Source organism: Taudactylus pleione, unplaced genomic scaffold (assembly GCF_031769625.1).
Source record: "Taudactylus pleione unplaced genomic scaffold, aTauple2 ptg000201l, whole genome shotgun sequence".
Taxonomy (NCBI): domain Eukaryota; kingdom Metazoa; phylum Chordata; class Amphibia; order Anura; family Myobatrachidae; genus Taudactylus; species Taudactylus pleione.
In genome coordinates, this window is record NW_028284603.1 from 62255907 (window position 1) to 62371547 (window position 115641).

Here is a 115641-nt window from a genome sequence, read left to right on the forward strand (position 1 = left end):
GTTCATATCTGACATGCCTGAACGATGGACGATCAACGATGCGCGTTCCCGATGGTCAGATAACGATTTCTGACATCTGATGTGTTTGCAGTCAGACTTGGACGATTCCATTCATTTTAATGCAGTCAAAAATCGTTCAATCGTTCAAATCGTTCAAAACTTTGGTAAAATCGTTCAAATCGTTCAATCGTTCATCTGACAAATCTGACAAGTCTGACAAATCTGACCGTGTGTATGCTCCATTAATGTGATATCACCATATAACTCGTGCAGATAGCAACGGTCACACTGCATTTATGAGGCTATAAGTCCCACTTTGCAAAGCCTTTATTGAGGAAATGACCCGAGGAGTGCTGCAAAGCATAACAAGGTTGAAAGGTTTGTGCTCACTGTAGATATGATATAAGTTACACTTTCAACATTAATTTCAGTCCTGGTGCTGCTTTGTCATGGAATAATCCTTTCCAATGCAACCCGCTGGCATCCACATATTCACCTTCTCCCATCATCCTGTGAAGGTAAAGAGTCTGGGTGAGGCTTGATTTTCTCCGACACGTACTTCATGCATGAAATGCTCTAATTTACTGCCCTAGATGTCTATTTATGCTACAACTGATTGTTCTCCTAAACTGAATTACATGGGACAGATTAATGTACAATGAAATTGAAATGTTACTTGAGTTGTGCTTTAATTAGCAGCATAATTAGTTTTATTTTAGTATGCTCTCTTTTGACAGTAATATGTGTAGAGATAAAACTTTTAAATTTAGTATATAAACCGCAAAGTTATAGAGCGTTAGGGATACATGAGACAATGGAATTATTTGTGCACAACAGAATACACTGGTACAGTGTATTATCCAGGATGCTTGGGAGTCAGGGTTTCTGGATAAGGGTTTATGGAATTTGGAGCATTATACCTCAGATAACCCCTGTATTTCCCCACACTTCCCCAGGGAATTGTTTACTGAAGCACCTTATATTATCTGTAGCAATAAACACTTGGTTATCATATGTCTATTTCTATTTTTCAGACCTTTTAGATAATGGCTTTCTAAATAAGAATCCCATACCAGTACTATATTTTTAATGAAAGAAATATATACTTTGCATGATAGTTTATGCACAGTTAGGTAAACATGTTCAATTGAAGTAAAAAGTACAGCACTATGGAATGACAGGTAAAGCAGAATGGATACGCCAGGTAAAACCGAGTGGTACAGCAGGTAAAGCCACATGTAATAGCAGGTAAAGCCACATGCAATAGCAGGTAAAGCCAGGTGGTAATGGCAGGTCCAACCAGGTGGTAATGGCATGTAAAGCCGGGTGGTAATGGCATGTAAAGCCAGGTGGTAATGGCAGGTAAAGCCAATTGCTAATGAAATGTAAAGCCAGGTGGTAATGGCAGGTAAAGCCAATTGGTAATGAAATGTAAAGCCAGGTGGTAATGGCAGGTAAAGCCAATTGGTAATGAAATGTAAAGCCAGGTGGTAATGGCAGGTAAAGCCAATTGGTAGTGAAATGTAAAGCCAGGTGGTAATGGCAGGTAAAGCCAATTGGTAATGAAATGTAAAGCCAGGTGGTAATGGCAGGTAAAGCCAATTGGTAATGAAATGTAAAGCCAGGTGGTAATGGCAGGCAAAGCCAATTAGTAATGGCAGGTAAAGCCAATTGGTAATGAAATGTAAAGCGAGGTGGTAATGGCAGGCAAAGCCAATTAGTAATGAAATGTAAAGCTAGGTGGTAAAGGAAGGTAAAGCCAATTGGTAATGAAATATAAAGCCAGATGGTAATGGCAGCTAAAGCCAAGTGGTAATGACAAGTAAAGCCAAGTGGTAACAGCAAGAAAGCTTATGGTAATCACAGGTAAAATTGAATGACATGACAGGTAAAACAGCTTGGTAATCACAGGTACAGCAGCAATAATACAGCAGAACAGTATAGTAATGAGATGTTTGTGACATAGTTACAAAGTAAATTGCTGGACATTTACAAGTTCATTATTCATCCGCACCTGAGAAGGGCAAAAGTGAATACTTTTCTATCTTAAATGACACCAAGATGCATTTGAAACAATTGTACATTGAAACTAGCTTTCTGGGGTTTGGAAGTAAGTGGAAGATACAGTTACCCTGTACACTGCATAATAAAACCTGGGTAATTGCCATGTCTACCCACCCGGGATTCGGCTCATTGGAAACGGTACCAAGGTAAAAATCCCAGGTCTACTGACCCAGGATTTCTTCCCGGGTATCGAGAAGGGTTTTTAGCAGGTAAAACCTGGTAACACTGCAGTGGAAACAGGTCTTACCCAGGTTTTTTTGACCCAGGTAATTGCAAAAGGTGCTGGCTGCTGATGTAATCACAAAAACAGACAAATCTCAGGTGCACAACTCCAAATTATTGATAATATATAAATGCAATAAAATTTTGCAATCAATAGAGGTTTTTAGCATAATCTTGGCCAAGGTTATGGGCCTACCCACCATATCCAGGTAACCTCTTTAGGGTAGGTCCCTAACATACTAGGATTCAAATCCAGAGCGCAGGACACCCCCAAACTGGCCCAGCTAAGCCACCCCAGGGCACCGCCATAGTAAGATAAGTGCAGTATAAAAGAGATAATTAAGAGCAGCCACAGCTGCATATAAAGAATGAAAGTAAAAAGGTGAAGTACATGTATAATAAACAAACAGTGAAGGGTTAAAATGTGTTATAAAAGAAAAATGTGTTATAATTCGGTGCCCTGAAACAGATCAACCAAAGCAATCCAGGGGGACCCATGCCCCAAAAATGAACCAAAGTTGCACTACAGTATATAACTTGTAGGACTTACCTAGAATTGTGCCTAATACCAGTGTGCATATACATTACCAGACTCCATGCTTTTAAACCAATAAGGTAGGGTGCTAATCCAGACTGAGGGCGTCTCCATTCCCTCAGATGTGCAATAAAGCACATTAAATGAAGTATATGGGAAAGATTCCTGGACTGCACACCCTGAATATATATATATATATATATATATATATATATATATATATATATATATATAACGGGAGGTGTTACCTGATGAGACTAATTGCAGGCACAAAAACAGACAAATCTCAGGTGCACAACTCCAAATTATTGATAATATATAAATGCAATAAAATTTTGCAATCAATAGAGGTTTTTAGCATAATCTTGGCCAAGGTTATGAGCCTACCCACCATATCCAGGTAACCTCTTTAGGGTAGGTCCCTAACATACTAGGATTCAAATCCAGAGCGCAGGACACCCCCAAACTGGCCCAGCTAACCCGAGGGCACCGCCATAGTAAGAAAAGTGCAGTATAAAAGAGATAGTTAAGAGCAGCCACAGCTGCATATAAAGAATGAAAATAAAAAAGTGAAGTACATGTATAATAAACAAACAAATAGTGAAGGGTTAAAATGTGTTATAAAAGAAAATTGTGTTATAATGCGGTGCCCTGAAACAGATCAACCAAAGCAATCCAGGGGGACCCACGTCCCAAAAATGAACCAAAGTTGCACTACAGTATATAACTTGTAGGACGTACCTAGAATTGTGCCTAATACCAGTGTGCATATACATTACCAGACTCCATGCTTTTATACCAATAAGGTAGGGGTGCTAATCCAGACTGAGGGCATCTCCTTTCCCTCAGGTGTGCAATAAAGCACATTAAATGGAGTATATGGGAAAGATTCCTGTCCTGCGCTCTGGATTTGAATCCTGGTATGTTAGGGACCTACCCTAAAGAGGTTACCTGGATATGGTGGGTTGGCCCATAACCTTGGCCAAGATTATGCTAATAACCTCTATTGATTGCAAAATGTTATTGCATTTATATATTATCAATAATTTGGAGTTGTGCACCTGAGATTTGTCTGTTTTTGTGCCTGCAATTAGTCTCATCAGGTAGCACCTCCCGTTATATATATATTCAGGGTGTGCAGTCCATTTTTAATGACATTCACAGGTTTTGCTGGGCCTACCCGGGTTCAGTGGAAATGGAGGCGACCCAGGAAACCGGGAAATAAGCTGGGCGCGACCAGGCAAAATGCCGGGTAAAAAATCCCGGGACAGACCCATAATTTTGGTGGAAAAGGGGTATTATATGTAATACTTGTCATATCAGTATATTGTGTTTATCAATCCCATAAGAAGTCATGACCCTTATAATAATAAACCCTGGAGCTGGGTACACACTGTACAATATTTGGGCCAAACAGACAATTCATGGCAATATTTGGGCCAAACAACAATTCATGGCTGTCCGAGCCAATTGTTGCACAGTGTGTACACAGTGAGGGATACAGTCTGCGTGAACATGCCCTTCAGCACCATCTATAAATCCCTTCCCATCTCCGTCTTGGCCCCATTCACACAAGGAGTCAGAAGTGCTACATTTGACTTGGTTGGCATGTGTGTGGCTATTAGATATACATGTGTAGTGTTAAGATTCATTTTGTGAGGAAAAAGCTAAGTACTCAATAAATGAGGAGAAAAACGTGTTGTTTTATGGGATGATTATGACATCCGGGGACTTTAATATCTTATGATATTTGTAAATTTTGCAAAAAACCCCAAAAACCTTTTCATGTCAACACAGCTAGTGTGCAGTTAGTGTTTCATCTGTCCTATTAAACATCATGCCATTGCAACTGGTGGCTTGCTTGGAATAATCTAGTTATATAAAGACTACACTGCCTGCAGATCAGCTCTCAATAAATATCCAATTATCTTTGAAAATGTTCTATGAACAAACACAAATAAACTCAAGCACTGTCATACTCTGTGATTCTAAACATGGCATGTAATAACTGTAATGGATGTAACAAGCTATTAGTTGTCTCTATCTGCCTGCTGGGGATTTGTTGAAATGTAAATAATTTGTATCAGTATTTTTTTATCTGAACATGAGACAATTTCTGAGATGCAGGCTAATAAAAATACATTCACAGCCACTCAAAGAAATTAATGAAGATCATTAACTGGCTATTGTAGTGTTTCTACTTCTAGGGCTTAAGATGATGAGTTCTAAAATTAACACATATTAATCAAAGTGAATAGATTAACTGCACCTCATGCAATGATCATGTTTTAAAGGAGAAGTACTACTATTTCTCAATGTAAAATATGATGGAGATGTTGGGACTCCTACATATTCTGAGATCTGGAAAACACAGTTGGAAGCCAAGCTTATTGGTGTACATTCCTAGGTTACAGCATATGTTTGTTACCTTTCTCAATCTATCCTGCATGACTGTATTGTAATTGGCAGGAATGAAACAACCTATAAACCAATCAATCAGCACAATCCTAACAAGTTTGATTACTGTGCACAGAGAGCTCTTTGTTCAAGGCACTGGCGCACGTGGCTAGAGTAGAGCTCCGATCGTGGCCAGAGTAAAGAAGGAGACAAAACTAGTGTGTCTGGGTACCGAGAAACCCCCCCTGAGTGCACCACTGATGTGGATGCTAATGTGGTGGGTATGATATTTATCTGGGAACATGGCTGACAGTAGGCCTGATGCGGAGTTGAATGTACTCCTATTTGCAGAATTATTCAGCATGTTTTCACACTGTGCATGTACCAAAACTAAAGCTTACACAAATATGGGCAATAATGAGTCCTAAGCACTTATACTTAAGTCACCACTTGCAACTGAAGGGGCGTAATTGGGTCGTAATAGGCTATCCTCACGTAGATAAAATTCAGTGAGGTCATGACATCAGAACTGTGACCTATGCACTGCAAAGATGTGTAAAATTATGCATATGGTCCATTTGACTCAGCATTAGGCTAAATGTGGTTGGGAAATGGGACTGTGTAACTATATGTAAATGGGTGGATGTTTTTTTGCAGGTATAGGTCAGGATTCTGGCACTGCTGATATAATGCAGACAGTGCTGACATTTCTGGCATAGTGAGTATGCTACAGCTCGTTATAATAGGGGTATGACTACAGATCAGAGAAGAGACCAAAAAACCACTGCTCTATCTACGGTAGTGGTTATCTAGCTCCGCCACTTTTTCACATGTACTATTTCCCTTTTTAGAATTTAAAAGCAACATAAATAGAACTCATAAATGGGACAAAAGAAGTACATTTAATGACAGTATGATAAATAATTTAAACATATTTCTCTCATATTATGACTTCCATTGTTTTAATAATTTTGACAAATGTATGTCCTATTAATTTTGGATGAGTGTCCCATGCTAATGTCACGTGAAGAAAAACATGACAAACAGTATTTCTTTTTTTTTTCAAAATATTTTATTGGTAAACTGTATACATTAATAAAACATATATAATATACAATGTATCACAATCAAATGTATAAACAGTTACATTTTATATTTACCATGAAACATATATATATATATACACAAGTTGTCAGAAATAAATGGATTGAGAGAACCGCACGTATCCCCAATAAACATTATGGGTCAGCCAAATTACTACTTTAGAAGGGTGAGCCTCCTGTTGAAACAACTTCTAGGTTGTACCAAGTAGTTAACCTCACCGCTTGGCGTAAATTATCTTTTGTCTCAGAAGGTAACGCACAAACATATGGTAACCATGTCTCGAAAAACTTTTTGACCTTTTTTTCCTTGTTAATTGACATTTCAAGCCAGTCCATATGGAACAAATAGGAAATATGAGGTATTAACAAAGGTAATGTCAAGGTATCTGTGGATATCCACTGAGACAGGATGGTCTTCTTTCCTGCTGCTGCAATTTTAGCTAAGAAAATTCGTTGACCCAGTGGTGGTTTAGGTAAATTTTGATCAAGGTATATGTCCCATAGGGCCCATTCGGGAGAGATATTAATAGTTATACCTAAAACATCTTTAATATAAGTTTGAATTATAAGCCAACATTTTTTAACTTCAGGACAATTCCACATACAGTGATAAAGATCTGCTTCTAAAGCTTGACATTTGAAACATTTAGAATCATTGGAGGCCCCCATCAAAAAACGCAACTTGGGTGTGTAGTAAGCACGATGTAGCAGTCTATAATGCATTTCTGTGTAAGAAGCGGAAATAAGTATTTTATTTAGACGAATAAAAGCTTGAAGAACATCATTAAGTGGAATGTCAGGAAAATCAATCTTCCATTTAACAATACCAGACTGTAATTTTTCCAAATCTATAGATCGTTTAATTTGAGAATACAAATATGAGGTAGAGCAACTTCTTCCTGAGCAACTACTCAACACTCTATCTAATGTATGTGTCTTGTCAGAATCTGTTAGTTTGGAGAGAGTGTTAAGGTGCATACACACTAGACGATATGCTCCCTGAGCGATATCGTCTAGTGTGTCCCCGGCAGGCTGTGCTCAATGTCGTTCATGACATTGAGCACAGCCGCTGAACGATATCATTAGCGATATCGTTCAGCGCCGGGCTCTCTCACCCATTCCCTGACATGCAGCAACCTGACGAGGTCGTCAGGTTGGCCTGCATGTCAGCCCGATGAACGAGGATGACGAACGACCCGCGGGAACGCGCGTCGTCGTCATCGTTCATCTTTTTTGTGTTAAACATGGACGATAAAGTGGACGACTGAACGATAACGATATCGTTATCGTTCAGTCGTCCACTTTAATCGCCCAGTGTGTACGCACCATTAGTCACATAACTATTCCTTTATTTACATATTACCAACTTAGGAGTTATCTGAGGAAATATTTTTTGTAATTTTTCATATGTAAGAATTTTAAGTGTCTGTCCATCCAAAACTTGATAAACCAGTGTCGGACCCCCTGAACCCCAAAAACGCATTAAAGTATGATGTAAAGCAGAGAATCCTTGAGACCTTGTATTATGATATATGGGTAAAAAAATAGTGTTATATGTTGATATACCCATCTTGCGTCTAGATAGGCGCCAGGCTGTGCACGTGGTGGTTAACAACAAATTATTAGTAACCGAGAAAGGAAAATCTGTGGGCCTCATATGTAATAGGCTAGAGAGTGTAATGTCAGGACAAAAGGCTTGTTCCAAGCCAATATTAGCGAACTCTTCAGAATTCTGTAACCAATCAACTGCATAACGATAGTTTGCAGCTAGATTATAGCTTTTTATACAGGGAAGGTTAATACCTCCCAATTGTGTGGATTGACTTAATTTGAATAAAGATATTCTTGGTTTCTTATCCGCCCAAATAAACTTGCTCATAGCTTTATTCAATAACTTTAGATCTGAATCTTTTAAAAGTAAGGGTAACATTTGTATTGGGTATAGCAACCTAGGAAAAGAGATCATTTTTATCAAGTGGCATCTACCTATGTAAGACAGTGGCAAATGTTTCCAGGCCTGAAAGTCAGCAATAATACAGGATATTACAGCAGGAAAATTAGCCATGTAGAGATCAGAGGGATTGACAGGTATATGTAAACCTAAATAAGTCAAAGAGGTATTCGCCCATCTGAAAGGAAAAGAACCATTCCAGGCAGCCTGGGCACCATCGTGTAAGGCTAAAGCTTCTGTCTTAGACTTATTTATCATAAATCCTGACATAATTTCAAAATCATGTAGAAGTTGCATAAAACCTGGGAAAGCAGCTTGTGGATTAGCAAAATACAATAGCAAGTCATCAGCGTATGCTGACACTTTTAATATTTGACTTCCAATTCGAATCCCTTTCCATTCGGTCTGCAAATAAAAATGTCGGATAAGGGGATCCAACGCTAAATTAAAAAGTAGGGGAGATAAAGGGCACCCTTGTCTTGTACTGCGATATAATTGAAAGTTCTCCGTATTTAAACCATTAATGGTGAGAAATGCTGTGGGGGTATTATATAGTGAATTAAAAAATCGTATAAAACTTGGACCAAACTTTTGAAAATGAAAGACGCGTAACAAATGTGTCCAGGACACACGGTCAAATGCTTTATCAGCATCACAACTGACCAAAAGAGACGTATCCTCTGAGTTTTGTAGCGATTGCGTTATGGCTGCTATTACAAATGTTATGTACTGAAGATCTATTCTTTACAAAGCCAGATTGTGATGTATGGAGTAACTTGGGTAAAAGCATCTGTAATCTTTGTGCCATAATGGAGGATAATAACTTTAAATCCTGATTTAATAAAGATATGGGACGGTAAGACTGTACTAATGTTGGATCTTTGCCCGGCTTCGGTAACATTATTATACGGGCTTCATTAAAAGAAAATGAACCGCTGTGCCAGAGAGAATAGAATTAAACAATTTTAATAAATGAGGAGTAAGAGATGGAGATAATAATTTATAATATTCTGCACTAAGCCCATCAGGGCCCGGAGCTTTAACAATTGCTGAATGTCCAATAGCCGCCAAGATTTCTTGCTCAGAAATTAAATCAGTCAGTATCTCCTGTTCCTCCTCAGTTAATATAGGGGAACCTGCCGACTTTAAAAATTCCATACCTAAAATTTGGTTATCTGGTGGTGCAGTGTATAACTTTCTAAAGTATTCCAAAAAGGAATTTGTTATATCAGAAGTGGAGGTAAGAACATGAGATTCCGATACAATTTTTGAAATGTTAACCTGAGGACGCTGATTTCTAACCACATTGGCCAACCCCATTTCCCTGCCCTATTTCCCCACTTAAAATAACGATGTTTCTGGTAATCTAAAGAACATTGGGCTTTTTCTGTACATAGTGTGTCATATAAATTTTTAGTATCAATATAAATCTGACGAGTTTCTGGGGTATTAAACCTTAATAAATCTGTATAAGATGTAGAAAGAGCTGTACTAATAGCTTGAAATTTTTGGGAGAGTTTCTTACGTTTTCCGGCAACATAAGCTATGATCGAGCCACGCAAAACTGGCTTGGATGCTGCCCAAAGTAAATTGATATCTTCAATATGTTGATTATTATCGTTGACATAGTTCCCGTATTGTTGTTCCAAATATAGCTTCAAATCAGGACAATTATATAAATAGGAGGGAAATCTCCAATTAAAGGAGGAAGGTTTTGGTGTAGGAAGGGATAAGGAGAACCATGTTGGGGCGTGGTCAGAGATAGCTATATTTTCTACTTTAGCATCATAAACTTTAGGAAGGAGATTTGTGGGAAGAAGCCAATAATCAATCCTGGAGGATATGTGATGTGGGTGTGAGTAAAACGTATAATCACCCTCCACGGGGTGTTGATACCTCCAGGGATCAGAGAGTTGAAGAGAAGATATAAGAAAATCTAAAGCCTTAGGTATAGTGCCCCTTCCCCTATCGCCTGATCTGTCTAATAGTGGGTTGAGAGTAGTATTGAAATCCCCCCCTAAAATAATGGTCCCTTCGGCCCAATCCTATATTTGAACATATAAATCTGTAAACAAAACACTGTTAGGACCAGTTGGTGCATATATGGTGACAATAGTATACAAAACCCCTTCCAATTGTATTTTAACAAATAGAAATCTACCCTCAGGGTCACACAATTTATCAAGTATAGTGTAGTTAAGGGACTTGCGTAGAAGAAGAACCACACCTCTTCGTTTGGAGGTATATGAAGCTGCTATGTATTCATTCAACCAATTGCTCCTTAACGTATTTGGATCCCCCTCCCTCCAGTGCATTTCCTAAAGCACAGCCACATCTGGTTTGAGCCTCTGTAGGTGTTGTAATACCTTCCGCCGTTTGAGCGGTGTGTTAAGACCCTCTACATTCCAAGTGAGGAATTTTATACGATCCTTATAATTAACAGGTGTACCCAAGGAATTCAAGTTATCAACCAATACCTTGTTTCATGAAAATACTAATTTGTTGAAATTCGTTAAACATAGCATCCCATGTCCCAGCGAGTAGGGACGCCATTGTTATTATAAACGCGTGGTCTCTCAATCCCATTATCACTACATTTAACCTAACATATATACACCAAAATGATACAGTTCTACCATTTTGTGTTTTTCTTTGAACCCAAACATAAGGCCATTGTGGCCAATAATATATTCAAACTATATTCCAAATGAGAAAAAAAAAAAAAAAAATTCAAAATCAAAACAAATAATAAAAAAAAGAACAATTTAGAGGAAACAGAGTTTTCCAGAAAAATAGTAAGAAATACACATAATATGCAAAAACAGATGAGAATCAATTTCTCATTAACAAATATTAATGACATAATGAGGCATATGTGAGTAATATAATACTTGCGATTTAAGCATTAACTCAATGTTCATCGACAGATGAGAGTACGTTAGATTCCGAAAGAGAAGTAACAAATGTCTTTGCCGGGGACACCGAATCAAAGAAATACTGTTTGCCATCATGTTGTACTCTAAGCTTAGCTGATTCCAGCATCAAAAAGCGACTTGCATATCGGTGAAAATTCTCTTCATTTCATTGCCACTTGATAAGAAAAATCTTGAAAGAGAAGCAACCTGTCCCCTTTATAGGATAAATTTTGAGATTTATGATAAGCTTCCATCAGTCTGACTTTATCCATATAATTAAGGAACCTGAAGATGACAGGTCTAGGTCTGCGGCGATCTGCTTGACGATCCGGACCAATTCTGTGTGCACGTTCGATCAGTATAGGGCCTGATGTCCATAAGTTCCCGCTGTTTGACAGATTCCGGTAAGCCAATCAGACGTAGATTATTGCGGCGGTTGCGATTCTCCAAATCTTCCAGCTTTTCCTGCATGGTGACAATGGAAGCTTCCTGAGTTTCAATTACCGATTTGGCCGTAGTAAGATCGTCTTCAAGATTTGAAATGCGTTGTTCTGCTTCATCAAACCGCACACTATGCTCGTAAGCTGCGTTACAGCCGAATCTATTGCCTCTTTCAGACCAGCCAACTTTTTATCAAGCAATGGTGAGAGAAGATCCGAGATTTCCTGTGCTTTGGCCACAGACGCAGCACTGAATTTGGAAGGATCAGACACGCCATCCATGATATCATCCCCAGCCGGGGAAGTAGGAGGACTAGAGGCGGTAGATGCTGTGGGTCTGGTCTCTCTGTTTCTAACACCTGGACCTCCCTTACCACCCTTCTGTATTTTGGTCACGTGTTTATCCATATATAAATCTCAGATAATGGACTTTGCTAGGAAAATTGATTATATTTAATATGCCAAAAAACAAAACAAAAACTGAATAATCCTGACCAGCAGGGGGAGCTGATATAGATATAGTGCCTTTGGAGATCCAGAAAAACTCTCAGATATGTCTCTGTATAGAATTGTGTTACAGGAACAGCAGCTACAGAGCCCTGCCAATCCCAAGATGGCAGCTGTGGGCTAATACACTGCACTGCCCACACAGCACTTATTTATCACCTGTATTACAGGGGGCCAGTGAAGCCAGAGAGGCAGGAAGGTAGGTGACCCCTTCGATATTACACTTGAGGGAAAGAGGTGACAGGGGAGGCAGCTGCGCGATCCGGCCGGATCCAAAATGGCGGCCGCGATTAGTGGTGCTATGTACTGCACCTAAACTCCGGGGTTATTGTGATGGTGGGGAGCCGGGAATAGTCTCCGCTTACCCACCGCTATCTCCAGTGTTCGCAATGATGTCCGCGCGTCACTGCTCCCGGCGCTGTGGGTGTTATATCCGCGCCAGTATGTAAAGGAAGTCACAAAGAGTATTTCTATTGGCCAAGATTTCTCTTGGGCTCTATTGTGATATTTTAAAGCACACTCATAATAGAATAAACAAGAATGATATTCAGCTTACTTGTTCTGAGTAAAGTTTCCTATATACTGAGCTCCATTGGGAAATGTGTAAGTTCCTTTCCCATGAAACATGTTGTCAGCAAATTCTCCTTCATACACTGCTGCAGAGGGATGTTCAAGCTTCCCCTGCCCGTTCATCTGTGATAACATAAAGGGATAAAAACCAATTGCCAGAAAATGTAAAATATTCATGAGCCACATGTACAAAAAAAAAAAAGTCTTCTTACATACAAACATTGGTCTTGGTATAGCAGTAAATCATTCAGAACTCTGCTAAATCCCCTAGTTTGTGTCAGCAGCCATACACTGCCTGTGCAGCCTGTCAGTTCAGATGTTTTATAGGGGCGACTCAATTATTTTATTGGGCGCCTTAACTAATGGGCACCCGATGGAGCAATTCAAATGTTGCTTCGTTCAAGCGCCTGGGTCTCATGTGCACGCCGACAGAGCCGGGTTTAGCTGCACATAGTGGCTATACACCCCGCTAAACTACTGTTCTGAGTGGCCAAACTACCATTTGGGCGCCCAACGTGGCAACTTCTCGCACATTTGCCTACGCGCGGCTATGCACGCCCAAACGGAGCAACAATTGAATTGCTCCGTCGGGCGCGCATTATTTAAGGTGCCCTATAAAGGGACTGAATCGCCCCCATAGAATAATATTTAAGGGCAATAAAATAAATCTACACTATATCCATGATATAGTGACATTGTATAGATGGAGTATGAAATAGAATAAAAAAAACAACACCCGCATTACTTATATTTTATATCTATAACTTACTATTACTAGTCGTTGTCATCAAGTTGTTTATGACAATGACTTGCATCTAGTGTGTGGCCTCTTACTCTTTAAGCCTACCTTGATGTGCCCACATTCTTACGCAGTGTTTAGAGCTGCACATATGATATGTGCTAGACAAAATACACAGATTGAGAACACAACTTAATGTTTCCAGCTGGGTTACATATTGGGGCTGAGCAGAGTTGAGAGCAAAGAAAAAAAAACCTGCATCTTGGTAAAACCATGCTGCACTGCTGGTGGGGCAGATCTAAAATGTGCAGAGATTTAGCGTTGGTAAGAGGGTTGTCCTTGCTGAACTCTAAATTGCAATAAAAAAATAAAGCGATGGGTAAATGTAAAAGCAGCCATTAGGCAGCCCTTACATTGCAATATGGTTTGTCCAGCTTTTTTGCATTGATTCCAACTCTGAATAATCCTCATTGGGTTCAACTCAAATAAAGCCCTCTGGCTCTATCTGAGGCCGGATAACTTTTTCCTCTCTCTACAACATAAAACATACACAAACAAATGTGGTGTACCTTTACTCCCTCCTTCTCCTGCATATTAGCTCAACATGGTAGAAACAAGCTGAGTGGGTGCTAGTTTCTACCCATTAATTGATACAGCTTGCTTCTCTCCAGTGCTCCTGTCACTTCAAACATGATTAGTGGTGAAAGAGAATATAATGAGCATAGGACCATTATATCCAGCACGGACCACTGCAGATCTGCTAAACAGAGTGTAGAAGGCAGGAAATTGCTTCTTGTCTCTCATCTTGATGCCACCCAAAAAGAGTTCTTGACAATGCACCCACTATGGTATATAAGAAGTCAAGGTTTGTTTTTTTTTGGGGGGGTGGGGGCTTCTATTATTTTTATATTTCACAGTAGGGGTGCTTTATTCCTTATAATGAAGGAGTAGTAGGGTTATGCCAGCTAAGGGCCTCATTCAGATTTGAGAATAAAGTAAAATATAGCAAGTAACTGTGTATATTGGTGAAACCATGTTGCACTGCAGGATGGAAGATGTGAAATGTGCAGAGAGATTTAGATTTGGGAGAGGTGAGTCAAAACTGAAATCTAAATTGCAGTGTAAAAATACAGCATCTGTGGGCTACATGCAAAACGAGCCAGTATTTACCCTGCATGTAAAAAAAAATTATGCATTTGCACCCCTTACATTGCAGCATGGTTTGTCCAGGTTCCCAGTTACTTGCTATATCTTACTCTATTCGAAAAAGCTGACTCAGGTCCTAAATTACAAGATTTTAGTATTATACCTACAATTATTATGTTTTTGTATATTTTGTATGTTTTTGAGAGAAAGGCTGCCAGTCTGATTTACAGAATACAATTTGGAACAGAGAACAGGTGTCTGCATCTGCTGCACTGAGATATTATCTTATTGTTATCTTATTTTAAGATCGATGCTTCAATAAAAATATATTTACATTTTTTTTTTAGAACTTTTAATATAATTGTTAAAATACAATTACTATAACATTAAAGCAGCAACATTTTAAAATATAGCCAGAAGAAATGTTGTACAAGTAAAGATATGTGAAAATATTAATACATAAATGTAAAGACCAGTAGGTCCTTAAGGTGTCTTTTTTTATATCATTGTTTCTAGAAAATCTCCTGCAGTATATTGCAATGTCTACAAATTTTATAAAGCCTGGAGAAATAAATTCTCTTACAATATATAAACTCTCATAGATCCTTCAGTCTGAATTAAGCTGGGTACACAACTGTACAATCGTAGGCCGTTACTCTTGTCTAAACTGGCCTCCGTTTTGATGTGAATATTCATCCTTTTTTGCTTGTCATCACTGTATTTGGCCCAGTGGCAGAACTAGAGAGTGGTGGGCCCAGGTGCAAGAATATGCTTTGGACCCCCTATGCAGTGCCCCCAGAAGTGCCCCTTATACAGTGCCCCCAGAAGTGCCCCTTATACAGTGCCCTCAGTAGTGCCCCTTATACAGTGCCCCCAGTAGTGGTCCTCCTATGCAGTGCCCCCAGTAGTTGTCCCCCCTATGCAGTGCTCCCAGTAGTGCCCCTTATACATTGCCCCCAGAAGTGGTCCCCCCTATGCAGGGCCCCCAGTAGTGGTCCCCCTTATGCAGTGCCCCTTATACAGTGCCCCAGTAGTGGTCCCCCCTATGCATTGCCCCCAGTAATAGTACCCCCTATGCCTTACACCCAGCAGTAGTCCCCCCTATGCAGTCCCCCCAGTAGTGGACTCCCCTATGCAGTGCCCCAAGTAGTGGTCCCCCCTATGCAGTGCTCCCAGTAGTACCCCATATACAGTGCCCCCAGTAGTGGTCCCCCTATGCAGTGCCCCCCCTACATATATATTAGACAAACACAGATACACACACACAAAAAACACACTTACCTGAATCCCCGCTCCTGCGCCTGCTGCCCTCAGCTCCTCTGTCCTCTTGTTCTGCACGATGGGAGTGACGTCATGAAGTCTCTCCCATCACCCACTGCGGGAGCCGCAAGGCGGAGCTCATAAGTCAATGAGAGTCTGTCTGATTTTCTTTGGCTGTTATAACAAACACACAGCCGCCACTGGTGGCAGTGTGTTTGTTACTGAGTAGTGCGGAGCGCTCTCACTGCGGTCTGCACTACACTTAAATACTGTGGGGCCCGGGGGACACTGGTGGAGGGTGCAGCGGAGCTGTTGGATGCATGCGGCTATAGACCCCTGCACCACTGCCGGCTCCAGTGCAAGGCACCGGCTGCACTGCCGCTAGGTACTCCATTGATTTGGCCAATATAGTGATACAAAATATTATTTAGCAAAACTTTGTCCGGAATGCTGGGATGTGTAGTTCCACAACTACTAATAAAAGTAGAAGTGGACAAATGCATACACCCTGCACCATAAACCTTTCCCCAGCGTATACAACTCAGTCTATTTGCCCTACTGGTAAAAACTGTATCAGGGCTTGCTGGGATGTGTAGCCCCACAACTACTAATGCAAGTGGAAGTGGACAAAAGCATACAGCCTGCACCATAAACCTTTCCTATCACCTGAAGCAAAGGAATGTGGGAGAAGGTGTCTCGTCTCTGCAGCCAATCCTTGGTCCATCAACTCCGATTCTTGCTCCTCTTTCCTCCTAGCTTGCAGTGTTATAGCAACAACAATACAAGCATGAGTCTTCCTTCTTCTCAAACTCATGATGGGGAATGACACAAATGAATGTACATATTCATACCTCAGCACTCGTGTGGAAAATGGCTGTCCTATTTCCTGAAGGTTGCTCTTTATTCTGAAATCACGCTCCTTTGAAGCCCTTTATGGCAATTCTTGGTACACCTACTGCGAGTGCAGCCCGGAATCGGGAGAGTGTGTACGGTGGTACAAGCAATTTCTTTCGATATTTCAGCACCCGGGGATCTAAGGTCGCAAGTATTATTGTATAGGTGTGTACATGCGTATCGGCACTCTGGTCAGGAGTATAGTCAATGGAAACATTGCAGCGACAATGTGACTGTACAGGTGTGTACCCAGCTTTAGAGACATTGTATTATACTGCAGAAGACAAGACAATGTACTGCAACAATGTAGCCCAGATTATGTCATTTTGCACCCTTGCACTACGATGTTGCACTGTAGGTGGGGACATTTTATAGTGTAAGGACAGATTACAGTTGGAATTCTATTTGTACAACTTGTATCCCAGTACAGTTTATCCAGGGGCAAATTTGCATCATTTAGCTGGATTGCTCTCACTAAATGAGGCCTTATCCTGTTCAGGCTGTTAAATATATATATTTTGGTACCAAGACTGGGGCCTAATGGGGCAGGAAGGATTTTACATTTTAACAAATCTCCATTATTTTATTTTTAAAATTAAATTCTCTAGTACTAGACTTGGTCATCTGTTCTGCCTCTAGGTATGGGTGGGTCTACTATTATTATTATCCTTTATTTTTATGGTGCCATAAGGGGTCCACAGCACCTTACAAACTACAGAAAGAGAAACAGTATGAGCAAAACAAGAAAAAGTGACTTACAGTACAAAACATTACAGAACATGGACAAGGTTTATAAACATTGCTGCATCAGCAGTGATTAAGGGGAGGGACAGACAGACGGGGGTGACACGGAGGGAAGAGACAGTGAGCAAGGAGCATGCAGTGGTGGGTTAGGATGAGAGCTGGAAGGCTTTAATAAAGAAGTGTGTCTTGAGAGCCCATTTGAAGTATCTAGAGAGGTATAGAGTCTGATATGGAGACAGTGAGAGTTTCAATGGTAGGGAGCAGCACATGCAAAATCCTGGAGGCGAGAATGGAAGGAAGTAATCAGATGGGAGATGTGTTGTTCATGTGTGGAGCGCAGTGTGTCAGAGATGTAGAAAGGAGAGGATCGAGTTAGGGCTTTGTAAGTGAGTGTGAATTGGGCTCTGAAGGGGAGTCAGTGTAAGGAGGGGGAGGGGAGGCAAAAGTAGTGCGTTTGGAGAGGAAGATGAGCCGAGCAGCAGCATTGAGGAAAGATTGGAGTGTAGAGAGGTGGGAGTCAGGGAGACCAGTTAAGAGGAGGTTACAATAGTCCAATCTGGAGATGACCAGTGAGTGAAAGGGGGTCTTAGTTGCCGCAAGGGTGAGAAACGGTCTGATCCTGGAGATATTTCTGATATGGAAACGGCAGGACTGTGAATAGTACTGAATGTGAGGTGTGAAGGAGAGAGAGGAGTCAAAGATAACTCCAAGACAGTGCACTTGGGGGCCTGAAGAGATGGTGGTGCTGTCAACAGATAATTAAACTGGGGGAGGTGAGGTTGTTAAAGAGGGTAGGAACATTATCAGCTCAATCTCAGACATGTTAAGAAAGCGCTCTGAGATCCAGGAGGAAATAGCAGAGAGACAGCTGGAGATACCAGTGAGGAGAGAGGGGGGGGGGGGGGGGGGAGTCAGGGGAGTAGAGGTAGATATGAGTGTCATCAGCACAGAGGTGACATTGATGGCCAAAGGAACTGATGAGCTCACCTAAAGATATCTATAAAAGGGAAACTAGAAGAGGTGCAAGAACAGAACCTTGAAGGGACAGTGGGCCTGATTCAGACCCGCTCGCGAGCGCTCGTAAGCGGGTCGATGGTGCCATAGTGCGCATGAAGGAGGCTGCTCCGTCGTGCGCATGTGCGAGACCCGGCTAGCGACAGGGAAGCCGTCGCTCCGGGTCTCGCACCAAAGGGGGCGTGCTGTCGATGTTGATTGACAGCACGCCCCCTTTGGTGGGTGTGCCGGGGGCGTGGCTGCCAGACGGAGGCGTTCCCATGGGAACGCTTACCGTCTGGGTCCGGCCCCACTGACATCACTAGTGATGTCAGTGGGAGTGATTTTGGCTCTGATAGAGCCAAAATCACTCCAGGGCTTGCGGTCACCGAGACCCTACCGCAGGGTCTTGTCGCAAGCCCGATGGTCGCGATGGTCTTGACCATCGCATCCATCTTTTTGGACGCTCACATATGCTGTGGGTGGTCACCCACAGCTATGCGAGCGGCCAGGGGGCCGCTCCAAGTTTAGGTAGGAGGGCCCTGATTCAGAGCGAGCGCTCTGGTCAGAGCGTACGGCTCTGAATCAGGCCCAGTGCCTGTTGAGCGGGAAAGATTGAAGAGATGGGCAAGATGAGAGAGGGAGTGGAGGAGGTGGGAGGGGATTGTTTCAAGGGGGAGGTGGAAGGTTGCGAAGACCAGATTAGGCCCATGATTTTATCTCTAGATACGGCGAGGGGGTGAAGGAAGTCAGAGTTGGTAAAATAGATGGGGAAGATGAGGATGGGATTACTCGGGTCTGGTGGGATGTGTTTTCTCGACAGATATCGTATGGATTCAATTTTAGATGTGTAGTGGGTGGTAAAGTAAAGGGCAGAGAGTGAGGAGGGGATGCGTGGATGTCAGTGAGAAGGTCAAATAGGATTGTGTTATTTTATAATTGTATGGAACACAGACCAAATTACCTTGTCATATTTCCAGGATCCGGTATATGTCACACCATTTGGACTCTTGTTTACTCCCATTCCACTTCTTTCCAATGTCCCTGTCGCTGACCTTCTGCTCTCACCATCTGAAGTGAAATTAGGATGTGTTAAATTATTGCGTTACAGCATACCTTCTCTAGCCCATCAAAATTTACATATGCCACTGAGGACTTGTACCCACCTTCATCCACTAGGGGACACTGGAGTCTCAATACAATGGGGACGTCCAAGAGCTTACATCCCGGGTGGGAGCGCGCTGAGAACCCTGCAATACTGCACGGCCAAACTCAGAAGCGGAGGCCGCAAATGTATCAAAACGATAGAACTTAAGGAAAGTATACTTTCCCGACCAAGTAGCTGCTCTGCAAAGCTGGTTCAATGAAACCCCCCGAGCAGCCACCCATGAAGGACCTACCGAGCGCGTTGAATGCGCTGTAATGGTACTAGGTGGTTGTCTGCAAGCCACCACATAAGCCTGTCTGATAGCCAGGCGAATCCAAATGGTCTGTTTGGAAGCCGGCCAACCTGGATGGGCCAAATCAAACCTAATAAATAAAGCATCAGATTTACGGAGAGATGCAGTCCTGTCCACGTAAATCCTAAGAGCCCAGGCGACATCAGATAATTTGAATTTGGAGAATCGTCTTTGAAAACTGGGACCACTATCGGCTGATTTATATGAAAAGCAGTCACTACCTTGGGAAGAAAAGATTCTTGCTGAAGCGAGTGCCAATAGCAGAACCACCTTCCAGGTTAAGTACTTTATCTCCACCCTGTGCAATGGCTCGAAGATCTCAGACTTAAGGAAAGCTAAAACTAAGGGCCTGATTCAGACCCGGTCGCAAGCGCTGAGTGCTCGCAACCGGGTCGATGGTGGCCCAGAGCGCATGTGCACGGCGGAGCCAGCTCCATCGTGCGCATGCGCGAGACCCGGATAGCGACGGGCAATCAGGGCCTAACTCCAAATACCAAGGTGCAGTGGGCAGTACGAAAGGAGGCTGAATTCTGACGACTCCTTGGAGAAAGTTCTGAACATCTGGAAGTAAGGCCAATTTTCTTTGAAAGAAAATTGACAACGCAGATATCTGTACCTTCAAGGAACCCAGACGAAGGCCAGCTGTTAGACCAGCCTGAAGAAAAAGGAGGAGACGTGATTTCCTAAAGACTGACGGAGGGTAATTACGTCTCTCGCACCAAACAACATATGCCTTCCATATGCGATAGTAATGCTGAGAGTTGACATCTTTTCTGGCCCGAATCATAGGGGAAATCACGCTGGACGGGATCCCCTTGCTACTGAGGACGGCCCTTTCAGTAGCCAAGCCGTCAAACGAAGCCGCCTTAAGTCTTGATAAACGAACGGCCCCTGCAGAAGAAGATCCTCCTGAAGGGGTAGGGGCCATGGTTCGTCTATTAACAGATTTTGTATTTGCGAGTACCACGCTCGTCTGGGCCAATCTGATGCTACTAGCAGTACCTTGACTCTTTCTCGCTTGATTCTCTGAAGTAAGCATGGAATGAGAGGAAACGGAGGGAAGAGGTAGATGTAATGGAAACTCCACGGAGCTGTCAGTGCGTCCGCCACCGCAGCCCGAGGATCCTTTGTCCTGGAGTAGTAGACTGGTAACTGGTGGTTTATTCTTGACGCCATGAGATCGGCTTGAGGACAGCCCCACCTCAAAGTCAGTTGATGGAATACCTGAGGATTGAGTGACCATTCCCCCAGATGGATGTCCTGCCGACTGAGGTAGTCGGCCTCCCAGTTCTCTACCCCTGGTATGAATATTGCAGAAATCGCTATTGCGAATTCTTCTGCCCAAATCAAAATCCTGCTTACCTCCCTCATTGCGGCTCTGCTTTTTGTGCCGCCTTGCCTGTTGATATATGCCACCGCCGTGGCATTGTCCGACTGAACTCGGATCGCCTGACCCTTCAATATGGGATGCGCCATTTGGAGTGCAAAAAACACTGCTCTCAACTCCAGAACATTTATGGACAGTCTTGCTTCCTGTTGAGTCCTGTGCCCCTGAAAATGCTTCCCCAGGGTCACTACTCCCCACCCTCTCAGGCTCACCTCTGTAGTGAGGAGTATCCAATCCCACATTGCAAATCTTCCTGCCAACAGGTGGGAGGAATTCAGCCACCAGAGGAGGGATGTTCGTGTTTGAGGCGCCAAAAGGACCCTCTGATGTAGAAACAGGTGGGATCCTTACCGCTGGGAAAGAAGATCCAATTGAAAAGTACGGGCGTGAAATCTTGCATATTGTATCGCCTCGAAAGCTGTTACCATCTTCCCGAGAAGACGGATACAGAGATGTACAGACACTCGGCGATGTTGTAAAACCATGCGCACCAAGTGCTGAATGGAGGCAACCTTGTCCTTGGGCAAGAATACTCTTAGTTCCTTTGTGTCTAGTATCATTCCCAGGAATAGTAGGCGTTGTGTGGGGATCAGGGAGGATTTCTTGAAATTTAGGATCCATCCGTGTTGTAAGAGAATACTCTGTGCTAGGTGAATGTCCCTTAACAGGCGATCCCTTGACGAGGCCTTTACCAAGCGATCGTCCAAGTATGGAACAATCACAATACCCTGACGATGCAGAGGGCCATCATTTCTGCCATAATCTTTGTGAACACCCTTGGTGTTGACGAAAGACTGAAAGGCAGGGCCTGAAATTGAAAATGTGAGTCTAGTATTGCAAAACGAAGAAAGGCATGATGTGGGGGCCATATAGGTATATGGAGATAAGCATCCTTTATGTCGAGGGACACTAAAAACTCGTCTCTCTCGAGACCCGCTATCATGGATTGGAGAGATTCCATTTTGAATCTTAAGACTCGCAGATAAGGGTTTAATTCCTTGAGATTGAGAATGGGCCTCATGGAGCCGTCCGGCTTGGGCACCACGAACAAACTGGAATAAAACCCCTGTCCTTCCTGGTGGGACGGAACATTCACTATTACCTGAGACAATAACAGTTTTTGTATTGCCTCCTGGATTTCTACTCGTTTTTCTGTAACCAGAGGTAAACCGGTCTTGAAAAAACAAGAAGGAGGCTGCATCCTGAAATCCAGCTTTAGGCCATAAACAATGACGTCCCAAACCCAGGCGTCCTGACAAGACTGGTTTCAAATGTCTTTGAAACGTAGGAGACGAGCCCCTACTCTGGGATCCCCCAAATGAGAAGGGAGAACGTCATGCGGCAGGCTTTGCAGCTTCTTTATCCTGCTGTGAGCTGGAGGCAGCTGACGCCGCTGCTCTACCCCGGCCTCTGGTACCCCTGGAGAAAGCCAGGGCTCCTCTGTAACGCCCTTCTAAATCTCCCAGGGGCACGGAAGGACCGAAAGGACGAACCTGCTGAGGGTCATTTGGTAGGAGGAGGAGTAGCAGATGGTACTACTAATCTACTTATCTAATTCCGAGCCGAAAAGAACCTCCCCAGTAAAAGGGAGGGCCTCTACCGCTCTCTTAGATTCTGCGTCTGCTTGCTATTGACGCAACCACAGAGCCCTTCTAGCTAATACAGCTAATGCTGAAGATCTGGCGGATAGACTGCAAATGTCCTTAGACACTTCCCCTAGGAATGCAGCTGATTCTGCAATCTGTTCAGCTAACTGAATGAGGTCGTCAGGCTGTGTTCCGGACCTAATCCCCTCCGCTAATTGCATAGCCCAGGTCTCAATGGCTTTGTTCACCCACAGCAGACTTCAGCCGGACGCATCAAAACCCCTGCTACAGTGTGTAAGGATTTTAAAGTCTGTTCCAGCTTTCTATCCGAGGTCTCTTTTAAAGAAACAGCACCCGGCACTGGAAGCACTGTCTTTTTAGAAAGACGGGCTACTGATGGGTCTAACGCAGGAGGAGTTTCACATAATCTCCTACTGTCCTGCGGAAAGGGGTACTAAGATAGATATTTCTTGCTCATTTGAAATCTCCTATCTGGGTGTTTCCATGCTATAGAGAGAATATCATCCAGCTCTTCCGATGCTGGAAACGTAACGGACTGCTTTAACCTTTTACCAAAAATAGACGGCTTTGCAGTTACATCTACATCCTCCACATGTAACACTTGGCGTACTGCGGTAATTAAAGCGTCTACACCCTGTGATTCAGGTTCAAATTCCTCAGGAATCTGAACCTCCTCCTCTTGCACTTCCCCCTCCTCCGGGTCCTGGAGCTCCTCTTCCTCTGATTCATCCCAATGTAAGGGATTATGAATCAATCTCTTACTAAGGACCTGAGTAGATGCAGGGGGTACCAGGGACATTGCCTTTGTAAGTCCCTCTACCTATCTGGCTAGAGATCGAGCCCAATCTGGTTCAGCTGCTGTCTGTTTTTGCCTCTGCCTGTCTCTGCGAGCTGCTTCCAACTCAGATGACAGGTTTGCTATAACTGATGCTAATTGATCCGACCACATAGGCTGGCTCACATTAACAGAGTCCTGAGGCTGACACATGCATTTATCACACAGTAAGGAAGCATTAGGCTGTCCCTGTGTGAATTTTTCCCCACAAGTTTTGCAGGAAAAGGATTTTTGGGCTGCCTTAGACCCCTTGATAGACATCCTGTAGTGTACTGTTTATCCACACATACACACACAGTGAAAAAAAAAAAAAAAAGACAGTAGTAATAACAATTCACACTCTAGGACTAACTGAAAGGGGCATAGAGGGAAATAAGCAATGTTCCCTACAGCGCTGACTGAATAGCGCTGTAAAAATAATAGCAAGTGCTGTATAACTGAGTACTAGCCTGACTCCAAGACACAGCCTGCTCTTTCCACTTAGTACTGCTCCAAAATGGCCTCCCAGCGTTCTTTAGAAGCGCTGAGGCTGATGGGAGGCAGGAGCAGAAGACGATCTTAGGCTCCGCCCACCCCGCTATGGCGCCCTCAGCGCGAGCGGAGGCACTGTGGAATGCACGCCTTTAATAATGTCCTGGCTCCTCTGCTAACCAGGGAGCCAGGAAACACTAACCTTGGCCCTGCCATAGCTGCCGGTGGCGGGCATGTGCTGTGGGAGCCTACAACGGGCACTGTAAACAGCGCGTATCTGGGCTCCCCAGAGACTGAGGTCTCTGTAGCAGGAGACCTCAGCACAAACCTTATGCAGCAGCGGTGAGGTCTCCCCCAGCAGCTCCATCGGTGTAGACAGGCAGGGGCAGTAGGCTGCCTGTCCATCCTCCTGCTGATTGGAGATCTTTGTTAAATTAAGCCCTAAAAAGGGAGGCATACTTCCAGCTCCCAGGGCACACTTTTTTAGACTGACCTGGGGGGGGTATAGAGGGGGAGGAGCTAGCTACTTTTAGTTTTTTTTTTTAAGGTGCAAGCTCCCGTTTAACCCACTCCTATACCCCAATGTATTGAGACTCCAGTGTCCCCTAGTGGATGAAGGGAAATTTATATATTTTACCAGTGAAATGAAGTTAGGTAATAGGCTACGAGATGAAGGGGTACGCAGTTCGCAGTTATGTTATGACACTGAATATGCAGACGCCAGATTCCCAGGGACCAGTATGCCAACAATGTTAAAATGCAACATTAACTATTTTAACATGTCACTAGTATATCTTTAAACATGCTGCTTGTCCAGCGTGTTTATAGGTGATGTAGTCACGATCTTGGCGCAGACAATGCCGGCAGACAGAATCCCGGCCCCGGATCCCAACAGCATTCAGAATCCCTGCTCCAAAATACAGATGGCTGTGATCCCAAAGGTGAGTATCAGGGTTAGGTTTAGGGGTTAGGCACTAGGGGGAGGGTTAGGGTTAGGCTGCAGGAGGGGAGGGTCAGACTGCGGGAAAGGTGGGTAAGGGTTAGTATACTTACCTGGATATAAAAAGATATAAGGTGCTAGTCAATAATGGGGTGTCTTTTAATTATTTAACAATAAATACTATATAATAAAATGAAAAATTATATATATATATTTATATATATATATATATATATATATATAAAGATATAAATGAAAATGACAGGAAAAAATACAAATACTTAAAAAATCAGCATGTACCACTTATATTGCATAAATTCTAAATAGATGTATAGCTACACGTAATATAGCACCAATTAGTTCTACTCAGTAGAGAAAAAAGGCATAAAAAGGAATAACAAATAGTTAAATATTTGCAAAGAATTCTGTTTTATGGTACATTACTGATATACTGGATTTTCAATATTTATAACCATATAGCAATATAAAAATCTATCACACTAACACAAAAATACTTCCAAGTGTACAGAAACAATTAATCTATCCTTCAGTCCGTTGTTTGTATCCCATTAAAACAAATGGAGTCATACTTGAACACTCTGATGTTGCAAATATTTTAACTATTTGTTATTCCTTTTTATGCCATTTTTCTCTACTGAGTAGAACTGATTGATGCTATATTAAGTGTAGCTATATATCTATTTAGCATTTATGCAATATATGTGGTACATGCTGATTTTTTTAAGTATTTGTATTTTTTCCTGTCATTTTCATTTATATCTCTTTTTATACAGATTTTTTTTATTTTTCATTTTATTACCGTATATGGTATTTTTTGGGGGGATATCCAGAATTCCGCCTTATGTGGAGGGCAAGCTGCCAGTAGGGTGGTGCTAATGAAGCATTGTAACGAGTTGGATAGATCTATCTAGGAGGTTTAGTGCTTGGTTGTTTGGCTTTTGATTAGAATACTTACCGGCATGTGTCGGGACTTCTACCATCTGGATTACGATGCCGGCATTCTGACCGCCGGTATTATCAGCGCTGGGATCGCATAGCGATCGCATTTATAGTTATGTTACTGACACTGTTAAAATGCTGCCGGGAACTTGGCTTCGACATACGCAGTGTCAACATAATGACTGTCGAACTGCCAAATATAGTGTATTGTATACACAACATCTCTTTAAAACGTAAGCATTCATCTGCCATATACTGTTCACATTTTATACTAGGAGTGCTACTGCTGTCTACTGTCTAAAGATAGTATTGATTATAATTAGTTCTATTAGTTCTATCTGAGAAAGTATTCCACATTAATGTCCCCCATTGATGTTTGGTAAAAAAAAAAAAGTCTGATGTGACACAATGAAACACATTAAACAGAATGTAAGGGGATTATTATGTATTATTCACATTTTTTATATAGCACCTACATATCATGCAGTGCTATTAAAGATCTATCCCCAGAATAAATCAATATTAACAGATTTAACCACTCTGCTAGGCCTTCCATCAGAGCCAGTTTTGGACATGCCGAAGGCCAAAGATAAGGCCCTGTATTCTTAAGGTGGGTACACACCTGAAAGAGATATCTGCAGATGATGGTCGTTCACACTGAACGGCCATCATCTATCCGGCAGCCGTGGGTACCACTGGCAGGGAGGCGGGTCAAGGGCGGGGTCGCCCCCTTCTCCGTGGCTGCCGCTGTGTGTGTACGGGTGGTCTGAAGAATCATTCAAGCAGCAAAGCAACTATAAAAAAAAATCAATAATAAAAAAAAAGTAAAAACCTGACAGCTTTTGTTAAGAGATCCAGGGCTTTGGATAATCCCCCTCTTTGCCTCACTGAAATTCTGACCATGGGCCCAATTCAGAGAAATTCGATATGTACTTAAATCTCCGCTGTTTGCAGATCTGCGCATGTCTGTTTCTGCGAAGTCGGTAGCATGATTGACATGCCCTGGTGTTTGTCAGTGGTGACAGGGAGCATTCGCGAAAAAGGGGCGTCGGCCCCATTTTCTGTGCATGCAAAAGTCGGTGGCTGCATCCTTGGAAGCAGCTTCATGGGCCCCGCCAGCGTGATTTCATGGACATCCTAAGTGACATGAGGGTTACTCAGAAGTCTGATGCTCACGCACTTGATCCGATGCTGCATCTTTGTATGCAGCAGCGGATCAGAGAAGCGTAAGACGTAGAAAGAAGCAGCAGCTGTACTATAGCGTTTATCTCTGAATCAGGTCCCATATTTCTAAGCATATGCACTGACAGGATGTATAATTAAATTCCCAAAACATCTCTTACCATAACTGTCTCCATTCGGGAACACAAGTGAAATCTGAAACACTTCAGGATCTATTATAAGAAAAAACAGCAGACAATGAGACAATGTAAATACAGTAATTACATGTGAAACCCCCCCCCACAAAACTTCAGAATTGAACTATGATGTCAGGACCCCCAACTATGTATACAAATGTTCCCAGATAATATTGCACAAAATAAAAATGAAGTTACTGCGGAGAAAAATAAAATGAGCGCAATTCCGTCATATGTAATAGAATGTGAATAGACACATAGGGGTAAATTTACTAAGATGACAGTTTTTAGAAATTGAGATGTCGCCCATAGCAACCAATGAGAATCTACTTAACATGCTTTGGGCAACATTTCCATTTCTAAAAACTCTCATCTTAGTAAATTTACCTCATAAAGGGCGATTGTTTTTTATGGGCGGTGATAATTAATGGGTGCCTGACAGAGCAATTAAATTGTAAACCCAGACATTTCACACACATATCTGATAGCCACCTCAGGAGGCTGCAAGCACAAATGTGGGCGCCCGCAGCATTCACGTCCGATCTGAACAACAACTGAATTGCTCCTCCGTGTGCCTATTACTTAGAGCGTCTATAAAAACAATTGAATTCCTCCCAAAGTCGCCAAACCTGCCAGAATCAATCTTGACACGGTGCACGATAAAAGTCAGCAGATGTAATAGCCATCTAGTTTGCAACTTGCTGGAAATGAGCAATAGAATTTGCCCCCAAACAAAAGTCCTTCTGGCCGGCGAGATAGCTGCTTATACAGCTATTTTGCCTGGCTCCATATGTGAAATAATACAACAAAAATTAAAGAGAAAATAAGGGTAGGGTCCACCCTGCCCACAATTAAATCTAGCACTAGCCCTTCAGCCTAGGCACCGCACACCTTGCACCCATTATAGATATGTTACTGAGTGTGGGGTCCCCACAAAAATTCCATAATGAGTACTAGACATTGCCAGCCAGGAGTGGGGCAACGTGGTGGGCCAATAGACAACATGGTGGGCCAATAGAGGAAGCCGGGGGGACGGGTCTGCACATGTACACACTACTCAGGAAAAGGGCCACAATCCGCGCCGCAGCCATTCAGAAGATAACCAATCCAAAACAGTGAAAAAGGACGAGCCAGGGGGCATCACCCACACACTCCCTGGGCCGCACTGGTAGCCAGCTCCAGCACCGGGTCACAGCTCCCCTGCTGGCGCCCCTCTTCATCATCACCCGGGGCACATGCCATATACTAAATCCACCTAGCTGCACCACTGCCCCTCTCCCTCTCAAACATGCAGGATACAGACTGACAGATCACTAATGTAATGGTTCCACTGGTTTTCCCATGGTCCACAGTTCATTTTCTCAGGCAATACAAAACTCCAGAGTTTCTCCGCTTTTGGCAGATCCACTGCCTACCTGAATCTGATTGAAACTACATAGTGGCAACTAACTATTGCTTGCTCTGCAGATGCTCACAATTCTTCTCATTCAACTTCACAAAAGAGGGACATCAAACACCAGCCGTGGCTTACTCAAAAGTATTCTCCCAAACTCATCTTTTATTCCTTCAGAAATTCCCATGCTCCTGAGGCTGGTCAGTTCTATGCTCCTGAGGCTGGTCAGTTCTATGCTCCTGAGGCTGGTCATTTTAATTGGGGGCCTTGTGAGTTGGTCTTACACTGGCTAAGGCGAAGGCTTTTTTTTTTTTTTTCATCAATAGTTTTTATTAAAGATTTGTTCCATTAACAATATAGAAAGGGAGGATATAAGAAAAAAAACAAAAAAACAAACACAAGGACGGGGGGAGGAATCAGACATTACTGTCGATATAATAAACATCTTGGTTACAATGTATTTGAAAAAGAAAAACATTTAACATGTCCATAATACCTCATATATAAACATATTCAGATACAGCAGAAAGAATATAAAATAACCTAATAATAAGAGGGGCAGTGAGGCACTCAAGCATTAAAGCATTAAACCCCCAATATCAGCACTTTACCCAGTATAGGAACAATATTAACACTCACAGCATAAAAAAAAAATAGTATTAAATAGAGCTCGGACATAGAATTCAGTTAGCATCAAGAAGCAGCGTAGCCCCTCTCCATTCGTAACAAATTCCTGCCATTTGAGCCATTTTACCAAGGGGGAGGAGGCCGCTGAGGAGTATGGGATACCTAATGTTTCCACTTGAAAAGCATAGTGAATTTTACCTAAAATATTTTGTAAGGGTGGCGGAAACGGACTGTTCCAATTTTGTGCTATAGCTGCTCTAGTGGCAATCGATATATTTTCGAATATATTTGATAATCGAATAATCGAATATATTTGTCAGGATTAGACATCTCTGGGGGGTATATATGAAAAAGGGCTATGGAAGGTGACTCCTCAAACTGGGTATTTAGAACTTTATATGCTAATACAAATAATGAATGCCAAAGATTACGGATGATTGGGCAATTCCAAAATATATGGAAAATATCTCCCTGTTCCGAACAATTACTCCAACAGAATTTTTGATTGGGAGGGCCATATCTTGTGAAGCTTTTCAGGTATAAAATACAATCTATGTACAGGTTGAGTCTCCCATATCCAAAATGCTTGGGACCAAGGCTATTTTGGATATCGGAATATTCCGTATTTTGGAATAATTGCACACCATATTGAAATGTCTAAGGAATAGGGCCCAAATCTAAACACAGAATGCATTTATGTATTATATACACCTTCTAGCCTGAAAGTAATTTTATACAATACTTTCAATAATTTTGTGACACAAACAAATTTTGTGTACATACATGAAATTAATTTGTTTCATATACACCTTATACACACAGCCTTATACACACAGTAATTTTATACTTTATTTTTAATAATTTTGTGCCTTAAACAAAGTTTGTGTACATTGAACCATTAAAAATCAAAGGTTTCACTATCTTAAATTGCATCTCTAAATGGTTAGAACATCTAGAGAACCTGTGGGCTGTTAAATATATTTCTTCCCACTGTTGGATGGTGAATACAATTTGTAAATCTGTTTCCCACCGTAATTGTGCAGGAGATTTAGTAGGGGTCTTGACCTCTATATATAGGGAGTACCAAAATCTAATAGCACCCCTAGCATTGCCTCGTGAGATTTTGGCTAAAATAAAAGAGGGGGGTAAATGGCGAAGGCTTTTTTAGATAGGCTGGGCCAAGTAGGAACATGATGAAAGGAGCCTTCCCCTGATTCCCCTCTAGGATTGGGCTGGAGACTTGGGCCTAAAGCAGGGCTCAACAAATTTTTGCTACATCTAGGAGCCAGCTTAAAAGTTTAGGAGTCATACTATGAAATATATGAAAATTTCTATAGGGGTCATTCCATGTCAAGTGGACCAGGGGTCCCCACATGACCATCTCCAATTTTGTTGAAATGTTGCATGAATGTTGGTATATATGTAGAACTAACTTTGGTAAAGTTTCAGTTTACAGTATGCAATAGTAGTGGAGTTGTGGCCCTGGTAGTGGAGGTAGGTGAAACTGTCACCTACTCCACAGTGCACAATCAGCAATGTACAAGTAAATGCTGTGACAGATCTATGAGAACAAAAGTTGTGCCATCAGACCCCAATACATACTTGTACGTCTTCGGTGCCCAATTCACAGCATGCCACCAATTAACAGACTTACATACCACAGTGCCCCCATAGTATGAAACACCATAGTGCCTCCAATACATAGTATGTCACACCACAGTGCCTCCAATACATAGTTTGTCACGGGTTGCATATGTGCTCCCTAACCCTAATCTTACGGGGGTGCCTAAACTTAACCCCCCTGCCCGCACCCTAAACCTAACCCTCCCAAGGGGGGTGCCTAACCCTAACTTCCCCTCCCCCTAGCCTAACCCTCCCTGGAAGGGGTGCCGAACCCTAGGTCCCCCCGGGGGTGTCTTAACCTAACCCTCCCCTTTTGTGGCTAACGCTAACCCTGTCCAGGCTTACCTTCATTTGGGAAGCCGTCTGTTGGAATTCTGTTGTCGGGCTAAAGATAGGTGTCGGGATTTCGATGCCTATCTTTAGTACTATGGCCCTGATTCAGCCTTGGGAATAGAGAGAGATATCTCTCTCAACTGTGAACCTGAATAAACCATATTGCAATGCAAGGGGTGTAAATACATACATTTTTTTACATGTGGGGTAAATACTGGCTGCTTTTGTATGTAGCCCACAAATACTGCACAGCTTTATTATTACTCTACAATTTAGATGTCAGTTTGGAAACACTCCTCCCAAATCTAAATCTCTCTGCACATTTTAAATCTGCCCCACTTGCAGTGCAGCATGGTTTCACCAAGATGATCAGTTGAGAGAGATCTCTCGCTCTATTCCCAAGTCTGAATCAGGCCCTATGTTGGGATTTCAATGCCGTGATTCCGTCAGACGGCTTCCCGGGCGTCGGCATTATAACTACATCCCGTATGTCACACCACAGTGTCTTCAATACATAGTATGTCACACTACAGTGTCTTCAAATAATATGCCACACCACAATGTTTTCAATACACAGTAAGCCACACCACAGTGTCTTCAATACATAGTATGCCACACTACAGCGTCTTCAATACATAATATGCCACACCACAACAGTGCCCAATACATAGTATGCCACACTGCAGTGCCCCAATACATAGCTTTTCATACTGTAATTGCCCTAATGAGTGACACACCACAGTACCCCAATACATAGTATGCCACATCATAGTGCCCCCAGTACATTGTATGCCTTCACCACGGTGCACCCAATACATTGTATGCCACATTGCAGTGCCAATACATAGTATACCACACTGCAGTGCCCATAATACATAGCATGCCACACCACAGTGCACCCAATACATAGTATGCCACACCATGGTTTCCCCAATACACAGTATTGCACACCACAGTGTACCCAATACATAGTATGACACACCGCAGTGCCCCTAATACATAGCATGCCACACTGCAGTACCCAATATATAGTATGCCATACCACAGTACTCCAATACATAGTCTTGGACACCACAGTGCCTCCAATACATAGTATAGACCACAGTACCCCAATACATAGTATGGCACACCATTGTGCCCCAATACATAGTATGCCTCACCACAGTACCCCAATACATAGTATGCCACACCATGGTTCACTCAATACACAGTATGCCACACCAGTGTACCAAATACATAATATGCCACACAGCTATGCCCCTAATACATAGCATGCCACACCAGAGTACCCCAATACATAGCCTTGGACACCACTGTGCCTTTAATACATAATATGTCACACCACAGTACCCCAATACAGAGTCTTGGACACCACAGTGCCTCCAATACATAGTATGTCACACCACAGTACCCCAGTACATAGTATGGCACACCACAGTGTGTCCAATTCATAGTATGCCACACCACAGTACCCCAAAACATAGTATGCCACACCATGGTTCACCCAATACACAGTATGCCACACCAGTGTACCAAATACATAGTATGACACACCGCAGTGCCCCTAATACATAGCATGTCACACTGCAGTGACAACAATACATAGTATGCCACACCCCAGTACCCCAATACATAGTCTTGGACACCACAGTGCCTCCAATACATAGTATGTCACACTGCAGTGCCCACAATATATAGTATGCCACACTATAGTACCCCAATACATATTATGCAACACCACAGTACCACAATACATAGTATGCCACACCATGGTTCACCCAATACACAGTATGCCACACCAGCGTACCCAATTCATAGTATGACACACTGCAGTGCCCCTAATACATAGCATGCCAAACTGCAGTGCCCACAATACATAGTATGCCACACCACAGTACCCCAAATACATAGTCTTGGACACCACAGTGCCTCCAATACATAGTATGTCACACTGCAGTGCCCACAATACATAGTATGCCACACTACAGTACCCCAATACATAGTCTTGGACATCACAGTGCCTCCAATACATAGTAAGTCACACCACAGTACCCCAATACATAGTATGGCATACCACAGTGCCCCCAATACATAGTATGCCAAACAACAGTGTCCCTAATACATAGCATGCCACACTGCAGTGCCCACGGTACATAGTATGCCACACCACAGTACCTCAATACATAGTCTTGGACACCACAGTGCCTCCAATACATAGTATGTCACACTGCAGTGCCCTCAATACATAGTATGCCACACTACAGTACCCCAATACATAGTCTTGGACACCACAGTGCCCACAATACATAGTATGGCGCACCACAGTATCCCAATACATAGTATGGCACACCACAGTGCCCCAATACATAGTATGCCACACAACAGTGTCCCTAATACATAGCATGCCACACTGCAGTGCCCACAATACATAGTATGCCACATAGTAGTGCCTCCAATACATAGTACAGGTTGAGTCTCCCATATCCAAATATTCAGAAATATGGAATATTCGAAATAGGGATTTTTTTTAGCATGACTGAGATAGTGAAACCTTTACTTTTTGATGGTTTAATGTACACAAACTTTGTTTAAGTAACAAAATGATTACAAATATTGTATAAAATTACCATAAGTCTAAGTGTATAAGGTGTATATGAAACATAAATTAATTTCATGTATGTACACAAACTTTTTTTGAGCCACAAAATTAAATGCAATCTGTGTTTAGATTTGTGTCCCATTCCCAAGATATCTCATTATGGTAAGCAAATATTCCAAAATACTGAATATTCTGATATCCAAAATACCTCTGGTCCCAAGCATTTTGGACATGGGAGACTCAACCTGTATGCCTACCACAGTGTCCCCAATACATAGTATATCACTCCACAGTGCCTCCAATATCACACCACAATCCATTCAAACGTGCCAATGTGTATAATGTCAATGAATGTGTACAGGGAGACAAGGCTGCTGTTCCTGCATCTTCTGTCTGGGCGGGGATCTGGAACTCCAGCAGAATGACCTGACTGGATCTCACTGACTCCTGATGGGTGGACAAGTACCTGACTTACTTGTAGCTGGGCAGCTGCAGGAACACGGAGGAGGGGGTGATGTGGAACTCATCCTTGTGAAGGAGTCTGACATGGTCTATGAAGGAGTCCTGGGAGCTGGGCTCATTCAGCATCCTCGGCCCGCTTAAGCACCTGCAGTACGAGCAGGCCAGGGAGCTTCCTGACAAACCATCCCACGCTGTCAAGCAGGTGTGGAAGGTCAGCCATCAGCATGTGTTCTGAGTGACAGTCATACAGTAGCCCTACTCCCTAGCAGCTCTTTGCGGCTCCAACCTGTCTGGGACTCTGCACTACTGTGATCATCAGGGACCCTTCGGGGAAGTCTAGCAACGTCCTCTCTGCTCGGGGACCCAGGAACAAGCCTTGCCATAGCTGTGAGGAGAGCCAGGACAATACTCTTGTTGGCGCTGCAGGGCATCCTGACTTCTGAAGGAGCTGCACAAATTTAGAAACAGAGCACCTCCAATTATAAAACAGGAGTGGGTCCTCATTTTCATGACTACAGCTGGATGAGAAATGAAACCCCACTCTCTTCACTGATGGGCCGGGGTCTCTGTAAATCCGGTGCCAGGTGTAAAATATTACTCGCCATGGCGACCTGGTATCTAGTGTTTGTAGAGCCCTGTCCTAATGTAAATGCTTGCACAGTTCTGTTTTACTCCTACAGTAAAAACTGCAAACATGATACAGATTGTAAACATTCGTACACTGTGGGGGAACAATCTTTGGACTCTAATTCAGAGATGCACGGTAATGCAATCGCTGCCGCAATTTTGCACGGAACGCAGGTGCGAAAATATGCTACTGTGTCCGAAGCTTACTCGAACATAGGGACGGCCACAGCAGCCTTCTCAAATCCGTCCGATGACGTGCAACAGCGTAAACATTGGTACCATTGACGCAGATCGGGCAGCCACGCAGCTTGTAAATCAGGTCTGACCAGCTGCAAACTCTGCAGCTCTCCTGACACACAGAGAGCCCTCATACTGCGAAGGAGATCTCTATGGCAAATATATGCACGCCCATGAAATGGCGTTTAAATGGTCAGATATGCCTGCGTTTTTCTAACCATCTCCCTGTTACCAACCCGTGACTCACTTTGCGTGTGGTTCCTATGTGCGAGAGCCCAGTGCAGCTTTCGCGCATGTGCATTTGCAAACAGTCGACCGATCTGCGAAAATATCATCTTTGCGCAAATATCTGAATCAGGCCCATAGTTTTCTGAAAAGGGGGTCCCTAGCGGATTTGAGTATTAAAAGGTCCCATTCATTATGTAAAAAAATATGCAGAGTTGATAGCAAAATGGTGCAAGCAAAAACAGAATATTTCCGCACATCTTGAGATACATACACCTCCGTGCCGGAGACATATGCGTTTAATTACAACAAATCATTATCATCAATATGTACTGGCACCTGCCCTGTAGCAGAGGCAAAAGGTACTCCTCCTAAAAGGCATATATGAGAGTTTCTTCAGGTCTGCATAAACAGCATTTGGATGAACACATGTTACTGAACTTTGCCTATCTGGGAATAACTCTTCCTACCCCATTCCTTCTCTCCAGTTCAGTAGCGTATCTATAACAAGTGCAGGGTGTGCGGTGCAGAGAGTCTACTAGCTTGTGCCACTGGCTAGGGAGGAGTGGGTACGGACGGAGACTGCACATGGGCCCCCTCCAAAATTAATATGCCCCTGCTCCAGTTGTAAAATTTCATGTGTGCAAGATGTGTGTGGTTCTTCATAAGCATATTTGTTTGCGTTCACATTCTGATCATGTGCAGTCCAAAATCACGGGAGGTATGCTATGCAAACGGGTTCTAACGCATTCTGTATCAGTCTCTATGGGGTAAATTTACTAAGATGAGAGTTTTTAGAAGTCCAGATGTTGCCCATAGCAAGCAATCATATTCTACTTAACATTTAACTAGCACCTTCTAGAAGATAATAGCTAGAAACTGATTGGTTGCTATGAGCAACATCTCCACTTCTAAAAACTCCCACTTTAGTAAATTTATCCTTATGTGTCAATCATATGTTCTCATAGCAAAGTTAGAATGTAATTAGTTGTCATTCAAATACTCCTATAAGAACATAAACAGTGTAAAGTACGTGCTTATTTTTGGGCCTGGAGTAGAGATGCAGCTGCATACCTCCCAACTGTCCCGATTTCAGTGGGACAGTCCCGTTTTACAGGCACTGTCCCGCCTTCCTACCCACGGGCCTCAGTGTCCCGCGTGCAGGGTGGAAGTTGGGGAGGACACTCTCACACTGCATAGCTGAGCAGCAGTGAATGGATGACTTGCGCATCATCCATATACACTTTGGTGGGTCTGGGTGAGGCAGGGGGGCTGTCCAGCAGCTCCTAAAGCACTGGGCAAGCCCCCAGTGTGACAAAAATGGGGGTGGGACCCACAGGAACGGCATTTCCTGTGAGGCCACACCTTGTTAATAGATCACGCTCCCTATTTTCGGGCACGCACCTACAGCACGCACAAATGTCCCTCTTCCCCATCTTGAAAAGTGTGGAGGTATGCAGCTGGCTGGTGGTGGGGACGGGTACTCCACATATTTCGGCTATCAAGATGGAGCAGGGCAAAAATAATGCAATTCTCATTCATATTGGCCCCACCCCCTCCCAATGGACCTGCGATTCCCAACATTATCCTCCCCATCCTGACCACTTCACTAGGAAGTGGGCAGGATGTGGGAGGGCCGCCTACTCTTACGGGGGTCCAGCGGACTCTCCACAAATATAACACATAAAGAATGACAGAATATATGGGATCTGTATGAATGACCGCCAGACCTATGCCCGACGGTTCAAAGACCGGCAGCAGTGAATATCCCGACAGGTAATGAAGGTAAGTATAACTAACCCTCACCCCCCCTAACCCTAACCCTCCCTTAGGGGTGCCTAAACCTAACCTCTTCCCTAGTGCCTAACCCTAACCCCCTCATAAGTGCCTAAACCTAACCCCCCCGTCCCCGCAGCCTAAACCTAACCCACCCAGGGGGGTGCCTAACCCTAACCTCCCTCTGGGGGTGCCTAACCCTAACCCCCCTTCCTCTAGCCTAACCCTCTCAGGGGGGTGCATAACCCTAAGTCCCCCTCGGAAGCCCCTAACCTAAAAGCCCCCATACACGGCACGGTATACGTGCCGATCCGATGGATCGGCACGATATAGGTGCTATATCGTGCCGTGTATGGGCACAATATCGTACCTGATATCGTGCGGCGAGCTCCTGCGGGATCATATATCGCATCCCCAGATCTTCCTGCAGGTTCATGTGATCTGGGATGTGATGTACGATCCCATTCAGATGGAGGAGGGGGGAGCCGGCATATCGTGCGGTCAGCGGGGACCGCACGACTCCCGGCAGTGACAGCACGATCCGTCTCCCGACGGATCGCCAGTCGCCCAACACGGTGCATCTCACCGTAAATGGACACCTTTACCCTACCCCACCCCACGGCTGTTCGCGCCCGCCGCCCGGCTTACCTTCGTTCAGTATGCCGGGCATTGGGCTCCCGACGTAGGGATAATGATAGGTGTCGGGATTTCAACACCTATCATTAGTCCCCTGTCGGGATTGCACAGTCGGGAAGCAGGCGGTCGGCATTTCGACCGTCGGCATCCTGACTGCATCCCGAAAATATATGCATGTGTTAACACCTGGGAATGAACAGATCAAACACTATATAGGTAGTATCTGTAGGCTAACACAGGTGTCATACACAATGGGCCTGATTCAGAGTTGTACGCTAATGCAAACTTTGCTGCTTAGCAATTGCTAAAATATGCTAATACATTAGCTGGGGGGATTTGTATTGAGACACCCACCAGAGCCCTCATAGCTGTTCGCAACAGCGTACACAAATGCAGCATTGGATGTATATCCTCAAAACATTGACTCCTCAAGTCATGGTCACTCAGGATGTGCGTGGTAATTGAGACGCTGGAGCTTTGTTTTCTGCGTGCGCGATCGCAGACACTGGCTAGTACAAGCCAAGGAAACGTCCCAGACATGCCCGCATATTGGCCGGAACTCCCTGTAACCACCCACAGAACGGTCTCTTCCTGACAAATTGGACGTGAATCCTCACAACGAGTGCAACCACAATTCGTGCACAATGCAGCTGCGATGTATGCGCAAATAACTGATAATCGCTCAACTGCGTGAACATCGGAATAGCGTTCAACTTTGAATCGGGCCCAATGTGATCAGGGCATCACCACTTAATACACATAGTTACTTTTCACATCACCTTTTATGTTTGTTTATTATTCATGTATTTTTTTCACATATATTTTAACCTCTCATTCCACACTTATTGATAACTCGCACACATCTATACTTTACACTGCACTATCACTCTTTTTCCATTTTCGTGTGATGCCCTGGGGGGGTCCTGGGCTGGATGTTTTTTTGGGGTGCACTGCGCCCCGGACGTGAACCTCTTAGTGTTAGGGACTGCTAGTGACAGAGAAGCCGTGAAGAGGCCTAGCAGCTTCCCATGTATTTGCAAATGCATGCAACCAATATCTCTGATTTCTATTACCATATAGTGTTCATATGTTGTTGCTAGTACAATTCAGTGTGCTGAGGAACAATAGGGGGTTAAAAAACCCTCTCTTTTCTATCAGGCCCAATGTGCAGCAGAAACATTGAATCGCCTGCTTTCAATTGAGTCCAAACAAATTAACCAATAAAAACTTTTCCAGGTTTCAAAAGTTTCAATTCTTTTTACCTGAGTTTTGTTTCTTTTCTTTGCCTACAAATTAAGCAGTGATCAACTTAATACGGATCCGACTTCTTGTGTATATAGGATCTGGCTGTAAAGGCCCCCATACATGGCACGATATAGGTGCTATATCCTGCCGTGTGTGGGCACAATATCGTACCTGATATCGTGCTGCAGGGTCGTACATCGCATCCCCAGATCTTCCTGCATAACCATCTGATCTGGGATGCGATGTACGATCCCATTCAAATGGAGGGGGGAGCCGGCATATTGTGCGGTCAGCGCGGACCGCACGATTGCCAGGGGTGACAGCACGTTCCGTCTGCTGATGGATCGGCAGTCGCCCTACACGGTGCATCACACATTGGATGGGCACCATAAAGGTGCATACACACGGTCAGATTTTTCTTCAGATCTGAACGATAACGATTTAAAAAATCGTTCAATCTTTCATATCTGATTTAAAAATCTGACATGTGGGCAACAATGAACGATGCGCGTTCCCGTTTGCAGATAAAGATATCTGACATCTGATGTGTTTGCAGTCAGATTTGGTCGATTTCATTCATTTTAAATACAGGCTGAAATCATTCAATCGTTTGCGAATCGTTCATCTGACATAGCTGACTGTATCTTAAAGGTAGCCCACACACATACCGATGTGCACACGATCAGACGATGTGTACGATTTATGTGCGATTTCCCTTGAAACTCTCCACGGCAGCTCTGCACACGATATGCACGCAATTTGGTGTCCAATCTTCATACGATCTCTCCTGCATGCAGACTTTTCACTGTATATTGTATCCTAGATTGTCAGATCTGCCCTACAGCATGGCAAATCTGACGATGGGGACGGGGACGCACACCGCATTGTGATCGTCAGTGGGGACTCACGATTTCCTCACGATTTTGGCATATTTTACACGATCTGTCGTTCCAATGCGTCGGAATCGGCCAGATCGGGTAAAATATCACTATGTGTGTGGGCAGCTTTAGTGTATATTTACTACCCCTCAAATCACACGGATCAGCAGTTTCTGCATTATTTAAGTAACCCTGAATTAAGGAGGTATCGAAGATCAAACAGTGACATAGGATACAGCAGTCCTCCTTATTCCTGCTTTACAGTTGTATCATATTAGCTATAACATTTCGGGGAAAAGTTGTCCATAGGAACCAATCAACTTTTACCTAGCATTTCATAGAATGTACGTATTATAAATGCTAGCTAGAAGCAAATTGGTTGCTAATGGCAACTCCTTTACTACTTGAAGGCTTGACACATCTGCGAAAGAGCAAAAGTATATACTGGCCGGCCTGACCTTACCGCACTCCGCAGCCGCCACTTCCATTCTTCGCTATAGGTAGAGCTGCTGCTGCTGCCGGATTATTACTATGGAGACAAGGACTAAGCGACACAGCGCTGGGGGCGGGGAGAAGTGAGTGACGTAGAATATAACTGGCCAATGTAACGCGCGGAGCTGCCGGCTGTGTACCGGGGTCACGTGACGAGACAGGAAGTGCCGCTGCCAGTGTAGGGGACAACAGCACGCAGTGAGTAACCATGTGTGTCTGTATGCCCCGTACTGTCATACTGTATGTGCCCTGCCCAGTCTGTACCGGTGTCTGAAATGGGGTATAGTGCAGTAATACTGCAGCCTTAGGCAATCTGTGGTTCCAGCTGTTACGGAACCACAAGATCCAGCATGCCCTGCCAACCAGAAACCGGGTATGCTGAGGCTTGTAGTACCACACAGTAGTGGAGCCATCGGTGGATGTATTCTTTGCATTATTATGGAGCAGCAGCTGCTGTTCTGTACGTTGGTGTTATTGTCTCGCCTATGTATAGTGAGCTTTTATTGCTATAACCATGCAGTCTGTATTATACACAGAGGCCCTAGTAATAATAATGTGATTACATTTATCCTCATGTGACTGAGGTGTAAGATGCAGACTAGCTGCTGGAAGACTTGACTGGGTTTTATGTTGAATCCACTTTTACACACAGTAACTTCACATCTGTCCACTGGTTTCCCTTCAGGATGTTTCAAAAGTTTATTAACAAATGACAATTCAAGAAGCAGCCGAGACAGTACCCGAAATATCTCTGATTATTGGAAAATTACAGCAATGATGCCTGTCTTCTTATGTTTTGTTTGACACAATATACTTTTCTATATACAATTACAGCTGCTGTAAAAGGGTGACCTAAGTGTCAGGGCTTGCTGCAAGTGTTTTGCAAGAACCAGTTGCAGAAATAGGAACATTTGACCACTGCACTCTCTTCACCTGAATCACTTTTCTGTGTCCACTATGGTGGCAATTTTTATTCTCAGACTTGGGTCAGATTATATATTTAGCTGTATTCTATTCATGGATATCTGTATATATACACTTTGAGACTTGTGGACCAAGTTTAACCATTGACAAATGTTACTTTGGTTTAGATGTATGAAACAGTGTGGAGAAGTTGCCCATAGCAACCAACCAAACTGATTGGTTGCTATGGTTAACTTGTCCACTGCTTGATACATCTCTATTTGTTGTTTAAAAATGGACTTCAGCCATGTGTACTACTACAATGCATTATGCATCTGGTTCCCGTTTTATCAACCAACAATAATTATTAAAATACTACACAGACTATAAGGCAAATATTTTCTAGACTGATTATTTCATTATTAGGGGTAGATTTACTAAAGGTCGGTTATAATAGATTTAAAATCAATGTTGAGTTTCTGGGGCTTAATCACACATTTACTAACACTTTATTATTTAGTTTTTTAAAGTATTAGTAAATGTGTGATTTAGCTTCAGAAACAAATCAAAGTTAATCGATTTTAAAATGATTGAAATCGACCTTTAGTAAATCTACCCCTTAGTCGGCTACATCTGATTTGAAAGTTTGCTTAAAGTGTTGTAGTTCACACACAATTGTTTCTTGATAAATTCCAGCTTCACCAGGTACCTTGATTTAATATGCAATATAGTAGTCATTAGTCAGCGCTACCTAATGTCAGTGGCATAACATACAGTAATAAAGATGAATGTTGTATACAATGTACAAATAAAGGGAGCGGTATTGCAAACTGACAGCTATATGGTTATTTCCAAATAAATCTATTAAATTGGTTTGTGTACCTTTTTTTTTTTTACCTTTTACAGACACAGTAGCTCAGTAGTTATACACATTTGCAATGACAAAGTTTAATTCAAATTAGTATGGAGGATCTACTTTAGATGTGCTTTTCATATAATGTAATTCAGTTGTTTTACATTCAGACAGTAGAGCAACAGGAATTTGTGTGTGTGTCTACGAAACGTTGACTTTTTTTCGTTATTTGATATATTGAGATGTTTCAGGATATGTCGAGATTTCATTTGGTATAGGTAATGGTGTATTAAAGTGAGTAGCAGAGGATTCCATTAATGTTATTAAATATCTACAGATGGAAATTCCGATCCGGAGGAAAGGGAAGCCGAACAAAGGAGGAGGGAGAGGCGGGCGAGGTGGCAGAAGAGGTGGTGGTGGTAGTGGACGTGGTGGTAGCAGAGGGGGGAGATCAAGAACTGAACCTGGAGGTGGAGGAGGAGGTGGAGGAAAGAAAAGCTCTAGTAAAGCATGGGATGATGGAGATGACATCTGTTTCTCTAGTAAACCAATGAGACCAGCGGCAGCAAGGTAAGTAATCCTTAATATCATTACCTATGGACTAAATCCGGACTTTAATTGAGTATTTTTATTGAAACGTTTTATCACAATAAAGTCTGTAACCTGGATGGACTGGCCAGCTCAGAGTCCAGATCATAACTCCATTGAGACCTTCTGGGACGAATTGGAGCGACGGGTGCGGTCTAGACTGACTCAACCTTCTTCAGTGTCAGTTGGTCACTGTTCTTAAGGTAAAATGGCAAAACATGCCGCCTGCTGTTGTCCAGGAACTTGTGTACAGTTTACCAAGATGGGTGTCTGCAGTAATCACTGCATGTGGTGGACCTACAAAGTACTGATGTCAATAACATCTTTTTGATCTATTTGCTGTCAGTGACCAATCACTCTTGTCTACATAGTGTTCAAATCCCACTGAGACAAACAGGGGTCAAAGAAATACAATTGGATCTGCTGATACCTGGCAGAGTCCCTGGCAGCATGGGACACTCCAGGAAACTCCAATCTTCATCAGACAGAGTGCCAAATCCTCCCCCCATTGTAACCATAGAGAACAGAGCCCACCAGCCCCTAAATGCGATAACGCAGCATATGTAAATGATTTAGTTCTGGCTGGAGAATGTCCGAAGTAGAAGACGTACAGGAGATTTAAAGATGGTTGGGACATCACCCCTCCCCTTGTGCCACTGTGCCAAGAGAGTGTGTCAGAGTTGCAGATACCTATAGAACAGATGGGATGGGAGGTCAAAATCTAGACTTAATTGAACAAAGGAGCATTAAATTCCATTCTGAAATAATTTACCCACTGAGTCCACCCCATGAGACTGCAATAAGGACTGTACCACAAGAGTACGAAGTTCAGAGAAGGTGGCATTGTCCCATAACGGAGAACAGGGATCAATTCCGGACTCCTCCAATAACTTTGCCAATGCCAACCAAACTATACATGCCTAAATTATGATAGTGGGATAACGGCAAGCGATGACTTTGCCAAAAGTAACTGTAAGGGGGTCAAGTTTAAACTGGCATAATCCAACAAAGCCCATTGTGACTCCACCAGCTCTTTTCCTCCTATTTTTAGTCTGTTTCTCCAGTGATTTTCATACATGAATTACCTGGAATTGTCTCAATATTACAGCTTTGGAATTACAGTCACTTAAGCAAGTTCATAGTTAGCGTACTGTTTTTTTTTTTTTAATGTAAGGGAAGTTTCTTGTATTCATTCAATAACTTATTCATGTATTGTACATTGTTGCTACTCCTAGATTGAACTATGCCAGTAGACCCAACTCGCGGCCCCGTGGTGCTGCTGGTGGTACTGCAGTCAGCACTCCTCTCCAAACGCTACACATGACCAAAGACAACCAGGAACGGGTGAAAGCTCTTCTACGTGATCTTCAAGGATCAGAGCTGGATGCTGCTGTTGAGTAAGTGTGAAATTACAGTTGGCGTTGCTTAATTATTTTTCCACTGAATATTATGTACACTGTATAATTTTGTGACCAACTAAGAACTACCTTGTCACATGTATAGTGAGGAGTGGGAAATCTACAGCTCTCCGAACTGGAGGTTTTCTAGATAAATGATAAACCCAGATAATTTACCTCCATTCACAGTGATGTGGGATCAGATTTAGAGGATGAATATGATGATTCCAGCACTCAGGATGAGGAAGAAGAGAACAATGATGGTGATTACTGCGATGAAGATTCAGGATTTGATTTATGGTCTTCGCCATCAGCAACACTGCAAGCAGCAGACAAACTTTCCCTTGAACCTCCTGCCCACATGTTACCAGAAGCAGTTATATCTCCTTTTGCTAGTGGAAAACTTTCTCGGTGAGTCAAGTGTCCCTATAAATAAATAGCCTTCTCTGAGGAACAGCCTTAAAAGTAAATATCTGTAACATTTCTGAGCCTCTATGTTTTGTTCATGAAGTCCAGTCATGATAGATATTGAAATATCTAGTGGTATCAACATTTGCATAACCTAACTAAAAAGTTAGGCATACTGCTTTCTCTATTACTTGTTTTGTCAGGTGAGCATCCTAGAAATTGGTGCTGTACCAGGACCTGTTTGAGCTTTAACATAAAGTTGGTTTAGTCATACCCATCCCTAGAGTTGTCCTCTCTCTTGCCACAAGTCGACATGCAGCTATGATGCGTACCACTCCACATCACCCATGCATGCATGCCCTTGGCTCTGGATCCATGCACAGCATGAAAACACGCAAAATCCATCAGCAAACTGACTCATTTTCATCTTTGCATTGGTCCCAGTGTGCACTCTGGGCCTGATTCAGAGCCGGACGCTCTGACCAGAGCGCTCGCTCTGAATCAGGGCCCTCCTACATGAAAATGGAGCGGCCTCTTGGACGCTCACATAGCTGTGGGTGACCACCCACAGCTATAGCGAGCGTCCATGATGATGGTCGCGATGGTCAAGACCATCGCGACCATCGGGTTTGCGACGGAGACCCTGCGGTAGGGTCTCGCTGCCGCAAGCCCTGGAGTGATTTTGGCTCTATCAGAGCCAAAATCACTCCCACTGACATCACTACTGATGTCAGTGGGGCCGGCTTCAGACGGTAGGCGTTCCCATAGTTCCACGTCCCCGGCACGCCCACCAAAGAGGGCGTGCTGTCAATCAACATCGACAGCACGCCCCCTTTGGTGCGAGACCCTGAGCGACGGCTACCCCGTCGCTAGCCGGGTCTCGCGCATGCGCACGACGGAGTTCCCTCCGTCGTGCGCATGCGCAGTAGGGCACCATCGACCCGCCTGTGAGCGTCCTGCGCTTGCGAGCGGGTCTGAATCAGGCCCTCTGCTCTATGATGTGCAAACCACTCTGCACATAGTTCCTTTAGTTCTATGGTCTGCAAACCTCTCTCCTCACAGTCCCCAAAGCTCTATGGTGTACAGGCCATTCCCCTCACATTCCCCAAAGCTCTATGGTGTGCAGACCACTCGCCTCACAGTCCCCAAAGCTCTATGGTGTGCAGGCCACTGTCCTCACAGTCCGCTCAGTTCTATGGTGTTAAGACTACACTCCCCAAAGTCCCCTCTGCTCTATAGTTTGCAGACCACTTTCCACAGTCTACTCAGCTCAGTGGTGTGCAAACCACTCTCCTCACAGTCCTCAAAGCTCTATGGTGTGCAGGCCACTGTCCTCACAGTCCTCAAAGCTCTATGGTGTGCAGGCCACTCTCCTCACAGTCCTCAAAGCTCTATGGTGTGCAGGCCACTCTCCTCCTTTTGTAACAAATAGTTCTTTAAGAAGAAAATACATATAAATGTATAGACCTCATTGTAAAATACACAATCACCACAAAAAGTGAAGGTGGTTCATTGTTGCATGTATCTGTAATGATATAACTGACTTTTTTTTTGCTGTACTTCAGATATGGTTTTGACCGAGAAAGATGTATGACAGCACTGAGAGCCAATGACGGAGATGTTGGGACATCCTTAGAGTATTTGCTGCAGCATTGTTTTTCAGAAGCTTTTGGTATCCAGACAAAAACTCCACGGTCTGCGTGTGACATTACCATGGAAAACATTTTGGCATTACGTCAAGAAGAGGCATATGTCCTCAGCTCGATATGTGGGGATAAATTTATTGAGAGAATCCCAAATAGAGTATGGACTGTAGGACTGGAGCTGGGCTACCTAACAGATAGGCTCCAGAAACCCAGAAGGAAAGACCAAGCCAAAGATTTGGTGAAACGGCCTCCTAGCAATATCTGCAAGTATTTCTTGAAAGGGGAAAACTGTCGGTTTGGTACAAGGTGCAGATTTAGGCATGAAGCCCCTAAGCAAGATGTGAAGGATGATTCTCACCTAAGTGCCAATGGAGAAAACAGTTACCTGTACGAACTTGAAATTCGATTCCTAAAAGATAACAAATACCCATCTCAAGCACCACTTGTAGCATTTCACTCCCTCAACGAGAACCTTCCAATGGCCTGTCGCCTACACATTGCAGAATATCTTTATGAAAAAGCCTTGAGAAGTGCTCAGACTTGTGAACCGGTTGTCTACTCCCTTGTCAGCTGCTTGGAAGATGAGGTTGAAATGGTGCCGCTACTTGCCAATACTCATCACAGATATAGCATCCCTCCACCCCTTATAATGCCAGTATCCTCTGAATCCAAGAAACCTCCCATTATTATTAATAAACCAGTTACCACTGAAAAGCCCAGCTCATCTACGGAAGGTATGACATTACAACTTTATACTATTTTTTTATATTAACACAATAAATATCGAATGTGTTTTACTAGGAATAATTAATATATTGTAGAATGGTTAGTTTTTGTTAGAAACCCTTTCACCAAGTGGGCCTTACTTGTTAAATACTGTGAGCAAAGTGAATATAAGTTTCAGTGAGCGTCCATGTCACTCTGAGGGGTTGAGCATTGCATGAACCACGAGAGTCCACTGAATGGGTATTGTAATAAGGTAAGACTAAATCTGTACCTGGAAAAGTATACCTTCTACCTGTATGTCATCCACTCCAACGACACGTGTTGCCAAAGAAGAATCTGTGTTAAATTATTAGTCATTCCATATGAAGTTTACTAGTGAATATCTCCTTAAATTGTAACATAGACAGTGGTTATACAATTCCATTGTAGATAACTACTCTTCACTTCCATTGGTCTGAATTGTTACTTTTACAGCATAAAGGGGGCCATACATCGGCAATCAGAAAAAAAATGATTCTACGGCAGACTCCAGTGATCGTCTCTCTTTCTCTCTCTGTAGCTAGCCAGTTATGAAAACACAGCAGTAAGAAGTGACTTACTGTATTTAGTACTAAGCATGTGACTCACTCCTGCTGGCTGAAGTCCGTCCCCGCCCCCTTCAATGAGTGACAGCGGTTAGTCACACACGCTATATCCGAAACTGTAGCGTTTGCGTGTGTGGTTACTGAGACTGAAGGCAGTCACTATGAGTGGCTATTTCAGTGGCCGCAAGAATCCCGTTAATACACAGGATTTGTTGCAGAGAATCCAGGGGAATTTGGGTGCCCAAAACTGTCCTGGATCCCGGGATTAGATTCCCTGCATTTAAATTATTTCACCAGTCTTCCACACAGGTCTCAGTTCTATAGTTTCACGGAATTTTCCACTGACTTCTAGAGGTTCTCAATTGGAAATTTGTAAAATGTATAGTGGTTAGTCTACTCCCCACTTAAACCAGAGTAATGTATTATTATTATTATATTTATTTGAGATTCCTATAATTGTCCTATAGAGTTGGAGATGCACACACTCCGCCACACTCTTCCACCTGCCCAATCTGGAGCACCCCTCCTTCAGACTGTGCTTTGAGATTACTTGGTGTTATCCCCGATGGGAAATCTGGATGTTGAACCAGTGGAAGGAGATATTGACGAGATGAGTGGTAGAGTTCTCATGTTAGCCAAGCAGTGGCAGGGGGGATGTGATATGGTAGTTGGCTTGAGGTACCATGGTATAACACGGGGTGGGTACACCAGAGCCTGTCCCTCTATTGGATCCACTTGAAATTTTGGTAACCGTCACCACTTGGGGATGATTAGCGAACAGAAGGAGTTGGAAGCTCACCCTGAGATGTCTGTGAATGATATCATGCTAGGGTCTTGGGGATATCACTGCCTAAACAAATGTACAAACCACTTTGTGTAAATCCGCAAGGGGATGTGGATAGTAAGTATTTGTAGAAGATAAGACTTTTTGGAGGGTGTTAATCTTTATTTCTACTTCAGGGTCCATAGGGGGTCCACAGGGTTGACCTTGGGGTATAGCTGGATCTGGATCCATGGGCACCACGCAGTTAAAGCTTTAGCTGCTCCCATGATGCACTTGGGTCCCTCCTCCTCTATACCCCGCCCCCGGCCACAGCACCTCAGTTTGAGTTGGTGCCCGGCCGGAGTCGGGTCACCTGCGCAGGGGGGCTGCAGGAGCAGCCCCCAAAAGCTTTCTATTTTTATTTAAAAAAAAAAAAAAAAGAGCCTGTTAGCTTTTTATTTTAAAACAGAGGCTCTAGTGTGGCAGCGACGGGCTGTCTATACAGACGCCCACGCTGCCGCTCTCCTTCCCCGCTGGCGCCGCGACGCCAGTACTGCACTGGGGATCGCGGCGGGACGGCGGGAGGCCAGAGTCCGTACTAGCCGGACTCTGGGTCCCTCCCTGGACTGCTGCCGGAGTCGCCGGGGACAAGGAAAGCCGCGAGTCGCCGATTAGCGGCGGCTCGCGGGTTTTGCCTGCAGATGCAGTCCTTTGCCCCCGGTCCTAGGGGACAGACCGGGGGCCGCTAGCGGTGGCGGCGGGCTCCCCCTCTGAGGGGGAATAACCCGTGGGACCACTAGACCACCAGGGATATATGGCAAGCGGGATGCCGGCAAGCCCTGGGGTTAATATGCTAGCCAGGGGAGGAAGCCTTCCCTGTCAGCGGCTCCTCCCCTCAGCTCAGCGCGCCTTTCAGCACGGAGTCTGGCGTCGCTGAGCTGCAGCTACTCGGCCACTCCTCCTCTGAGGTCTCCAGCGGCCATTTTCTCACAGTGGCAGCGCAGATCTTCAGGGAGCACGCGGACCGGTCCCCCTGTGTACCTCTCCCCCGATATAAGGACAGCGTACACAGCACTATAGCCCTCCCAGACACTGAATCTGGGCAGGTTGATTGTAGTGGAAAGGTGCAGTGAGTATATCTTCCTGCATGGTATGTGACTTTTGCTAGTGCTGCCTGTCTGTGCTTATTTTCTACTTACTGTCAGCTTATACCTATCCCTTTACTTCTCCTACAAGCCCTACAGGTGTGTGGGGGAGGGGCGTTTCTACTGACCTCACTTATATAGATCACGTATTTGTGAGGTCCGTCACATACAGTTGTGTGCTACTCAGTGCCATATTGTGGGCTGTTGTTCAGCACACCGGTGAGTGCGTTTTACTTCTACCCTGGTGCCAGATATATAATATATTCTGTCATGTCAGACGAGGAGGTTGAGCGCTCAGTGGCTCCGGTGTTGGCCTCCTGCGGACGCTGTTCTGCAGGAGTAGATAGGGAGGATTTGTCACAGGATGGCCTGTGTAGTCGATGCCAGGTGGCTCCTGGCCCATCCAGACCTTCTCTGGCGCAGGAACCACCGTGGGCGATGTTTTCTCAAGTGCTGGTGTCTATTGCGGACCGTCTGTCGGTCCCGACTGCTCTCCCTACTAGGTCGTTGTCCCAGCCGACCATCCCCCATTCCCCGGGTGTCCCGCAGTTATTGCGGAGTCCTCCTGGGTCTCAGTCGGTGGGTCCCTATGCGGGGTTGCCTATGTATATACAGGCTTCCCCTGTGCCGCAGCAGCCTGTGGTACCTTTTCAGGCCCCTATGGCGACTCCTCCACCATGGGTGGATGTGCTCTCCAACTCCGTGCAAAATTTGGCGGCCGCTTCCTCAGCTTTTCAGTCAATGTTGCAGACTGACATGCCTTCTAGGATTTCAAAACGCCCACTCATGACACGGGCTGCTCAGGTATCGGACTCAGAGGGTTCCTCAGATGATGGGGAGGTCCCTGATGACACTGACTCGGACGCCTCGGTCCAGGAAATGGATACCAAGTCGTCCATTAATGTGCGAGCACTAGTTAGGGCGGTGCGAGCTATTCTTCTTATAGAGGATGAGGCACCGGTTCCTAAGTCGAAGTTTCCTAGTTTCAAAAAAACTAAGGTGGCTTCTGCGGTGTTTCCCCTGTCGGATCAGTTGACGGATCATATGGCGGTAGCTTGGCAGGCGCCCAGTAAGAGATTCCTTCCTCAGAAGCGGTTGGCTTCTAATTACCCCTTCCCTGAGGCACATTGTAAAAAATGGGAAACTCCACCGGCGGTGGATTCCCATGTCACCCGTTTAACTCGGGGCGCCACCTTACCATTACCGTCGATATCCTCGCTGAAGGATCCCACGGACAGGAAAGTTGAGACTTGCTTAAAGTCTATTTACTCCCTCTCCGGGGCGGTGGCCCGACCGTCCATGGCCATCTCCTGGGTGGCCAAGGCCATTGAGGGGTGGGCCAATGCATTGGAAGATACCTTCCCGGACGACGCTCCGGATGTCCAGCGGGCGTTGTTGGGACAAATGAGGGACGCTGCTTCTTACATTGGAGAAGCTTCTTTAGATGCTAGTCTGCTGACCTCGCGGGTATCGGCTACAGCGGTGTCTGCCCGCCGATCCTTATGGTTGCGGTCCTGGAGAGCGGACTCTGATTCAAAGAAAGGTCTGGAGGCCTTACCTTTCAATGGGGAATTACTATTTGGTCCGGACTTGGACAAAATAGTGGACACCCTGGCTAAATCCAAGTCGGCCTTCCTCCCTTCGGCGGCACTGCCTGCTAAGGTTCGGAGTTCGGCTTTTCGTTCCTTTCGGGTTCAGGGTAAGGCGAAAGGTCAGTCCTTCCCGAGACAGTCTGCGAGTAAGACGGCCTCTAAACCCAAGAAGCAAGCCTGGAGTGCTCGGCGCCCTTCTTCCAAGCAGGAAGATAAACCTGCGGCCTGATGGGACGGGCCTCCCTCTGGGGGACCTCAGAGTGGGAGGCCGACTTCTTCTATTTGCCCAGTGCTGGCACAATACCACCACGGATGCCTGGGTTCGAGATGTGGTCTCCCAGGGGTACGCCCTGTCTTTTCGGCACAGACCACCCCACCAGTTTTTCTGCACAAGTCCTTCTCAGGACAAGACCAAGGCGTTACAGGTTCAGGAGGCTATTGAGTCCTTGCTGAAAGCAGGGGTCATTGTTCCCGTTCCTCTATCACAACGAGGGACGGGGTATTATTCGTCTCTGTTTCTGGTGCAGAAACCCAATGGTTCTCATCGCCCTATCCTCAACTTGAAGTCTCTGAACAAATTCCTCAGAGTTCCCAAGTTCAGGATGGAAACGTTACGTTCCATCATTCTGGCGATGGAACCGGGGGATTACATGGTGTCCCTGGACATCCAGGACGCCTACCTCCATGTTCCGATAGCATCTTCACATCAGCGGTATCTGAGGTTCGCTATCCTTCAACACCACTATCAGTTCCGGGCGCTACCCTTTGGTCTCTCCACGGCACCGAGGGTGTTCACGAAGATTATGGCGGTCATGGCCGCACATCTTCGGAACCAGAATGTACGGCTGCTGCCGTACCTGGACGACCTCCTGTTGCTGGCGAGCTCCCCGGAGGTACTGCTTCAACATCTCCACCTGACGATCGCTTGCCTGCAAGCACACGGGTGGTTGATAAATTGGAAAAAGTCCTCCCTGATTCCATCACAGCGGATGGTTCATTTGGGAGCCCTGCTGGATTCGCGTCAGCAAAGGATCTTCCTGACTCCGGAGAAGGTCGCCTCCCTACAGCTGCGGATACGCAGTTGCCTGAGCCGTTGCCGCCTGTCGGTCCATTCGGCTATGAGTGTTCTGGGGTCCATGGTGTCGACATTCGACATGGTGGAATTTGCCCAGTTCCATTCCCGGCCCCTGCAGGGGCTGATTCTATCAGAATGGAACGGGTTACCTCACCGGATCCGCTCTCAGGTGCTGGTGTTGTCTTCGGACGTTCGGCTATCTTTGGCTTGGTGGCTTCAGACAGCTCATCTGGTCGAGGGGCGCCCATTTTGGATCCCGGACTGGGTCCTGCTCACGACGGATGCCAGTCTCCGGGGTTGGGGGGCAGTGACCGGCTCTTTGTCGCTTCAGGTTCGTTGGTCAGCGGAAGAAGCACTTCTCCCCATCAACATCCTGGAACTGCGGGCAGTATACAGGGCCCTGCAGTCGTCCGGCCCCGCTCTTCACGGAAGGGCGGTACAGGTGCAGTCCGACAACGCCACCACGGTGGCGTATATCAATCACCAAGGCGGAACTCGCAGTCAGGCAGCGATGTCGGAGGTGTCTCGTATCCTGACTTGGGCGGAGGGTCACATTCCAGCGATCTCGGCGGTCTTCATCCCCGGAGTCCTCAATTGGGAGGCGGACTTCCTCAGCCCACGACGTGCATCCCGGGGAATGGTCGCTTCACCCAGAGGTGTTTCAGCTACTCGTGGACAGGTGGGGACTGCCGGAGCTGGACTTGATGGCCTCCCGTCACAATCACAAGTTGCCCGTTTACGGGTCAAGGACAAGAGACGCAGGTGCAAGTCTGGTGGACGCGCTGTCGGTGAAATGGACGTTTCACCTGGCGTATCTGTTTCCTCCGATATCCCTGCTTCCTCGGGTTCTGCGGAAATTCAAGCAGGACGGCGGCATGCTCGTGCTGGTAGCTCCGGCGTGGCCCAGACGTCCTTGGTACTCCGATCTCAGGAGCCTCTCCATCGACGCTCCGTACCTTCTTCCTCAGCGTCGGGACCTGTTGTCTCAGGGGCCCTGCCTTTACCCGGATCTGGGTCGGCTGTCTTTGACGGCGTGGCTCTTGAGACAGCCGTCTTGAGGTCTCGGGGCTTCTCCAGTTCGGTTATTGGTACCATGCTCAGGGCACGCAAGCCTGCTTCAGCACGGATTTATCACAGAGTGTAGCACACTTACTTTCAGTGGTGTGAGTCCAGACATTATGATCCTCAGGTGTTCCGAGTTTCTAGGATCTTGGAATTTCTTCAGTCAGGATTGGATCTCGGCTTACGCCTTGCATCTCTGAAGGTTCATGTGTCCGCCTTGTCCGTGTGGTTTCAACGGCGGATTGCAATACTACCAGACGTTCACACCTTTTTCCAAGGTGTTCTCAGGATCCAGCCTCCCTTTGTGCCTCCTGTGGCTCCTTGGGACTTGGCGGTGGTGCTACGGGTCCTGCAGGGTCCTCCGTTTGAGCCTCTTGAGGCGGTGGAGCTCAAGTGGCTGACATTTAAGACGGTTTTTCTCCTGGCAATTGCTTCGGCCAGGAGGGTGTCTGAATTGGGGGCGCTTTCCTGTCGCCCTCCTTTCCTGATTTTTCACCAGGACAGAGCGGTGCTCCGCACTCGTCCTGAGTTTTTGCCCAAAGTGGTCTCGAAGTTCCATATTAATCAGGAACTTGTTGTGCCAGCTTTTCAGTCCCCTGATCTTTCAGCTGGTGAGACTTCCTTAGATGTGGTCCGGGCGCTTAGAATTTATGTAGACCGGACGGCTTCGGTTAGGAAGTCTGATTCCTTGTTTATCCTCTTTGGTTTTCACAAGAGGGGTTGGCCTGCCAACAAACAAACGTTAGCCCGTTGGCTTCGTTCCGTTATTTGTGAGGCTTATGCACAGGAGGGCTTACCTGTGCCAGCCTCTGTTAAGGCTCATTCCACTCGTTCTGTGGGTCCCTCTTGGGCTGCTAGACGTGGCGCTTCTGCTGTTCAGCTGTGTAAGGCGGCCACTTGGTCTTCAATTCAAACGTTTTTGAGGTTCTATGCGTTTGACACCTTTGCCTCTCAGGATGCATCCTTTGGGCGCCGGGTACTCCTTTCAGCACAGGAGCGTCCCCGCCCTTAGTTGTACTGCTTTGGGACATCCCCAAGGTCAACCCTGTGGACCCCCTATGGACCCTGAAGTAGAAAACAATAGATATGGTAAGAACTTACCTTTGTTATCTCTGTTTCTACGAAGTCCATAGGGTCCACAGGGCGCCCGCCCTGACGCACCTGGCTTCAAATGGGCTGTGTGGCTGGTCACCGGTTTTCCGTCTCCCATTTCTGTGAGTATGGTTTCTTGTGTGTTCCAGTCTTCCTTCTCTCTGTTTAGTCTCCTCCTCCGGCCTTGGCTGCTTACCAACTGAGGTGCTGTGGCCGGGGGCGAGGTATAGAGGAGGACGGACCCAAGTGCATCCTGGGAGCAGCTAAAGCTTTAACTGCGTGGTGCCCATGGATCCAGATCCAGCTATACCCCAAGGTCAACCCTGTGGACCCTATGGACTTCGTAGAAACAGAGATAACAAAGGTAAGTTCTTACCATATCTCTTGTTATTAATGCTCCACAGCCTCTCACACCGTAAACTCAGAAATAAGTGGTTTGAAGGTAGCCTTAAGCAGGTGATTGAGATTCCTTTTTATTATTTCTTTTATTATTTATAGATTTCTTTTATTATTTATTTATTAGCACACTCTGATATTGATCATTATCCTAGTGCCAGGCTAAGAGGAAAGTTTGCTGAATGCCACCAGTGTGAACGCCGTGTTGAAGAACTTTATAAGGCCACAGTTATGGCAAAATGCGTTTTGTAGTTGGATAGCTGGCTGATTCCCGGATTTCTGACATCAAATTCTATGGCAATATAAATGCCAGGTGATTATCAGAGACTAAGCTCCCCCTGGATCCCTGAAATGTGAGGATTAGTTCTGATGGATCTATACAAAAGACAAAGATCAAGTGAATAAACGGCAGCCTTGTCTTTTTTCATCCCTTATACTTAATTTGTCTGAGGGGGAAGTGGTCTAATATTATTATTATTATTAATAATAATTTTTATTTATATGGCACCACAATGCTCTGCAGCGCCTTATTAAGTACATAAACTCTAACAGTATGAACAAAACAAGAGTGACTTACAGTACAGAACATTGCAGGTCATGGACAAGATCTATAAAGATTTCTGCATCAGCAATCACAATACCCAAATGAGCAGCAGGACGGCAGAACCCAAAGGTTGTGAGTAACTGGATAATTTGAGATCTAAATGAGGGTCTGCAGAAGGAGTTTGGAGGTTTAAGTGATCGCCCCCTCAGTAAAAATGGTTGTCCCAGCATCTGTAAAAAAAAAAAAAAAAAAAAAATTTTTTTTTTTTTTTTAAACACAATTTTTTATTTTCAAGTGTATACAATAATACAAAGACAAAAATCTAATCATAACATCCATAATAAGGGAGGAAGAACCCCCCATGTAGCATTGAGACATTACAAAGTCAGTACATTGGAAAGCGATCAGGATGTGTCAGTAAACATAAACAAACAAATACAGTAACAAAAACAAAAAGGGGGGAGGGAAGGGCCTATAGACGCGTCACAATGAGTTATAAATTAGGTTGATTACCTATATAGATATCAATTGGTTGTCTCGAATAACTTAGATATAGAAGATTGTTGTCTAGAGTCCAACTAATCAATAAAAATATAAAAAATGTAGTGAAACTTAACGACTCCACTTTCAATATTGGGTAAGGTGGCTCTTCTATCATATTATAGTAATTGTAAAAGTAGACTCTTAATCAAGCTTAAAAAGGGGGGAGTCTTCACTGTCCATTTCTGCATAATAACCTTTTTTGCCACTGTTACACTCATAGTGATTAAGGGTAGAATCTCTTTCATGGACTCCTAAAGACCAGTTGTCAAAATTGGAACATAGCAATGCCAACAGATCGGCACACAGTTGCTAAGAAAACAAATCATTGTTAATTTCTGTAACATTTTTTTTTTTATCGAAAACTACTATCTGGCTTAAGGGTGTAGTTTGTAAATGCCAAGGCTCCCGAGACATTATTATTTAGTGTTGGTTGGAATGACATTCCCTCCCTCTGAATCTCTGTGTGTATAAAGGAGATGATCCATTGTGCACATGGTCCCTTCGTCTGTATGTATCCTGGCTTGTTCCCCCGTATAAAGTATTAGCATTTCCTAAAGGCTAGCTACCCACGTTTTTTTTTCAATGTCCCACTGGCTAAGGAGGATTTCTGACAGGTTCTGCATCTTTAGTTTTTGTAAGGAGTTTCTCATTTAGGAATCTTTTTTTTCTGCTTTAGAAAGGCCCCAAATTGCACTTGTGAACTTCCTAAAGTACCACTTTCAATGCAAGGCAGATCTGTGTCAGGCATATAGAAAGCATCATTGAACTGCTGTATGGTTACTGAACTTGAAGAATAGTAAGCGGCTGGGAACTGTGAGGAAAATGAATGCACATTTGACTGTACCAAACAGCCCAGACGGGACTACAGACATGAGAGAGCGTGAAAAAACAATTTACTTTTCCCCCTCTTATACTAAGGTTCATAGGTGCCTGATACCATGGTAATTACCTTCTTACCCACTTTTTCTAATAATAAACCTAATTAAACATGACTAATAGATATCAATGAAACCTAGATGCACCACACCCCTAAATAAATTCTTCTAGTAACATTTCTTCCTTCTTTTCTCAGTGCAGCTCATTAAGAATCTATGGGGGCGATTGAATTCAACGCGAATTGAATAGTGCCGGGAGCGAGCTACCGGAGCTATTCAATTCAGTGCGCTGTGTGGTCGGAGAATGCCGGTTATCGTGGTCATCGCGCCTTAACTGGCATTCTCTGACCAAAGTGCCAGGCACGCGGCTATTAGTGCCGCGCTATGCAGAAAAACAGCCGCGCACCCGGCACTTTGGTCGGATTTCTCTTTTCATCCCCAGGGGGTGCGAGAAGAAATCCTTAGCGCGTCCAAATAGCGCGGTGTATTGAATAGCTTCAGGAGTCCCTCCCGTCGCTATTCAATAGCGCGTTGAAGAGAATCGCCCCTTGGCAGAACTCTTCAGGATTGCCACATAGTTCCAGTAATATAGAGTATAATACTGGAACATGATGGACAAAGACAATCTTATAAAGATATCTAGTGCGGGGTTCTCTGTCTTTTTTTTTTTTTAACTTTACAAGAAATAGGAAGAATAACTATCTGGGCAGTGTGCAAGACAGAATGGGCTGAGTGACCACTATTAATTAAAAAAGGTAAAAATGCGGGGACCTAATCCTTTAATACTCGACACTCAAGCCATGTGGCCCAGGAGTTTTACCATTGGGCAATGTTTTTTTTTTACCCTGGCTAAATCCAAGTCGGCCTTCCTCCCTTCGGCGGCACTGCCTGCTAAGGTTCGGAGTTCGGCTTTTCGTTCCTTTCGGGTTCAGGGTAAGGCGAAAGGTCAGTCCTTCCCGAGACAGTCTGCGAGTAAGACGGCCTCTAAACCCAAGAAGCAAGCCTGGAGTGCTCGGCGCCCTTCTTCCAAGCAGGAAGATAAACCTGCGGCCTGATGGGACGGGCCTCCCTCTGGGGGACCTCAGAGTGGGAGGCCGACTTCTTCTATTTGCCCAGTGCTGGCACAATACCACCACGGATGCCTGGGTTCGAGATGTGGTCTCCCAGGGGTACGCCCTGTCTTTTCGGCACAGACCACCCCACCAGTTTTTCTGCACAAGTCCTTCTCAGGACAAGACCAAGGCGTTACAGGTTCAGGAGGCTATTGAGTCCTTGCTGAAAGCAGGGGTCATTGTTCCCGTTCCTCTATCACAACGAGGGACGGGGTATTATTCGTCTCTGTTTCTGGTGCAGAAACCCAATGGTTCTCATCGCCCTATCCTCAACTTGAAGTCTCTGAACAAATTCCTCAGAGTTCCCAAGTTCAGGATGGAAACGTTACGTTCCATCATTCTGGCGATGGAACCGGGGGATTACATGGTGTCCCTGGACATCCAGGACGCCTACCTCCATGTTCCGATAGCATCTTCACATCAGCGGTATCTGAGGTTCGCTATCCTTCAACACCACTATCAGTTCCGGGCGCTACCCTTTGGTCTCTCCACGGCACCGAGGGTGTTCACGAAGATTATGGCGGTCATGGCCGCACATCTTCGGAACCAGAATGTACGGCTGCTGCCGTACCTGGACGACCTCCTGTTGCTGGCGAGCTCCCCGGAGGTACTGCTTCAACATCTCCACCTGACGATCGCTTGCCTGCAAGCACACGGGTGGTTGATAAATTGGAAAAAGTCCTCCCTGATTCCATCACAGCGGATGGTTCATTTGGGAGCCCTGCTGGATTCGCGTCAGCAAAGGATCTTCCTGACTCCGGAGAAGGTCGCCTCCCTACAGCTGCGGATACGCAGTTGCCTGAGCCGTTGCCGCCTGTCGGTCCATTCGGCTATGAGTGTTCTGGGGTCCATGGTGTCGACATTCGACATGGTGGAATTTGCCCAGTTCCATTCCCGGCCCCTGCAGGGGCTGATTCTATCAGAATGGAACGGGTTACCTCACCGGATCCGCTCTCAGGTGCTGGTGTTGTCTTCGGACGTTCGGCTATCTTTGGCTTGGTGGCTTCAGACAGCTCATCTGGTCGAGGGGCGCCCATTTTGGATCCCGGACTGGGTCCTGCTCACGACGGATGCCAGTCTCCGGGGTTGGGGGGCAGTGACCGGCTCTTTGTCGCTTCAGGTTCGTTGGTCAGCGGAAGAAGCACTTCTCCCCATCAACATCCTGGAACTGCGGGCAGTATACAGGGCCCTGCAGTCGTCCGGCCCCGCTCTTCACGGAAGGGCGGTACAGGTGCAGTCCGACAACGCCACCACGGTGGCGTATATCAATCACCAAGGCGGAACTCGCAGTCAGGCAGCGATGTCGGAGGTGTCTCGTATCCTGACTTGGGCGGAGGGTCACATTCCAGCGATCTCGGCGGTCTTCATCCCCGGAGTCCTCAATTGGGAGGCGGACTTCCTCAGCCCACGACGTGCATCCCGGGGAATGGTCGCTTCACCCAGAGGTGTTTCAGCTACTCGTGGACAGGTGGGGACTGCCGGAGCTGGACTTGATGGCCTCCCGTCACAATCACAAGTTGCCCGTTTACGGGTCAAGGACAAGAGACGCAGGTGCAAGTCTGGTGGACGCGCTGTCGGTGAAATGGACGTTTCACCTGGCGTATCTGTTTCCTCCGATATCCCTGCTTCCTCGGGTTCTGCGGAAATTCAAGCAGGACGGCGGCATGCTCGTGCTGGTAGCTCCGGCGTGGCCCAGACGTCCTTGGTACTCCGATCTCAGGAGCCTCTCCATCGACGCTCCGTACCTTCTTCCTCAGCGTCGGGACCTGTTGTCTCAGGGGCCCTGCCTTTACCCGGATCTGGGTCGGCTGTCTTTGACGGCGTGGCTCTTGAGACAGCCGTCTTGAGGTCTCGGGGCTTCTCCAGTTCGGTTATTGGTACCATGCTCAGGGCACGCAAGCCTGCTTCAGCACGGATTTATCACAGAGTGTGGCACACTTACTTTCAGTGGTGTGAGTCCAGACATTATGATCCTCAGGTGTTCCGAGTTTCTAGGATCTTGGAATTTCTTCAGTCAGGATTGGATCTCGGCTTACGCCTTGCATCTCTGAAGGTTCATGTGTCCGCCTTGTCCGTGTGGTTTCAACGGCGGATTGCAATACTACCAGACGTTCACACCTTTTTCCAAGGTGTTCTCAGGATCCAGCCTCCCTTTGTGCCTCCTGTGGCTCCTTGGGACTTGGCGGTGGTGCTACGGGTCCTGCAGGGTCCTCCGTTTGAGCCTCTTGAGGCGGTGGAGCTCAAGTGGCTGACATTTAAGACGGTTTTTCTCCTGGCAATTGCTTCGGCCAGGAGGGTGTCTGAATTGGGGGCGCTTTCCTGTCGCCCTCCTTTCCTGATTTTTCACCAGGACAGAGCGGTGCTCCGCACTCGTCCTGAGTTTTTGCCCAAAGTGGTCTCGAAGTTCCATATTAATCAGGAACTTGTTGTGCCAGCTTTTCAGTCCCCTGATCTTTCAGCTGGTGAGACTTCCTTAGATGTGGTCCGGGCGCTTAGAATTTATGTAGACCGGACGGCTTCGGTTAGGAAGTCTGATTCCTTGTTTATCCTCTTTGGTTTTCACAAGAGGGGTTGGCCTGCCAACAAACAAACGTTAGCCCGTTGGCTTCGTTCCGTTATTTGTGAGGCTTATGCACAGGAGGGCTTACCTGTGCCAGCCTCTGTTAAGGCTCATTCCACTCGTTCTGTGGGTCCCTCTTGGGCTGCTAGACGTGGCGCTTCTGCTGTTCAGCTGTGTAAGGCGGCCACTTGGTCTTCAATTCAAACGTTTTTGAGGTTCTATGCGTTTGACACCTTTGCCTCTCAGGATGCATCCTTTGGGCGCCGGGTACTCCTTTCAGCACAGGAGCGTCCCCGCCCTTAGTTGTACTGCTTTGGGACATCCCCAAGGTCAACCCTGTGGACCCCCTATGGACCCTGAAGTAGAAAACAATAGATATGGTAAGAACTTACCTTTGTTATCTCTGTTTCTACGAAGTCCATAGGGTCCACAGGGCGCCCGCCCTGACGCACCTGGCTTCAAATGGGCTGTGTGGCTGGTCACCGGTTTTCCGTCTCCCATTTCTGTGAGTATGGTTTCTTGTGTGTTCCAGTCTTCCTTCTCTCTGTTTAGTCTCCTCCTCCGGCCTTGGCTGCTTACCAACTGAGGTGCTGTGGCCGGGGGCGAGGTATAGAGGAGGACGGACCCAAGTGCATCCTGGGAGCAGCTAAAGCTTTAACTGCGTGGTGCCCATGGATCCAGATCCAGCTATACCCCAAGGTCAACCCTGTGGACCCTATGGACTTCGTAGAAACAGAGATAACAAAGGTAAGTTCTTACCATATCTCTTGTTATTAATGCTCCACAGCCTCTCACACCGTAAACTCAGAAATAAGTGGTTTGAAGGTAGCCTTAAGCAGGTGATTGAGATTCCTTTTTATTATTTCTTTTATTATTTATAGATTTCTTTTATTATTTATTTATTAGCACACTCTGATATTGATCATTATCCTAGTGCCAGGCTAAGAGGAAAGTTTGCTGAATGCCACCAGTGTGAACGCCGTGTTGAAGAACTTTATAAGGCCACAGTTATGGCAAAATGCGTTTTGTAGTTGGATAGCTGGCTGATTCCCGGATTTCTGACATCAAATTCTATGGCAATATAAATGCCAGGTGATTATCAGAGACTAAGCTCCCCCTGGATCCCTGAAATGTGAGGATTAGTTCTGATGGATCTATACAAAAGACAAAGATCAAGTGAATAAACGGCAGCCTTGTCTTTTTTCATCCCTTATACTTAATTTGTCTGAGGGGGAAGTGGTCTAATATTATTATTATTATTAATAATAATTTTTATTTATATGGCACCACAATGCTCTGCAGCGCCTTATTAAGTACATAAACTCTAACAGTATGAACAAAACAAGAGTGACTTACAGTACAGAACATTGCAGGTCATGGACAAGATCTATAAAGATTTCTGCATCAGCAATCACAATACCCAAATGAGCAGCAGGACGGCAGAACCCAAAGGTTGTGAGTAACTGGATAATTTGAGATCTAAATGAGGGTCTGCAGAAGGAGTTTGGAGGTTTAAGTGATCGCCCCCTCAGTAAAAATGGTTGTCCCAGCATCTGTAAAAAAAAAAAAAAAAAAAAAATTTTTTTTTTTTTTTAAACACAATTTTTTATTTTCAAGTGTATACAATAATACAAAGACAAAAATCTAATCATAACATCCATAATAAGGGAGGAAGAACCCCCCATGTAGCATTGAGACATTACAAAGTCAGTACATTGGAAAGCGATCAGGATGTGTCAGTAAACATAAACAAACAAATACAGTAACAAAAACAAAAAGGGGGGAGGGAAGGGCCTATAGACGCGTCACAATGAGTTATAAATTAGGTTGATTACCTATATAGATATCAATTGGTTGTCTCGAATAACTTAGATATAGAAGATTGTTGTCTAGAGTCCAACTAATCAATAAAAATATAAAAAATGTAGTGAAACTTAACGACTCCACTTTCAATATTGGGTAAGGTGGCTCTTCTATCATATTATAGTAATTGTAAAAGTAGACTCTTAATCAAGCTTAAAAAGGGGGGAGTCTTCACTGTCCATTTCTGCATAATAACCTTTTTTGCCACTGTTACACTCATAGTGATTAAGGGTAGAATCTCTTTCATGGACTCCTAAAGACCAGTTGTCAAAATTGGAACATAGCAATGCCAACAGATCGGCACACAGTTGCAAAGAAAACAAATCATTGTTAATTTCTGTAACATTTTTTTTTTTATCGAAAACTACTATCTGGCTTAAGGGTGTAGTTTGTAAATGCCAAGGCTCCCGAGACATTATTATTTAGTGTTGGTTGGAATGACATTCCCTCCCTCTGAATCTCTGTGTGTATAAAGGAGATGATCCATTGTGCACATGGTCCCTTCGTCTGTATGTATCCTGGCTTGTTCCCCCGTATAAAGTATTAGCATTTCCTAAAGGCTAGCTACCCACGTTTTTTTTTCAATGTCCCACTGGCTAAGGAGGATTTCTGACAGGTTCTGCATCTTTAGTTTTTGTAAGGAGTTTCTCATTTAGGAATCTTTTTTTTCTGCTTTAGAAAGGCCCCAAATTGCACTTGTGAACTTCCTAAAGTACCACTTTCAATGCAAGGCAGATCTGTGTCAGGCATATAGAAAGCATCATTGAACTGCTGTATGGTTACTGAACTTGAAGAATAGTAAGCGGCTGGGAACTGTGAGGAAAATGAATGCACATTTGACTGTACCAAACAGCCCAGACGGGACTACAGACATGAGAGAGCGTGAAAAAACAATTTACTTTTCCCCCTCTTATACTAAGGTTCATAGGTGCCTAATACCATGGTAATTACCTTCTTACCCACTTTTTCTAATAATAAACCTAATTAAACATGACTAATAGATATCAATGAAACCTAGATGCACCACACCCCTAAATAAATTCTTCTAGTAACATTTCTTCCTTCTTTTCTCAGTGCAGCTCATTAAGAATCTATGGGGGCGATTGAATTCAACGCGAATTGAATAGTGCCGGGAGCGAGCTACCGGAGCTATTCAATTCAGTGCGCTGTGTGGTCGGAGAATGCCGGTTATCGTGGTCATCGCGCCTTAACTGGCATTCTCTGACCAAAGTGCCAGGCACGCGGCTATTAGTGCCGCGCTATGCAGAAAAACAGCCGCGCACCCGGCACTTTGGTCGGATTTCTCTTTTCATCCCCAGGGGGTGCGAGAAGAAATCCTTAGCGCGTCCAAATAGCGCGGTGTATTGAATAGCTTCAGGAGTCCCTCCCGTCGCTATTCAATAGCGCGTTGAAGAGAATCGCCCCTTGGCAGAACTCTTCAGGATTGCCACATAGTTCCAGTAATATAGAGTATAATACTGGAACATGATGGACAAAGACAATCTTATAAAGATATCTAGTGCGGGGTTCTCTGTCTTTTTTTTTTTTTAACTTTACAAGAAATAGGAAGAATAACTATCTGGGCAGTGTGCAAGACAGAATGGGCTGAGTGACCACTATTAATTAAAAAAGGTAAAAATGCGGGGACCTAATCCTTTAATACTCGACACTCAAGCCATGTGGCCCAGGAGTTTTACCATTGGGCAATGTTTTTTTTTTTTTCATAATACCTTGAACCTTAAGGTCCATTGTGGGCGAAGTGAGAAAATGAGCTCTGATTACGGAAGTTTGCAGGGCCCACCTTAATATAAGTATATTCCAAACCTAAGGCGGGATCATCAGAGGTTCCAGCATAAAGGTATTCATCATAATTATGGAAGGCTTTGGCTACCTTCTGTGAATATAGGACAGTGATAGTTTTAATAGTAGTTATATGTTTGGAAGCATTTTGAGTTCTGGTGAAATTACTGAGCAACTTTCCTGACTTATTGCCCCAGCTATAAATGGCCTCTGAAGACCAAAGAAAGGAGAGGAGTAGAGGGGGAGGGGGAGAACAAATTGAACAGATAAAATATGTAGCACATGAAATAAGCAATGAAATTCCTGCTCAGTCCTGAGTTCTCAGCAAGTGCACCCTCTAGGGGAGGGCGCGCAGCTGTCTTGGAAAGTTATAGTGGCGGTCAGCTGATTGCGGGCATCACAGTGGCACCGGATTTAAATCTGGCTGCCTATTTAAGCTTGCACTTTTCAGTGTCCCCAACCATTGGCTTGCCTGACTGTTCTTTTATAATATACTCATTTAGCTTTGACATGACAGTGTTCCAGTATTTTCCTGTTGACTACTCTCCAGCCTATCACATAAGTAATGAATTGAAGAGGCCAGGTGCAGTGAAGCCCAAACCTTCTTGCGAAAGTTCCTGGTGGAAACCACAGTGACGTCAGAGTCTGCATCCGTTTTTGTATGTGCCATTTCTAGTTGATAGCAGGAATCTATGCAATAGGCACTGAGGTTGTGATAGGCCTGTCTTTCTTCCTCTGGGGATATAGAGCTGTTAAGTACAATAAGACAGTCTGGAGATTACATACAGTTGTTTTTTGATCCATGGTTGTCCTGTTTAGCTGATAACGATTTGATATGTTTTGCGGCGATTTTGATATGTTGAAAGACCTCAGTTCAAGTCTGTCTCCTTGGGGGTATATTGGTTTGAATACACACTAGCCAGTGACCACCTTCCAGCATGGTTTAGGGAGGTGAGCTGTGTGGCGCTGAATCATTATTGTTGGCGGCCGCAGAGATTTTGGGATCTGCCTCATGTTCATCTATGACGAAGATTCCTTCTTCCCGCTTCCTTTTTTGGAGGGACCTTTTTGTCTTTGCCCAAGGGGCTGTTAAGAAGTTATCAAAAATAGGTGACTTTCTGGTTGTTCCAAGCTAGCTACCAGAATAGTATATGTAGAGATACTGTTGACCACTGTACCCCAGGTAAAGTTGTAAGCCATATTGGAGTATAGTGTGAGGCAGCAAAAAAAATGAAGAACAGACATATATTTCTTGGTTATGCTTTTCTATGTGGTGCACTTTTCTGTTTGATTTGTAAAGACAGAGACTAGTTTTCCATGTCGCCACTTGGTGGCAGCAGAGTCATTTCTCACATTGTAATGGTTAGAGGAGAGGCCACTTTGTTCTGCCTTTTATAATGTCAATAAAAGTTGCAAAAAGAGTAATCTGGGCTGTTAAATCCCTTTCTCCACTGCAGGGCCATTCATATACAATAGCACTGGACTGCAGAGCCCCAGAGAAAGGTGAGTATAGGGGAGAATCCATAATTTTGAACCCGGTATGTAGCACTATATAGAGGTAATTTTATGTAATAATTTCTTAGTGTACACAGTCAGTTTGTGCTGGAGCTGGTGTCTGATGTTATATATTCTCTGTGGCTGGGTGCCTTGCAGCGCTCCAAATGTTCCAAATCGGTCATATCCTTGATAAGGCCTGGCCAGGGAGGAAACCTTTTACCTGGGCAAGTGTCGGGTAAGTCCCTGGCATCCAGTTGTCTGTGTCACAGTGCGGGGGCTGTATAGACATGACATCACATTTATCCTTCTTCTTTGTGGTGCTAAAGGTGGCGACATGGAAAACTAGTCTCTGTCTTAACAAATCAAACAGAAAAGTGCACCAGATAGAAAAGCATAACCAAGAAATATATGTCTGTTCTTAATTTTTTTTGCTGCCTCACACTATACTCCAATATGGCTTACAACTTTACCTGGGGTACAGTAGTCAACAGTATCTCTACATATACTTTTCTGATAGCTAGCTTGGAACAACCAGAAAGTAACCTATTGTGTCTCCACAATGAATCTACCTCGTACTGTACATTTTACAGTCCGGCCCACTGCAAGAGATGGTGGGTGCCATGCACACAGTCCCCTAAATAGAAATTTCGGCTCACAGTCCGAGCAAATAACTGGCGGGTGTATTCGATGCAGTGGCACCTTGGTGCGTATTAGGGCGCACACCCGGCCTGATGAGTGGTCCTAAAGATGGGAACTAGCCCTGATCTTTTGCTAGGAGTGTTCTTGATAAGTTAAAACTTTTGTATTCCTTATTATATTTTTTTATGGGCTCCACAAACCTGTATTCCTAACACATATATGCTGCCTTACCATTGTTGGCATGTGTGATGTTCTTGGCATGTGATCCATGGTGACTGGTATGTTTCCGTTATAAGGAAAGAAGGATCATAGGATTGTGAAAGAAGAACTTAATAAACATATCCAAACTGATGACAGTGAATTTGAGGACTTGGAGTCTGAGGCTGTGGTGGTAGAAAATGAAAGTTATGCCAACCTGAAAAAAAAGCAGTCCAAGAAATACCACTGGAACACCAAAGCCTTACATGCAGAAAATGCCAAGCTCTACAAACACTTCTGTGCAAAGCAAGTAAGGCTGCTATATTGCTCCACACAGTCTGTTTCACCTAAGTTATTAATGTATCCATCGTAAAGAAACCGATGTTATGATGTACTTCATAGCTAAATAAATGAAGATACAATGACCGTGCCATACCTCCTCTTAAATGAAGGCCTTCATGAATAGGTCACCAACAATGAGTTTCATGGATATGATGATAACAGGGTTCCACTTTTCTGGGTGTTATGATGACATTACGCAGTCTGCAATCTGACGCTACTATGGAAAAGCAGAAAAATGCTTCTGATGCCGACTGGACAGAGACCAAGTGATTGGTTGCACACACATTCCGAATATAGATGGGACCTTATATTTGATGGGTGGGCCCTTTAGTATGCACAACGGGGAAGATATGTGTTTGGAAATTTATAGTAAGCTATTTCCGTGACTTAAATTAATTTTGTAGGCTTCCAAGAAGTACCAGTCAATGTTACAGGAGAGAATGAAGCTTCCAGCATGGGAGCAACAAGACCCAATACTGCAGCTGTTGTCGAAGCATCAGGTTCTGGTTGTAAGTGGCATGACCGGGTAAGTAAATCCGATGCTTATGGTATTAATTGAATTTGTACTCTGTATACATTTAGATTATAAAATGTTAGTGAAAGACTGTGGACCTTGCGTATTACAGATCATATCTAAAGCTGGGTACACACTTGGCGAAATACAGACGTTCAATCGAACGGCCAATATATCACAAGCGCATCGGCGTATGTGTACCCCGATATGTCTGTGAATGACACCACTCATAGGCATATCGCATCTGCTGCACAGCAGATGGCCGATATATCTGCAGATATATATCGGTGCATCTGCTGGTGTGTACGGGTGACCTGCTGATTGCCTGTACACATGCTGCAGGGACTCTGCACCAGTGGCGGGCTGGGCCGGGGTGCCATCTGCCCCACGGGCCGGTCCACGCTGGGCCGGTCCCAGGGCCGGCGCAAACACACTCAGCAAAGCCAAAGCATGCATTGCTGGGAGGCGCCATGCTAGAGAGGCGCTCTCCTTGCATGCTGCAACTTAGTTTAGTGTTTATGTTGCCGACTGCCTCTCTGCCCCCTGGCTGGGTCCCTCCCCTCCCCTCTCCTCGGAGGCAGACAGCACTTGAGCACATACTTTGCCGGCCCGTCCATTCAGATACACGGCGGCGCTGTCACTGCCAAAGCCCTGCTGCTCCCACCAGTCCCGCCCACGATGTCGCCGCCAATTCACCTGCTGCCGCCGCCACTCCCGCGTTGTCACCGCCGATTCACCTGCTGCCGCCGCCAGTCCCGCGATGTCACCGCCAGTCCCTTGCTGTGCAGGACACGACAGGTAAGTAACAAAGTTGACTACTGGCGGGGAAATGAGAGGGGCTGTGTTGAGGAGAGCTGTGAAGTAAGGGGCTCTGCTGAGGGGGGTCTGTGATGTGAGGGGCTGTGCTGAGGGGGGCCTGTGATGTGAGGGGCTATGCTGATGGGGGCTGTGGTGTGAAGCGGTGTGGTGTGAAGACTGCCTGTTTGCTTCTCATCACCCACTCCCTTTCCCTGTTTCCTTCTCTTTCACCCTCTAATCCCTCCCCAGTGTCACCCACCGCCTCTTCCCAGTGTCACCCACCGCCTCCTCCCAGTGTCACCCACCGCCTCCTCCCAGTGTCACCCACCGCCTCCTCCCAGTGTCACCCACCGCCTCTTCCCAGTGTCACCCACCGCCTCTTCCCAGTGTCACCCACCGCCTCTTCCCAGTGTCACCCACCGCCTCCTCCCAGTGTCACCCACCGCCTCCTCCCAGTGTCACCCACCGCCTCTTCCCAGTGTCACCCACCGCCTCTTCCCAGTGTAACCCACCGCCTCTTCCCAGTGTCACCCAGTGTCACCCACCGCCTCTTCCCAGTGTCACCCACCGCCTCTTCCCAGTGTCACCCACCGCCTCTTCCCAGTGTCACCCACCGCCTCTTCCCAGTGTCACCCACCGCCTCTTTCCTAGGTGTCACCCACCACCTCTTTCCTAGGTGTCACCCACCGCCTCTTTCCTAGGTGTCACCCACCGCCTCTTTCCTAGGTGTCACCCACCGCCTCTTTCCTAGGTGTCAACCACCGCCTCTTTCCTAGGTGTCACCCACCGCCTCTTTCCTAGGTGTCACCCACCGCCTCTTTCCTAGGTGTCACCGACCGCCTCTTTCCTAGGTGTCACCCACCGCCTCTTTCTTAGGTGTCACCCACCGCCTCTTCCCAGTGTCACCCACCGCCTCTTCCCAGTGTCACCCACCGCCTCTTCCCAGTGTCACCCACCGCTTCCTCCCAGTGTCACCCACCGCCTCTTCCCAGTGTTACCCACTGTCTCTCCCCAGTATCACCCACTGCCTGTCACCTATTGACTGTCACCCACTGCCTCTCCCCAGCGTCATCCACTGTCTGTCGCATTTGTAGGAGGGCGCAAATTTATAGCTTGCAGGGGGGCGCCGAGCATCGGCCCTGACAGGTCCCCATGTTGTCTCTATTTCTGAGAAATATCCACCATTTTATTTTTCTTTTATAATGTTATATTTAGTTTATGTATTGAAACTAACACCCCTATTTGAGCCATTGATTAGGACACGCTCTCGCGGTCGGTCTGCGCGCGAGACCTCGCAATCTCTATTTCAGGATAAGCCGTTGTTTATGGGCCAGTGTCCTGGACTTGCCCCCCAGGCTAAAAGTTGCCAGCCAGCCCCTGCTCTGCACTGAGTGACAGCTCATCTGAGCTGGCAAATTTAAATGCCCTCCCAGTAGTGACATCAGGCCCAACACATCAGGCGGACGATTGGTAAGCACTTACCAATCGTCGGATAGGTCGGCCTAGTGTGTACCAAGCATAAATTGATACTTTAATCGATGTAAGAATTCATGATGAAAAAGAGAGGTCTTAAATCTCTGTGCCAGGTCTTTGTTACCACAGTTCCCTTTAGCGCTCCAGATCAGTGAGGTGCAATGACATGGATCAGTTGTAGTAACTAGCATATTTGGAGCCCAGGGCAAGAGGAAAAATGGAGCCCCCTCTATGTGCACGCATCGAAAAGTGGACGTGCCCACACTCCACAATGAGCGTTGTCACTAAAAATGGGGGCATGTCACCACCGTTTCTCGTCACTCTGGAAACATTCCTTTCCATTCCATATGCACCTTAATGCCCCCAGTAGTAGTGCCCCTCTTGCTTCATATTTGGGTAGAGCCAAATTAATTAAAATGACTATATTCCCCAAACTATTATATCCATTACTAGTCCTTCCAATCCTTATTACCCTGAATGATGAAAGAAACAGAACGACAGCATTCCTCAAATTTATATGGAACAATAAAAGGCCTAAGCTATGCTTGAAGATTCTGCAACGAACCAGGGCAGAGGTGGGGAATTCATTATTCATTTTCCTAACATTCTTCTTTATAACTACGCTGCAATTTGCAGATATATTAAAGATTGGATTCTTCGCAGGAATCTGTACGCGAACTACACACTAGAAAAACTGGATCTGGTTAATTTTTTTTACATATATATCCCTCCATATCTGCTCAATAATCCCCTTTTGATGTTAGCGTGGTCGTCATGACACTATTCACAATAAATATTCACTTCATACCTCTTACTGCATCTCCCTCTGCTGGGCAATAACTTTCAAAGTGGTTTGACTACACAGCTGTTTAGATTTTGGGAGTCTCAAGGGGTGCGCATGGTAAGACATCTATCCAACACTTTGCTTAAACGCCCTTTAATGTTTGCACAAGCTCATACGCGATACGACTTTATTCACACCTGTAATTCAGCCTTTCTGGAAGCACTACATTATATAAATAGTTTTATCCTTTCTGTCACCCCTAGCTTGGGGCAATCAACTGGACTTTGCTTTTCCATCTGCAGTTATTCTGATGGTTATTCCGATAAAGTGATCACTTACTTTAATCATATAATAAGAATTCCCTACTTTACTGGTTCCTTTCATACAGAAATTAACAAATGGGAGACACACTTTCCAGACCTAACGGAAGCTGATATCTTACGGACTCTTCAATTCTCCCTTCACACAATCTCTCCTACCACTTACAGGGAGATGTTCTATAAATTATTTTACAGGGCTATTCATCACCCAATCACTGTTACATTATGTGCATAATTACTTCCGCAACATGCCCAAAATGCACTCACCTGGAAGCAGCTCTATATCATTGCTTGTGGGACTGCAGTGTTATTAAAAAGTTCTGGATCACAGTTAAACAATTTGTATTAGTCGATATAGTTATCTCCCACTAACTCTACTGTTATCTCCCACTACTTACTGCTAATTACTCAGGGGTGCCGGGGATAGCCCTGGGCTATCAGCCTAGGTCTGGGGTGCCCTAGAGAGGGGGACCCTTTATTGGGGGGGTCCCCAGCTCCCCAGGGATCCCCGGCCTGGGCTGACTAGCGGTCAAGGGTAATACTTTGGACAGGGGACCCATTGAAAGGGTTCCCCTGGCTGTGACATTACCCCCCTGCTAGAAAGGGTCCGGTGCTGGTTATGGATAATACAGGGGACCCCTACGCTTTTTATCCCCTGTATTTCCAAAACCTGGACCGGCCCGGCTGAGCCCAGTGCTGGTTGTGCTAAATGCAGGGGACCCCTACGCCGTTTGTCACCTGTATTTTCACAACCAGGACCGACTGTGAAAAGTCCGGGGCTGGTTGTGAATCGGGATAAGGGGGGCCCCAGGCCGTTTCCTTTTTTCACTTTGTATTCATTTTTTTTTTTTTAATACAAATGCACGGACAGATCGCACTGATCCGTGCGTGCATCTGTGACACATGCCTGCATCACGGATCTCACTGATTCGTGAAAGCATCTGTCTGCTATCGCGCACGATCTAATGATATGCAAATCTTTAGATCGTGCATAATAGATCCGTTTTTTGCTGCACATCGTGTCTTGGAGTGCCGGGGAGAGTTTAAGGGAAGATCGTACCATTGCCTACATCTGTGTTTAGGGGCCTTAACACCCACCTGCAATCTTAAAAACACCTGTCCCATTTATACAGCAACATGATGTATCTGTCCCACATCAATGAACCCATTTTCCTGCACTTTGCATATTTTCACCCCAAAATTGACAACCATTATTTAGCCTAAGTAGTCATTAAGGAGGGTGTCCCAGTGGTTCTGAACCAAGGCCCTCATTCAGAGCCACTCGCTAGCGGCAGTACGCTCGTTCCGAGCGATGTTCGCACATCTGCGCATGCGTACGGTTTTTAGTACGCATGCGCGAACCAGTCAGTGCGGCCGAAAATCGTTGGTACGCAATATAGCGAGGGCCTGCTATTTTGAGTGACAGAATGAGGCGTATGTGGGTGGTAACAGGGGAAGGTGCTTGAAAACGGGGAGTGGAGATCCGAACGCAGGCGTGCTTAAAGGTCAAAACGGGCGTTTTAAGGGAGTGCATAATTAATACAGCAGCGTCATTGACCACGTCACTGGGTTTTTTTTAACTCAGAACTGCTCGCAAAATAGCGGTTGAAAACACCAACCACAAGAATAGCGAGCAGTTCATACGCTGTACGATGTACTCGATTAATCTAATAAATAGCGGACATGACGTATGGTGCGTGCGGCCAGGGGGCGTTTTTATCAAATAAACGAGCGTATGTTTTGCTCGCTCGTTCAGACTTAGAGGTGGGAACAGACTGCAATTTGCGAACGGATCATTTGAATAGCCACCCCTTGTTTTTGAACGAACGACCACAAATAGCGAACGGCTCTGAATCAGGCCCCAAGTCCCAACATTTTTATCTTAAGATAGGGATTTTTCCCAACTTTGAACCTGCTCAGCAGGTGTTGAAAAGAAATTTGTTAAAACCTATGAAGGATTATCACACGTTGACTTGCAGGTTAATTGAATAGGCCGAAATTCACTTTTACGCACGAAAACGGGTTATCGCAGCTAATTTAATTCCCCCCTTTTAAATGCTGATCTTAAGAGACAAATTCACCATTGTTTTAGATCAATTGTGTGGCATGAAACCAGAATATTCCTACAAGATCCCCCAATTACTTACACCTACTTAGTGTTTACGTTAATGGTTTTGACGCACAAGATTCATTTGCACTTCTCCTTGCTATCTCCCTAATTTTCCTTCTCTTCTCTATCCTTCCCTATTCTTTTTCTACTCTTTTCTCTAATATCTGAATCATTATATGTAACATTTCTTACGTGGACAATAAAAAGACACAGAATCTTTTTTTCATATCCAAACACAATTGTTTTTGGAATAACGTTTGTTAACCTCGTTATAATATGATAACTTCACATGTCTGTAAAATTGTTAATGCTGCTCGATTTGTACAACAATTATAACATTGTGCTATAATTACTCTTCGAAATTAGCTATTTCGCGTGTAAAAATATAACTTTATAATTCAACAATATCACAGCATATTTTGGAATATCCTGTCTAAGTAAATTGGGGTGTCTGTTGGCTATTTGTGTGAAAGGAAAACTGTTTGCTGCATGAATTTCAAGAGATTATTCATCTGGTCCTGTTATTAGTACAACACCCAGACAACGAGGTAAATGCATACATGTGGTACACAGGACAGATCTTCATTTGTTTTGGGGGAGGGGGGTTACGAAGGTTCTTGTATGATAAAAAAAAAAGTATTTTAAGCAACTAAAGACAAAAAAGCACTATTCGTTTTTGGTGCGTGTGATCTTTATTTTATTTGTAATAAAAATGTATTTCCAAAATAGCCTCATTAATGTATCTGTTTGAAGGGTGCCAGTAAATTCTCTCCATACATTTTTTTCTCTTCAGATGTGGTAAGACCACACAGATTCCACAATTTATACTGGACGCTTCTTTGCAAGGCTCACCTAGCCTAGTGGCTAATATAGTATGCACACAGCCGCGGAGGATATCTGCTATTTCAGTGGCTGAGCGTGTAGCTCAGGAGAGAGCAGAGAAAGTTGGTGTCTCTGTGGGATATCAGATTAGACTGGAGAGTGTCAAGGTCAGTGGAGGGTTACTATTATGTTTACTATTATTATTTCAATGCCGACACATTTAAATGTTTCAGAAGATTATAACATATAAAGATCTTTAAGACGAGATAGTAATATTTCGTACTTCCGTATCTTTGCGGCCCCCTGCTGAAGATGCGCAAGTAGCGTAAACTTTAGGAAATACTATTCGGACCCTTGTGGGCTCGCTGCGCTCGCCTCGCTGCGGTCACGGTGGCTCGCTTCGCTCGCCACATGGATTTATTCCCTCTCCATGCCCACTTGGATGGTAGGGAATGACGTTTGACACAAGCTTATAAGCCAGTGTCCAGCGTCATTCCCTACCATCCCGCGTCATTCCCTACCATCCAAGTGGGCATGGAGGGGAATAAATCCATGTGGTGAGCCACCGTGCCCACAGTGTGGCGAGCGCAGCGAGCCCGCAAGAGTCGAATATTATTTCCTGAAGTTTACGCTACTTGCATATCTTCACTGAATAGTGAAGATACGCAAGTAGCGTAACCCTGGGGCCGCAAAGATATGGAGGTACCTAATATTTTATTTCATTTGCAATTAGGGGAGGCATTTGATTTGACTCTGGAATGATGGGCATTTTGGTCACATACATAGAGCAATATATAGGCAGTTAGATTGAACATAGCCGAACTGTGCACCATTATTAATCACTGTGTGCTGCAAACTTCGCTTTGCTATGGAAATTCTCAGTTCTTCATTTCTGGCTTTTTATATTGGTTCAACATTATATTGGTTCAACTTGAATTTTTGGTTTAGAATAATCTGCTCAGTAATGGTAACAGGGAATGAATGTGCATGGAAATACAAACCAGTTAAGTGAATGCAGTTTGTTATATTTAGTAATGCATTATTCATATCTGTTCTCTTTTAAAAAATTTAAATAATCATTATCATGGCCAGCGCCTTACAATTTCTCTAAGCAGACCATGAGCCAGCTAGCCTGGGCTGGTATCTGGGAATAGGCATTATATGAAGCTCATTCAATGCCACCTTCAGGGCTACTGTAAGTACTTCGGCTGCTATTACAGTTTTCCCAGCAACAGACAGCCCCAAATATATAGGAATGATACAGAAAGGTGTTCAGGAACTAAATGTAATTTAACACAGGAGGGTGCATTTTATCTTGTATAAACAGTAGCTATTCAAATGGGTTATTAATACCAACTCCCAAATGAAATCTAAGCCATAAGGAAAAGACAATGAGCTTCATGCAGAGGTAAACAGCGTACCTTGCATGAATTTCCACTACACATGCCCCGGGAATGGGCATACACAAGTACAGGCGATGCAGCCGTACGCATTGTGATCGCAACTTCATGTACTAGGAAAGGGTTCAGTGAAGGCGTTCACACAGATACATGGTATTCAGAGCTGGATGTAAGAGAAAAAGGACACCTGTTCTGCAGACCACAGGTTCTCAAACTCTGTCCTCTAGACCCCAAACAGTGCATGTTTTACAGCTCTCCCCACAGAATCACAAGTGAAATAATTAGCTCCACCTGTGAATATTTTAAAATGTGTCAGTGAGTAATGAATGCACCTGTGCACTTGCTGGGTGACCTGGAAAACATGAACTGTGTGGGATCCTGAGGACCGAGTTTGAGAACCACTGCTCTAGGTGCATATTTTTTACCCTGTATAAGGGTAGGTGCCAGTCCACACTGATGATGATGATGACTACTAGTTAACCAGGCGCACAAGTGCAGATGCGGTCATGCCAAGATGCGTGCATATGGGCAAATATACGCATTATTTCCAAGCACACTTCTCTTGAGCAATGTACCCCAGACTTAAGGTGCCCATCCACTAGTAGATCAGGGAAAGACGGTATGATTATGACATCGCAATCGTCCCGTTGTTCCCCTAGGGGGTGCAGTGCCTACACTGAATGATTGATCGTTCAGTGTAGGCACATCAATCATCACCAAACATGGCCAATCTGTCGTTATCGCCCGATAATTGATGTCGGAAACGACCAGCGGGAGCGCACATCGCTGGTCGTTTCCGACATTTGGATGCACGATTTGCGGCCGATTAATGAGCAATTGCACAATTACAATGTCGTAATCATACAATTGCTATTGGATGGGCGGCCTTTATTCTGCTTCAGTCCGTATGTAAGAACAGTGGTAATAAAAAATTAAATAGGTACCACTACAATAGACATACTGCATATGGCAGACTAACAGCATATATATATATATATATATATATATATATATATATATATATATATATGTATTGGCTTATACTAGAAGATGTATTTGAAACAGGAAATTATTAAATACTGTGTATGTGTATAAATATATAAATATAGATAAATATGGAAGTGGCAAAATATCATGGGTGGGGACATATTGAGTGTTGCATTTAAATTGGTGTTGTATTAATCCTAGTTCCTTATGAAAAAAACAGAGACAGTTTAGGATCACTTGGTCCCAGGGTGAATTAGCTGTTCTGGCTCATGAGTGCAATAGATAATTAATATCCACAAGGTCAGAAGCCAGCGTATGTTAAGTATGCGCTGCCACGATTCCCAAGCCTATGTATAATAGCATTGCTGTAGGTGGCCATATGAGCCTTCAGACCTGATAGTGCTGCTCTTGCGTTCACCCACTTATGAAGTGGTAAATCATCATGTTTGAAGTTGTAAAGCCGACAAATAAAATGCTTTAAATCGCATTATTAGGAGGTCAGTAGCCCTTGTTGGACCTAACGGTGTCTTCATTGTCAGTGTCGACCTTTTGAATGTCTAACTCACACACCGAACCCTTACTCAACATGTGATTTTTGTGTACCTCTTGTAATTGGAAGACTTTGTAAGCTTGTACTTATTTACCAACCCAGCTGACCATTAGCACAATACAGAACTGCTCTTTTCTTCTGGTTTTAGTCCTTCGCTACCAGACTTCTGTACTGTACAACAGGTGTCCTTCTGAGGCAGCTGGAAGGAGACAGCACTTTACATGGCGTCACTCACGTCATTGTAGATGAAGTCCATGAGAGGACAGAGGAAAGGTAGCTACATACACTGGACACTGCTCACGTGCAGCAGTAGAGGCAGGGTTCCCTAACCTACGTCTTTGTTTCATCCAGTGACTTCTTGCTATTGGTGTTGAAAGATGTGATGATTCAGAGGCCAGACCTGAAAATCTTGCTCATGAGCGCCACTGTGAATGCTGAGCTCTTTTCGCAGTACTTCTATGGGTGCCCGGTTGTACACATACCAGGTAACCGGTCAAATCTTTGTAATCAATAACGCTAACTGGGTACTCTCCTGCAAACCCATACCTTATAAATATGGACTTATGCTCCAAACATCTTACAATTTTATAAGTGTGTATTTCATCTTTTAAACAAAAAAAGCATTGTGCAACATTCAGAAGTATATATCCAAACGTTCCGATCTCATTACAGAACTTAGAGGGGAACACAAATGGAGTTTCATCCCCAATGATACCGCCCATTGAGTTCTTGGTAGTTTTCCAGAGGGGAGGGAGCAGGGTGAAGAGTTCATAGTTTGTCTAATATTTGGTTTAGGACTAGATAACTTGTAGCCGTTTACAACGTTGGATATGTACTTAGATATATTTTATATAAAGTAACATTCCTTATTAAATGTCAGCACAGAATATCCGTATTCTGCAATGTTTTACATGTATTTGTTGGTCATGATGAGCATGGGTCAAAATGAATCCAAACGTTCTCTATATTTTCAGGTCGTACTTTCCCAGTTGATCAATATTTCCTGGAAGATGCCATAGCCAAAACAAGGTAAGAGAGGTTCTGTTGTAAAGGCCAGACTTTACTCCCCTATAATTATATACTATCTTATGCAATTTTAGGTTGTTGGAGGCTTGTGCATTGTGCTAGCAACTAATAAATATTCTGTAAGATAATGTACATATATGTGTGTTTGTCAGGTATGTGCTGGAAGATGGAAGCCCTTATCGTCGCTCCTCCAAGCATTCCTCTACACAGGAGTCAAAGAAAGGGAAGACTTATGGAGAAGTATTGGAAGAATTGGAACATGCTATGAATGCCGTAGCTAGGTTACAGGACACCAGGGCAGTGAAGGACAATATGCCAGACCAACAACTGAGCTTTAAGGAGCTCTCCACCCGTTACATCGGTAAGACTACTAAGCATAGTATGGTTCATCCATAGCAGGGAAAAGGGAATGAAGATTACATAGGGCTGAGGTAGGCAACCTCTAGCTTTCCAGGTTCTGTGATACAAGAAGGACTTGTAATCAAACAACATCTCGAAAGTCCCCAGTTAACTAAAGGTGATCACACAAGACCTGATCACTGACTGTTCAAACTTAAACACTCTGTGGTTATGATTGTCTTGTGGAACCCATCAGTGCAGTCAACCAATGACTCATATGGTGACAGTGGTCACTGTCCGACTGTATTTCCAAATGGGAGAAATAAAGTCCAGAGTCATTTTAGCTGTTAGTGGTGGTTAGCTGTATCCTTCTATTCTTATGGTGATTGTGGGCTATTTAAGTCGAAAGTGTCCAAATGGGTTGACAAAATTGCAATGTATGTGTTAATACAGTTTCAGATGTATGTGATCCTTATCTGCTCCTGATCCAGAACAATACTAGCCATTTCATTTGAAGAAGTTGTCTCCTCATTATCTGCTTGTATGCTGTGTGTTTTTGTATTTATTTTTTTATCAGTATTGGGTCCTGAAATGAATGGGGAGAGTTGTCTCATTGTCACTTTCAACTCAAACATCTTTTTGATTTAAAAAAAAAAATAGTAATCTTAAAATGTTATTTCCTCTTACATAAAGATTATTAATGCTTACATGCTATGTCAGATGTGAGAGGCAGGTAGACGTTTCCTTGCTTGTATGCTATCTGTTTTTTTTATCACAGGTATTAGTAAATCGGTTATCAGCACTCTTTCTGTCATGGATTTGGATAAAATTAATCTGGAGTTAATTGAAGCTTTGCTTGAATGGATAGTTAGCAGAGAGCACTCCTACCCACCAGGTTGGTAAATATGACCCATGCGACTTTTTTTTTAATTTAGTCCCCCAAACTCCTTATTGTGGTGATCCTACATTGGTGGTTCTGCCCAATTTAGTCAGGGATTACAACAGTATAAAGGAAAGGTGTCCCAAGGACGCAATAACCAAAATTCAGGTAATGGTGGTGGAGAATTGCATCTTAAAACAAAAATTAAGCAAACAATTAATTTGCCTGAATGCTTCAGTTCAGAATTGTTTCACCATTACTGTGCAAAAGCGAAATCTAAAATGGTAATTAAATTGTATAGGTGCTACCATGCTGAGACATGTAGTGCCAGAAATTGTAGACAAAAAATGTAGATGCACACTCTAAGCCAGTGGTCAGGGAACAGGGGTAAATTAAAAATGAAATTCCTGGGGGTAATGGACGGACAGCTGGGCATGCATATGAATCATTCTATAATATAGAATGATTCATATGCATGCCCGGCTGTGCCGCAGGGAGGCTCTAAGAAAGACGCCCGCTGAGATGTTATTACCAGCGGGCGCCCGGCTCCTTCCCTGCAGCACCGCGTTAGCCCGGAGGCTGGAGTTCTCTTCTGAACTCCAGCTTCCGGCTCTCTCCATGCGCACTATGGGAGAGACTTCATGACGTGTCTTCCATAGTTCAGAGGAGCAGCTGGGCGGACAGGACGGCGGCGGATTAAGGTAAGTGTTTTTTGGGTTTTTTTTGTACAAGCAGCACTACAGGGGCATTATATGGGGGCACTACTTCAGGGGCATTATATGGGGGCACTACTACAGGGGCATAACTATGGGGGCAGTACTACAGGGGCAATATATGGGGGCACTACTACAGGGGCAATATATGGGGGCTCTACTACAGGTGCATTATATGGGGGCACTACTACAGGAGCATTATATGGGGGCACTACTATATGATTTCCTTCCTTTCAAATCAAGGGGGCAACGTCGGCATATCTAAATATATTTTGTGGTAAAAGGTAAAAAAGTTCCCTGACCCCTGCTCTAAGAATACTAATAATCAAAACATTTATAATAAACTTAAACAATTAACATGGAGTTTAAATACAGTTCTTCATATAATGTATGCCCACAACCTACCACGTCAAGGTGAACCTCATCAGGTGGCTGCCTAAAATCCCTAATACTGACACACTATATACATTTATCCAGGACCTATAATAATAGTGTCCATTTCAATTTGTAGACTGCAATGCAAGGACCTATACTAATTCAAATCACGTAGGGGCAGGTGGGAGGGGTACTAGTCTAGTCAGGAGTTTCACCTTCAAGTGTACATTAAATGCACACAGAGGGAAAAAAGGGGGGCTGGACTACACACCCTAATTTTAAACATAATTAAATATGCTACCATGCTGAGCCTTATAGTACCATGCTGAGCCTTATAGTACCATGCAGAAATAGTGCTCATTCCAATATGTAGACTGCAATGCAAGGACCTATACTAATTAAATTCACCTAGGGGAAGGTGGGAGGGGTACTAATCTAGGGTCTAGTAATAGTGCGGTGCCTTAGGCTCTGTCCTTTGGTATGATTACACCAACTTATCTGCATATATTAAGTTGATATTTTTAAAGGAACTACAATGCTCACAACAACCATATGTACCTGTTTATGTTCCCATATTTTGTACATTACCATTGTTTTTCTGTTATTAGGTGCTGTTTTAGTTTTTCTGCCTGGTCTTGCAGAAATTAAAATGCTATATGAGCAGCTCCAATCAAATGCCTTGTTTAGTAACCGACGTAGTAAGCGGTACGTCTGGCTTTCTACACATACACACTTCTACACTGTATAGTCTTGGAGCAAATGGGCATATGATGAAATATGTCTTCTTATTTTCTGGCAGCTGTGTCATTTACCCCCTGCACTCATCCCTGTCTAATGAAGAACAGCAGGCTGTCTTCATAAGACCTCCCCCAGGAGTTACCAAGATCATTCTATCCACCAATATTGCTGAAACCTCCATCACTATTGATGACGTTGTGTATGTGATTGACTCTGGCAAAATGAGAGAGAAAAGGTATTGTATGTCGTATGTGTGAAGACTGTATATATTTCTGCAACTCCCTTCTGCAAAACTGAATGAAATCTGTTAATGTGACCACAGCTAATAATAAATGTCCCCATGTTAATTAATGTAATGAACAAACTGACGATTAATGCCACTGCTAATCTTTTCCTAGTAGCGCCCAGTCGGCAAGGTAATTCTGCTGTGACAGGAAAGCATAGTGGTGTTCCTGTGAGATGTAGTCTACCTGGAGAGGTCTTTTATTGTGTTCTACTGATCCATCATTGTATTGTGCTACTTGCTAATTAATTTTACACTAGTATGTGGTTACCCATACCAACAATTATGTGTCAACAAATTTCCTACCCCCAGCTGCACCCTCCTCTCCATGCGCCTGTACTGTGCTGCCTGCAATACTCTGATACCTAGCTACACTTGGGAGGAAACCCATCTATTGCTTAACTGTAAAGGGAAGCCACTGACCATATAGTTCATGTAGTGCAGATACCATTAACCATCTCTGGTGAAGCTAGTGACTCCTGGGTATGCAATCACTAAGTCAACATTCATAATGTAGACAACAGTATGTCAACAGTTATGATGTCAACATGATTAAAATGTCAACATCTGGAAAATGTTGACATGAACAGAATGTCAACATTTGAAATGTCGTCGTTCGGCTCTCTTGAAAAAGACATTGTCGACATTTCATCAGGGTCAACATGTTCTCTGTCGACTTTGACCATGTAGATTTTTATCATGTCGATATGGTCAACATCGACATTGTATAGCAAACCCGATTGCAGAAGGCTCCCTGCATAACTACTCAGCAGCTAACTCTTCTCCCTCCTCTGCACTACATGTAAATATTAGCAGTTCATATAAAGGAACCCTTCATCAGAATAAAACAGAACTAGTTGAATGAACATTAAAACAGTCTGGTGACCAACAGAAACATGATTATTAATATTATTTCAGCAGGTCATTGATTTGTAACTTGACAGCAACCCTTGATCTGTAGTTACTCTCTATACAGACTAAGGGCCATATTCAACTTGGCAACGAAAAGTCTGTGCTGGACTTTTCACTCCACATCGCAGGTTTTCTGGGGATAAAATATCGGGCGCGTGCCCGCTTTATCCCCGTATTCAATTAGAGATCAACGAAAACGGGAGACAGCGGAAAGCTAAGTATCGCCAATAAACGGGAATGTTCGGGAAATATTCCAGGGACCCCACCTAAAGATGTCTAGACATGGGGGATCACTATGGGTAGCCCCATTTTTACCTGCTGAAGGAAGTCAGGGTTTCTAATAGCTGCGGCAGGTGCATATTTGCGGCTATGAAGAAGGGGTGAAGAATAGCACTTAGCAATAGTTATTTTTACCCCAAAAAAATCTATCAAATTTGGGGTACATGAACATGGGGGGTAAGCATTTTTTTAAGTCCCTAAAATGATTCTTAGAAATTCTGCAAAAATGCACCTGCCGCTACTCCCGCAATGAAGAAAACGCCTGCCGCATACTTGGGAACCCCTCTGAATTTAATTTGGCTATTTTAGAAGTGTGTTCTCTATTTTTTATTTTTTTTTTACCCCCAAAATTAAAGTTTATTTTTTGGGGTGTCCCGATTTATTTATTTTTTTACTTTTTTTGACACAGTTTATTTTTAAATGACATTCCCAGGGGTGCAAGCTATTTTATTTAAGCCTGCACCCCATAACCCCAATTCTGCACTTTTTTTCGCCACCTATTTTAGTGTTGAAAAGTTATCTCCTTTTTTTTTTTAAAGACTTTTTGAACCTGCGAAAAGTCTATGAAATTGAATACGGGGATAATTAACATAGGCGAAAATGACGTCATCTGCGATAAATTATCGCCGATTCCGACATTTCGCTCCAAATTGAATATGGCCCTTAGTGCTATAGAAGTACTGACATCCTGGATAATACTGCCACTAATTGCACTGGTAATTGTACTTGAATGAACACAGCTAATGCTGCTTCAGTGTGCTACATAAAGGATCAACAAACTTGGTTACTGGCACCTCTGCTTCCTAGATATGACCCAGGTAAGAGTATGGAGAGCCTTGAAGACGCTTGGGTATCTCAAGCCAATGCCATGCAGAGGAAAGGAAGAGCTGGGCGCGTGGCCTCTGGCGCCTGCTTTCACCTCTTCACTAGTCACCACTACAAGCATCAGCTTCTCCAGCAACAGCCCCCAGAGATCCATCGAATCCCCCTGGAACAACTCTGTTTGAGGTAGGTACCTCTAATGCCCAGTAAGTAATTGTATGTAAAATGTCTATAATGTGATTCCCCCTATTGTACAGCTATAATGTATGAACGTTTTTTTTATATATATATATATAGAGCTTCATTTTAGTTTTTGTAAATGTGGAGTGTAGCTACACGGAGAAGCATTTTACACGTGAAGCTACCGTCTTGCTAATCCTCCATGTCAGGATATTACTGGGAGTGTGGCGCTTGGCTATGATGTCCCAAAGAAAACAGACCTCCATAGAATAAAAAGGTCCCATGAGCTTTTACCTGTACACAGTGGCTCAATGTTACATCTTTTACTGATCTAGTAGTAGTAGAGTATGGATGTTTAGAAATAGTGAAGACCGTTTGTGGTGACTGTTATTAGTGGAACATTATGATAAACTTACACAAGATTAAGGAACTTTTGGTTCAATCTATAAAGAGAATTTTAGTGAATATGATTTTTTATTTTTTGTAATGATAAATATAAACATGTAAATGGAAATAACAATTTTTTCTTTACCACTAGAATAAAAATTTTAGAGATGTTTTCTGAGTGTCGCCTGGAAACTGTTTTGTCCCGATTGATTGAGCCCCCTGGAGTGGACTCCCTCCATGCCTCTATGTTACGCCTTCAGGATCTCGGTGCTATTACCAAGCAGGAGAAGCTCACACCACTTGGGTATCATTTAGCTTCTTTGCCAGTGGATGTGAGGATTGGGAAGCTGATGCTGTTTGGGGCCATATTTCGCTGTCTGGATCCCGCTCTCACTATTGCTGCCAGCCTGGCCTTTAAGAGTCCCTTTGTGAGTATTATGTTTCTCAAGCAGATTTATAAACGTACTCCATTTAAAAAGAGAAAAATGTAGTGGTGATCCCTTTAAAGTGACTCTTAACAGAAGTTTGAATTTGTCTACTGCTTTACTGCTTTACTGCTGTACACATGTTTATTTGGGCAAGGCATCTGTGTGGGATGATACTAAATGAACTGTAGATGAAAAATGACCGTACTACCTGTTAAGGGAGTGGTGCCCTTTTAAACAGATGGAGTCAACGAGGCAGTGTTGTTTACCCATTAAAGAAACTTTCCATTGTTAATTGTTCAGTGTAATCCACCAGCCAACGTATCTTTGTGCATCCATTAAATAGCTTTCATTTATTTTATAGGTGTGTCCTTGGGATAAAAAGGAGGAGGCAAACAAGAAAAAACAAGAATTCGCCGTAGCAAACAGTGATCATTTGGCTCTTCTCCAGGCATATAAGGTAAAACAAGTTGCTTACAGGTAAACTCGAGGGGGTGGATCCTGATATTTGTGATGGCAGTAAGCATCCCCAAAAGTGGCCATCAGCAACAGTACAGACTTCTAGCTGGTCAGATTTAATCAGAAGGTGTTTGGCAACATTCACAATACTATTTTGTAAAACTTTGCATTCCATGCCAAAATGCTAAATCTGAATTATTTCTAACTCTGAGAAATGCTCTGTAGTCATGAAGTCATTTTGAATGTTGATATGGACAGAACATGGTGACATTCACAATGCCGACAGACTATTTTAGGGTTAGGATTGGGGTTTTATTCAAAGTGAATGTAAAATTGCATTGCCGACTGTCAACATTGTGTCAATGTCGACATTCTATCCAAGTCGACATTCTATACATTCACTTTTTAGACCACACCCTTGAGAAATCCCTAAAATTTTTATATATTATTGAGACCTTCTAAAATAAAACCACAAGTCACAGATCCATACAGTTATTTAATGTAAAGCTAAATTAATTTTAGGTTTTGTGGTCATATAGCTAAAATGTTATTTTCCTCCGTTTGTCTAGGGCTGGAGCACAATCACAAGAGAGAACTCACGGGCGGGATACCATTATTGCCGGGACAATTTCTTGTCTTCAAGAGTACTTCAGGTAAGTGTCCTTTCCTATAAAGTCAAACTGCTTTAAAATGATTTATTATTGAGAACATACTGTACTAAAACTGTATTGTTTTATTTGTGTATCTAGCTATGAAAAATACAATACCAGAATATAAGATTTGTTCTAAAGGATAATTACACCCCAATTTGCAAATTCTGTTTTGTATTTGTGTGGTATGAAAAGCCAACATTCAGAATGTCGACAGTCAGGTGTAGGCATAGACATTTGGTCGACAAGCAATATGTCGACATTCCCATAGCACAGACATGTACAGTGTTCCTTCTACATTATGTACATTTTAACAATGGGCCTGATTCAGCGATGTATGCTAATGCAATCGCAGCTGCATTCTCTCATGGATCGCAGTTCCTAATGTATGCTAAAGCCTTCCATAGCACTGCCGAGCATAGGGACGCCCACTGCTACCTTCTCATATCTGTCAAACTGCGTAAACATTGGTGACATCGAAGCACATCGGGCAGTCACGCAGCATGTAAGTCATGCCTAAACAGCCACAAACACTGCAGCTGTTCTGACACGCAGAGAACTCTCATACTCTGAAGGCGATGGCAATAGCTAATTAATGCACGCCCATGAAACTCTGTTTAAACAATCAGACACGCCTGCGTTTGCCTAGCTACCCCCATTACCTCCCCCAAATGCTGACTACCTGTCACTCATTTTGAAACTGGATCCTCTGTGCAGGAATAACAGCAAAACAATCGCTATGCATGCGCAGTGCAGCTGACACGCAAGTGCAGTGGCTAACAATCGCTCGATCTGCGTAAAAATCAGCATTGCGTATATCTCTGAATTAGGCCCCATGTCGGCATTTGTGAATGACAAAATGTTATGCCCATATTGACATCTGTCATTCAGAACCTGTCAACATTCTGGCCAGATCCCGTTTTGGATTGAGTTCATTACGTTCTTACGGAGTCCTCTTGGGTACTGTGATTTTACCCTTTTCTGATTGAACGTTCTGTAATCCAAGGACAGGCAAGTCAGTATATTTTAACCACAGCACATCAAAATAATAGTTTTTGGGGCTTTAGTTTTACTTTTAAAAGGGAATTGCAACTATGTTATAATTGTACTTTTCTATTCTATATTTCCTTATAAGTGGAAGTGCGCGCAAGAATGCCGTTTTAAACAGCCATGGTATATTGTAATAGGGATTATATCAAGTGTATAAAATATACTCCGAGATCATTGAATGTTCAGGCTGAAACATAGCTGATTATAAAATAATAAAAAAAAAATCCCCTACAATGGCACATACGAGTTTAATATCTGAGATGATGGGAAGAACAGCTTGCTTGTGGGTTGTTGTTTTTTTTTTTTAATTCCTCATTAAAAAGCTGAAATATTGCATAGAATGATCCTGATCATCCCAAGGTAAAACTAGAAACCTGAGGCTGTAATAGGGACAAAATAATAATAATAAATAACCCCAGTGGGTTGCAATGTAATGCCATGCCATGTTGTAAAAGAGAAAATAATAAATCTTAGTGGGTTGCAATGTAATGCCATGCAGTGTGTAAAAGTGAAAATAATAAATAACTCTAAAGGTTGCAGCATAATGCCATGCCGTGTTGTAAAAGAGAAACCTAATAAAGGGAAATTAATAGTTTCTATTCATGCACAGTCCACGTTCACCCTTTGGCATGGCAGGCAAGAGTATGCTTGGGCTTAGGTGTGGTTAGCCTCCTTGAGCTGGCCCCCAACTCCCCATCCCAACTACACATGCAGCCTCGGGTGTGGCCATATCAATACTTTAGGCTGTGCATACAGATTCTGTTAGAGTACCTGTAATTGGTCCTAGAAGTCCATTTTCCCCCACCATAACATCACCACTGCCCACCCCTGCTGCCCTTGTACTCAGGATTATATGATTATCCATCACAGTACTTATGTTTGCGCGATGACCTAATTGCGGCGTACACACGAGCCCCAGCTCCCAATGCACATGTGTGCACTGTATGTGTGCCTTGCACGCGTGAGCTGCACCAACGGGAGAGAAGAGGACCAGGAACAGGGGTGTAAGTATTAAAGCACGGGAGTGGGCACAGTGCAAAGTTCCAGCCTTTCTTGTGTTGATGGTTCAGGATTGCGGTGGTGTAATCATACAAGGAAAGTTTTCTTGGCACACATTAGGTCCCTTTCTACCAACTGGAATCCACAGTCACCAAATCTCAATACTATAGAGCATCTATGGGATATTGTGAACGAGAGTTGCTGCATGAATGTGCAGCTGATAAATTTGCAGTAACTATGTTATGATATTATGTCAACTTTGATAAGAATCTCTAAGTAATCAAATAGTGCAATAGTTTCTTGTTGCCAGCTATTGCTGGTCCCCGCAGACCTGTTTTACCAAATTTCTAAATATATGTATATTCTAGCACCCAAGTGTCACCTTGACAACAGATTCCTATGGTTAGTGGTTACCTTGTGTTATGTTCTCTCTTACAGGAAATAGCTAGTCTGAAGAGACAGTTCACAGAGCTCCTCTCTGACATTGGATTTGTGAGGGAAGGGCTCCGTGCTAGAGATATTGAGAAGAGATGGGCTCAGAGAGGAGATGGAGTATTAGAAGCTTCAGGGGAAGAGGTAAGTACTTTTCTCACTTAAATACCCTAAAGTAGCTCTGCCACTTGTTCAATATGACTTACTATAAGTTTTGTGCTTTGAAAAAATAACTTGTTGCTTGGTAACAGGAAGTCAACACTCAACTCAAAGGGGTATATTAAATAAAGTGCGGGTTTTTAGAAGTGAAGATGTTGCCCATAGAAACCAATCAGATTCTACCTATTATCTGCTATTTAAATGTTAAGTAGAATCTAATTGGTTGCTATGGGCAACATGTCCACTTCTGAAAACCCGCACTTTAGTAAATATACCTCATAGTGTCCTTGCCTCTGTGCCAACTTGTTAAAGTATAAGGAGTATGGCAGGACAAACCAGACCCAGGGGCTGCTGCTGATCTACAACCACAGCCTTTAAGCAAGGAGTGCAGAATGTGTAGGCTTCAATAAATCATATAGATCAAAAAAATTTATTGACCCATAATACAAACAATAAAAACAAAGAAAATGTAGAATAAATCTAGGATGTACTGGTCAATTTAACCTCATAGATGACCACCAATTTAACATCACACTGTAAAGCCGGCCATACACGGTGCGAAATGCACCGTGCTACGCGACGGGGGATCCGACGGTCAACATATTGGGTGGTCTTCACACACAGTGCGATCGGGTGGCCAACCGCCCGATATGCCAGCACCCCCCTCCCCCACCCGCACAGCGCTGCATGGGATCGCACATTGCAACCCCAGATCAAGTGAACATGCAGTAAGATCTGGAGGTGCGATGTACGGCCCCACGTGAGCGCGCACTATACGATTATATGCCCATACACGGTACGATACAGCAGCGATATCGTACCAATCCATCAGATCGGCTGCTTTATCGCACTGTGTATGGGCACTTGTAGGCTTCATCTGGATCTTCAAAATATTAAATCAAATAATTACAACTGGAGAACTGAACGCTATCATAATTCAGGGATACCTGTAGAAATAGCCAAATCAGAAACCATATATACATCTAACATTTTAAGGTTTACCCACAAAGTTGGTCTGTTTTCCAATCTCTTGGACACTTGACAGTACAGAACAGTGTTTAAAAGGTCATAAATAACTGCCAGCTTTTTTAAAAAGCAGTTATAGAAAACAAATAAACGTAAAGTTCTCAAAGGTGCTACAAAAGCTTTGTCGAATGATAAATTGCATAAATAAATGGTCTTATTTGGAAGTGTACGGTTAGAAAACAGAAACTCCTTTGATGAAGCCAGAACTAGGCGGGTAATCTCTGCTGTTCTTACCAGCAAAACACAAACTACTCTTTACTCCAATGCAGATCTAGCTAAATTATTACCCCCTTAGATCCACAGATCACTTTAAATTATGGATTGGAAACATCCATAATTATGTTTATCCTTATGCAGATTCATCAATACTTTTTTTCCACTGATGAAACTGCATAAGTTACAAGTGGAGAAACGCGTGAGATTTTTTCACTTATATCATTTGTAGTGTGGTCTCTTTTTAGAGGTGCAGTTATTCCATTTAGGAAGCAGGAAGTAGGTGGGTCTGCAGAATATAAAATAATAATAATTTCTGCAGTTTTTGACTTAAATTTAGTTGTGTGCGCTTAATCATTTTTTTGCCTCCTGATCTCAAAGTGGCCTGGGCATATTGGTAATATAATTAACCAATGTTGTGTTGGTTCCCCCTTCTGTTTGTCTATTGTCTGTCTATCGATCTATTATAATAAATAATGTTACGCTATCCACATTCAAGAAGCACTTTCTTTTTGTAATTTGTGTGGCTCACACCTAGTGACAGTGGAATTGTATGGAAACAAGAGGAAAGAGACCGATTTAGCATACATTCTAAAAGGTTGGGTACATCCATACAAAGGACCGGTTTTAAACAGCTGCTGAAGTTGCCAGAACCGGGTTCCAGTGGCTTTCCACACTGTTACTTCACAGATGCCCGATTCTGCTTGCACCTTATGGGAATTGAAAGCAGAATTACCCTACCGTAACTGGCCAGAAAATGCGCAATGGCAGCTCGCTTGTGATTGAATCTGGCCTTAAGTCATATTGTGAAAACTAGCGATGCTTTATTTTTTTTCTTCTTGTTTATCTAGACTTGTAGTAGAAAATCTGAACATTCAGAATAATACACATGGAGTTAGATTACAGAAACTGAAAGCATGGTGATTATACACATAATCCCATCTTTTCGCAATAGATTTATATTTGTATATTATTATGTTCAACAGTTATGTCCATGTCTGTCTATAAATCTGAAATAGCTGCCCTGTCATGTTGGCATCCAGCAGAGCAATGCAGATTAACAAATAACACACGTTTCAGGTCTTGTCACAAGGTCGCTTAGAAAACCACTAATAAGTATTAGTACCCCACTGGATACCATGTTGCTATATGGACAGTCTTAATAAACAGTCTTCATTTTGTGATCCATGATTGAATTAGGAGACATGTTGCTCTGTAATTGAAATAAACTTTCAATTTGGTGTTTGCTTTGAATGCACTTTTAATTGTGATTATACTGTTTCTGTACAGGCAAATACAAATGCAGAGAATATCAAGTTAATATCTGCAATGCTATGTGCAGCTTTGTACCCCAATGTGGTCCAAGTAAGTTCATCTCTTTATTGTTTTTCTGGAAAAAAAAAATAGACTATAGAACAGTATTAAAGCATACCTCTAAAGGATAGTAAATTACTATTTTGGTCATGTGTCTACATCATTAACCTGTCTCTATCCTCTAGCGCAATGCAGCAACTACAGAAATAAATGTTAATAATAATCAATTAGTAATAATTTATGTATTTAGAAAAGTGGTTTAATGTTTATTTTCCTCTTAGGTAAAATCACCAGAAGGTAAATTTCAGGTGACAAGAGCAGGAGCTGTAAAAATGCAGCCGAAAGCAGAAGAGTTGAAATTTGTTACAAAGAATGATGGTTACGTTCACATCCATCCCTCCTCTATAAATTATCAGGTTAGATGCCGGCTCTTCTGCTACTTGCTGTTCCATAGAATGTTACACTTGAAGTACAAAGTCACCATCTAAGACCTTTTTGAAATTTGCTTTGATGTATTTGTATTTTAGGTGCGGCATTTCGACAGTCCCTATTTAGTGTATCATGAAAAGATTAAAACCAGCCGTATCTTTGTGAGAGACTGCAGTATGGTGTCTGTATACCCCCTGGTCCTGTTTGGTGGTGGCCAAGTGAACGTCGAGCTCCGCAAAGGAGAGTTTCTAATCTCTCTGGATGAAGGGTGGATCCGTTTTGTAGCTGCCTCACATCAGGTAAAACTTGGTTGCTTCTCATTGGAGCTGGAGGGCCCCCATTCATGTGCTCACTTATTAGTGCCACAGAAACCACACTGTGAATACCAGAGAGTGGTTCTGGTGTCTCCCCAGCCCACCACTGGATAAGAGCATAAATAGGGCAACTGCTTTTTTGCTTTGTATGTCACATGATTATTTCCATTAAGGCAGAGATCCGCAGCAGTGCATGCTGGGGATATACAGCTCCAAAACTGCTAAAGTGTCATGAGTTGCCGTCCTCTGAATTAAGCTACAGCAGTAACAAAGAAGTATGCATACATAATCCATGTCCTGTTGCTTGCAGATTGCAGAACTGGTGAAGGAACTGCGTAGTGAACTTGATCAGCTCCTGCAGGATAAAATAAAGAACCCTACAATGGACCTGTGCACCTGTCCTCGGGGCTCCCGCATTATAGCGATGATTGTGAAGCTGGTGACAACACAATAACACCGAGAGGGATGTTCACAGCAGATAATACATTTTCTATTCCTCATCTGAGGAGGAGTGGACAGAGACTGGATGGAGCTCTTTTTATTCTTTGTGCAATAATGACTCTATGGTGTAATCTCAGAAAGGTAGTTATCAGGACAAATGAGATTAAAGGAATCCCAAAAATACCTTCTGGAAATAAATTTATTTGACCTAAATATGACAGAGGTGTCCATAACTTCTTTTTTTTTTTTAATGGGATGTGTGCTAAAATGTATTAGTCACTTATTTGTAAAGTATGAATAATAAGTGTTCCCATTTTTATTTTATCTAATGGTTGGGAATGTAGTTTTAGGTAGTCTTGACAAGCAGATTTATATTATTGTAAACCAGGAAAAGACGGGCGCTCCCGTGAAATATTTACATCCCACTGCTGCTCACTCTAAAGTAAGGGATGCTGATCCCCAAAAAGAAATGACTAAAGAAATATAGGAATAAAAAGTGTGCGCAACAGGATTATGTAAATGGTTTATCTCTATATAAATCATAAAATATGTAAATACACAGTATAATGCACAAAAAAGCAAATAAATAAAATGTCCATAAGATTAAAACATATGCGCATATGGAAAAGTAAAGAATATCACTTGAAAACCGTATAGTCACAATGGATTTTCACATTCGGGATTCCCTATATAAATAGGGAACTCTATATCAGTCAATAGAGGAAGTCAATTTTTGCAGATATGGAATTTCCTACCCACAACAAGAAAGAAAAAAACTTCCACAAGAGAATGGTGTTAATGTATCCAATTGTTACACTCTTTCCAAATTAATTTTAAGGTGTAAAATAGGCTTCTCACTGTATCCCCTGAGTTGTTGGTAAGTCTATAAAGCCCAAGTGGGGCTACAGATGCAAACTTTGTGCTCAGTTGCACGAGTACTCACAGTTCGTGGTATGGAGTAGCGATCTTATACACTTAAAATGGTAAAATGACTGGCTTAAGAACTGGCAGGGCAGAGAGATGTCCCTGTTTGAGCCAGTATGTATAAATTCTGGCACTACAGCCCAATTTATAATCACCTCTGTATCATCTATGCCCACTGGGAGGGGAATTCACATAGCCTTACATATGCCGTGCCTCTGCGCACTCCAGACAAGTAATTGATGTACACTAGAAAAATGATAACATACAATGGTACCAAACTCAGAATTGCAATCTTCCTGAGGGTAGGGAATGTTCAGCGTAGTGGATAGTATTGCAGTTCTTCTTATATGGAATCTTGCAAAAAATTGAGAGAAAGAAAAGAAAAAAACAAAATGGTGTAGTAGATCATGACAAGATCTATCTTCTTCGGGGTCCATGGGGTCCACAGCAAATACGTTGGGGTATGTGGTTGGAGTGATCCAGGCACCAAACAGTTAAAACAAGCCCTCAGCTCCCAGGATGCACTGGGTCCTCCCCACAGATACCCCGGCTACAGGCAGTCAGTCAGTTGTTCTGTTTGGTGCGAGAAGGCACTATACTGACAGTGGGACTGCTGGAGCAGTCCCAGAGACAGGTTTTTTTTTTTTTTTTCTCTGAGCAGACGGTGCGTGATGTGAGAAGCAGCTAGGCGTCTGATGGGAGACGTGTGGGTCACCTGCTCCATCTACCCCCGCCGGCACCGCAACACTGGTAAAGCCAGTGATTTTGGCAGGGGCACAGGGCCCTGGACTGCAACCGGGACGCATGGGGATGCAGGGTAAGGGTGGTTTCGGCTGACGCCGGAGCCACGTGGCGGTCTGTCCTCCGGCGGTGGAGACTGGCTGGGGGACCGCTGTAGTGAGGAGCCAAGGTAGTCCGCCTTCCACACTAGACCACCGGGACTTGCTGGATTCCTGACAGACGGGGGTTAGATGCCGGCGGCCATGTCAGTGAGATGGGTGGATCCATACAGTATAGGGGAGGTTTGCTCTCCCCGGCGGCCTCTTCCCCAACCCTCACACCGGCCCTTCTAGGTTCCCGCGTCTGGGTTGCTCCTCTCAGCCTCCCTCTATATGAGTCAGCCAGAGACCACTTTCAAGGACTCTCGGTGGCTGTACGCTCAGGAGGTTGGGTCAGTCTCCCTGTATGCCTCTCCCACGTTGACTGGTCATACAGAGCTCTATAATCTACTAGGCCTCAGGCTGTTCGTAGTGAACTAAGCGCTTAAAATGCTATACTCATATAAAGGGAATGCATTGCATGTGACTTATGAAACACTGCTGTGTGTGGTGCTGCCTTTTTATGTTTAAATAACTCAGTTTTAACCTATCACTGCCGTTTCTCCGGAATCGGTATGAAATACCGGCTGACGCATGGCCGGCAGTTCGATTCCCGGCAGCGTCAGTCCGACGGATGCAGAGATCCCAGCAGCGGCAGCCCAACAGTGCTGGAAATCCCGATCATCCCTAGGCAAGTACAAACTAACCTAACCCTCCTTAGGGGTGCCTAACCCCCCCCCCCTGTGCCTAACCCTAATTCCCCCTCTAAGTGCCTAAACCTAACCCCCCCTCTTCCCCGCTGCCTAAAACCCCGGGGGGGTGCCTAACCCTAACCTCCCCCCGGGGGTGCCTAACCATAAATCCCCCTGGGTGCCCTAAGCCTAACCCTCCCCCCCCGCCAGTCTCCCTGCGTCGGAAAAATGACAGGCGTCTAGATTTAAACGCCTGTCATTTAACCCTCGCCGGGATAAAGCACTCAGGAAGCCGGTTTCCCGATTTGAATACTGTTTCTCCTCATAACCCTCTACTACAGGTGTGTGGGAAATTTGGGTGTGAAACATTGTCACATGGGTACTCAGAACTTTGCATAATTGTAAAAATCAGTGTTATGTCCAGAGAATCTGAAAGACAAGGGGCTGAATCCCCTGTGCTGGTGTCATGTATGGCCTGCAAAGCGGGGTTATCCCCCAGGATTTCATACAAAGTGGATGAGGTGGTCATTGTGTTAAGGAGTCACCACATCAGTTAAACCTACCAGCTTCTGGACAGGAATTCCTTTACCCAGATTATGGGCCAATATACCTCTGCTTGGGTAGCCAGGTTATACAGAGCTCAATATCCTACTAAGCTGGTGTGCTTTTTTGTAGTTGATTACGAGCCTATGGCAAATATATTGCTTAAATGCATTAGGTTTTGCTGAGTTATGCTGTCTTTTTTGTTTTTTCTGGAAAGACTGTCAGTTATAACTGTACTTCACATTTACTAGATTTTTGTGAAGGTGAGCACATTACATTGTTGCCTTTGTAAAGGAAGTGCTCCAATTGGCCCCCAGCTGCAGGTTGATGGGGCTAAATTGTAATTCACATATACTGGTGAAAACTGGGCTGCCCATCCCCCTCTCCTAATTAATTAGGAAAGCTCAGCTACAGTTGAATACTGACTGGAGGGGGGAGTTGGTCTATCCCTGAGTATGCCTTGTTACTAGGAAGGTGTATAACACTGGAATCCTACCAACTTGGGTTGCTTGTGATTCAGTACCTATTTGACTATTTTGCAAATATATGCAGGTAGATCTTGCTAAACTGATGTGTTTAGGCAAGGATTTTATGTGACATATGCTACTGTTGAAAGTTTTTACTTTTCTACTTCAGGGTCCATAGGGTATCCACAGGATACCTTGGGGTATAGGTGTGACGTCAGTCATCGGGCACCATAGAGTTAAGCTTTCAGCCTCCCAGGATGCACTAGGGTCCCCCTCCTATACCCCGCCCCCGAGCCAAGGCACCCCAGTTTAGTTTGGTGCCCGGCCGGAGTCGGGTGCACCTGTTGGAGTGGGGGCTAGAAGAGCCCCTGAAGCTTTTTCTTCATGCAGCTGTGGCTGCACATCTGGATGTACAGCATGGACAGTCAGTCCTGACGTCCATGCTGTCTTCCCTACACCCCCGCCGGTACCAGAACGCCGGTACTGATCCGGGGATGCTGGTGAGCATCTGGGGTCACAGCTAGCAGTGACCCCAGATGTTCCGTACCATGGCCGGATTCAAGGGGGACAGCAAGGTAAGCAGTGGGGTCCCGCGGTGGGTCCCCGCTGTTAAATGGTCCAGAGTCCCCAGGCAGTGGGCTCCCTGGGGACTGGCTGCAGCGTGGAGCCAGGTATGAACCTGCGCTTCCACTACCCCCTGGGACAGCGGACCGCAGCAGAGCGGCAGCGCTGCGGCGTCCCGGGGGTTAAATGCATGCCAGGGGAGCGCGCCTTCCCTGTCTCACAGCCGGCGCCTCCCCCGCTGCACACAGCCCTCTGTGCACACTGCCAACTGGTCCTGTAGCAGCGCTCCTCCCCCAGGCCAGCCTCCTCTCTGCTCCTCGGTGGCCATCTTTCCAACGCATGGTGAACGCTGCTGGAAGCACTGGACGGAAGCATCGTGGTCTGGGTCCCCCCGCATACCTCTCCTCCGATTTGGGTCAGGTCTGTGTATGCTGCGCTGTGTCCTACCAGGCCCTGTGTCTGCGTAGTTGAGTGATCAGCGCTGTTAGTGCAGGAATTGATTTTTCTTTGCATTGTATGTGACTGTGCTAGCGCTGCTGCCTGTAACTTTTCTTCTAACTGTCAGCTTTATTACTGTCCCTGTCCTTTCTGCTAAGCCCTTGCGGTGCGGTGCTGCAGGGTGGTCTCTCGCCTATTTACTATATAATTGGTGAGAGGGGTCACATACTTGGTGCCATCATGTCTGAAAGTGATTTTCCTCTCCGGCTACAGTGTACTACGTGTAAAGTACCGTTAGCGGAGGGGGAGGGTAGCGTGGAGGGCCTTTGCCGGCAGTGTTTGTCCATGGCGTGGCCGCTTACGGTTACAGCAGGGTGGTCTCTCGCCTATTTAATATATAATTGGTGAGAGGGGTCACATACTTGGTGTCATCATGTCTGAAAGTGATTTTCCTCTCCGGCTACAGTGTGCTACGTGTAAAGTACCGTTAGCGGAGGGGGAGGGTAGCGCGGAGGGCCTCTGCCGGCAGTGTTTGTCTATGGCGTGGCCTATTACGGTTACAGCACCGGTACAGGAGCCGCACTGGCTTGTTTCGCTCAGGCGCTTACAACCTTAGTGGGCCAGTTAGCTCCGCAGCCCGCGTTTCCGCCGATGGGTTTGTCCCAGCAGTCAGTGGTGTCGTCACCCATGCAGGGTTTCCCACGACAATTGGTGGTACCCCACAGTCTCCCTATTTCCCCGCTCCCGGTTTCTCAGGAGCTGGCGTGGGTCAACTCCCTGACGAGTTCTGTACAGCACTTGTCGGATGTGTTGCAAGGGGAGTCTGTGATGCAGCCACATAAACGGCCGGTGGCGTCTCTGTCGGCTCCTTATGAGGATGACGAGGGGACGTCTGATGATGGGGAGATTCTGGATCCTTACGATCAGGAACCTCTCCATACTAAGGACGCTGACGCTAAGTCCAAGGTATATATTCCTGGACTTATTCGGGCAGTCCGCACAGCCTTGGTGATTGAGGACGAAGTTCCCCCAGCGGCTAAATCCAAGTATGGCATCGCCCTTCACATCTTTAAAAAAGGCAGTCTTTCCTCTTTCGGGTCAGTTTGTGGACCATTTAGAGGAGGCGTGGAAACAGCCTGGCAAAAGATACCAGCCGCAGAGGCGCCTGGCAGTGGCTTATCCATTCGCGGATAATTATTTTGCAAAGTGGGAATCCCCTCCACAGGTGGATTCTCACGTGACCCGTCTTGTCCGTAGTGCCACATTGCCGATGCCATCCATGTCCTCCCTTAAGGATGCTACGGACCGCAACGTGGAGATCTGCCTGAAGTCCGCTGAGTCCCTTGCGGGGGGGCAGCACGGCCGGCCATGGCCATTTGCTGGGTTGCCAGAGCGATGGAGCGCTGGGCGGATTCATTAGAGGCGTCTTTTGATTCCGACTGTCCGGCCGAACAGGCGGAGTTGATTGGTAATCTCCGTGATTCGGCCACTTATATCAACGAGGCGGCCTTAGACATTAGTACTCTGGTGTCTAGAATTTCTTCAGCAACGGTGGCTGCTCGTCGCACCTTGTGGCTGCGATCCTGGAAGGCGGACGCAGATTCCAAAAAGGGTTTGGAGGCGTTGCCATTTACCGGAGAAGTTCTCTTCGGTCCGGATCTGGACAAGATTGTGGCCACGCTGGCGGCAGCCAAATCGGCTTGTCTCCCGTCGGCCGCTGCTCCTTCTGGTTCTGGACCATCGTCCTTTCGGTCTTATAGGGCCCAGGGCAGGCCCAAACCACAGTCTTTTCCTCGACAGGCTGGCCCTAAGAAATCGGCCAAGCCCCGGAAGCAGGCATGGAGTACCTGACGTCCGGCCCCTAAGCCAGATGACAAGCCTGCGGCCTGACGGTCCGGGCCTCCCTTTGGGGGATCCCAAAGTGGGAGGCCGCCTGCTGCAGTTCGCCCAGTGTTGGTCGGTCACTACGACAGACACTTGGGTTCTCGAGGTGGTCTCCCACGGGTACGCTCTCTCTTTCTGGCACAGACCCCCGGCTCGATTCTTCACCACGGGTCTACCATCAGACTGGAACAAGGCTACGGAGCTGCGTAAGGTATTGCACACTATGCTCCAGGCTGGAGTTATAGTGCCTGTTCCATTCTCCCAGAGGGGCCAGGGTTTCTATTCAAATCTTTTTTTGGTACAGAAACCCAATGGGTCGTATCGTCCGATTCTCAACCTCAAGGCTCTCAACAAGTCTTTGCGGGTACCGAAGTTTCGGATGGAGACCCTACGGTCCATCATTCTGGTGCTGGAACCTGGGGATTACATGGTGTCGTTGGGAAGCTTACCTGCATGTCCCTATTTTGCGCCATCAACAGTTCCTCAGGTTTGCAATCCGCCGCGACCACTTCCAGTTTCGGGCGTTACCTTTTGGCCTGGCGACAGCACCACGTGTGTTCACCAAGGTGTTGGCGGTCATGGCGGCTTCTCTGCGGCTGCAGGGAGTCCGCATGTTGCCGTACTTGGACGACCTTTTATTGGTGGCAGGATCTCCAGAGCTCCTTCTACGCCACTTGGATCTGATTATTGCGCTACTGCAACGGCACGGCTGGCTAATCAACTGGCAGAAGTCCACTCTAATCCCGTCTCGGCGGATTCTGCACCTCGGAGCCTTATTGGACTCGGAACAGCAAAGGATCTTCGTGACGGGGGAAAAGATCTCTGCTTTACAGTCGAGGGTGCGCAGTTGTCTGCACAGCCGCCGGGTGTCTCTACACTCGGCGATGAGGTTACTGGGCTCCATGGTGTCGGTGTTCGACATGGTGGAATATGCCCAGTTTCACTCCAGACCTCTGCAGCACCTGATCCTGTCCAAGTGGAACGGGCTGCCTCAGTCTCTGAAGTCCCAGATGATTGTGCTCACCCCGGAGGTTCGCCTGTCTCTTGCCTGGTGGTTACAGACGACCCATCTCAGCAAGGGACGTCCGTTCTGGGTTCCAAATTGGGTCCTGTTGACAACGGACGCCTGTCTTCGGGGCTGGGGAGCAGTTTCGGGTCCACACTTGTTCCAGGGCAGGTGGACGCCGACAGAAGCGGAGCTTCCAATCAATATCTTGGAACTCCGTGCGGTCTTCAATGCTCTCCAGCAGGCACATCGGGTTCTCCAGGGTCGTCCGGTACAGGTCCAGTCAGACAACGCTACCACTGTGGCCTACATAAACAGGCAAGGAGGAACCCGAAGTCGGGCGGCTCTCGTGGAGGTCTCTCGGATCCTGGTATGGGTGGAGCGCAATCTTCCGGCCATATCAGCGGTCTTCATCCCGGGAGTGCTAAATTGGGAGGTGGACTTTCTAAGTCGCCAGGACGTTCATCCGGGGGAATGGTCCCTGCACCCGGACGTTTTTCAACTGCTGGTGGACAGATGGGGTCTTCCAGAGATCGACCTCATGGCGTCCCGGCACAACAAGAAGTTGCCGGTGTACGGGTCTCGCACAAGAGACGAAGGGGCGTCTCTGGTGGATGCTCTGTCCGTCCGGTGGACGTTCCAGTTCGCATACCTGTTCCCTCCGGTCTCCCTTCTTCCACGGGTAATCTGGAAATTCAAACAGGAAGGAGGGACGCTCCTGTTGATAGCTCCCGCGTGGCCCATACGGCACTGGTTCTCAGACCTTCAGGGTCTGTCCGTGGACAGTCCTCTGCGGTTGCCACTACGACCGGACCTTCTGTCACAGGGTCCTTCTCTTCACCCGGACCTGACTCGGCTATCTTTGACGGCGTGGCTGTTGAGACAGCCATGCTGAGGTCCAGGGGGTTTTCCAGTTCTGTAGTGCATACCATGTTACGAGCTCGGAAACCGTCTTCCGCGAGGATATACCATCGCGTGTGGCATATGTTCTTCCAGTGGTGTCGACCGAGAGGTTATGCACCGTGGGAGTTTCGTCTGTCTCGGATACTCGCCTTCCTACAAGCGGGACTAGATCATGGGCTTCGCCTTGCTTCTTTGAAGGTACAGGTTTCGGCCCTGTCTGTCTGGTTTCACCGTAGGATTGCTACAATCCCGTATGTGCGCACCTTTATGCAAGGTGTTCTCCGCATTCAGCCGCCCTTTGTTCCACCTGTGGCGCCTTGGGATTTGGCTGTGGTCCTGAGGGCTCTCCAGGGACCGCCGTTTGAACCACTGGGCTCAGTGGATCTTAAATGGCTAACAGCTAAGACTGTTTTCCTTCTGGCTATTGCTTCGGCCAGACGTGTTTCTGATTTAGGGCTCTTTCTTGTAGACCCCCTTTCTTGTTTTTTCATGGGAACAGGGCAGTGCTCCGCACTTGGCCCGAGTTTCTTCCCAAAGTTGTTTCCCAGTTTCATGTTAATGAGGAAATCGTTGTTCCGGCCTTTAACTCACCTGGTCTTTCCGTGGGTGAGGCCTCTTTTGGATGTTGTGCAAGCCTTAAGGACTTATGTTGACCGCACTTCTTCGTTTAGGAAGTCGGACGCCTTGTTTGTCCTCTATGGCTTCCGTAAAAAGGGTTGGCCTGCTTCAAAGCAAACTTTGGCAGCCTGGATCCGTATGGCTATTTCTGAAGCTTATCTTCATGAAGGCCTGCCGGTTCCTCCTTCTGTGAAGGCTCATTCCACTAGGTCTGTGGGTCCTTCGTGGACAGCTCGACGTGGTGCCTCTGCAGTCCAGATCTGCAAGGCTGCTACGTGGTCCTCTGTCCATACCTTCGTGAGGTATTACAGGTTTGACACCTTCGCCTCTCAGGATGCTTCCTTCGGGCGGCGGATTCTTCTTTCTGCACAGGAGCGTCCCCACCCTTAAAGGATACTGCTTTGGGACATCCCCAAGGTATCCTGTGGATACCCTATGGACCCTGAAGTAGAAAATATGAGATATGGTAAGAACTGACCCTTATCTCTATTTCTACGAAGTCCATAGGGTTCCACAGGACTCCCGCCCTGTCGCACCTGTGCTGCAGATGGGCTTTGCTCTGGTCACCGGTTTTTCCGTCTCCCTCTGGTGAGAATGTGATTCTTGTGTGTGTCCAGATCTTTTTTCTCACTCTTCCTTCTCCTCCTCCGGCCTATGGCTTGGTAACTAACTGAGGTGCCTTGGCTCGGGGGCGGGGTATAGGAGTTGGACCCTAGTGCATCCTGGGAGGCTGAAAGCTTAACTCTATGGTGCCCGATGACTGACGTCACACCTATACCCCAAGGTATCCTGTGGAACCCTATGGACTTCGTAGAAATAGAGATAACAAGGGTAAGTTCTTACCATATCTCATATTTTTTCTTCCTAACTCCCAAACTGCGGTGTAAGGGGTTACAGAGTGCTTCACATGTATGTTTTTCTGTGAAGGTGGTCACTGGGCATTATTAACTCTACACTTGTAGGTTACTTGCAAATATTTCTCAGGAGGCTTGGTTCATCTCCCTGTATACCTCTCATTGGATGGCCAGGTTATACAGAGCTCGATATCCTACTGAGCCTTGTGTGCTGTTCGTAGTTGACTAAGAACTTATTGCAAATATATGTGAAGTGGAAAAAAACCTCCCTTTATATGAGTCGGCCAGGGAGCACTCTCGGGTGCTCTAGGTGGCTGTGTGCTCAGGAGGTCGGGTCAGTCCCTGTATGCCTCCCCTGCGGTGATCAGGTCATACCGAGCTCTGGTGTTTGGTAGTTGACTAGAGAGCTTAGTTAGTGTGTGTATGTATGTGTGTGTGTGGATATATATATCAGATTGTATATCTGTGTGCATTGCATGTGACTTATGAAATCTGCCGTGTTATTCTGCCTTGTCAGTCATAACCTATCACTGCTGTTTCTCCTCATTAACCCTCTATGACAGGTGTGTGGGATATTGGGTGTGAAACGATTGTCACATTGATACTCAGACTTTGGATAACTTTAGAGATATTGTTATGTCCAAAGAAACTGGAAGACAGGTGGCAGAAGCCCCTGGGCTGGTGTCATGTATGGCTGGTAAGCGTGGTTGCCCTCACAGGATTTAATACAAGATGGATTATGTGGTCACGGTTTTAAGGAGTTACCACAGCGGTCAAACCTACCAGATCTCCTTGGGTTGCCTTTGCCGAGATCATGGCGCAGGTTGCAGACAGTTGGTGGCTCCTACACCAGCCCTGATAATGGGTTACCCTCAGCAGCTGCAACCTACTATGTTTATGCCCCCTATGTATCTGTCCTGGAGGGACATGTATGCTCACTCGGGTCAGAAGGTGGCCTCATCCTCAGCAGCTTTCCAGCAACCGCGGCAAGCAGCTAGGCCAGTACAGCCAAAAAAACAGAAGGTGGTTGGTATCACACGCCGTCCAGCCCTCAGATTCTGGTACATCTTCTGGTGATTAGGGGGATACGCGGGTCTCCTCTCAAGAGTCACTCTCAGGAGAGGAAGACAGGTTTCCAACAGCACATGTCCCCTCCCTGATTAGAGCGGTCAAGGCTGTGCTAAACATAAATGATGTGGAGCCGGTACAAAGAAAGGCTCCAGTATTCAAACGCCAGAAAGTTGTGATAGCTCAATTTCCCAAATCTGAGCATCTATTTGGAAGTTAGGGAAGAAGTATGGAGTTATCCGGACAGGAAAATCTATATTACAAGAAAGGTTGAGGCCTTATATCCCTTTCCAGTACCATCTGCATCCGCCTTTAAATATCTACTGATAACAGACTTGAAGTCTGTCTCAAGGCAGTCTTTTCTCTATCCGGAGCTGTTGTTTGCCGGGCCATGGCTACGGCCTGGGTTTCCAAATAAAGGCACAGACTATCTGTCTCTCGCCAGTAGTGCGACTGTCCCTGTCATGGTGGTTGCAGACGTTCCGTCTTAACAAGGGTCGCCCATTCTGGATCCAGATTGGGTACTCACGAACGATGCCAGCCTCTGCGGATGGGGAGCAGGGACAGGTCGACATACATTTCAAGGAAAATGGACGACAACGAAAAGCCGTCTGTCCATAAACGTCCTGGAACTAAAGGCAGTATTCAAGAGCGCTGGTTCAAGCTTAGGAAATACTAAAGGAGCGGGCCTGTCCAGGTACAATCCAACAACGCCACAGCAGTAGCCTTCCTCATCCATCAGGAAGGCATGCGGAGCCAGGCTGCCATTGCGAAAGTATCAAACATTCTGATTTGGGCAGAATGTCATTTTCCAGCGAGATCTGCTGTATTGATACCAGGAGTCCTCAATTTGGAAGCGAACTTCCGAAACCAGCAGGATATACACGCCAGAGAGTGTGCTCTTCATCCAAGGGTGTTTCAGAGCCTTGTGGACAGAGGTAGACCTCATGGCCTCGAGTCACAACCACAGGGTCCCCAGGTATGGGTCCAGAACCAGGGATCCTGCAGCCGAGTTTGTGGACACTCTGGCAGTAGAGTGGAGCTTCAGACTGGCGTATTTTGTTTCTTCTGTTTTCCCTTCTTCCAATGGTTATCAGTAATTACAAGCAGAAGAGTGCAAAGGTAAAACTTACAGCCCATGCTTGGCCCCGGACGCCATTGGTTCACCGACCTACAGAGTCCTCTCCGTAGGCACTTTGTTGCTTCTTCCTCCAAGGCTGGACCTGTTAATACAGGGTCCCTACCTGTATCCAGATCTTCCTCGTCTGTCTTTGACAGCGTGGCTCTTGAGACCTCCGTCTTAAAGGGAAAAGGTTTTTCCAATTCTGTAATTCAGAGTACACAGAAACCTTCCTCTGGCCGCATTTATTACAAAATATGGCACTCTTATTTTCAGCGGTGTAAACTGAGAAAATGTGACCATAGGGTGGTTGGGGTTTCTCGAGTTTCAGGGTGTTCTGAGGGTTCAGCCTCCCTTTGTTCTCCTGGTAGCCCGTGGGGTTTGACATTGGTTTTCAGGACTTTGCAGGCTCCTTCATTTGAACCCCTGAAATCAGTAGACCTAAAGTGGTTGATAGCGAAGACAGTTTTCTTTTGGCTATCGCTTGTGCCCGTAGGGTCTCTGATTTGGCAGCCCTGTCTTTTCGCTCTCCTTTGCTGATATTTCATCAGGATAAAGCTGTTCGTACTAGGGCCGGGTACCTTCCTAGGGTGGTTTCACGGTTTCATGGGAAATGAAGAAATTGCGGTTCCGGCTTTGCAAGTTTCAGGCCTTTTGGCTAGTGAAGCATCACTGGATGTTTGTGCATTATGTATCTATGTAGATTGCACCAACTCCATTAGAAGTAAGGTTTTTTATTTGTGTTGTATGGCTGTCATAAGCGAGGCTGGCCAGCTAGCAGACAGACTTTGGCCAGATGGTTGCATATGACAATTTCATAAGCGTACACACAAGCTGATCTTGTTGTGCCGAACACTGTCACAGCACATTCTACTCGATCTGTGGGACCATCGTGGATGGGGCGTCGTGGAGCCTCTGCTGAACAAATATGCAAGTCAGCCAGGTGGTCTTCCATCCACACCTTTGTCAAATTGTACGCATTTGACACCTTTGCCTCTCAGGATGCTTCCTTCGGGCGTAGGATTCTCCTTTGTACTGAAACACAGGAGCGTCCCCGCCATTAGGGGAACTGCTTTGGGACATCCCCAACATATTTGCTGTTCTTCCTTCTTATCCTTTTGCCTTCTCCTGCTTGGGCTTTGTAACAAACTGACTGCCTGTAGCCGGGGGCGGGGTATATGTGGGAAGGACCCAGTGCATCCTGGGAGCTGAGCTTGTTTTAACTGTTTGGTGTATGGATCACTCCAACCACATACCCCAACGTATTTGCTGTGGACCCCATGGACGTCGAAGAAAAGAGTTAACGAAGGTATGTTATACCATAACTCTTATTTTCGTAAACAACAATGGGGCGTGACTTCCTCCCCTTAATTCCGAAAGTGAAGGTGATCGTACCGTACTCGCGTTAAGGTGTTACAGATTCTTCATATCAAGGTATCTTTAAATGGGAAGTCTTGTCGCCAATATGCAATTTATCCAGTAAAGGTGCTCACCCTCGTGAAATGTGAAATATGGTATGGAAAGATGGGCGTACCCCAACTCACACTTCAAGTTGGTTCATATGCTCATAAAGGTTGCCATCACAACTCAACCAACAATATTATTTCTAATTTAAAAACATAAATGAACTGGGTAACCAATGGACAAAAAATGACATAGATGAAATAATAACAATGACCTGGAGTGGATGATGGGTCCGGACTAGTCCGCCGCAGGTCACTGTTGTCCAAGTCCAAAAAGTACCATTGTGCCCTGCTGCTACCAACGCGTTTCGACGATCAGTCTTTTTCAAGGTTACTCAGTTCATTTATGTTTTTAAATGAGAAATAATATTGTTGGATGAGTTGTGACGGTAAGTTTCCATTCCACATTATACTACCCCTCCCGACCCCAGTGGGATATGAGGAAGAAATACCGGGTAATACAGAGGAACGGGACTGCCATACTTGAAAAATACCTTTATGAGCATATGAACAAAACTTGAAGTGTCATTTGGGGTACACCCATCTTTCCATACCATATTTCACAAGGGTGAGCACCATTACTGGATAAATTGCACATTGGCGACAAGACTTCCCATTTAAAGATACCTTGATATGAGGAATCCGTAACACCTTAACGCGAGTACGGTACCATCACCTTCACTTTTGTAAATTAAGGGGAGCAAGTCACGCCCCATTGTTATTTACGAACGATCTTGTCATGATCTACTAAATTTAGTTTTTTCTTTTCTTTTTCTCCATTTTTTGTAAGATTCCATATTATTTATTTATTTATTTATTAACAGTTTCTTATATAGCGCAGCAAATTCCGTTGCGCTTTACAATTTGAATCAAGATTAACATTATACTGGGTTGTAAAAGACATACATACATGACATACATAAGGGTAAGAGGGCCCTGCTCACAAGCTTACAATCTATAGGGAAATAGGTGTTGATACACAAGGAGAGGTGCTATTGCAAATTGGTCCAGCCCAATTGCAGATATTCTTGGTGGGCTGTATAATCCAATCACACTGGAAAGTTGGCCTAGGGTTAGGAGGATGTTCAATTGAAGAAAGAGAAGATGTGATAGGTGTTTACTATAAGAAGAGAGTTAGATAGGGAACATATAAGAAGAACTGCAATACTATCCACTACGTTGAACATTCTCTATCCTCAGGAAGATTGCAATTCTGAGTTTGGTACCATTATATCATTTTTTCAATTGTGTTATCATTTTTCTAGTGTACATCAATTACTTGTCTGGAGTGCGCAGAGGTTGGGTTTGTCTGCTTTTGTGTTTGGTTGGTACTTTATTTGTGGGTTGGTGATCTCCCCATTGGCATTTCCCACTTTGCAGCCCCTGTTGCGCAGTTGTCCACTGTATTCATTTTGCATTTTTACATATGCCATGGTTTGGAATCCAGTGGGTAGCCGACGGTCGCTGGTAATTAAGATTGATACCGTCACTCACTTATCTGTTGTGCTGTATTATTGCCTTTGAAAGATTTCTGCGGGTTGCTGCCAGCTATCTGTACAAGTGATTGATGTTGTTTAGTCAATGTTTGCAACTGTCAGCCTTCGGGTGCCAGAGTGGGGTGCACCTAAAAGGTCCCCTTTCGTGCATAAGACTTCCAGTGGCAGAATTCCTTATCTTCCATCTGGAGGATGCCATTATTTCTGGGTTATGCATACTGAGGTGTGGAGTCGGACACTAGCTAATTGAAAACTGGCTCCCACCCCCTATATAAGCCCTCCCCTTCCATCCTAAACTCAGTTTTGTTTTTAGTGCCTTGGAATAAGGCACTGGCTAAGTCCTAACTTTTAGTTAGGTTTTAGTTTATTTTGTTGTTTGGTTTGGGTGCTTAGGGCCTGATTCAGAGCCGGACGCTCTGACCAGAGCGCTCGCTCTGAATCAGGGCCGGCCTAGCTGAAAATGGTGCGGCCTCCTGGCCGCTCGCATAGCTGTGGGTGACCACCCACAGCTTATGCGAGCGGCCAAAAAGATGGTCGCGATGGTCAAGACCATCGCGACCATCGGGCTTGCGACGAGACCCTTGCGGTAGGGTCTCGTCTGCCGCAAGCCCGGAGTGCTTTTGGCTCTGTCAGAGCCAAAAACACTCCCACTGACATCACTAGTGATGTCAGTGGGGCCGGACCCAGACGGTAGGCGTTCCCATGGGAACGCCTCCGTCTGGGCAGCCACGCCCCCGGCACGCCCACCAAAGGGGGCGTGCTGTCACTCACCATCGACAGCACGCCCTCTTTGGTGCGAGACCCCGAGCGACGGCTTCCCCATTGTTCGCCGGGTCTCGCGCATGCGCACGACGGAGGCGCCTCACAGTAGGACGGTGACTGCCATTATGATTCAGGAGCTTCTATGTTAATAGATGCTACCAGGGAGACTTGGCATCTGCAAGAAACAGCTATTCCAGAGACTAGTTCAGTTTCTTTCTTTAAACGTAAGAAGAAACATATATCTGTTTTCCCAGAATTTTCACATTTTGAGGATATATTAAAAGAAGCCTTAGCCTGGTTAAAACCTTATTCAAAATTTGATATTCTGAAAAAATGTAAGTCTCTCTATCTCTTTTCGGAAGAGGATACCAAGCTTTGGGAAATTCCACCCACTGTGGATGCTCCTGTTCCACACATTGGTTAGGAATATGGTTATTCTCATAACACAGAATGTAACTCCTAAAGATCCTATGGATAGGAAGAATGAGGCTGTACTTAAATCTTTATTCACTTTGTCAGGAGTTTTGCTGCACCCAATTCTGGTCAGCGCATGGGAGATAAAGGCTATCAATCCCTGAATGAACCAGATAATTACTGGTTTTCAAACATGGGATATATCTGAAGCTAACTCTTTAGCTGATAAGATTTTGGAAGTTCTAACCTATATAGGTGACGCTTTAATAGATACTATTCAGGTACAGTCTCATATTTCAACTTTGGCCATTTCTGCCAGGTGTTCACTGTGGCTCAAAAAATGGAAGGCAGACATAGTATCCAAGCATGCTTTAGAGATATTTCCTTTTGAAGGAGGTTCTTTGTTTGTCCAGAATTAACTAAAATAACTTCACAGGTTACAGGAGGAAAAAGTCCTTACCTTCCTGTAACACCAAAACACTGTAGGTTTCGTTCCTTTCGGACTCAAGGCATGGGAAGCTTTCAGGCCTTCCAGGGGGTGTCTAGGGGTCCCTGGGGAGGAACCTTTAGGGGACGTGCTGTCCCCAGCACCAGTCACCCGGCTGCGAAGCCAGCAGGTCAAACAACATGACTGTCACGGGACTGGGACCCGTCCACTGGTGGTAAGCGGCTTACTAAGATTCCGGGACACTTGGATTCAGTCCAATCCGGATTTTTGGGTAAGTCAACTAGTAACCAGGGGTTACATTTTGAATTTGGAGGGTCCAGTTCCAAAAATTGTTTTACACACCTCTCTCGGTGGATGGTTGCAGAAAGGCAGCTCTCATACAGGCAATTTCCGTGCTTTCCAATTCGGTTCCGGTACTACAGCAAGGCCTGGGGTTCTACTCCAGTCTTTTCTTGGTAGACAAACCACTGAATATCGGCATTTTCAGTTTCAGGCTCTGCCATTTGGTTTGGCCACTGCTCCCAGAGTCTTTACAATTATGTCAATTGTCAATTATGTCACACATTAACTCCCTACTCAGGAGTAGGGGATAAATATGTTGGCTTATCTGGACGATTTGTTGCAAAGGGCATTCTCTACAGCCCTATTGCAAAAACACCTTCAGATTACCTTAAGCTGTATCAATTTTCCCAAATGAAATTCAATTCCATCTCAGAGGATGGTATTTTTGGGTCTTCTCTTCAACACCCAGTGACAGAGTTTTTCTTCCACAGGCAAAGATTCAGGATCTTCAATCCAGAATAAGGACCATTTTACAGATGTTTCATATCTCAGTTCTATGCAGATACTGGGAAAAATGGTGGCTTCATTCGAAGTCGTTCCTTTCACCAGATTTCATGCCCATCCACTACTAAACCAATTGCTTCATCGATGGGTGAAGCCAGACCCTCGATTAAACAGGCAGATGTTCAGATTATCTCTGCAGACCTGGCAGTCTCTCCGGTGGTGGCATTAAGGGCAATTTGATATGCATTGATTCAGGCTCAATGCCATCTAAGGAATTTACCAGTGAGAATCCAATCAGACAATGCCACGGTAGTTACTTACATAAACAAGCAGGGTGGCACACGCAACTGGCAAGCAATGAGGGAGGTTTCTCACATCCTTCATTGGTCAGAAAATTGGGTTCCAGCTATTTCAGCAATTTACCTTCCTGGGAGTAGACAACTGGGATGCGGACTTATGTCGCCACAGTGTGCATCCAGGGGAATGGGAATTACACCAGGATGTGTTTGCAGAAATAGTTGCCAGATGGGGACCTCCAGGCATACATCTAATGACTTCTTATCTCAACAAGAAGCTTCCAAAAGGTATGGATCTCGGTCCCGCTATCCTCAGGTATCTCTGGTGGATGCCATGACAGCACCTTGGGTGTTCCAGCTGGGTCACATCTTTCCTCCTCTGGTAATGTTACCAAAGGTAATTCAGCGGATTCGATCAGTGGCACAGACAGTCATTCTGGAGGCTCCAGACTGGCCGCGCCATCATTGCTGCGCAATTCTTCGGACCATGTTTGCAGACATTCCATATAGTCTGTCCCTGCGTCCAGATCTGTTGCTTCAGGGTCCATGCCGTCACCCCAGTTTGCCTCATTTTGGCTTTGATGGCATGGTTCTTGAATCCAATATTTTGAGGGCCAAAGGGTTTTCAGAATCTGTGGTGCAAACCAGTTCTTTCCCAGATTTATCATTGGATATGGAAGATATATAGGTCTTGTTGTGAACAACATAAGTACAAACATGAAAGGTTCCGAGTATATAGTCTCTTGTCTTCTCTGCAAGAGGGGTTGGTTAAGGGTTTTAGATTGTCCTCTCTTAAGGGACAAATTTTGGCCCTATCGATTCTGTTTCAGAGAATATTGGCCTCCATTCCTGAAGTTCAAACTTTTGCATCGTGTTCTTCACATACAGCCTCCTTATGTCCCAATGGTTCCTCCTTGGGACTTGAATTTAGTTTTGGAGGCACTTCAAAAGGCACCGTTTGAGCCTTTGGAAACTGAAGTATTGCAATATCTTACTTTTGAAGGTTGTTTTCCTCTTGGCCATTGCTTTGGCCAGAAGGGTATCTGAGTTAGCGGCTCTTTCCTATAAATCTCCGCTTCTCATTTTTCATGAGGATAGGGTGGTGTTATGCACTAAACCTTCCTTTCTTACAAAAGTGGTATCACCTTTCCACATTAAACAGGATATTTTCCTTCCAGCTTTTCGCCAGGATTCAGTACCTAATGAAGATTCTTCCTTAGCACTGTTGGATGTGCTACGTGCGTTACGCATTTACTTGGACCGTACTGCGTCTTTGAAGCGTACGGCTTCCCTGTGGGTGTTGATTGATGCACTAAAACGAGGCTGGCCTGCCTCAAAAGGATCCATCGCTAGGTGGGTCACTTCTGCCATTCGACAGGCATTTGTCCTTGAATGTGACAGTTCCAGCCCCAATTTGGGCCCACTCGACTCGTGCTGTAGGGGCTTCTTGGGCTGTCCCACATGGTGCCTCAGTTGAGCAGCTATGCAAAGCACACCATAAAATCTTTTCCTTGGAGTCCACCTGGGGGATGCCAAGATCCGTCCCTTGTTTGATTTCATACTAGATACTTGGTCGTCTCTGGTTTCTCAGTTTTTTCCGGCTTTGTTAAATATAAAACTGAGCTTGGGATGGAAGGGGATGGGTTATATAGGGGGTGGGAGCCCATTTTCAATTAGCTAGTTCACTTTACTATGCATAACCCAGAAGTAATGGCAACCCCCAGATGGACTCCAAGGAAGAGATTTTACGGTGAGTAAAAATCAAATTATCATAGCAGGTGTGCCTGGTTGATCTCCAGGAGACTGTATTGCCACAAAATAAAATTGTGCAATAGCTTAGTGTGATTAGAAGGCTCTTTAGACTTTCGCAGAATTCCTTACTCAGCAAAGATGAACATTGTTCTCACAATTTCTCAATATTGTGTCCAACGGCTCTCTGGCCATTGTGGACACATTTCTTGCTGCCTCCTGGAGTTTCCTTGGTAATACTAAAGCGACTATTCAATTGCAGGGCAATGGCCACAAAATGCCATCGGAATGTTAGCACTTTAACAAACAACATTACAAACAAGGAAATTGCCAATGCTGGTTTATGATTATACTTTTTGTGGCGCCACAAGGGTTACACCGTGCATTATAAAGTACATAAAAACAAATGAGTGAACAAGAAAACAGTGACTTACAGTACAAAGCAATGCAGGACAAGGGTATGGTTTATAAACATTGCTGCGTTAGCGATCACAAAACTGAAATAAGCAGCAGGGCATTAGCAACGAAGTGGCAAGAAACACAAATAATATCCTGCACAGGACAAAAATGTAATTCAATTTATAGACCAGCAATTTAGTACATTCTAATAATCGGTTACCAAATTTTGGATATAGCTGGAGGTGCTCCCTGGAACCGAATATCAAGAACTAGGCAAAAAACCTTCAATTGGCCTCAGCCAATGTGCAGCAAGTGATTCTTTGTGGGGCACTCTTTTATAATAAATTAATTGATATCAGGAAATATACATAATTACAGTATAACTTTTAATCAGTTCCCTCTTTAGAGAGATTGAGGATTATTTTGACTGAATGAGAAAATATGACGGAGTCACCCATCAATAAACACAAATAAATACCATATAGTTGATATCCGAAAATAAACATAATTAAAACATAACTAAATTAAAACATAACTTTTAATCGGATCCTTCTTTAAAATAAACTGGGAATTATTATGACTCTGATTATGAAAAAATGATAGTCACCCATCAATAAGCACACATAAATATCATATCCATCAATAAGCAAACATAAATATATTGTTTAATCATTAACAATATATCCCCTAATGGGTAATTACCCAATTCCTTTTAAAGAAGGATCCGATTAAAAGTTATGTTTTAATTATGTTTATTTTCTCATATCAACTATATGGTATTTATGGGTGTTTATTGATGGGTGTCATATTTGCACACTCTGTCATAATCCTCAATCTCTCTAAAGAGGGAACTGATTAAAAGTTATACTGTAATTATGTATATTTCCTGATATCAATTATATCAATTAATTTATAATAAAAGAGTGCCCCACAAAGTAATCACTTGCTGCACATCGGCTGAGGCCAATGGAAAGTTTTTTTTCTGAGTACATTAGCAACGAAGTGTCAGGTGCCCTTGTGGGGAGTTAGGAGTAAACAATTGTATGAGTAAGGGGAGCAGAAGCACAAGGGAAGAGGGCGCTTCTTGTGAAAATTTAAATTCTAAGGGGAAAGACAGACATGGGTGACAGAGATGGAGTAGATAGTGAGGATGAAGCAGTGGGTTAAGATGAGAGCTGGAAAGCTTTGATGTGGTAGTGGGTCTTGAGACCTATTTCTATTTGTGGAAGAACTGATAGGGAGATAGTTCCAGAGATAGGCAGCAGCACAGGCAAAATGTTGGAGAATGTAATCAGTTGGCAGGATAAGAGACATGCTATTGTGGAGCACAGTGAGCAGGTAGGAGTGTGAAGGGAGAGGATTGGATGAGGGCTTTGTGAGCGAGTGTAAGAACCTTGAATCGGATGAGGGAGGAGAACCAGTGTAGGGCTTGTAGGAGAGGAGAGGAAGATGAGCCAGGAGAGTGGTGGGAGTCAGGGAGGCCAGATAGGAGGAGGTTACAGTAGTCCACTCTGGAGATGATCAGTGAGTAGATGAGTATTTTAGTAGCATCCAGGAAAGAAAAGGGTCTTATCCTCAAACTCAATGAGTTTGGAGTCAAAAGGGAGGAGAGAGATGGGTTGGTATTTGGAGAGTGTTAGGATCAAATATATTTTTTTGTTTTTTTTTTTGTTTTAAGAATGGGGTAGACATGAGCGTGCTTGAATACAGAAGGGACAGTGCCTAATGAGAGGCAGAGATTAAAGTGGTGGGCAAGATGGGAGCAGGCAGAAAAGAGGTAGTGAGAAGGGATAGGGTTAAGGGGGAGGACTGGATGAGGGCCATGAGTTTCTCTCCAGATACAGGGGAGACATATGTCAGAGTTAGTAAGATGGATGGGGAGGAATGGTCAGGGTAAGGAGGGGGTGGAGTCAGTGGTGTCACAAGGAGGATGCAGGCTGCACCCCCGAGGGGTAACACCAAAGTGCCAACTCCTCAGTGACAGGAGCCGTGTGCAGCACTCGGCTCCTGACCAGTGAGGGAGCCGGCACGCACACAGGTCCCCGGGGCAGTCCGCATCTCTGGGACTAAAACGGGGGGGTTTGGGCCTCACACCCCATATTTGCTGCCACGTGGCAAACGCTCTCCACACCAGGTGTCACCACAGGAAGGGACTCCACTGGGTGGAGTGCTGAGGGCCTGGTGGTATATGATGTCTAGGTGTATGGATTCAATTTTAGATGTAAAGTAGATGGCAAAGTCAGGGGCAGAAAGCATGGAGGGGTGGGCAGAAGAGGGAGTTGAAAGTGTCGAAAAGATGCCTGGGGTTTGAGGACTGGGAGATGAGATTCTTGAAATATGACTGATTAGAGAAGGAAAGGGCAGCACTGTAGGATGAGAACATACATTTGAAGTGGAGGAAGTCTGCCTTAGAGCGTGATTTCCTCCACTGTTGCCCGGTGGTTCGTGAACACTTTTGCGGTATCTGGTGCATTTGGAATGCCGGGGTTGATGGGTGGATCTACGAGGGTGAGTAGTCATCACCGGAGCAACAGAGTCCTGTCCAGTTGGAGTAATCAGAAATATCACAATGGCCAGTGAATACCAGATCAAGTGAGTGTCCACTCATATGGGAGGGTGATTAGGTCCATTGGGAGAGACCAAACAAAGATGTAAGGGTAAGGAGCTTAGAGGCAGAAGATTCCGTGGGGACTATAGAGATATTGTAGCCACGAAGATAATAGAGGGAAGATCTGAAGAGAAAGTGAGGGAGCCAGGAAGCAAAGTTATCAAGGAATTTGGAAGGAGGGTGGTAAATGACAGCTACTCATTGGTGTACTGGTTGGAAGAGGCGTATGGCATGAACCTCAATGTAGAGAATGTAAGCAGCAGTTCTGGAGGTGAGTAACTGGGGGATAGAAGAACCCCAATACCACAATCATGGCCACACATGGGGTTGCACGGTGAGCATGTGAGGCCCCCAGAGCAGAGAGCTGCAGGAGAAGTGGTGTCAGAGGGGGAGTCCAGGTTTCAGTAATGGCTTGGAGATTCAGGGAGTTGGAGATGAAAAAGTCATGGGTTGGGACCAGTTTATTACAGACAGATCTGGCATTCCAGAGGGAACAGGAGAGAGGGCCAGAGTTAATGGGAGAGATGTAAATGAGATTATTAGGGTTGCTGTAGTATTAATTTTGTACTGTATGGACTTCCCCTTCCGGCAGCTATGCAGTAGGAGGCTTGTGCCGGAGCTCTGCTGCAACAATAAAGATATCAATTGCTGCTTAGGCGTCCACGACCCCCCTCGCCCCGCACCATGCCTCCCGCAGAAAGTCTCCACCGCTATATGGAGAAACTTTTCTCGACACTGGTGCCAGGAAAACACAGGCCTCAGACTTAGCCACCACTAATCCTGCCCAAACCAGCTCTGAGCAGCCTATTAACTATACCTCAATGGTGCAGGCTATAAAGGTCCAATGATGCAGGAGCAAGCAGCCATTTTGCTCAAGCTATAGCTGACATTAAGGCTAATGTTACACGTGTAGAGACACATGTGGCCACAATTGAAAACAGAGTGGGGGTCAACTTCCATGACATACAGAATCTTAAAACTAAATGTGATGAATTAGAGAAGACCAACTATCAATTATGCAATAAGATTGACGATTTGGAAAATCATTCCAGAATAAACAACTTGAATAGTGGGGCTACCTGAATCCATTAAGGGAACAGCTTTGTACCATTTCTTGCGACAGACACTCCCTGAATTGTTTGATTTAAGCATTATCAGTTCGGATCTAGTGATTGAGCGGGCTCACCGTGTTATGTTCTGGGTTGTTTGTGGACCCGGGGTGGTAGCAGGAGCGATCACAGAAGCGGGTTTGAATATAAAACTAGGTTTTTTTAATACGTGCTTGAGTAGACATAAAATATGGCAGTAAATAAAAGTCCAGGTATATATAAACGTGCAGTGGTGGGAGTAATGGGATAACGTACAAATAGAAACAATTAGAACTGTGCAGGTAGTGAGACTGGAATAATCAACCAGGTATGCAGGTAGTGATGCAGGAAATAATAAACCAGGTATGCAGGTAGTGAACTAAGGCAAATGAGCAGGATGTCAGCAGGCTCAGACACTCAGGTATGGGCAAGGGTGATGGAGGAAGCCGGGTAGTCCAGCGGAAGATAGGAGCTGACAGGAAGACAGCGAATTCACAGGAACAGGATAAGCACAGAGACCTCCCTCTCAGCTAGGCTGAGATACACGTTGCACTGGCAAAGAAGGAAGGCACTGAACCTTCCTAAATACCCCATGCCGTGCTGTTACTGGCCGGAGGCAACATGTGACTCACCAGGATTGGCCAGCCGTATCACATGGCCACAAGGCAAAATGGCGGCGCCCATGCCAAATGGAACGGAGACGCCGCCAGGCCTTACCAGCGCAGAGTGACAACAGGCCCGCACAACAACGCGCGCAGCCAAAGCCCCCCGCCAGA

The 115641-nt window shown here is 44.8% G+C and overlaps 2 protein-coding genes and 1 pseudogene across 2 annotated transcripts; 1 reads left to right on the top strand and 2 right to left on the bottom strand.

Annotated features, from left to right (window-relative positions):
* Positions 1-309: 309 nt before the first annotated feature.
* MORN2 (MORN repeat containing 2) lies at positions 310-40707 on the bottom strand. The gene is made up of 5 exons (XM_088477651.1): positions 40623-40707; positions 27484-27534; positions 19445-19551; positions 12691-12827; positions 310-510 (listed from the first exon to the last, which is right to left on the bottom strand). Exons 1-5 carry the CDS (start codon positions 40645-40647, stop codon positions 408-410), a joined length of 423 nt encoding a protein of 140 aa, XP_088333777.1. The 5' UTR covers positions 40648-40707; the 3' UTR covers positions 310-407.
* LOC148518658 (uncharacterized) lies at positions 20158-22288 on the bottom strand (annotated as a pseudogene).
* Positions 40708-40780: 73 nt separating the features above from the next.
* Positions 40781-91675, top strand: DHX57 (DExH-box helicase 57). Its single transcript, XM_088477421.1, has 24 exons — positions 40781-40849; positions 42745-42977; positions 44231-44392; positions 44582-44803; positions 46366-47180; positions 66611-66822; positions 67259-67380; positions 73647-73842; positions 76761-76885; positions 76964-77097; positions 77587-77641; positions 77791-77999; positions 78756-78872; positions 80554-80650; positions 80745-80918; positions 82965-83165; positions 83698-83974; positions 84336-84431; positions 85000-85083; positions 87568-87705; positions 90250-90324; positions 90555-90689; positions 90801-91001; positions 91327-91675. The coding sequence occupies exons 2-24, from the start codon at positions 42745-42747 to the stop codon at positions 91468-91470; spliced, it is 4224 nt and encodes a 1407-aa protein (XP_088333547.1). The 5' UTR covers positions 40781-40849; the 3' UTR covers positions 91471-91675.
* Positions 91676-115641: the final 23966 nt, after the last annotated feature.

Excerpts from the sequence above, each read along its gene's own strand:
- MORN2 (XM_088477651.1), bottom strand. The coding sequence starts at position 40,647 with ATGGAAGTGGCGGCTGCGGAGTGCG. Across the intron at positions 27,535-40,622 it reads AGTGGCGGCTGCGGAGTGCG|ATCCTGAAGTGTTTCAGATT; the intron begins GTAAGGTCAGGC and ends TTCTTATAATAG. Across the intron at positions 511-12,690 it reads GGAAACTTTACTCAGAACAA|GATGATGGGAGAAGGTGAAT; the intron begins GTAAGCTGAATA and ends TTACCTTCACAG.
- DHX57 (XM_088477421.1), top strand. The coding sequence starts at position 42,745 with ATGGAAATTCCGATCCGGAGGAAAGGGAAGCCGAACAAAGGAGGAGGG. Across the intron at positions 78,873-80,553 it reads AGAGCACTCCTACCCACCAG|GTGCTGTTTTAGTTTTTCTG; the intron begins GTTGGTAAATAT and ends TTCTGTTATTAG. Across the intron at positions 83,166-83,697 it reads CTGGAACAACTCTGTTTGAG|AATAAAAATTTTAGAGATGT; the intron begins GTAGGTACCTCT and ends CTTTACCACTAG.